The sequence below is a fragment of the Cuculus canorus genome, chromosome 22, assembly GCF_017976375.1.
Source record: "Cuculus canorus isolate bCucCan1 chromosome 22, bCucCan1.pri, whole genome shotgun sequence".
Taxonomy (NCBI): domain Eukaryota; kingdom Metazoa; phylum Chordata; class Aves; order Cuculiformes; family Cuculidae; genus Cuculus; species Cuculus canorus.
In genome coordinates this window covers 1,972,040-2,115,367 of record NC_071422.1, presented here as the reverse complement: position 1 = coordinate 2,115,367, position 143,328 = coordinate 1,972,040, and the positions used below count along the sequence as shown (strand labels likewise).

The 143,328-nt window shown below is 48.4% G+C and overlaps 2 protein-coding genes across 4 annotated transcripts; both read right to left on the bottom strand.

Moving 5' to 3' along the window:
• Positions 1-6,744: 6,744 nt before the first annotated feature.
• EDN2 (endothelin 2) lies at positions 6,745-12,235 on the bottom strand. The gene is made up of 5 exons (XM_009564541.2): positions 12,065-12,235; positions 11,339-11,483; positions 10,031-10,150; positions 9,120-9,224; positions 6,745-8,349 (listed from the first exon to the last, which is right to left on the bottom strand). Exons 1-5 carry the CDS (start codon positions 12,126-12,128, stop codon positions 8,238-8,240), a joined length of 546 nt encoding a protein of 181 aa, XP_009562836.2. The 5' UTR covers positions 12,129-12,235; the 3' UTR covers positions 6,745-8,237.
• A 45,878-nt stretch (positions 12,236-58,113) lies between these two features.
• HIVEP3 (HIVEP zinc finger 3) lies at positions 58,114-142,693 on the bottom strand. 3 transcript variants are annotated; one of them, XM_054086354.1, is made up of 8 exons: positions 142,622-142,693; positions 135,671-135,819; positions 130,144-135,433; positions 125,752-125,897; positions 86,250-86,425; positions 76,187-76,285; positions 65,852-66,912; positions 58,114-63,053 (listed from the first exon to the last, which is right to left on the bottom strand). In XM_054086354.1, the coding sequence occupies exons 3-8, from the start codon at positions 135,262-135,264 to the stop codon at positions 62,169-62,171; spliced, it is 7,488 nt and encodes a 2,495-aa protein (XP_053942329.1). In that variant the 5' UTR covers positions 135,265-135,433; positions 135,671-135,819; positions 142,622-142,693; the 3' UTR covers positions 58,114-62,168. The 3 variants fall into 3 exon arrangements, with proteins under 3 accessions (XP_053942329.1, XP_009562837.2, XP_053942330.1); XM_054086355.1 differs by adding an exon at positions 63,863-63,927 and having other exon boundaries at positions 62,917-63,053; positions 130,144-135,819; XM_009564542.2 differs by having other exon boundaries at positions 130,144-135,819.
• Positions 142,694-143,328: the final 635 nt, after the last annotated feature.

Below are 143,328 nucleotides of genomic sequence, written 5' to 3'. Positions count from 1 at the left end.
TCCTAGGCAGGAGTGGGAATGTCACCCAAGAGCAAGTTTGCAGAAGTGTGGCAAATTCACCCAGCATCACAGCCCAGCATAATTAAGCAGCATTCTTATTCACGTCATCTCCTGGCTTTGGCATAGCTTTTATTATAGTCATTACAAAGACAGATATTACTTTTGGATTGACTCACTTGATGGGTTGATCAGCACTTTATTGTAGCCTCCAGTTATAGCACTTTTTATGGCATCCAGAAGAACTTAACCATTAGCACACTATTAGGAGGAACACCGGCAGCTGATTAAGTTGCTGAAGGTCAAAGACATTTTTCTTAATTGTTCCATGTGTGCTCCCTCCTCCTCCCCCTCCAACAGAGCTGGAGGGAGATTATTCTGTTTTAATAATAAAGTCACAGAGGAATACCTCGTATTTGCCATCAAAACTCCAGGGAGAGGGTTATTCACCATTTAAGACCTTGCCTAAACTGTTATGGTCTCACTGCTGAAATGAACTCTTGGAGATTAACATGGTGTGTATTGGAAACTATGGCAAAAAAAGCCATCAGGGTAACTTATTGACTTGGTTAATGCATATTGCAAACAATGTGCTGTTAGGGTCATGATAAAGTGAATGTGTGGAGATGCTGAAGGGAGGTCTCTGTCTTTGGGATGAAAGGGAAGACCATTTTGCATGGCCAGCAGGTTGAGGGAGGTGATTCTGCCCCTCTATTCCTCTCTTGTGAGACCTCATCTGGAGGTCCGCTTCTGGAATCCTCAACATAAGAAGGAGATGGAACTGTTGGAACAGGTCCAGAAGAAGCTGCAAAGATGAACAGAGGGCTGGAGCACCTCCCACACAAGGACAGGCTGAGACAGCTGGGGTTGTTCAGCCTGGAGAAGAGAAGGTTCTGAGAAGATCCTATAGCAACCTTCTAGTATCTGAAAAGGGCTACAAGAAAGCTGGAGAGGGGCTGTTCATAAAGGCTTGGAGTGATAGGATGAGGGGCAATGGGTATAAGCTGGAGGGGGACAGATTTAGGCTAGTCTTAAGGAAGAATTTCTTTACCATGAGAGAGGTGAGACACTGGAACACGTTGCAGCAGTTGTGTCTGCCCCATCCCTGGAGGTGTTCAAGGCCAGGTTGGATGGGCCTTGGGCAGTCTGATCCAGTGGGAGGTGTCCCTGCCCATGGCAGGGGGGTTAGAACTGGATGATCTTTAAGGTCCCTTCCAACTCAAACGATTCTATGATTTTCTAGCTGCTGAAAAACTCTCATGACTCCTGGGTACATTGCCAGAACACCCTCCTCACAGACGAGATTCTGGAGTTCCTGAAAGTCTTTCTGATCAGTCTTGTCATTCTTGCCTTTGGAATACAGCACATCAGGTGTTTTCCCATTAATTCACAAAGGAAAGTCACTCAGAAAGGTGCTCATTACCTGTCCTGCAGACTACACCAACCACACACTGAGCTGTACTTCTAGCGGGTTCACCAGGGATGGTGATTTCTGGCACAGACTTTAACTGAGCCAGTGGCATTCTCTCTCCCCTTCACCAACACAACCAGAGAAAGAGAGTTTAAATCGGTAGACAATCAGTTTCCCCTCTATGCTCCTTTTCTCATCAGTGCACCCCCTGGGATCACAATAGAAGGTGGAAGAATGCTACGTTGCTTCCAAACAAATCCTCACCCTGAGCTCAGGAAAGCAACCACCAGCCTCGTGCTCCTCGAGAGGATGCACATCCAGTGGTGGGACATGACTCTGCTGTCTGCTTGCTTGCTTGGAGGGTTCAACTTGAGAACCTAGTTCCTGTGGGAGGGATTTCAGTGTTTTATACTTCACTGTTGCCTGGATCGGGTAAGACAGGCTGTGGTTGGTTACCATGATGCCTAGACCTAGGCATGACATACAGAGAGCCCATGGCATTCCTTGCCCCGTAGCTATGAGATCCAGAAGATGTGGATTGCAGCTGACCACAGAGACCTCACGAGCTTGTGGCAGAAGATATGAATTATGGTGCTGACATCCATTGTAGATCCACTTGTTCCTAACTCCACATGGCTCAAAATAACCAACCTGAAACACAGAAGTTTAATCAAGCCCTCTCTTTCCTTGGTTAGAACTACTCATTGATATGTGCCATATCCTGAAGGGTAAAAGCCAAACCACAAGGCTACACAATGCAAAAAGCTGAGATGACTGGAAAAACTCTTTGTGGTGGAGGATACTGAGAAGATTCCATTCTACTACATAATTCTAAGCTTACTGTTACAGCACAAGCGCTCACAGGAGGTGTTTCCCAGAGAGACGACCTTTTGCAGAATATCTCAGTGCTTGTAGCTTCAGCCTTAGTCACATGCAGGAGTGAAAGATTTCTGTAATAGATTTCCTTGAGCAGAGAAGGTTCCGGGAAGAACTTAGAGGAGGTTCCAGTACGGAAAGGGGCTTCAGGAAAGCTGGGGAGGGGCTCTGGATCAGGGAGGCCAGGGATAGGATGAGCGGGAACGGTTTTCATCTGAAAGAGGGGAGATTGAGATGAGATCTTGGGCAGAAATGTTTTGCTGTGAGGGTGGGGAGGCCCTGGCCCAGGTTGCCCAGAGCAGTGGTGGCTGCCCCACCCCTGGAGGGGTTCCAGGCCAGGTTGGATGGGGCTTGGAGCCCCTGATCCAGTGGGAGGTGTCCCTGCCCATGGCAGGGGTGGAACTGGATGGGCTTTAAAGTCTCTTCTGACCAAAATCATTTTATGGTTCTATGATTCTATGAATCCTAAAGATAGACATGTAGCTGCTAGAGATGCCACCGGTACGATCTGGAGATTGATGCTGGACTGTATTCAGCTTCCACAGAGCCACCGACCTTATATCTCAGGCCAGAGGTGCCAAAATCAAAGGCTTAGGGACCAGCTGCTGATCTGTAGCAAAGCACGACCCTGAACACATTACTCAGTGTTCCTTCCCCTCCTGTTGCACCGTAGGTCTTATTTGTTAAGGCTCAGCTCTTCTGCAGGGCAATCCAGACCTAAAGAGTACAGGGGAAAAAAAGTTATAGCAAAGTAGATCTCTGCCATGGACATCTTCTTCCTTCCACGGAAGCACCGAAGGCCTGGCCTTGAAAAGGCATCCACCAAGATACTCCTCACTTAAAGAATACTTCTATATGAAGCCCTGGCAGAGGCTGCCCAGGGTAGCGGTGGAATCATATCTCTAGAGGTGTTCTAAAAACATGTAGATGTGGCACTTCGGGACATGGTTTAGTAGGTGTATTGGTGTCGTGTTAGTAGTGGACTTGATGATCATAGAGGTGCTTTCTAACCTTACTGATTCTATGATTCTATTTTTATGTCAACACATCTTCTCCTGAGCAGAACCCATCAGTTCAACAAATATGAGATGTGAATGAAGTCTCATCAAAAAAAATAATGCCTCACCTGATGAGGACAGAACTGTCCCATGGTGCAGAAGGGAAGTCAGCTGCCCATGGGACATCTAGAAAGGGCTCTTCTTCAGGAGCTCCTGCTGCAGAAAAAATGCCAGGGTCACATGCAAGGCAGAAGAGGTCTGTTTTTTCCAGGAATTATCAGTCATATAAAGGATTGCTCAGTCAAAAAGTACTGTCTTAGGAAAGGTATCCTATCATTTATACTTAGAACTTGCTTTGGAAGTTGTCTGTTTTCCTGGATTTTCCTCTTAAATGGTGTTTTGTTTTTCTGTTCTTTCCTGTTATGTGTGAGAATTTATAAAATATGCCTCCTTCAACCTACTTCAGCTGAATTCAATAACCTCAGAGTAAGCACAGTCCTCTCTTCTCCCTTTTCACCCTAATTAAGATGCTCTTAAGCATCTTCTTTCTCTTCTTCTCCCGGATGATACCTAATTAGTTCTTGTAATTAAAACTGTACCCAAAGGGCTGGGCTTTGCACAGATGCTGGCATTTTTCCAGGCAACACCATGGGGTTACTTCCAGGCTCAGGTGGCTTCTCAGCGCTTGGTGGGACACCTGAGGGGCCAGATCCTAGCAAGAAGGGCTTCTGAGGTGTTGTGACCGGAGCCTTGGGGGGCTTCTCTGGATGTCTGGCCTGTGATATTTTCCAACTGGTTCTCCATATATATCGAATTTCAGTGTTTCCTTCTGTAGTACTGGTGAGTCCAAAGTTTCCCCAGGTGGATGTGGTTAGCCTGACCTGGGTAGGTTTCTGTCATTCAGCCCTGTGACATATTTTCCTCTGTTCATTGATCTTAGGTACAGGAGAAAAACCAACCAACCAACCAACCAACCCACTCACAATGGATTGGTTCAAATTTTCTCTCTCCCTGTTTGGATATCTTGGTTCAAGTCCACACACAATAGAAGAACTCGAGAGCATCCAATTTGGTCCCACACCCAGCAAATGTGATGCTCTCCTTGTGGTGTTACCCTTGAGCTACCCAAGCAGGGATGTTTTGTTCTCTGACACCAAAGGATGACTGAAGTCAGAGTTCTTCCGTGACTCAAGAAACACAAATAAAAGGCTGGGTCCAAGGCTCAAAAGACAATCCAGATGATGGGGAAATCTTCCCTGGCAACTGTATGAATTTCCAGCAGCCCTCAGCTTCCTCATTTCCACCACCTGAAATCAGTCCAAGCAGGACAACCATGGAAGTGACCCCAAATAGGCAAACTTTCCAAGAACAAGTTTGAGCAGAAAATGGGAGAGTTGCACCTTAGATATCATACATAGGAAATTTACAGTGTTTCAGGGTACCTTTTTCCCCCTTTTGCCTGTAATTCAAGGTCATTTTTATCATGGACCTTTATCATTAAAGTCAGAAACTGCCACTTATTGTCACAGAAACATCTGAATGAATCTGATTTTCACACCAGGTTATGGGGGGGAGGCTCAGTCACGGGAGATGCCGCTCAGCCAAGAAAGCTGGGCAATCAGAAGGGATGGGGCTGTAGCTCTGAACTACTGTTCCCAGGAAGCCGTGGAAATCAGGAAGAAGCAGGATGGTTTCTGGGTATGCAGCAAGCATCCTGCTAGCTATTACCTTCATGTTTCTTTTTTATTCCCTTCTCACAGCTGCACCATGAAATTCACTGCATTGACTACACCAGAATAATTGATGGTGGGGTTGTCATGCAAAGGTGATCATTGAATAGATGATGCCTTTTAACTCTATTAAAAAAAAAAAAAAAAACCAAAACAAAAAACCAAAAGAATTTATAACAATCCACAAAACTCAGCTCTGGAATTGGTGAGCACAGGAGAGGATGTGCTTGGCAGAGGATGCCCCTGCAATGCTGACACCCACAGTTACAGAGCTGCTAAGAGGATTTGAGGCAAAGGATTAAACCATGGGAAAACATGCATCAGAAGTGGGAACAGCAGGTGAGGGAGGGGATTCTGCCCCTCTGCTCCCCTCTGGTGAGACCCCATCTGGAGTCCTGTGTCCACTTCTGGAATCCTCAGCACAGGAAGGACATGGAGCTGTTGGAGCAAGTCCAGAGGAGGTCACAGGCATGATGTAAGGGCTGGAGAACCTCCCGTATGAGGACAGGCTGAGAGAGTTGGGATTGTTCAGCCTGGAGAAGAGAAGGCTCTGGGGAGACCTTATAGCAGCTTCCAGTACGGAAAGGGGCTCTGGGAAAGCTGGGGAGAGGCTCTGGATCAAGGAGGGCAGAGATAGGATGAGGGGGAATGTTTTTCAGCTGCAAGAGGGGAGACCGAGATATGTTTTTAGGAACAAAAAACCTGTGAGGGTGGGGAGGCCCTGGCCCAGGGTGCCCAGAGCAGTGGTGGGTGCCCTGACGCTGGAGGGGTTCCAGCCGAGGTTGGATGGGGCTTGGAGCCCCTGATCCAGTGGGAGGTGTCTCTGCCCATGGCAGGGGTGGAACTGGATGGACTTTGAGGTCCCTCCCAACCCAAACCATTCCCTGATTAACAGGATCCCTTGGCACAAGGATTCAAGCTGCTCTCAGCATCCCCAGCCCTAAGCATAAGAAGTTTGGGATAATTTCACATCTGTGTTCCCATAGAAATCTAGAAAGGAACAAGGAGTTTGTTTTAAGTTAAGGAATGTTTAAGTCAGCTCAATGTATTCACTGTGAGCTGAAACTTGCTCAGAACCGTTCACCAGCCAACACAGCCTCCCCATTCCCACCCAACTCTGCTTTCCCACTCCCTTTCACAGTGCTCTTGGCCATCTGTATTTCTTTCATCTCATCCACCACCACTCAGCCATCAAATAAGGAAGAAAAGCAGTATTGACTTTTGTCATTATTTATTACAAATTAAATTTTGCAAATTGCAGTCTAAAAATAATAGATTTAAATAAATATACAGATTTAAGGATGCTACATTTGGTACGTGTGCAATAAGTCACTTAAAGATGAGACATTACACACTCAAGGATATATACATAGTACATTACAGCAGTAGTTCTGTTTTAAATTACTCTGCTCACATTAAACCATGTGCAAAGGTTCCTCTGGAACAAACCCTTTCAGGATTTTTCTTTTAGAATGACCCAAACCTTCAGAAGGTCAAATATAGCAAGGATTCTATGCAGCTTTGGGGACCAAATGATTAAGTCTGCAGGTTCATTTAGGATACAATCAACTGGTCTCATTTTCCCCCCTCTAGGGCTTAAGGCAAAATCAAGGAAATATTTTCTGTGTCCAACTGGACTACACTTGCAACAGCCACAGATTTTGGTCCATCACCAACTTCAAGCAGCCTTTTTAAATGCTCGCGTGTAATAGTGGCTTGGGCAGCAAGTGGTTCCAAGAGAGCAATTATTTATCTGCACTAACCAGACGACAGCTACAAGCCACGATGTAGATGAGAAGTTAATCTGCTCAGGCAAACCAAAGTGCATTCGTGATACAGCTCCAGAGCCGTGAGATTGCATTTGCCTAAAAGATTGGTTTCTGAGCTCAGTGTTTTATCCAAACTCTTTCTTCCCAGCTCCGTGCTGCTCCACGGCTGGGGAAGCAGCCAGGATTCTGGCATAGATTTAAATCCAAGCCTTTCCTCTAAAGCTGTGCAGACAGTGCTCTGCTCTCTTCATAGCGATCGTGTCCTCTACACCAATCCCACCTGTCTGCCCCTTGCCTAACGCATTCCCCATGCAGGTTACACTTCCCGTAACAACACGCTATCCATATACTGGTCATTTGTGTAATATAGATTCCAACTCGGAGACCTGATCTAAGCGAAGCAGCAAGCAAGCCTCTGCGTGCTATTTTCCCACCACCCATCTTCTTTGCCCCTAGCCTCTCCCTTCAGGCAGAGCTGAAAGAAAGCTGGGATATTAGGTTAAGAGCTGGAAGCACTACCCCGCTAAGACTATGTCCAAGGAGATGAAACAGATTCATAGCACTGAACCCATCTGGACTAGCAGCTCAGTCTCAGTGGGGCTCCCTCCTCCAAACTATGTGGGGCTGCATGCACGGGGCTCCCGCAGGATTACAGCTCCATGACAGCCTCCCCAGCGCGGCTGGTGCTGTGCCTGGTGGCAGGGTGGTGTTTGGATTTGGTGCAAGCTCTGGCTTAAGCAAGCTATCCTCCACCTAATCAAGAACCACTTAAGGATGGCCTTTTCTCAGCCAAAGAATGCCACTGAGTACTCAGTTGGCTTTCCAGCTTCTAGATGATGTATATATATGTTTAATAAAAACTGGGAGCTGTTTTACCATGGGAGTCTATTCATATGCACATCACACTGTCTGACAAGAGAAAAAGTGCAAAGGTGGGCTCTGGCAGCCACGCTGGAGGCAGTTTAACCCCATCTGCACGCCCAGCCAAACCACCTTTGAACGGGGCCAAGCTGGAACCAGGCTCAAACGTGGCTCAAAGGCAGAGCAGGCCAGGCCAGGGATAGGGGCTCAGTGCTGTGGGCTCAGTGCTGCCAGGTCCAGAACGGTACTGAGTAACCTCATTTGTACGTGGTTCAACCACCCAGCACGGGCTCACCCTCTGCCTCAGACTCCAGCGCAGAGTTAAGATAGTACTCTACCAGCAAGACCCTTGCCTCATCCAAAAAGGCACAATTCAGCTCCTCGACACATCTATGACTGTATAGAGAGACAGGTTTCCCTTTACAACAGTCTCTGGGATGCATACAGTACTGGTTCACGCAACAGGAGCATGGAGACTTCCACTTCTTCCCCCTTCCACTTATGGCCTTTCCTTCAGCTCTAACCACCGACAGCGGAGTTAGTGGCACCCACAGGCCTCCAAATTCTTCTGGTGAACTTGGTATGCACCTGCTTCTTATCTCTTCTTCTTCCAGATGTTTTTCTTCCAAGGCAAAACTGTCGGCTGTGCATTCCTCTGAGAACGGTGCTGGCGCTTGCTGAACCGCAAGCTGGAGGCAGCAAGATCCCTGTAAACAGAAGCAACAGGATATTCATTCTCCAGTCCATTTTCCTACATCTCAGCAACAGGTGTTTATCTACCCCTCGCCAAGATTTATCTTGAGGGAAGGAATTCCTAGCTGCAGGTTTATTATCCACAGTGGAGATCCCGCTAGCCCCAAACCCCCTTTCCACCAGTGGCCTTTGACAGAGAATCAGTCCAAGAAGTCCTGCAGCCTGGCATGACCTAAGAGATACTTCTCCAGATCTACCTTTCAGAAAGCTCTCCCATTGCATCTGATTTGACTGGCACAAACATGTCAATCCTCCTTCAATTTGCCAACTCCCTCTAACTAATTGACACTCCTGGAGTCCACAGTTTCTCCAACACTGAGTTCCACAACTCACTGATGTGATGGGAGAAAAGTTCTTTCCTTTGGTCCAAATGTGCTGCTCAATCAATCATTCTACATGATGCCATCCCTCTCCCACTTCTCGCACATCACCCATTTGCCTGTCCCATATCCCAGGAACTTCCCACTGCAATCAAGAATTACATTTTATGTAAATGTAATTATATAACTAGCCCCTCTAGTTTTGGAAGAACACAAGCATCCCTGTCCCTCACTGTTGGCCTTCAGTTCCACAGAGGGCAGAAATAGTCATGTCTACTCATTTAAAGGGAGACAAGAGAAGGAAATCAAGTCCAATCGAAGAGGTACCTGCAGTCTAGGGGCACAACCATGACTTGAAAGGTCTCGTGAAGGATGTTCAGGGTGGGTTTAGGTGGTATGCTCACCTTAGAGCTCTCAGCAGGCCATGATGAGAAGGCCTCATGCCACCGCTCTGCAGAGACTTCACTGATGCTCCAGAGCTCGCTGGGATCTTCAGACTCTGGAGGTACCTAGGGAGCAAGAGATGTGTGAACCACTCACATCCAGCCATGCCATGGAAGTACTGGGGGGGTGCTGCTCCAACCAGTGACTGCTCAGAGACTAACAGCGCTGCTGTAGTTACCAGTGACAGGCTGAGACAGTTGAATGCATGGTTTTGAAGGGTTAATTGCAGCTATTTGAGAGCTATTCATAGCTCACTTTTACTGCTACCCTCTTTTGTCAGACCTCACTCTATTCATAGCCATATTTAATGGGGATGTTAACTATTGCCTTGCCTTAATGACAGATCCCTGCAATGACTTAGGAGAAGTGCTCACACCATGGGGGGCAAAGTGAGACAACTGCGAGTGCAATATGCACTGTAGCAACAGCTGGCTACAGAAGGTATTTGACTTCCAGCTCCCAGCAGTCCTGCTCTCCTGCAGCCTCTCCCACCTGAGCCATGCAGGGGACACTGATGTCTCCAAGCTTCACCCCCTCCATTTGTCCCTCTCCCAATGCGCTGCCAGCTCTTCCCTTCCCACCAGCGCACCCAGCACATCCTCAGCCTCCTGGCAGCAGCAGGGATGGAAGTAACATTGCTTCATATCAGCTAGTAAAGAGACTATTGTACAATAAAACCACCCTAGTGACACTTTGCCAGGGCCTCCTGGGAGGGGTACGAAAGCCACTAGACAAGTTCCAGCTGTTTGCAAAGAGCTGTGCAGCCGTCCCCAGGAAGGCTGTAGAGTTCCTCCAGCTGCTAAGCTTTGTCTGCCTGCTTGTACCCGAGCCCAGCAGCCCCAGGGACATCTCCGAGATCCCCTTGACTTACCCAGGCTTTGCCTGGCAGAAGGTGGCACAGATGTTGTCCCTGGAGTGCGAGCACTCGCAGCGGCTGAGCGATCTCCTGCGCCGCCTTGGCGGGCTTCCCAAGCCATAGGGAGCGGTGTGTCTGTGAAAAACAAAAGAAAATCAGCTATGCAACTAACTTTTTATTAGCCAACAACTTTATAACACAGTCCTGGGAGGCAGCCAAGCCAGTGCCAGGATAATAAAAGACTCATCTATAGACATAAGGTGAAAAGGTCACCGATATGTCTAAGCCTTTAAACCCCAGCTCCTCTCCCACCTACTGTTTTCTCCACCCTACCCCTCCCAGGGGATTGCCGTGCCAGTGTGCGCTGGGTTGCAAGTGGAATTTTCTCTCCTCGCAGCAGCCCAGGCACCCGTGCAAGGGTCGCCAGCACTGGCTGGGCGAGCTGGCAGCTCCCCGAGTGCCACAGCACGCCAGGAGCGTTGCTGCCCTGCTCTGCCAGCCCCACAGCGGCAAGCAGAGCATTTCTCAAGCCCGGAGATGCCAGCACTTTCGCTCCCCCGCGTGGGTTTTAACACACAGGACGGAGTACAAGTCAAGATGTCTTGGGGCCATAACAGGTCCTTCTGATCACGGAATGCTTTCAGAGCTCTTAGCACGTTCTGGCTCCGTCTTTGATCACAATCTACTCTCCCAGAGGGTTTAGCATTGGCAGGGACTGCAACTATTCTCCGAGCAAGCAGCGAGTTGTAATTGCACGTTAGCAAGCGTGATTATAACCACACCTGAGCACATGTGTTTTGCTACAGTGGGATGGCCATTGGTCTGAAACTGCTCGGAAAAGTTGTTTTAGCATTCTTGAGGGCAGGACTTGGCAGCCACGGGACTTTAGTGCCAGCCCACCACCGTCTCATTAACAATACTGGCAGTCAGCAGTCAGAGCTACAGTTTGAAGCAGGTAGAGTAACTTTCTGACTTGCTACAACATCCTGGTGCTGCTTTAGGCTTGCAGAGATACAAAACTCTGGAAAAGATGAGCCCATGAGGAAGCAGCACCTGGGCTTTCACCCTGCTCCCCGGTATTGTCCCCTATAGCCTCTACTCTTATTTTCCTACTGAAACTCCAGAGCAGAAGCACACCTCATCCCTGTCCAGATGCTGGAAAGGACTGGACTTGCAATGGTCTGCAGAGCAGGTGCTGCAAGAGCCTCACAGCACTGGGACCCTTCCTCACCTTCCTCTACCCTAACCTCATCCTTGATCAGAAAGCAGTCTCTTACTCATCAACAGAGCCACCCCCCTCCAGAAAGCCATGTTCATGCTCACCCAGGAGTGTTGACCCAGATGATATCCAGGTGGCAGAAGTAAATGCATTCCTTATCCAGCCAGCTGTTGCAGGAACATCGCTTGGTCCTCAGGTGGGCAGCGCTGGCAGCGGCCAGGTGGGACTTGGGTGGAGGATGGCCCATACCTGCAGCAGAGGGAGGAAAGAATGAGTTGCAGCCTTGGTTTAGAGCACTGGCGTGCCATTCAGCATGTCACCTCCACAACTGTTCCTCCGGTAAGGAATACGGCCATCCTGGTATACAGGCAGCGTTAAGGAAGGTGCAGCCTTGCTGGTGAGGCTGCACCTCCAGCAAGGAATACAGCAATTCCAATATGCAGGCAGCATTACGGGAGGTGCAGCTGATGCGGCTGCGGGCTCATAAACAACTTGCAGAACCCCAGACGCTGCCCTCGGAGCAGAACACAGAGTTACCGTGTGATGCCCTCCATCCTACAGACCCCAGGCACTTGCTGGCACTGTATGCAACCCCACTCCAGCAGCTGAGAGGGTGCAGATGGGGTCCTCCGGCCACAGCAGGCACCCCCGGGGGCTTGGACGCCCTGCATGCCACAGCTTGGACCCCCTGCATCCCAGGGGCTCGGACCCTCTGCATCCCATGAGACTTCAACCCCCTGCATTCCGGGAGACTTGGACCTCCTGCATTCCAGGAGGCTCGGACCTCCTGCATCCAGGGGGGCTCAAATCCCCTGTATCCCAGGGCTCACCGCGGTCCAGGAGGGCGACGAGGGCGAGCGCCAGCAGCAGGGCAGCAGTGGGGTGTCTGGGCATGGTGGCTGCAGAGAGTGGGAGGCTGTGGGGTTTGTTTTCCTTCGTGTTTTCCTCTCTTTTTCCCTCTCCTCTCTGCCACTCCAGGCTCTCCCGCCCGTTCAGCCCGAGCCGCCGCGATGCGTCTGGAGCCGCCGGGCGCTGGCAGGTGCTTTATAGCCCCGCTCCGCCCCGCTCCGCCCCGCCGCGTGGAGCGCCCGGGGGACGGGGGGAGCGGGCACGAGTGGGGCGGGGGGAAGGAAGGGGGGCAGCGCTTGGGGGGCGGAGACCGTGGGCAGAACCCGCATCACCCCGAGCTCAGCCCCGAAACACGCGTGGGGTCGCGTCGTGTCTCCCCCAACCCCGAGATAGGGGTCGGTGCGGGATGTGGATGCAGCGTGGGAGGAGGGGAAAGAGCTAGGGGGGGGCGGTCCCTGTGGGCAAAGCCTCTCATCAACCCGTGCTCAGCCCCGAAACACGCGTGGGGTCCCGTCCACCCCACTCCGGGGGTGATGAGAACGTTGCAAGACATAGATGCAGTGTGGGAAGAGGGGAAAGAGCTTTGGGGGTGGATCCCGAGGGCAAAGCTCTGCATCACCCTGTGCTCAGCACCGAAACGCGCGTGGGATCCTGACCCCCCCGGGATGGGGTCGGTGCAGGACATGGATGCTGCGTGGGGAAGGGAGGAGGAGGGGACAGAGCTTTGGAAGGCGAACCCTGTGGGCAAAGCTCTCATCACGCCGTGCTCAACCCCGAAACACGCGTGGGGTTCAGTCCCATCACCGCCCCCCCCACCCCCCCCCCGCGAGATGGGGACGGTGCGGGACGTGGATGCAGCGTAGGAGGAGGGGAAGGATCTTTGGGAGTGGATCCCGTGGGCAAAGCCCCGCATCACCCTGCGCTCAGCCCCGAAACACGCGTGGGGTCCTGTCCCCCCTCTCCCGGGGAGATGGGAATGGTGTAAGACATGGATGCAGCAGCGGAGGAGGGGAGAAGGAAAGGGGCAGCGCTCTGGGGAGTGGACCCCGTGGGCAAAGCCCCGCATCACCCCTCAATTCTCAGCCCTGAAAAACGCGTGGGATCCCGTCTCCTCCCCCCCCCCCCCCCCCCCGGGGTGATGGGAACGTTGCGAGACGTGGATGCAGCGTGGGAGGAGAGGAAAGAGCTTTGAGGGAAGGACTTCGTGGGCACAGCCCCACATCACCCCCGCTCAGCCCGGAAACGCGCGTGGGGTGCAGTCCACCCCCCTCCCGGGGTGGTGGGAACGGTGCGGGACGTGGATGCAAGGGGGAAAGGGGCGGACGAGGGAGGCAGCGCTTTGGGGAGTGGACCCCGTGAGCAAAGCCTTGTATCACCCCCGCTCAGCCCCAAAACACGCGTGGGATCTCATCCCCCCCCCCCCGTGATGGGGTCGGTGCAAGACGTGGATGCAGTGGAGGACGGGGATGGTGCAGGACGAGGATGCGGTGGGGGGCGGGGGGGCAGCACTGGGAGAGGTGGAAATCGTGGGCACAGCCCCACATCACCCCGTGCTCAGCCCCAAAACACGCGTGGAGTCCATCACACATACAGCCCCCGGGGTGATGGGAATGGTGCAAGACATGGATGCAGGGAAGGAAGTGGGGGTGAGGGTGTCAGCGCTTTGGGGAGTGGAGCCCGTGGGCAGAGCTCCGCATCCCTCAGTGCTCTGCCCCGAAACACTCGTGGGATCCTGAACCCCCGGGGTGGGGTCGGTGAGGGACAAGGATGCTGCGTGAGAGGAGGGGAGAGAGCTTTGTGGGAAGGACCCCGTGGGCATAGCCCCACATCACCCCTGCTCAGCCCCAGAAATACGCGTGGGATCCCATCCCCCCGGCATGGGGTCGGTGTGGGAAGTGGATGCAGTGGAGGACGGGGATGGTGCGGGTTATACATGCGACGTGGGGAGGGGGGGAAGAGGGGAAGGAGCTTTGGAAGGCGAACCCCGTGGGCAAAGCTCTGCATCACCCTGTGCTCAGCCCCAAAACATGCGTGGGATCCTGACCCCCCCACATGGGGTCGGTGGAGGACGTGGATGCTGCGTGGGGAAGGGAGGAGGAGGGGACAAAGCTTCGGAAGGCAAACCCTGTGGGCAAAGCCCCCATCATCCCCGAAACACGCGTGGGGTCCTGTCCCATCGCCCCCACCCGGAGATGGGGATGGTGCGGGACCCATCGCCCCCACCCGGAGATGGGGATGGTGCGGGACGAGGATGCAGCATAGGAGGAGGAGAAGGAGCTTTGGGGGTGGATCCCGTGGGCAAAGCCCCGCATCACCCTGCGCTCAGCCCCGAAACACGCGTGGGGTCCTGTCCCCCCTCTCCCGCGGTGATGGGAGTGGTGCAAGACATGGATGCAGCGGTGGAGAAGGGGAGAAGGAAGGGGGCAGCGCTCTGGGGAGCAAACCCCGCGGGCACAGCCCCGCATCAACCCCGCTCAGCCCCAAAACACACGTGGGATCCCATCCGCTCGTGGTGGGGTCGGTGTGCGACGGGGATGCAGTGGAGGACGGGGATGGTGTGGGACGAGGATGCTGCGTGGAGCAGGAGGATAGCACTGGGGGGCGGGCGTGGAAACGGTGAACACAGCCCCACATCATCCCGTACTCAGCCCTGAAACACGCGTGGAGTCCCATCCACCCACCTCCCGGACTGATGGGAACGGTGCAAGACATGGACGCAGCGAGGGAAGAGGGGATGAGAGGGGCAGCGCTTTGGGGAGTGGAGCCCGTGGGCACAGCCCCGCATGGCCCTGGGGACCCCCCGCATCAGCCCTGAAACACGCGTGGGATCCTGCGGGAAGGCAGGAGGTGTTTCCCGTGCTGCCAGCAGATGGAGCGGGAGCAGCACAGGGAGCGTGTCCCGCAGTGGGAGCCCCACGCGTGGGGCTGCTCCAGACCCTGCTGCTTCCCCATGGACACAGCATCACCGCAGCAACTGCAGCTGCGCTGTCTGGCTTGTTCTGCACAGGAAAGCTGGGTGAACCATCTAAAATTCAGCATAAACTAGCTAGAGTTCAAGTTAAATTTCAAGCAGAATTATTAATTCGAGAAAATACAGCTGTTACATGCAAGTCCCTGCTTTCTCTCTCCCTCTTTGCTGTTGGTTTTTTTCATTAAATGAGTTTAAACTCTTGCTAGGTTGAAAAATTAAAATTGTTCACAATAAACCTGTCCAACCGCTGTCTGATTTTTCTTCTTCACCGTGGATGATGGCATGATCAGTGTTATCCGCTCATTTTTTAGGATGCAAAGAATGTAAAATACACAAGTGGGTTCCTGGGATGCACAAGGAGAGAGGCAAAGCAGCTTCATCTGGCCTGTTGTGTGGCCATGCAGAGGTAGGGAACTGGGAAGCGCTGGGTCCTGCCCACCACAGCGATGGATAAGGGCTTCCAGACACTCCGTATCTCTGGTGGTATTCCCACTCTGTCTCTGAGGGGCAGCTCCTGGCTTCACACGTCTCGAGTAAATCTTGGGAGCAAAGTGATCCTCAGAGCTCGAGCAGGTTAGAAAAGCCAACAAAGACCTCCTGCACTTGACTTTCTGGAGATGTTTTTAAAGGCTTCTTCGGAAAGAGAGTGTATTTTTATTTGTTTACATGGAGCAGTTTAGAGTTTTATTGCACTGTTGTCATGAACAGATGCAAAATGATGGCAATTACAGTGAAGCAGTGTGAGGTCTCATGCAAAGCGTAGCACGTGTGTGGGGAATGGAAAGAGAAATAAGAGAAAATGCAGTGAGCCAGAGTGTGGAAAAGTGCTTTCATCTGAGCTTCTGCTCACAGCATCACATGGAAGTGAGACGAGTTATGATCGCGTTCCTACAAGCAACGACAAGGGGCTTTAACACTCACTCAGAGCCAGCAAGAGTGTGAATCCCACCTCTGTTTTCTTGCAAAACGCATGCAGAATGCAGGGAAAACCCATAGTGGGGTCAAAAAAAAGCATGCTCGGGGGAAAGTATTGCTCCGTTCACCAAACAGGTCTGGCTATGATGGTGCATGAAAGCACAGATAACTGACACAAGCTCCACTTCACGAGCGGGAATGAAGTGAGGGGGCGTAGGAGGCCAGAGGTGGTGCTGTCTAATATTTTCATTGGCGACACAGACAGTGAGATCGAGGGCACCCTCAGCAAGTTTGCAGGTGACAAGAACCTCAGTGGTGCAGTTGACACACCAGAAGGACAGGACTTCATCCAGAGGGACCTGGACAGGCTGGAGGAGTGGAGCTGTGTGAACCTCATGAGGTTCAACAAGGCCAAGTGCAAGGTCCTACACCTGGGTCGGGGCAATCCCTGGTTTCAATACAGGATGGGGGAAGATGTGATTGAGAGCAGCCCCGAGGAGAAGGACTTGGAGTGCTGTTTGGTGAAAAGCTTGACATGAGCTGGCAATGTGCGCTCGCAGCCCAGAAGGCCAACTGTGTCAAAAGAAGTGTGGGCAGCAGAGAGATGGAGGGGATCCTGCCCCTCTGCTCCTCTCTCATGAGACCCCAACACCTGGAGTCCTGTGTCCAGTTCTGGAATCCATAACATAAGAAGGATATGGAGCTGTTAGAATGGGTCCAGAGGAGGCTACGGAGATGATGCGAGGGCTGGAGCACCTCTGCTCTGAGGACAGGCTGAGAGAGTTGGGGTTGTTCAGCCTGGAGAAGAGAAGGCTCCAGGGAGACCTTAGAGCAGCTTCCAGTGCTGAAAGGGACTACAGGAAAGCTGGTGGGGGGACTTTTTACAAGCGCCTGGAGTGATAGGATGAGGGGGAATGGCTTTAAATTGGAAGAGGGAAGATTTAAATTAAACATTAGGAAAGAAATTCTTCACGATGAGGGTGGGGAGGCCCTGGCCCAGGTTGCCCAAAGAAATGGTGGCTGCCCCATCCATGGAGGGGTTCAAGGCCAGGTTGGATGGACCTTTGGGCACCCTGGTCCAGTGGGAAGTGTTGCTGCACATGGCAGGGGGATTTGGAACTGGATGGCCTTTGAGGTCCCTTCCAACACAAACGATTCTGTGATTCTATGAAAAACGTATATCTCAGAATGGAGCCAGAACTGCAGGGTAGAGGAGATTTTAAGCACAGCAAATCAGGAATAGTGAATATATTATTTTAATATAAAGATATATCTGATAAAATAAAGCTTCAGGGTGAGAGGCAAACACATAGAGGGAAGTTCTTAACCTCTGTGCCAATGCAAGACTCTCTAGAGACAATAGAAACGTACAATAGCAGCATTACCTGTCACAGCCCATGTTCCAATTGTGCCAAGTTTCAGAGTTATGTCAGAGCTTGGATTCTTTGTGACATTCCAGATGCCAATTCAATGATATAATAAATCTCCCTTGGCTCCTGTTTCTTTGATCCTTATTCTGGTCACCGGAGGGTGAAAGATGATATCCTCGACGTGGGGAAGGCAACGCAGCAGTAGTTACCACACAGAGGAAGTGTTGGGGAGTAAATGACATCATTTTGCTTAAAGAAGGGCCTCTTTCTTAGAAAAGGTGCTACCGGTTGTTTGAGGTATGAGACAGTGCCACAGCAATATGACCTTCCAGGATTCCCTGACTGAAAGGAGCAGCAGAGAACTTTGTAACATGAAGACATCTCATGTCTCCAGGAAAGAAGAAATGGTTTTAAACTAAGGGAGAGGAGATTTAGACTGAATGTGAGGAAGAAGTTTTTACAGTGGGGATGGTGAGGCACTGGCACAGGTTGCCCGCGGAGGTGGTGGAGGCCCCATTCCTGGGAGCATTCAAGGTCAGTTTGGATGGGGCTTTGGGTAATCTGATCTGGTTAAAGATGTCCAGAGGGGACTGAACAGGATGACCTGCAAAAGTCCATCCCAACCAAAATCATTTGTGATTCTATGAAGAAGACTGTCAAGTTATCCTGAGGTTTTGGAGCTCTTTGTCCAAGCTATTTCCTTTCCCAGACTCCTTTTTCGGCAATAGCTTTGTCCCTTCACTTAAATTTCCAAGAAGTCCTGCAGCTCCGTGTAACTGTCTGTAAAGATCTCTTAGTGTTGCTAGAAGAAGACAAGTGCCCACATACCTGCGAAGTATTTGCCTTCACAGCCAGGTACAAAAACATCTGTACAAACCAGACCTTTCATCCAAGATTCCTCACTTGTTTTCTTTATTTCTCGTAAATCCCAAGAGATTTACCCTGTCGCAGAAAATGGAACAAACGTTACACCCTCTTGTTCATATGTGCCTACGGAATGGAGTTAGAACATATTTTTGTCTCCAGGAAATACCCTGCTGTGTGGAGCAGGCATCAACCTGACCAGCACACAGATGGATGTTTGGCACCAGCATTTCAAAGGTTTTAAAGGATGTGGGGTATGGACGCAAGTCTGTTTGTTGCAGGGATTTAGGAACCCTGCAGAGAAGAGGTGGGGTTGGGATTGCATTGACTGCTTTGAACTGACCCTGCTTTGTCCAGAGCTACAGGATTTCTGTGTGAAAAAAAGACCCAATGACTTTTTTCAAAAGCAATTTGCCTTTAGGCTTGCAAAGAAGAATGTTCAGATGCAGGGTGAAGGAGCTCTCAGCATCAACCATCCCCGCAGAGTATTGTTCTGGTGTCTATGGTGGGTTCAAGAGTAGCTACTCATTACTCAACCTGATCCAGTGGGAGGTGTCCCTGCCCATGGCTTGGGGGTTGGAACTGGATGGGCATTAAGGTCTCTTCCAACCCAAATCATTCTGTGACTCTGTAGATGCCTGCACCCCTCAGGACCCTCATAGGTGCTTCTGGAGCACCTGAAAATCCCAAATTCCAGAGAAGAGCAATACAGAAAGCTCAAAGCCCTTTGTGGCAAAAGTGGACTTTAAGGTCCTTTCTGACTCAAACCATTCTATGATCCTATGAGTATTCAATCCCTCTTCATAGTATGAGTTGGAGGGTCCAGCCTGAACCGGGAAGCAGTGGTTCTTGACCTTCTAGATACAAAGAAGCTGCTCTGCTCCTGAAACCATCCCTGTACCCCTGATAAAGAGCGGGGCCACTGCTTCCCAGAGCCAATGCTTCTGCCGTTATCACCGCACTAAGGAAAACAACTGGCTGGAGCAGGGGGACGGGTCCGTGCTACACAAACACAGCTTCCAAAGAAGGAACAAAGTCATACACAGAGTCCCAAATGCCAGAGATGGGCTTTGCCTCCTGCAGTTATTTTTTCCCTTTTGTTTCTGACTGTAGGAATACATTGTTCACTTCATTGTGAAGAGTTCCAGGCAGACATGACGAAAGGGACAAAACAGCTCAAGAAAAAAGAGATGTTCCGTGCAGCATTCATGAAATGCGCTGTTTGGAAACAAGGAACGAGCAAACAGGAAAGCACTTTAACCTTTGAGAAGACGGGATCCCAGCATGTTCTTGGCACTGGCAGGAACAATAGGGTGATGTCACGAGACAGAATTCCCCATGGTGGATGGAAGCCCAGCAAATAAATCATAATTCTTGTCCTGGGACATTAGCAACATTTTTCCACAGTTGGTCACCCCCCACCAAGTCCCTGTTAGGAAGTTTAGGAAAGAGACATTGTCAGGGGAAGTTTCTTTTGGGAGATGTGTCGCCCTGCCACCCCCCCGATCAACACATTGGTTGTTATAAATCACTGCTTTCTGCTGACTCTGAGGAATTCCAGTGGTGGTGCCGGGAGTCTGAGCACAGAGGATGTATTTCACACAGTGAAGAAGGGTGCACACAAGAGGCAGAAGTCTCAGTACCTATCCAGGGCTTTGAGCCGGCGCAGCATCAGCATGGAACATCATCCTTGCAGTTTCAAAGGTGCTGAGAATAGGAAGGAGCTTAGGAGACAAAATCTTGCACTAACAGTGGTTTTTGGAGGATTTCAACCAAGTTAAAGGCTACTAAATGACATCAGCAATATAGAATCATAGACTATCCTGAGCTGGAGAGGACTCACAAGTCCAACTCCATCCCTGCACGGGACAACCCCAATGTTTACACCATGGGGCTGAGGGCATTGGCCAGATGCTTCTGGAATATTATGAGGCTTGGTGCCGTGACTGCTTCCCTGGGAGCTGTTCCAGGGCTCCACCAGCCTCTCAGGGAAGGACATTTTCCTAATATCCAACCTAACCCTCCCCTGGTGTCTTCCTGCCATCCCCTCGGGTCCCGTCATTGGTCACCAGAGAGAAGAGCTCAGTGCCTGCTCCTGCTTCCTTCCCCTTGTGAGGAAGCTGCAGACCAAGATGAGGTCTCCCCTCAGTCTCCTTTTCTCCAGGCTGAACAGACCGAGTGATTTAGCTCGTTCTCTTTCTTAATTTTTCTTCAAGTTAGCTCTGTGGAGAGTGACCTGAGCTTCACTTGCAACACCCAGGCATTTTCTGAGGCAGTTCTTGAATTCCTCTTTGCTTCTTTCTTTTGACAGGAGAGGACTGGGATAGCCAGGCAGTCCTCACAGGTTGTGATGGCTTTTAATCAGAATTGGGCTGCTACTGAATCAAACAGGATCACAGAATCATTTAGATTGGAAAAGGCCTTTAAGATCATCCAGTCCAACTGAAAACCCAACATTGCCAAGTCCACCACTAAACCAATGTCCTTAACACCGCAGGTACACATCTTTTAAACACCTCCAGGGATGGTGACTCCACCGCTTCCCTGGGCAGACTGTTCTATTTCCAGACTGCTCTCACCGTTCTGAGATTTGCTCTACAAGACCCCGATCAGCTTCTCTGTGGATCACACCACCTCTGGGCTGACACCTTTATTCTGTTACATGAAGGTTGCTGTTTGTACGATGAGGAGGGGAGACTGCTTGGCTAAGCTGGCCGTGGGATTGCTGTTTTAACAGCAAAAAGGAGTTCAGTGAGTCTAAGCCAGTCGTGAAATGGCAGCCCTAAAGAAATGAAGCATTAAGACACGAGTGTTTGTATGGTTTACTGATAACAGATTGGTCCCTGTTCTATGTTTGTCTGTGGTTCGCATTATCACCGCCTGAATATACCATGAAACATTGTTTACTCTGATCTGTTTCCAGATCTTTGTGTGTTTTCCCCATCTTAGGATTTTCCAGAGAAACTCAGTGTCCCACACCGACATGAGGAGAGGTAGCTTGGCTCTAGGCACTGGGACTGCCATCCAAAACCACTAAAGCTGTCCTTCTGCCTCTGTCTCCCCAAGTGAGAGATGGTGTTGTAGAGGCAGAAATCTCCTCAGGAAAGTGGTGAGAAGGTGGGGTCAGACAGGAAGGGCTGCTTTGCAATTTGGGGCTTGCCATGTCTGTCTTTTCCAGTGAAGTGCAAACGGGACAGGTGGCAGTAGCTGAACTTTGCAGGGACCACCTCACATCCAGGAGAACCGGCGTGGTTGTAGCATCACAACCTGCCCCTCTATTCCTCTTTTGTGAGACCTCATCTGGAATGTTGTGTCCAGTTCTGGAATCCTCAACATAAGAAGGAGATGGAGCTGTTGGAACGGGTCCAGAGGAGGCTACAAAGATGGTCGGAGGGCTGGAGCACATTCCCTATGAGGACAGGCTGAGAGAGTTGGGCTTGTTCAGAGGAGATCTTATAGTGACCTTCCAGTACCTGAAGGGGCTACGGGAAAGCTGGAGAGGGGCTGTTCCAAAGGCTTGTGGGGATAGGACAGGGGGGAACAGGTATAAACTGGAGAGGGGCAGATTTAGACTGGATATTAGGAAGAATTTCTTCACTACGAGAGTGGTGAGACACTGGCCCAGATTGTCCAGGGAAGTTGTGGCTGCCCCATCCCTGGAGGTGTTCAAGGCCAGGTTGGATGGGGCTTGGGCAGCCTGAGCCAGTGGGATGTCCCTGGGCAGGGGGGTTGGAACTAGATTATCTTTAAGGTCCCTTCCAACCCTAACTGTTCTGTGATTCTATGATCACCCAGGGAGCATCTGTCCCTACGATATCACTGGTAAGATGCTGCCCTTTGCCGACCTGGACTATGCTTTGCAGCAGCCTGTTTCAACAAGGCTGATGTTTGCCTGGCATCCTTACTAGCAATCTGCAGGAGTGAATTATCTTGGAATACGTGCAGAAGAGACAAAGTCGTAGGCTTTGTTCTCTAGGCCATGGGGGCACTTACCTGCCTGAGAGTTTAAATTTACAGTGGCCACAAGTGACTATGAGACAGAAAAGGGAGAGGGAAGGTATCAAGCGCAACCACGCTCCCTTTCTGTAGAGCTTCTCAGCTTTAACTGGAGGTCTTGAAAGTCACTTGAGCAGAGCAGGTTTGGTCTCAGAGGGGTCATAGTGATGATGGGTTGCCTGTCAGGCAGAAAGAGGCCTCTGCAAGGCTGGTGTTGGGGAAGCTGCGACAGAAAACTGGAAGGCAGGGAAAGGGAGGTGTGATTCTTGGATAGTTTCAAAGGGGAGAAAATGAGTTGAATGTCTCAGAGACCTTTGACATGTACAATATCTGTAGTCTAAGGTGATTGCAACAAGTGTAATTAACTCTATAGAAAAGTAGTAAGTCCTTTCATAAAATAAAAGGCGGGGGGGGGGTGTGATCAGATTTTCCTCTAGGACACCGGTTTGATTTAAATCCGGTAAGACACTGGTTAAACTGGGGAGACTGTGAATATATGGAAGTGTGATCACCCTTGGAAGGGCCATTCGACTTCAGGGATTGTTCAGGAGATGATACAAGGGCTGGAGCAGCTCTGCTATGAGGACAGGCTGAGAGAGTTGAGGTTGTTCAGCCTGGAGAATAAAAGGCTGCGGGGAGACCTTAGAGAGCTTCCAGGACTGAAAAGGGCTCCAGGAAAGCTGAGGAGGGGCTTTTTACAAGGGCATGGAGTGACAGGACAAAGGGGAATGGCTTTAAATTGGAAGGGGGAGGATTTAGACCAGACATTAGGAAGAAATTCTTCTCTGGCCCAGGTTGCCCGGAGAAATGGTGGCTGCCCCAACCCTGGAGGTGTTCCAGGCCAGGTTGGATGGGGCTTGGAGCCCCTGATCCAGTGGGAGGTGTCCCTGCCCATAGCAGGGGGTGGAACTGGATGGGCTTTAAGGTCCCTTCCAACCCAAACCATGCTATGATCCTATGGTTCAAGCGTCAGGGCTGTCCTGTTATATTCAACCTGGAGGAGCAGGCCATACATGATCCCTCATGACAAGACTTGTCTGCTTCCCTCTTCAGCCTCTTTTGCTGGTTGCTACCACAGACCACAGACCTGATCTAGTCTGGTTTTGCAGTTATTTGAAAGCCATAATAATATGCTCCTGATGACACCCTTTCGTGCTGATCTGGGAGCTCTTGCAGAGAGGCACCAGTAAAAACTTGCAGCTCTCCCCCACCAAGAGATTTGCTGAATATTTTCAGCACAAGCTATTCCTTCTTTCAAAAACGAAAGGGCTCCAAAGGCTGTGAACTCATCCGATTCCTCCCTCACTAAGCAAAGCGTGTTCACTCCTTTTCTGTGGATGGAAAATTTGCACAAAGGGGAACATTTGCAGGTAAGAACATTTTTTTATAGAGTTAAGTTAATGACAGTTACAGGTCTGTCCTGTGTGCCTGTCTGATTACATATTTTCTGTGCCCAAAGGGCAAGAAAAGAGGAGCGCAGTGTGTGTTTAGGCAGCCCCATGGAGACATTCCATGTACGTTGGGTGTTCATTGGAACACTTCAATATGGATGTCTGTATTTACTCCACCCTGATGGTTGAACTCCTTCAGTTTTCCAGAATGATGAGTGACCTGGAATTTATAATTACAATAGGTGTAATGTAATTAATCACCACCTTGGAGCTGTCTTCAATCGCAAACTGCTTTATGATACCAATCCTTTGCAGCAAGTGCATTGAAAACAGCTTGTGTAACACAGCAATTTCCAGCTGAGACAAGTTCAGTGGGGTTCCTACCACCCGGAGAGGTGTGAATACCCCTGCCTGCAGCAGCTGCTTTTTGCAATTGCAAAGGTGTTCCAGGCTGCAAACACAGCAATATTCAGTCTTCACACCAGCAGATGACAGATTCCCTCTGCTCCACTCCATGAGAACCCACCTTGAGTGTTGTGTCCAGTTCTGGAATCAAACATAAGAGGCATGTGGAACAGTTGGAATGGGTCCAGAGGAGGCCACGAAGATGATCCGATGGCTGGAGCACCTCCCATACAAGAGCAGGCTTAGAGAGTTGGGCTTGTTCAGCCTGGAGAAGAGAAGGCTCCAGGGAGAACTTATAGTAGCCTTCTAGTACCTCAAGCAGCTTCAGGAAAGCTGGGAAGGGACGTTTTACAAGGGCATGGAGTGATAGGACAAGGGGGAATGGCTTTAAGTTAGAAGGGAGAAGATTTAGATTAGACATTAGGAAGAAATTCTTCACTATGAGGGTGGGGAGGCCCTGGCCCAGGCTGCCCAGAGCAGTGGTGGCTGTTCCATCCCTGGAGGGGTTCCAGGCCAGGTTGGATGGGGCTTGGAGCCCCTGATCCAGCGGGAGGTGTCCCTGCCCATGGCAGGGGGTGGATCTGGATGGGCTTTATGGGTAACCCAAACCACTCCATGACTCTACGAGTCTACAACACATATGGTTTAAGTCCCGTCTAAGCAAGTAGGGTTTATGTAGCCAGCAGCTTACATCTGTCCCAGGTCTCTGTTTCTTGGTCATTTCTCAGGGGGGATATTCGGGATATTTCTCTTCCCGAGGCTGCAAAGCTCTGTCAGAGACAGAAACCCAGACAGAGAATAAGACAGAAGTTAAATCCAGCTTGAAGAAACACAAGGAAAACAAAAACCAAAAAAAAGCAAGTCTGTGCCCTTTAAACTTCAGCACTTATACATGTGGTTAATTATTAATTATTGATATGGTTTATTGATGTATTGATGTGTGCCACCTAGAGGACAGATTCCATTGTTCCGAACAATGTACAAATCCATGACAGTACCTGGAGAGATCACAAAGGTTTCCCAATGAGAAATGCAGATGCTGGAATACTGAAGAACTTGAGAATATCTGAATTTTCCCTCCAAGTTATGGGTAGAGTTAGAAATGAAGCCCAGAGTTTTTGGATTGTTACATTCAGTAGATTTTTTTATCTCTCAGTTTTCATCTCTTCAATTTCTTTACTCAGGCAGTAATGGAAAAAAACAGTAATGGAAAAAAATTCTCCTGTCAAAATGTAAGATTTTAATCAGATTTGCACCTTTTTTTTTCAAATATCTTGTTTGTAAAAGAAATCAGAATTACTTGATTTGAAAAGAAAAATAAAACACCAAAACCATTTCCAGCAAAGTAAGGTCAGAATTTCCATCCAGCTCCAGTTGCAATTTTGGTAGGAGATGAGAGACTGCAGTCTGCAGGAGAAGATCATTTAGGGAAGGAAACAACGAAAGTTTTACAAGAAAGTTTAATTAAAGTAGGAGTAATTAGGTGCTGAGGAATCACAACACAAACTTGGCAAGGGATCAGTCTCTGCTCGCAGTGTCTTTTTGCTGTATGTCTCTGCCCTTGGACAGATAGAACCATAATTTCAGTTACTGGTTAACCAGCTTGTGATGGAACTTCATTCGTAGAGGCTGGTTTATGCTATAACTGCTGGTATCCGACTGCAAGTCCAGAAGGATCAGAGCTGAGGGTAGCAACCAGATTTTCTGCTTCACTGGGAATTGGGCAGTTTTTTATTCCAACATCAAATGATGTCAAACAATTAGGAGTTTCATATTAAAAAAATAATCCTGTAAGCAATATTATCGCAAGCCACAGAAATGTATTGTTCTGAGCAAACAGCTGCAGTTGTTTGGTCTCTTAAAAAGGATTTTAGTAAATTAAAGCAAAAGTTTCCCTTTGAAAAGTAAATTTAGGCGGAATAGTGAAATAATCCATTCCAATGCTGTAGACATGAGAGTATGCTGCGAATCTATAACAATGCTTAATTTTGTTAGTGCTGCTGCTAATTTGTTGGTTTAGGTATATTCAGTGTAATTGTAAAGGCTGTTTAACAATACCAGCTGTGTTTGTATTTCACCTAAACTCGTTGCATTTCTTTGTCTCAATTTTCCAATTCTTCACTGGTGGAGGAAAGAGAAGAGAAGAGAAGAGAAGAGAAGAGAAGAGAAGAGAAGAGAAGAGAAGAGAAGAGAAGAGAAGAGAAGAGAAGAGAAGAGAAGAGAAGAGAAGAGAAGAGAAGAGAAGAGAAGAGAAGAGAAGAGAAGAGAAGAGAAGAGAAGAGAAGAGAAGAGAAGAGAAGAGAGAAGAGATCTTGTCCTTTTTCTTGCCACTATTGTTTTGTCTATTTATTCTACAAACACCTGGGCTGTCTGTGATGGGGTCTGAGCTCTCTGGCCCCAGCTCAGAGACCAGAGCCCCCAAGGGCAGCTGCTGAGCTGGGAGGAACAGAGTGTGGGCATAAGGTTGTTTTGCTCTGAAGGCTACACATGTTATGTCTGACATCTCTTGGATGCCACAAACCATCTCCTTTGTTACTGGAGATAATAGAAAGCCTAGGAGAAAACAAGGCAGATGAGTAGCGGAGGAGGTGAGGACTCAGCATCCCTGGAGCTGTTACTATTTATACCACAGGGATTCCTTAAATAGCCTCTGCCGTGTTTACTGAGTGGTTTTCTCTGGCGTGAATCACAGAGACTCACGTTCCTCCTACTCAGCATTGCCCGCAAGTCATAGGGTCTCACCAGGTGATGGAGGAGCTCAGCCATGGGGGGAGGCTGCGGAAGAGATGGTTTCATTGTGCTGTGAGGAAGGACAACCAAAACCATTCTTGGGCACTTCCAGGCCAACACCTCTCTTTGACCACTGAGGCTACATCATGCTGTCAGTTAGGAGTGAGTCCAAACCTGCCAAACTCTTATGGTGCAACTAATACCTGCTGAAGCTCCTCTGATGGAGAAAGCTCAACCCCAAACACGGCCACCAGTTCTCAACAATGTGGTCTGCAGTGATAAGCCGTGTGATGGCTGAGTGGAGCAGCCCCAGCTCATCCGGAGAGCCCAGTGGTGATTTTTGCATCTGATCAGGGTGTATGCTTAGAACCTAAATGTAGCTTAGAGTGCTGGATGCAGGGAACGGCCTGCTTGAATCCCATCTTCATCTCCAGATAGGCACATGGATTTAGAAGGTGCCAGGAAATTCAGCAGCCCTTGGGGTGGTCATTGTCTCATTTTTTCAGGCTCTTACTAAGGTCAGGTCTTGATACTTCCATTGAACGCCAAATAACAAGACAGCAGACGGGCCTAAGCCATATCTCCAGCCAGCCCTTCCATAATCCTGATGAACCTCTGTTGTTCTCTCTTCAATTTGGCCATGACTGCACCCCTGCAGCTGCCCAGCACACCAGGGTCTTCCAGGCAAACCTCATCCTTCCACCACTGCTTCCCTCAGAGACGCATCTCGGCCTTCTGCATGGCCTCAAGTCAATCTCTCTCACCATTTCCTCCACTGGGCTCAGATTTATCTTATCTCAGATGTAACTCAGATGTGCTTCTCACTGCCCTCCCACAGACCCAAATTTCCATGCCCATTCCTTTCCCTCTCTGCCATAATCCTCATCTGCCCGTCACAGAAGCTGTTAAGCTTGCTAAATCGATGACTATGAAGTACTACAAATCCATTACACAGGAAAACTGAGCTCAGTCCCATTTTCGTGCTGCAAGTTTCCCCCAGAAACCCGGGAAACACCAAGATTTAAAAATTTTAGTAGTTCTCCTGCCAGCATGGCAAGTTGAAGATGCTGTAGAAACACGAATATTCATAAGTGCTTTTATCTCAGATGGTAAGTCCATGAAATGCTGTCACTCACAAAGGAGAGTCAGAGAAGACCCAATCTGAGCAGAGAGCTGCCTAAATTAGTGGGAAATACAAAGCAAGGAGATAGGCATCCAGGAGGAGAGTTGGTGTTGAATGTTCCACAGAAGTTCAATACAAGAACTGGTCAGGTCTTTCCTGTGATAACTAAGGTCCTGGAAGGAAAAGCTCTCTCCCATCTTTCTTACTCTATCCAGTAGCCCCGTTGGTGCCAAGCTTCTGCTTTGGCCAGTATTTACTTAGACCACAGGAAAGCTGGGGAGGAGCTCTTTATCAGGGAATGCACAGACAGAATGAGGGTGAACAGTTTTCAGCTGAAAGAGGAGAGATTGGGATGAGATCTTGGGAAGAAATGTTTTGCTGTGAGGGTGGGGAAGCCCTGGCCCAGGTTGCCCAGAGCAGTGGTGGCTGCCCCATCCCTGGAGGGGTTCCAGGCCAGGTTGGATGGGGCTTGGAGCCCCTGATCCCGTGGGAGGTGTCCCTGCCCATGGCAGGGGGTGGCACTGGACGGGATTTGAGGTGCCTTCCAACTCAAACCATTCCATGATTAATTAGTGGCACAAAAGATAAGGAAATACATGAAAATCCCATCCCAAATAACCTTGCTATCTCCTACCACAAGGGCTCTGTGTTTCATAGCCACAGTGTAAAACAGGTAAAGTTATTCACACTTGGCCTCTCCCACAGCCCAGGAAAGTGCTGTAAGCACTGGGCTTTCAGTCTACTCATACACACACATGTCTGAAGGCTCGTCTCCGCTGTCTTTTGTGTGGGTTTGGCAAGCTCTGCACATGCCTAATGGATCAGGTCTTGCCAAAAAAGCAGAAAGTGGGGAACGCCTTGTTTAAGAGTCTCTCCAGGGCTTGTGCACAAGCAGCTCACCATGTCCAAAGAGCTAAATCCAGATGGGATTAAGTGCTCAAACCTAGCATGTAGGCATCTTTGAGAAACCTAAAACCCGAGCTGCAACCTAACAATGTAAAGACTTTAGGTTCCTGGATGCTGACGTTCCTCCAAAGGAGCGCACACAAAACTGTCTACACCCCAGGTGTTTTGACAGTCACATTTCTGCTGCTGCACAGCAGACATCCTGTACGAGGTACGTGCACATCTCCATGGTGTAAACATTCTCCACCGTACTCAAACTCTTCTCCTCTTTCCTAAAATAACAGAGTTGTCCCTGCTGTTTTATGACATTTTGGAAAGGAATTCAGCAGGACATTGAAGGACAGAGAACAGAGCAGGGACAATGAGAATATTGGCAAAGTGGCAAACAGAGTGGGTGTTTGATAGCTCCCCAAACAGACTTTCACCCTCTGCTTAATGATAGGAAAAGTGTAGACAGGATATCCCTGCAGGGTGTCTCTTCAGGAGAGTTGCTGGCAAAACATGTGTTTCTCTATGCATGGTGAGCAAAGGTGCTTTGAGCCAGAAAGGGGTTTTATTGTGTAAGAGAACAAAACAAGAAAGAACAAAAGTAGTTTTCATGAGAGAAGTGTGTGTGCGTGTGCTCCCTCTGTACTAATCCGCAATGAAGTGAACACAAATTGGCTGCCTTTGTCTCTAAATTGAAATTGAACATTGCTGTAGACAATAGCAGTCATAACACAGAGAGAGCTCCACACGTGATAGCTCTCATTTGCTTCCAGATCCCTCAAGAAATTCTGTAGCTGGAAGAGTAGAAGGCTCATTTTTGCAGGTGAAATGCAAGATTGGTTGGTTATGTGGGACTCACTTCTCCCTACATGATTAGAGAAAGTAAGGAGAAGTCAGTCTTGTGTGGGAATGCATAAGAAAACACAAGGAGATGCTTAGGATGAAGTTGGCGTTTGTAGAAGGCCATGCATGGTTGGACTGCAAATTGAAGGAAATCATAACTTAGAGTTGATTTCTGGAAGGAAGATGGGCACATCTCTTTGCAGTCCCACCAGAGGGTGAGAGTGTTGAAATGAAAAACCAAGGCCTTGCAGTGAAATAGAATGTGCAGGACACTTTGTTCCTGGGGTCAGCTAGAGCTTTATAGTCTGTGAAAGGAAGGGGAAAAACTGGGTACAAAGTAGAGATCTGTGTGTTATTAGTCATTGCTCTTTAGAATCCAAGAATTTCAAGAACCTATGTCCAAGGTGGCTCAAGAGTCTGGACAAGATTATTCCATCCGAAAGACTCTCCACAGCATTGAAACGACTGAAGAACCTGGATGACATTGGTTTGAAGCATGGGAAGCTGGAAGGACTTGCCTTTAGAGGACCCTGTCACTGCATTCCAGACCCACGTTCCTCCGAAGAACTAGACCTCCAAGAATCAAAACTTTCAAAGTTGTCTGCTGCCTTTGAAGGTCTGTCCATTGTGCAAAGTTAGTTTTAGAAAAGTCTTTCCCAACTCAGCTTTGATCTTAACATGGTTTGAGAAGCACAGGTCAACTTCTCCTCTCACCAACAGCCCAGTGCAGCTCTGCATGCTCTCACCATACTCACAGCAGGACCAAATGCTGTCACCTGGGCATAGCAAGAAGGATAGGAATCCACCAGGAACAGCCTTGTACCTGCTGTTAACATTTGCCCTGATAAGCCTTGAGGAGAGAGGAGCTGTTAAATGCTTTGGAGGCTCAGCCGTGGCTTAACCATCCTCTGCTCTGCTTTTGCAGTTGTTCGAATCACCATATTTTTAAGCTCAAACCTTTGCAATTCAGTGCCAGCAGGACAGATTGCTTTGCACAGCTAATTGCACGCAGCAGCAGATGCCTCATTGTGTTCTGGTTGCCTGGACATGATATAGCAAAGCCTTGGTCTAGCTATGTCAGAGGGATGAGCAGAAATACTAGGAGGATGATCTGCCCCGGGTTAATGGCATAATGAGAGAGGTGTGAAAATTATGAGTTGCGGCAGCCCTAGGAGGCATCTTATTTATCGACATGGTGACAGATGCCACCTAAGGAAGGGGTATATATGCTATAGAGAGGTGATGTAACACAGAGCTTAGTTAACCATTGGCACTTTTAACAATAAATATTCAGATGACAGTTCATGGAGAGCACACATTCCTGCAGGCAGAGGAGCTGCAACCAAGAACCTCCACCCAGCTCTGCGAAGCAACCCTGAGGCACAAACCTACACAGGAACAAGGGCTTGTCCAAGAATGGCATGGTGCACCCAGCCCTTCATTGTTCCACCGTGTTCTGTGTCCTGGGCTGTTCCAAAGGTGATTGCAACCAGAAGCCACAAGCACAATGTCATTGTAGGAGGTATTGGCAAGGGTAGATGTCTTGGCAAGGGTAGATGCCATACGTGGTGAAGAAGGCAAGATGTTCTAGGAGAGCACAAAGGTGTTCTCCCCTCCAAATCAAGGATTGAGAATGACTCTGTTCTTGAGGTCATTTGCCTTGACTTCTGCAGCCACAGAGATGCCATTTAGGGCTACAAAGCTGGGAAGGATCTGGGAGCACAAGTGTTATGAGGAGCAGCTGAGGGATCTGAGCCTATTTAGTCAAGAGAAAAGGAGTCTGAGGGGAGAATTCACCACTCTCTGCAGCTCCCTGCAAGGAGGCTGTAGAGAGGATGGTGCTGTTCTCTTCTCCTAGTAATAGGACGAGAGGAAATGGCCTCAAGTTACACCAGGGGAGGTTTAGATTGGATATTAAGAAAAATTCCTTTACCAAAGGAGTGGTGGAGTCTCTTTACCTGGAGGTTTAGTAGGCACAGTGGTGCTGGCCTGACAGCTGGACTGGATGATTTTAGAGATTTTTTACAACCTTAATGAGTCTACGATTCTATGACACTCTGATTATTCCTGTGTCACCATGGTTTTAGAATGCTGTCTCCTGGATCTAGTCGTCAGCAACAGCTGTAACTAGAAGAATCTCACCTTCTCTAACCTGCTGCCTTGTGCAGGTTACGAGCTCAGGCTGAGGCACAGCACCGTTTTGTGGGATACTGGCTGACCTCAGAAATGCATCAGCACCAGCCATAAAAGTATGATTGCAAATCTTGTGAAAGTCTTCCTTAAAAGCCCAGGATCTGGATTCATGTGATGCTGTGAGAATCTTGGCCTACATGGTTTGAAAGGAGGTTTCGTAGTCTCTGTAGCTCTAAGGTAAAACTGGAAAATGTAAATCATAACTCAGAAAAACCTAATCACATGGAGCTTCCTCCATGATTTTAGAAAAGGGGCTGGGAATGCGGTATTGTGTCCAGCTCTGGAATGCCCAACATAAGATGGAACTCTTGGAATGTATCCAGAGGACGCTGTAAAGATGATCTGAGGGCTGGAGCACCTCTCATACGAGGATAGGCTGAGAGAGTTGGGGTTGCTCAGCCTGGAGAAGAGAGGACTCCAGGGAGACCTTAGAGCAGCTTCCAGTGCAACAATAGAAGGAGGGTGACGGCTTTAAATTAGAGAGGGGAAGATTTAGATTAGATATTAGGAAGAAATTCTTCATGATGAAGAGGGAGGGGCCCTGGCCCAGGTTGCCCAGAGCAGTGGTGGCTGCCCCATCCCTGAAAGTGTTCGAGGTTGGATGGGGCTTTGAGCCCCCTGATCCACTGGGAGGTGTCTCTGCTCGTGGCAGGTTGGGGTGGAACTGGATGGGCTTTAAGAACCCTTCTTACCCAAACCATGGAACGATTCTATGATCTGAACTTCTTCTGTTGGAGCAGCACTGATGCTACCTAGGAATCACTCACTGTACATTATGAAGCAGGGGTGGTTTGTGACCTGTTAGATGAGACCATCTCCACAGTTTGCAGCCCCACAACCCTGCTGCCAGAATACGTGCCGCTCATCATAGTATCAGCTGAAATCGGGCAGTCATGCAGCAGAGCTTGAGCAACCAACTGCACAGTAGCACCATCCCAATACGCTGCTTTGCAGCGTGTAGGAGCGAAAAGGGATGTGGGGTGCTTTCATGGTGCCACGTTCCTCAATTGTCAAGAGGCAAATACCTCCATGTGGTCAACCAACAAACCCTGGATTTAAATCCAGCTTAGTTTGGCCTTGACATAAGTGCTGAGAGAGGATAAAGGCTTCGGGGAGGACAGGCCAGATGGGAGGATTATCTCTATTCTTTTGGGAAAGGCTCTGACTTTACAAACATTCCCTGACTGAAATGAACAAAAACAGCTTTTGCGGTGAGCACTGCCTGCACTGAGCCTTCTCCCCAGCTCGCTGATATGCAAATCTCACCACACGCAGCTGGGCTGGAGCTTTGTGGTTGGCAGCATTTCTGTACCAATTTTGGTAATAGCTTTCTACGTGACTCGGGTATGACTAAGCAGAAAGGAATTAGTGGGGACTCTTTGTTCTTGAAGCTCAGCCGAAATATGAACGTGCTAGCCTGACAAAAGCCGGCTCTTTGCATAAAGAAAATAAAAGAGGTCTGGAAGGTTAATGAGTGACATAATAAGCTCACTGGGAAGTGTGCAAAAGCAAGGAATGAAAACAATGTGCAAGGGAGAGAACTGATTATCCACTGTGCCACACTCACCTGCGGCGCCACGGATTCCTCAGCTTTGTGACATGGCTCACGGGGGTCCAGGAAGGAGGCAAAGCCTGCAAAGGGCTCAGCTGGGATCCTCAGCACCACTGTTGTGCTCAGAGAGGGAGAAAGGCTGCCTCGGAAGTTGGGCTTTTGCAAACAGGCTGCTGAGATGCAAAATGCAGGAGGAGCAGGGAATGCTGTACGCTTTTCTAGTTTTAACCCAAGTTGTAGCTTGCTGTTAGGGATATGAATTCCCTTTCTGGTCACCAAGTGCTTAAATGAAGTCCTGATTTACTTCCTAAAGCTGAAAATAGCTCTTCACAAAGTCCTGTGCAAAAGCAGCCCTTGTTCTGCATTTGAAATAGGTGGTATCTGTCTAGGTTCAGGGCAGAGTTGTGCCTTCAGGAAGAGGAATCTCCCTATAGCATTCCCTCACCCCTATGGTCAGCGAGCAGCAAGAGTCAAGACCCACTCTTCATTTCTGTAGTGGTTGTCTCTAAGCAGACTTTGACCACCAAGGGAGTCAAGCACCTAAATTTTGGAGTTTACAACACTCAGTGGTCACAGAACCTAAATACCAGCATTGACTTGCCTATGCCGGAGACTGGTGTACCCCGTACGGTGACAAGAAGATAGAATAAAGATGACATGGCACCACTGTGTGCTGTGGAATGCTGGATTATAGCATGATGCTGTCAAACACTGCATGGAACTGAACTTGCAGCTGACTTTGCCTCAACTCATTAGATCTGTGTCATCTGCTTCTGATGACCAGAGGAATGGATGATACAGAAGCAGGGCTTCCATCTAGCTGCTGAGCGAGGATATGAAATCCTGTGCATCACTCCCGAGAGGTCTGCTGACCATAGGAAAATAGGCTGGGCTGAGCTGGGATCTCTCTGGACAGGTGCCAACAACAATGGACTAAACCCTTGGCTTGCTTCAGTCAGGCAGACATGTTGCACGTGGAGCCTCCCGTCCCAGGCCATGGAGATTGCCAATGGCTTTGAAGATTTAGATTAGACATTAGGAAGGAATTCTTTACCATGAGGGTGGGGAGGCCCTGGCCCAGGTTGCCCAGAGCAGTGGTGGCTGCCCCATCCCTGGAGGGGTTCCAGGCCAGGTTGGATGGGGCTTGGAGCCCCTGATCCAGTGGGAGGTGTCCCTGCCCATGGCAGGGTGGTGGGACTGACTGGGCTTTGAAGTTCCTTTCAACCCAAACCATTCTATAATCCTATGAAAGATCAAGAGGTCTCATGATTCTATGAAAGATCAAGAGATCCGTGGACATTATTTTAGCCTAAATACTTTAAAAAGACAGCAAATGCTTGAAAGACAGGACAATCTCAGTGGATTGCAGAGGACACAGACTCGTGACTGCACAAAGGACACAAGGACAGGAAGAGTCATGTCCCTACAGCAATGGGTGCCCAGGAGGCTGGAAGGGAGGACACTATTGTCATCACCCTGACAATGGTTTTGTTTGCTGTTCTCACAAAGAATGAGTAACAGATCAGACTTGTTTCCTAAAAGAGTATTAATCACTTATGGCTGTTGCCCCACAATCTGTTCTCCGTGGCCCCTGTAAAATAAGCTTCCAGGTCTGGGAATGTACATTTCTAAGTTTTATTCACGCTTATCTGTACTGACATCAGTAAAGGTTGTCCAGGAAATCAGAGCACTGAGTTTCACCTCTCTGGTCTGCCACAGCACCTCTGGAGAGTGGCTCAGCTGCCCACCTTCGAAGAGGGGGTAGTAGCATTGCCCTGTACCACAGGGCACGAGGGAAGGTGGTGAGGATGTCAATTGGATAGGTAACTAAAACCAAAACCACTGACCTGCATGACCTTATGGGCTTTGTATCTGTTGTTTACACTGAGCTTTGATGCTTGATCGTTGTGGTCAGTCTCAGTGTCAACAGGGACATTAGGATGTCCTTGCTAGCTCACCTCTCAGCTCGTGCCTCTGGAAGCCATCTGTGAACCCACTTCCACTGTGAACCCACCACACAGCCTGGAACAGCCAAATCCACCCTCCTCCCAGTGCATGCAGTCACATATGGGTGCCAGTGAACATTTCTACCTCTGGCAGTGGCTTCAGCTCCTTAGTAGATGGCTCATTTGTGTGAAAACTTGTGCAACAGTTTAATCTTGGTCCTGGGAGATGAGGATCTGGAGCACAAAAGCAATAAAACCAGTAACATGCTTTCTATCATCATGCGCAGCAAAAGCTTAGTGGAAGAAGGAGGGAAACAATGATCTCCATTCCCATTTATTGATGTCAGAGGTGACCGTTTTAACTATCACTGTCCAGCTTTAGCCTTGCACAGAGTGGCAAATCTCAACCTGATTCTTATTCTCATTCAGCACCTTTCCCCTATTTTGAACGTGATACCATGTGCAGGAAACACCTTTACTGTTTGCTTTTGCTCTGCCTGTTCCACTATGGTAAATAGTTTTCCAGACCTGGAATTCCTGTGCCCTCCTGCACAGTCGGGCCACCAGCTGTCACCATTATTAGTGCATCAAAATGTGATGGTCAGTTAGGTTGAGCATTGTCCCCTTTAGAGCAAGATCAGAGCAATATGCCCGCTGAGTCCCTGTGCAGGACTTAGTGCCCCGACAGAACCATAGAGTGGTTTGAGTTGGAAGGGACCTCAAAGCCCATCCAGTCCCAACCCCTGCCATGGGCAAGGACATCTCCCACTGGACCAGGTTGCTCCAAGCCCCATCCAACCCAGCCTTGAACAACTCCAGGGATGGGGCAGCCATGATAACCCTGGGCAGCCTGGGCCAGGGCCTCCCCACCCTCATCATGAAGAATTTCTTTCTAATGACTAATCTAAATTTTCCCCCTTCTAATTTAAATCCATTCCCCCCTCATCCTGCTTCCGCCCTCTGAAGATATCTTCTGCTGAGGCGGCCCAGCTTGGCCACAGACACACATTTTCGAAAATACAAGCTCAGGTGGATTAATCCCATACCTGGTGACTCCCCACCAGGGGAGGAGAGCATTTCTGGGCTTGTGCTCCTGCCACAGCACAAACAGCCACTCTGGCCATGCCAGATTTCCTCCTTCCAACAACCACCCCAAGATGAAAGCCATTTTCCTGCAGGTATTTCTGTCTCACACAGACACTATGTGGGAGATTCCCTGGTCGCTGGAATGCAAACCATGGGGTATGAATCAGCCACGCTGTCTCGAGACACCGCTTCTTTTCAGCTCATTGAATTAGAGTAGGGGGGAATTCTTTGGAGGCTGATAAATGGGACCCATTTGAGTCCAAGCCTCATTAATGCCTGGGGTCACGAGAAGCTCAGAACAGCAGCTATAGCTGAAAGAGTCTCTGGAAGATAAATATCAGTCCACGGGGGATGCCCAAAGGAGGCAGAAGCCCACTGGGAGTCTCATAAATGAATGCCCGCTGTTTTCTTTGGTCCTATTTGCAGTCTGCTGTTGGGACAGTTGTTGTGCCCTGGAATGTGGTCACACTTTGTTCATCAAGTGGGCCGCCTTGCCAAGATACCGATCGGCACACTGCTCTCTTCAATCCGGTCAGTCAGGTGTGGAAGCGTGGGGGACCAGGCAGTGGGGAAAAAGTGCATGCCGCAACTGAGAACCCAAATAATCTGTCACGATCTGGGAAATGTATTGGCAAAGGGTCAGAGAAAACAGCGTTCAACCCAGTGGCCTCTCCCATGGCTCCCTGGAGTGCCTCCAGCCTCACACCTTTGTTAGGCTCTGGACAGATTTCAGTTTTGTCTCTGTCAACACTTCCTTCTCTCCAGCATTGCCCTCATCGCCTCAATCGATCACCGTCTGCATCTCCTCTCACCTCTACATGGGCTGGCACTGTAACCATTCCTTAAATCAGCACCTCAGAGAAGTTATGGCCATGTCTGTAAACAAGGTACAGGGCTTTTAGAGGGAGCACAGTTCATCCCTGGAACAGTGTTGCAAGGAAAGCTTAACTTGTGATCACCTGGCATCCACAAATAAATCTAGAGTGGCTCCTTTGGGGTGATACAGAGACATGGATCACTGTGGAAAACAGTAGGGCTGAAGAGTCTGCAATCTCTTGCACACACATCCTGGACTCCAGTGAGCCTTTCAGGAGTTTAAACCAGTCTTGCAGTTGGACTGCATCGTCTTGCCTTGTCTTTCCATGTAGTTTGAAAACCAGCTCTGTTTGGTGTAGGTTAACCATCATGGACTCAAGGGGATCTTAATGGCATCTGCCATGTGCCCAGCTTAGCAAGCACAGCCGTCCATCTCCTTCGGGGCTGATGCACTTACTGAAACCACACCACAGACTGGAAATAGATGATCTTTAAGGTCCCTTCCAATCCAAACTATTCTATGATTCTATGATACCATAGCTGACTCGTATAGTTTACTCCTGCAGCCTTTTTGCAGTACCAGTGTGTCTGAGGGACAGTGGTGGATCTACCTGGGAAGCAGCGCAGGACCAATGCCCTCATTTCATAGTTGAGGGGCAAGTAAATGTCCAGGACCACACAAATAGGCACCAAACTCCTGCTGAAACACATACGTCCCCACTGAAACCGACAGGCAGTTCCAGATAGAAACCAGAACACCCCATGTCCTGCAACTTCCCCACATCCAAGTAGTGATGGGTTCCTTGGCAGACGTCCCCACCCCTCCCCTGACAATCCAGTGGGGGAATTTAGGTGCCTTCTTCCTTCGAGAATCCAGTTAGAGAGGATTTGTGGTAACAGCCCTGTATCAAGAACCCTTGCCCTGGAAGGTGCCTTCTCTTCCTCAGCAGGCTGTGCTTTCCCAGTGGAGGAGGTTTTCCCTGTTTGCATCCACCTTGGTGTTGCCGAGCTGCTGGAAACTCAATGGGAAGTGTTGGGGCAGGAGGAGAGGGCTCTGAATGCCCTGTGGTTACAGCCCTCTTCTGCACGGGGTCAAAGCAGAGTCCAAGCCCGGCTCTAGCGAATCTATTTATTCCTATTCCATGCAAAGGGCAAAAAAGCAGGCAGGCCCAAGGGCTGCAGCAGAAGATCTGTCCCCCACGAGTGTGGGACTGCAGAGGTGGTGGTGTCCGAGGTGTCCAGCACCCACTCTGCTGCCCATCATCTTCAAACAGGAGTAAGGCTGGCTCCAAGCTGATGAAGACAACTAACATTTCCAGTAGCATCCTCGTACTCTCAGTGGGGAGGTGGACACATCTGGGCTCACTTAGGAGCTGTCCACGGAGAGAGGAACAGTAACATTAGGCTGCTTGGTTCATTTTCTGCAGATCCTCCAAGGCAACCGCCTCTCCTCTGGCTGACACGGTTCCTCCAGGCCATCTGTCTCTCCTGACCACCCCTGGGGCAAGGCAAGGAAAATTGCTAGAGGGCAGCCCTTGAATTAGACACCTCAATGAGGCAAACTGCACACAGCCCCGAGTAACTTTACAGTGCAGGATGTGTGTGTCTTGTCCAAACCTACCAGGACGTGTGTGGCAAGCACTGATCACAGCTCTGATATTGATTCCTTTCCCGTTACGCACAGCAGCAGGAGATATCTCATGTTTGCCTCCTTATTGCATGGCAAAGCAGTGGTGCTGTCAGGAGAGATCTGCTCTTTTTGTGTTACCAGGTGTAACTCCAGCCTTGTTCTTAAGGATCACAAATTATCCACATCTGACTGATGCTCTGTAATCAGGGCATCTCACCTGGGTTTGCCTGTCACCATGCTGTGGCTGTCACAGACTGGTCCTAAGTCTTCAGCTGAGCTCTCCTGCCCCAGTCAAAGCTGTGACAAAGAGCCTGGAAAAGCACACGGGCAGAAAGATGCCTCCTCTTTGTCATAGCTGATGTAATGCCCAGCCTGAGCCTTGTACTGACAGTTCCGGAGGACCCATGGAGGACAGTGGATGGGTGAGACATTGATGGAGCTGTGCATTCTCATGTTTCAAGGATTTATTTACTACCAACCAACTGCATAAACTATTCGTCTCTCTCAGCCTTGCACTATTGCTGGTTGCACAGCAAGCATTTCCATCCCAGCTGGGGGATCTACAGACACCATGATAAATAAGAGCCCTCAAGGGTTCACACTTGTTCATCTTGTAAGTGCTTAAGGTGAAAAAGGGGAGATTGAGATGAGGTCTTAGGCAGAAATGTTTTGCTGTGAGGGTGGGGAGGCCCTGGCCCAGGTTGCCCAGAGCAGTAGTGGCTGCCCCATCCCTGGAGGGGTTCCAGGCCAGGTTGGATGGGGCTTGGAGCCCCTGATCCAGTGGGAGGTGTCCCTGCCCATGGCAGAGGGTGGGACTGGATGGGCTTTGAGGTCCCTTCCAATCCAAACCATTCTGTGATTCTATAATTATACCATACTGTATTCGTTATATGGCAATTAAAATATTGCCATGCAGAAAATGTCCAGATGCTTAAAAAGTGTCTCCTTTCTTTACATCAGAGAAACTTTTATGCATTTATTTAAGGCATGGCCTGTTGCTGGGATTAGCCCTGCTGGGCACCTTTACCAAGGAGCATGTGAAGTCTGACCAGCAAAGGGAGCTCCAAAATCACAGAATCACGGAATCATTTAGGTTGGAAAAGACCTTTAAGATCATCAAATCTAACTGCATACCTAAAACTGTCAAGTCCACTACTAAACTATGGCCCTGAATGACACATCTACACTTCTTTTAAATCCCTCCAGGGATGGTGAGTCCACTACTTCCCTGGGCAGCCTGTCCCAGTGCTTGACCACCCATCAAAGGTAAACGATCTTCTCCCATGCCAACTTCTGGATAAGCCAGAGAATTTGGGGGTCTTCATCCTTGATGGAAGGATGAAGAAACCATCTGCTGCTTTTATCAACATGACCTTGGTTCAGCAGTTCGCCTGGAGGTAACCAAGTGGTGAATCTGGCCCTGGACGTGCACGACATCGGGTAGCAGAGGCTGCACTAGAGGCTGTGGCTCAGAGTGACTGACTCAGATGGCAGCAGGTTGGCAGTCCTTCAAAGAGGCTTTCTTTGTCTTCTTTGTGGGAGGTGTAAATGAATTGAATGGAGACACTGAAGGCTTTCCCGTGCCAGTTATTAGCAATCTCACTTCTATATATAGCTTCTGCCTAACTTACTCTGGGTGAGCAAACAGAGTGGCATGTGAGTTATCGCTCTTGTCACGTTCGCCTCTCATGATTACACACATTTTGTTTGCTTGCTCTATCGTGGTGATGTAAGGCAGGGTAAAAGAGACTGTAATGCTGCACGGCTTCAACGTGCTGAGCTACGGCCCCCAGGATCCATTTAGAAGCTACCTGAAGTGTTGGAACTCCATAGTACCACAGCCCTGGGCCAGGGAGTAGAGCTCCAGGCAATTCTCCATGGAAAGTCGGGCAGTTTCAAGATGTTTTCCCATCTGTCTGGCCCAGCAGTTGTTTGTGTGCAAAGAGAAAAGTAGAGGAAGCCCAGTAAAAATGCACCACTGGAAAGCAGTGAAACTTCTTCCTGGGCCCCTCATCAAGAAAAAAGTCAATCAATCAGAAACTTTAAAGAAATTTAGCTAATTTTTGTGCTCTTGATCAGGGAGCTCTTGATCTTGATCTTGATCTTTTGTGCTCTTGATCAGGATCCTAACGATGCTGGTGCATAAGGGCCATGGATAGGACAAGGATTAATTTCTTTAAGCTGAAAGAGGGGAGATTGAGATAAGATCTCAGGAAGATATGTTTTGCTGTGAGGGTGGGAAGGCCCTGGCCCAGGTTGCCCAGAGCAGTGGTGGCTGCCCCACCCCTGGAGGGGTTCAAGGCCAGGTTGGATGGGCTTTGAGGACCCTCATCCTGTAGAAGGTGTCCCTGCCCATGGCAGTAGGGGGTAACTGGATGGGCTCTGTTGTCCTTTCCAAACCATTCCATGATTCTATGATTTTCTAGTTCTTTTTCATTTCTCTGCATTCCAGACTGGGACCAGCACAGGACCAAGCCTGTTCAAACAGCTCAAGAGCACCACTGAGCTCACTGTATCCCAGCTTTCTGAGGGGAGACTGGAGAAAAATGTCCTGTCCACAGACCACTGGCTATATCTATTTTCCTTCCAAGCTTCTTTAATTCCTTGAGCAAGATACTTGAAGATACTTTATTCCTGCCCTTTTTGAGGGGCAGCAGGTGGAGCGGCTGTTGGATCTCCCCACTAGCAAGTAAGGATGACTCAAAGAAGTTAATCAGAGATAGCAAATCTGGGACCAGTGACCTGCTTCCTCGTCCCCACCTGAATTAGGAGAGACTGCTTAGCAGCCTGAGGGCTGATCCTTCTCTGGGTTGCCCGTGCCAATGCAAAATAGCTGCAGAGCCTTTGTGGGCCAAGTTTAGACCAGGTCCCTGTTGCACACATTATTTGCCACGCTCATTTGCACAAGGTCCTAACGATGCTGGTGCATAAGGGCCATGGATATTAATTAGCCTCTTCTGGTGATATTGTTCTCTGTAGATCTGGGAGCAACTTTCCCAACCGTTTGTCCCAGGGGTGAGGGAAGGTTGTGTGCCACCACTCACACACAGGCAAAGCTAACGGTGTCCCTGCTGTGATCGTTCTTGGCAGATCCCATCTGGACGCTCTACTGTTTGACATGGTCTCCCCACGGGAGAAGATGCTGGCAGCTGGTACCAAGTGGGGCCCTCTACCGTGTTCCCATCTAAGCTGGGTGCTGAGCATGCCAACAGTTCACAACATCAGCAGGTCCCTGGGGCAAGATTTCGCACATGCAGGCCAACACTGAGCCCCTTCGAGTGCTGAGGGTTTGTGTGTGTGTTGGCAGAATCAATTAAAATTCTTGGATGGCCGCCAACAGCTTTGACTCTGTTTGGGCCAAATTCCCAAAGGGGCCCCTTCACTGCTTCCATGTTGGCTGTGGCCAAGGTCTCCTGAGAACAGACTGGTCCAAGTTGGAATACGTTTTAGATAAACAGTGTGTCAGGTTATGGCATGTGCCCAACAGCCTGGGACAGCCTCAAATACAAATCCCACCCGTGAGCCCAGCTCTCCTGGAGACACTAATGTGGACCACGATGATGGCTGTGGGCCCAACATGGATGGAGAACAATATGAAGTCCTTAATCCCAAAGAAACCCTCAGCAGAAAGGATATTTTCCCTTTGGTTGTAGCGTCACACTGACCAACTGTTCCCGGGTGTTATTTTGAGAACAGGCAGGATAATTCCCCGCGATGACCTTTTGAGACAAAGCAGGGGTGATGATGGGTCAGTGCTGACTCCTGCAGCACGTGGCTGTGCTCCCCTGTCTGCACCGGTCCATGGTGTCGTTATCATCAGCCTCATTGAGAAGGGGAACTCATTTGGAATAAATTAAACAATTGCTCTTTTCTTCCCCTAGAAGAGAATCATGAACAGGAATTGCCTGAGTGGAGCGATAAGATGACATAAGTGAATAAACACGGACCCTTTTCTCAGCGAGGCTCCTCTGGGCACCAGAAATATCTAAGGGTGAATTAACCTAGATGAGACTGCCAGCAGCCAAAAAGTACAGAGAGAAAAGCCAGAGCCAAGTCAAATGTTTCCAAGTCCTGTGATTCCCCGTGGGAATCCAAACCTCCAACTGGGTTTGGGATTCAGTGAAGCTTTTCTCTCTCTTTCCCTTGCATGGGGCCGTCGTGGGCAGGAGGCAGAAATGCCACAGAGAGGACAATTCATGTTGTCCTGGATCATCAATCCCAAAGTGGTGCCAAGTTACATCATGGTCAACCCTGTTGCCACACAGCCTTACCCTGGGTCTGATGCTGCCAGAGGCATTCCTGGGGGTGGCGATGATGCAGCTGTGGTCTTTATCCTGATGGTGAGTGCATGGATAAAGCTGGGGAGACAGCCAGGTATCTACCATTTTACACTGTCAGCTTCTCAGGGCTTTACTCAGCTCTTCTTCAGACGAGTCATTAGTGCATGGTGATTTAATCATAGAATCACTAGGCTGGAAAAGACCTTTGAGATCACCAAACCCAACTGTACCTGTCCACTACTAAACCATATTCCTAAGCACTTCATCTGCCTGTCTTCTAAATCCCTCCAGTGATGGGGACTCCACCACCTCCCTGGGCAGCCTCTGAGAACCCTTTCAGTGAAGAAATTTTTCCTAATGTCCAATCTGAACGAGTCCTGGTGCAGCTTGAGGCCATTCCCTCTCATCCTAAGGGTGAGTAAGGGGTCTATGGGAAATATGAATAATGCTATCTAGGACTGACACTGGCAGAGATACTCATTGGCCCACAAAAGGTAACGGTCACAACCCCACTCCGGCAGCCCCACCTTCATCATTTTATTTTAAAAGAAAAGATAAATTTAAGGTCAATTTTTGACAGCAGATTTTGATAAACTGATTATTTTATTCTGTTTTTTACAACTTCATTCAATCAGACTGCCTGCACAAATAGAGTGCAGAAGAGGGAATCGGTTCTTTTGTCAACTCTTACCTCTCCGAACAGCCAGAATGTGTCAGTCGTTCACCAACACTTTGAGAGAAGACAGAATAATTCAGTTGAACAGTTATTCTTCACTATATTTTTAATATATCATAATCAATAATGTATTTATGTGCATATATGTTGGGGTATACATATATGTAAATACACTATATCTGTGTAAGTATATATATAAAATATGTACATATAGTGCTTAGCCCACAGCGTCCTACTTTCTATTTAATACATAAATGTGCAGTAGCGACTCCGCTTATTCTGCTACAAAAATAAATGCTCTTCAAACCTAAGGGTTTTCCAGGAAATGAAGCCTCTCCCCCACTGCTCAGTGACATTTTGGTTCAAGAAAACATTGCGTTATGTTCCCAGTGCAGGTGACCTCATCAGGTGGTCACTCAGATGCAGAGAACATCCCCAGTCTCGGGGCTGATGGCTGAAATGTGCCTCCCCTGCATCGCTTCCTTTGAAGGAGAAAACAGCAGGCTCCACAGCTGGGTGATGCAGCTGCTGGGTGAGAAGGGCTGGGAGGATCCATTTGGGAAAGTGGTGGCTGCCCCATCCCTGGAGGGGTTCCAGGCCAGGTTGGATGGGGCTTGGAGCCCCTGATCCATGGGAGGTGTCCCCGTCCACGGCAGGGGGTGGGACTGGATGGGCTTTGAGGTCGCTTCCAAACCGAATCGTTCCACGATTCTATGATCTAAATAAGCGCAAACACACACTCTCCCTCTTGCTCACACTCCCTCTGTCACACGGTATCAGGCGCACAGAGACACATATATACACATTAATAGGCTCAGAGAAGATGAAGTCATTTCTGTTGGGTCTCTCACAAGAAGATCTTAAAACACTTAACCACCCTGTAGTACTCCTGACTTACAGGAACCTTAAAATACAAGTGAAAACATGGAATATTTTCCTTGTGGATCTTCCACTCTAAATCGAGATTGTTGGTGATTTACCAGAAAAATGCAGACATTAGGAAAAGAAGGGAGATGCAAAGCACAATTGCAAAGGAGTTGCTGGGAGAATGCATGATAGGGAATATTTGCATTAATTAGTTTGTTTTCTCCTCTCAGCCATGCATCAAACTTATGCACAACACTGGCTTTTTTAAGGAAATGCAGCTTTTTTTTTTAGGGAAATATGAATGCTAAAATAGAATCCCACTAGATGGCACTCCGTGGACGTGCATAATTCACTTTTCCACTCACTCAGAGCCCTCTGCCAAACGTGAGCGGGCTGCAGATTTGCCGCAGAGCTCAGCCTGGCACGGCTGATGCAACGCCAGGAGCTGGTGCATCGCATGCCTCACCAGCGTGGTCCTGAGCATCCTTCCTCCATGCTTTGTTTCTGCCTCTGACCTTGACATCACAGCACGTTTGTCTCCATGTCAGTTGTTCAGGGGGTCTTGCTTTCCCTTATGCTGCTGAGGGTGCTGCGATTTGTGGTGGGAAACTGAGGCCCGAGGCAAGGAAAGGCCTTACTGAAACGAAGAGCGAAAGCACGCAGGGAGGGGAAGCCCTGAAACCACTAGTCCTGCCCCCCCCTGCTTTAGTCAAGGAGCTTCAGCCAGCTAGGAAGGATGGAATCTCAGTTGCCTCCTTGCAGTGTAATCAACATCAAACAGCCTTGTGTTAGGGCAACAGAAAACTTCTTTTACTGTGCGATCAATATTTCAGACCAGGGAGCTGCCCTATGACATGGCTGTAGGACAGAGATGGTGGAAAAGGGAATCTTCCTCCTCCTCTCCCCTCTGTCCAAGGAGTCACAACCTCCCTCCTTAGCTGAGGTGACCCATGTGGGTCACTTGACCTGAAGAAGAGCAGGCTGGGCACAGCCTGGGGTTGCTGCTGGGCTAAAGAGAGTTGCACAAGGCCCTGTTTTGCTTAGAGGAGTATAATTATTGATGGAGAGAGTGTCTGGAAGCTTCCTGGCTCCATCGAACCGTGCCAAGGCTGTGAACAGGGCAGAAGCAAGAACCAGCCCCTGCCAGGGAAACCTGCTGCATGCTGAGAAGATGTGGCTTGGGCTAGGGTAAAATCTAGCACAACCCAAGACCCAGTCCTTTCTTCTATCTGACCTCAAACCCTTTATTTCTGTTTGTGCCAGGCTCAGGGATGTCTGCATGAGCAGCTGAGTCCAAGAGCATCTTGTGTTCTCCATCTCTTCGCCATGGGCCCAGCTCCCAGCCCCACTGCTGAGGCATGAGGACACGTCCAGGCAGCCCTGCTTGCAGTGCCACCCCCGTGGGGGATAACAGTGATTCTGGCTCCTTCATGAGCATCACAAGTACAAAAATGCTCGTTTGACCGAATGGCTGCTTGGCAGCAGGACTATAACTTGCATGGCTTGACTGACAGCTTCCCCAGGCAATTTAATTAAAGAGATGAGAGCGCTCAAGAAAAATCATTAGGTTCTCTTAAAGAGAAATCTTTGCCGAACACACCTACCCGATACGGGGCTGCGAGGAGCGGGGCTGCACTCCAGCAATAATTGGCATGAGCACCCACACCCGTGCTAATCCAATCTTTTCATGTTTCATTCCAGCAAGCTCATTTTAATACCATCTGTCAGCAATCCGATCCCCTCTTATCGCCGCTCTAAGACCATCCAGCCATTCGACAGCAGCGATGACGGGGCCGGAGGGTGCACGCAGCCACCTCCGCACAGGCTGTAAATCCTGCCAAGCTGTCGAGGAATCGTTGCGCCCAGGACAGCAGCAATCAACCTCACTTTGAGATGACAATGGCTTCACCATCACCACTGCTCTGCAGAAACAAGGGAAATTGTGTCCAGTACTGCAAGGGGTGGATGGGACACTGGGAGCACTGGGGATGGTCGTGACTGATTTGATTCTCAGGTTCTCAGTTTGCCCAGAACAGTGTTGGCTGCCCCATCCCTGGAGGTGTTCGTGGCCAGGTTGGATGGGGCTGGAAGCAACCTGATCCAGTGGGAGATGTCCCTGTCCATGGGGATTGGAACTGGATGGGCTTTGAAGACACTTCCAACCCAAACCATTCCATGATTCTATGATAACACTCAGCCCTGAATACTCCTCCATGTGGATGTGGACCATCAGTGTCTCTCCCATTTATCTCTGTGCAGAGGGGGTTGTGATGGAAGCTGCTCTTTGCTTCTGGCCCTCCAAGCGTGGGGACCTTGATGCACCCCAGGGCCAGCGATGGTTTGCACTGCTCCCCAGCTTAGCCCAGCCCTGTGGCCTGGAGCCCGGGCAGGTCGTTTCTTGCCCACCTCTAAAATCAAGGTCTGGCTGTAGTTTTTGCTGGCTCCGGTTGTCAGCAGCCCAAAATGGGAAACACAGCCCCTTTTCGTTGTGCATTGCAGTCAGGAAGACCGAGCTGTGTTTTTGCCTTGGATGCTCTCAGAGCTGCCTTTTGAGAATAGCTCACGGGCCAGGAATGTGGCTCTTCAGAGCATGAGCTATGCTCCTGTCTATTTTCCCACTTAAAACCAGAGGAAAGCAGATCAAATGTTAATTAGGAGCAGGGGAACCTGCTGCAGGTTTATGAAGATTTTGCCCTTCTACAGAACCGTCTGGTTAATAGACAGGCTACAAAACCCCATCATACGTTCAACGCCGCACGTTTGCAAAGAGCATGGCCAGTGCCCCAAGCATGAATAAGTTGGGGCAGAGGGGAGGATGGTGCAAGGGCAGAAAAGGAGGATGTGAGTTTGCTGAAAGAGATGATGAAGCTGAAGCAGCATCCCTTGTTCTGCCAGTGGCTAACGGTGAGATCCTCGCACAGGCACATCTGCGGCTCAGTTCTTTATCTGTGAAATGACCTAACCTCTGAGCTGGTTCAGGCTGTAATAAAAAGACAAGCGGCGGGTGCGAGCTCTCACTGGTATCACAGCAACAGCGGGAACGTTTCAGAGCGAGCTCGGTTTAGCCACAGCCTCTGGGATTCAGGGGAACAGCTCTTTAATGTCTGCAAAAGTGCTTTGAAACCCAGTGATGAGAGATGGGGAAGGGGAAGGACGGTGGTTATTACAAACACGGCGGATTGTGCTTCGAGCATATCTGGATGCAACAGCGCAGAGAAATCCTGTCTGGAGAATATCAAGTGAGACAGCTCAGCTCAGATTTCTCCTGACAGATCTAACTGAGAATCCCAAGGAGACCCAGTCAGCTGCATGACCTAAAAGATGCTTCAGGTGGGATGAAGCTAGCAAAAAAAAGGAAGCGGGCATTCTTGATGACTCAGCAGCACAGAAGCTGTCAGTACAATGCAAGGGCAGAAAGATCTCTTATTTATCCTGCTTGCTGGGCAGATGGATGTTAAGAACCATAACGTGCTTTGGGCTCCCTCCCTCGTAACCCAGCGCCATCTGCATGGCCCTGGAAGGATCCTGGAAATCTCTGTCCTTGATCATGCACCCACAAAATGACCCCTAGATCTTTAAAAGTTACCCTCTGGGATCTACGTCAGCATTGCTGGTAGACAGAATGGGTTTTGTGGCCACAATTTTAACACACAAGAAGAAGCTGGGCTAGGGTAGGGTCATTGCTCCCTTGTGCACGTCCTTGGCAGGGGAAGTAGAAAGAGGAGAGAGCCCAAAAATCAGTCATGCTGCCTGGAGGGGATGCGCTTTGCCATCCTACCTCTCTAGACCATGTCATGCAAATCCACAGCAGCAAAGCCAGCATTCCTTTCTTCCATTTCAGCCACTGCTGGCATATTTTGGGAATGTCTGGTGTTCCAGATCTCTTACTTGCCAAGAGCATAAAAGACTTAAAACCTTCTATTGGGACCTCCGGTGTCCACCAAAGCGGTTCATAGGAGAGACTGTAGGATTTCACAGTTTCTTCTCCTTCCTGCAGCCGTACCCCTGGGTTATTGCACTTATTAAATCAGGAGCTGTAAAGCAACAGGGTAAATAATAAATTGCTTGAAGGAAATAAAGAAAAAAACGCCACCCATTTCAGTTATTAGTCCGGATGAGTGAATTAGGTGTTGAAACAGCAGCTTTGAAGTTCGACTCATTAAATCACACACCAATTCAGCACTTATTAGGTCTCCAGTCAGATGTATAAAAGCACCAGGCGGCTAGGGTTGCTGTTAGCAATGGCCATTACTTTGTCTGCTGTGAGCCTCACACTGTTTACTGCTTTGGGAAAGAAGAATTTAAAGCCCCAGCTCCTGGTGCTGTGTGAGAGTTTGGGAGTTGTGGGGCTTATTTCTGAAGAAGGAGTTCAGAAAGCGGGATGGTAACTACACCAACAGTCACAAAGAGTCATGAAGGCAGAGAAAATGAGCTGGGACGAGACTTTCTGGTCTATCTGTCTGTCCCAGAGGAGGATCAGGCTGTACACACTACAGGGTTTACCTCGAGAAATCAGGCTTTTCCACTCAGCAGCATAGACACACACTTTTAAGGCTTCTCCCCATACCTCGATCCTTCCATCCATGCATCCATACTGGATGTCTTTTTCCTTGTGCATCTCCTACGTGCCTTCCCCACGAGCCGCACCTCACCTCCTGCCAGCTGGCACTGCTTGAGCGATGGGCCAGCAGCCAGGATGCTCACGTGCCATTATTGCTCAGCCACCAGCTGGGTGACACATGCCCTAAACCTAAAGAACTTGTCAAAAATTATGAGAAGACCATCTTTGAGCACAGTACTTACCTTAAAACCTGCCTGATTTTTTACCTAGCCTGGCTCCTTTAATAAATTTGCATCCTAATGGGTTACAGAGGCCTTAAAATTGGAGATCTCCTCTGCACTAATTCGGTGTTCAGACACAGCACTCGGCACTATAGAATCACTGAATGGTTTGGGTCGGAAGGGACCTCAAAGCCTATCCAGTTCCATCCCTGCCATGGACAGGGACACCTCCCACTGGATCAGGGGCTCCAAGCCCCATCCAACCTGGCCTGGAACCCCTCCAGGGATGGGGCAGCCGCCACTGCTCTGGGCACCCTGGGCCAGGGCCTCCCCACCCTCACAGCAAAACATTTCTCCCTAAGATCTCATCTCACTCTCCTCTGTTTCAGGGGAAAACCCTTCCCCCTCGTCCTATCCCTGCTCTCCCTGATCAAGAGCCCCTCCCCAGCTTTCCTGGAGCCCCTTTCAGTCCTGGAAGCTGCTCTAAGTTCTCCCTGGAACCTTTTCTTCTCCAGGCTGAACAACTTCAGCCTTCTCAGCCTGTTCTCATAGCAGACGTGCTCCAGCCCTTGAATCATGTCCGTGGCCTCCTCTGGACTCGCTCCAACGCATCCATGTCCTTCCTGTGCTGAGGACTCCAGAACTGGACACAGGGCTCCAGGTGGGGTCTCAGCAGAGCAGAATAGAGGGACAGAGTCCCCTCCGTCACCTGCTGGTTACACTTCTTTTGGTGCATGCCAAGATCTGGTTGCCTTTCCTATGTATTGAAAAATCCTAGGAGAAAGTTATGAGATTGAAAGAATAATACATTTTGCATTCTTCATATTTGCCTAATGTTAGGGTATAGAAAGTCATGTTTTTCAGCTTTTTTTCTCAGCCACTGTGTTTAGAGATGTATTTTAAAAGTGAAAATTCGGTTTCTCAGTTAATAACCTGATTCCCGGAGCAAAAAGGTGCACATGAACTGTAGTACAAGACTGAACAATGCAGTGCTAGCTATGGCATGTATGTTCTTGGGAATTCCCAGTGCTCACATATTTATAGGACCAAAGGTTTAACCAATTGTTGGGGCCACAAACTCAACTCCAGCAGTTTAGAATTTCATCTCCTACCCCAAGTATTTCATCTGAAACCTTGCATTTCTTCAGGACTGCAGCAAATGGGCATAGCTGTGGCCTGAGCTGCCCATCAACTTGCAGCTAAAATGGGGAAAGACTTTTTGAGATAAATAAGATGTAGAATACACTCTCTCACAGCTGCCTCTTGCTGAAACCGCTCTCTTTTGTTTTGTAGCTGGTCTGTATTTCAAGGAGGAATAAAGCTGTCTCACCACACAGGATTTTTGTGATTGCTGGTTCCGCAGGTAAAGGTGTGACATGAGCACAAGTTACTCGAGTCTTTTCAGCGTTGTGGCTTTGAGAAGGCAGCGGCAGAGGGATGGGGGTGATCCCCAGAGCCCCAGACTCCTGTGCGCGGGGGTGCAGAGAAGGACTCGGTGGTGCTGGTCGATGAGAAACTCGACATGAGCCGTCAACGTGCACTCGCAGTCCAGAAGGCCAACCGTGTCCTGGGCTGCATCAAAAGAAGTGTGGGCAGCAGGGAGGGAGGGGATTCTGCACCACTGCTCCTCTCCTGTGAGACCTTATCTGGAATCCTGTGTCCAGTTCTGGAATCCTCAACATAAGGAGATGGAGCTGTTGGAATGGGTCCAGAGGAGGGCTGCAAAGATGATCAGAGGGCTGGAGCACCTTCCCTACGAGGACAGGCTGAGAGAGTTGGGGTTGTTCAGCCTGGAGGAGAGAAGGCTCAGAGATCTTATAGTCTTCCAGTACCTGAAGGGGCTACAGGAAAGCTGGAGAGGGGCTGTTCACAAAGGCTTGTGGTGGTAGGATGAGGGCGAATGGGTACAAACTGGAGAGGGGCAGATTTAGACTGGACATTAGGAAGAATTTCTTCACCATGAGAGTGGTGAAGCACTGAAACAGGTTGCCCAAGGAAGTTGTGGATGCCCCACATGGGAAGATGTTCCAGGCTGGGTTAGATGGGCCTTGGGCAGCCTGATCCAGTGGGAGGTGTCCCTGTCCGTGGCAGGGGGTTGGAAGTAGATGATCTTTAAGGTCCCTTTCAATCCAAACTGTTCTATGATTCTATGATGTCTGGCTGATCTTGCCTTCACCATAGCTGCTGAAGACCTTAACCTATTAATGGACACACACTTAGGATCATAGGATAATTCACATTGGAAGTGAGCCGAGAGCAGAGTCACCTAACAGGTCAGACCAGGTTACTTGAGGCTTTATGTGGTCTGACCTTCAAAACTGTGCTTGAGATCCCTTTAGAAAAGTCATGACCACATTGCTAAGGGATGTGACCAGGTCTCGCAGGAAGGCAGTTGCAGAGTCACCAGTTTCACGTGGTTGCTCATCCCTCTCGGCAGGCACACCAGGGCCACAGCTCCAAGTTTTCCTCCATTATCCAGAGGACACGGTTGTTTGCATCTTTCTAATGAAGGAAGCTAAGGTTTTCACTTTAATGGCCTGGGTCCAGGAGCTGGGGTTTTACCAAGAAGGTTGTAAGAGATTCTAAGACACCTGATTAAAATGAAAAGCACAAGCTGACACCACGGACTTACCCGACAGCTTCCTGCATCACTTCATTTTCTGATGGCCCTCTTCTGGGCAGAAGAGTCTGGGAGGGGGCTCCGGTGACTCCAGCAGGACACAAAGCTTGTTATTAGGTGACTTTTTTATTTGTCTTGTTAACCATCCAAGAAATGTCTGTAAGGAGAATGCAGTCATGCTTCGCCTGCCAGTGCTCCCCACAAATGATCTGCTGCAATGATCTGTTATATCAGGCACTGTTTTCCCAGGTTTTGCCCACTGCAAAGGTCCCACCAGCCGCATGCACGATGCTGGTGAGCTCAGGCTGCCAGCAGGCAGCATTGCAGACATGCCCAGCCCCTTTTCGTGCTCAATGCCATGGGAGAAGGTACAAACCCCAACCCCTCCTGATGCCCAATGGTGGCTGCATCCTTGTGATGTGCTCCATCCCTGCACCATGCATGCTAACCCCATGCCTCTGCCTGACCCCTTGCTGGCTGAGACCTCTCCACCCCATCCCTTTTCCTTCTCTTCTTCCCCTGTTCCGCTCTGTGCACAGCAACCTCCTCCTGTTGTCATAACAACAAGCATCAGCCCGTGGCATCCATGCCAGCTCTTCCAGCAAAAACACCTCCTCACGGGAGAACGCACCGGTTTCTGACTCCCGGCCCCAGACCATCTGGCTGCAGTGCTCCCTCTGACAAGAGGGATGGGGGCTGCCTCACTCCACGCACACATTTTGCCTCGGGCCGTGGTCCCCAGCACTGGGTTTTGGACACAGAGGGAGACATAAAAAAGATGTCCTGCAGCCAATATCTGCAGCACAGCCTCGTCTCACGCACTGGCTCGCTGCCACCACCCTGCTACCTCTGTGCTTGCCCATATCCTCCCCTCTGTCCATCCGAGCCACAGCTAAGGGATGTGGGGCAGTGCAGAAAGGGCAGTGTCCCTGCCTGACCCCCTGCGAGGGAGGGGGGTGCACCTGCAGTGAGGGTCCATAACCTGTCCTAGCAACCCCTCCTCCAGGCTCAACCAACACAGCTCTCAGCCTGTCCTCCCACAGGAGGTGCTCCAAGCCCTTGGATCATCTTCATGGCTTCCTCTGGACATCTTCCAGGATCTTAGAATCATAGAATAGGTTGGGTTGGAAGGGATCTCCAGGGATGGGGCAGCCACAGCTTCCCTGGGCAACCTGTTCTAGTGTATCACCACTCTCGTAGCGAAGAAATTCTTCCTAATATCCAGCCTAATCTGCCCCTCTCCAGTTTGTACCCATCCCTCCTCATCCTATCCCCACAAGCCTTTGTGAATAGCCCCTCTCCAGCTTTCCTGTAGCCCCTTCAGGTACTGGAAGGTCGCTATAAGATCTCCTCTGAGCCTTCTCTCCTCCAGGCTGAAGAACCCCAACTCTCTCAGCCTGTCCTCGTAGGGAAGGTGCTCCAGCCCTTCGATCATCTTTGTAGCCTCCTCAGGACCCATTCCAACAGCTCCATCTCCTTCTTAGTTGAGGATTCCAGAAATGGACACAGGACTCCAGATGAGGTCTCATAAGAGGAATAGAGGGGCAGAATCCCCTCCCTTCCTGCTGCCCACACTTCTTTTGATGCAGCCCAGGACACAGTTGGCCTTCTGGGCTGCAAGCGCACGTTGCCGGCTCCTGTCGAGTTTCTCATCGATCAGCATCACCAAGTCCTTCTCTGCAGGGCTGCTCTCAATCGCATTATCTCCCATCGTGTACTGAAAACGTGGATTGCCCTGACCCAGGTGCAGGACCTTGCACTTGGCCTTGTTGAACTTCATGAAGTTCTCACAGCCCCACTTCTCCAGCCTGTCCAGGTCCCTCTGGATGACATCCCATCCTTCCAGTGTGGCAACTACACCACTCAGCTTGGGGTCATCCACAAACTTGATGAGAGTGCCTTTGATCTCACTGTCAGTATAAAGATAATGAACAGCACCGGTCCCTGTACGGACCCCCTGAGGGACACCACTTGTCACAGATCTCCATCTGGACTTTGAGCCATTGACCACTAGATGCTGCAGCTAAAGCCCACACCTTGGCTGGATAGTCTGGTGACTTCTTTGGAGGTCAAGGAGTGAAGAATTCTGAAGGTGCTTTCATGCCTGTGGTGCACATAAAACCTTGGTTATATGAGGAAGGCATCTTTCCATGTTCTCAAGTCAGGCTCCTGAGCTCCTGGGAGGCTGAACCTGGGGAGGAGTTAAGACCAGGGGACTCGAGTATTTCAAAAGAACAGCAGAAACTTCAGCCTCCCAAAGAAAGGAACAGGTCTGAACTTCCTACAGTGTTGTCACAACCTTCCCCCCTTCCCACAGTGATCGGTAACTTCATTTCCCAGAGGGTAACCAGTCTGCAACATCAGCCAAAGGCTTCTTCACGTTTTGATGCTACATTCGGCTTCTCGAGGGAGGAAATGTCTGGTCTGTGTGTCTACAAAACAAAGGCTTTTTAGGGGGAAGGAATTTCTTGGGACACCTGATAAATTGGAGCCACTCTGGAGATTGGTGTAAACTAAATTGGTTCCAGGTTTGGGCGATTAGCGGCGTTTAGCTGCAGTGTTCTCCAGACAGCTCTGGCTGCCTTTACAGCGTCTCTGTTTTAAAGCATTGGAGAAATTACTTTTTAAAAGGAAAAATCATTCCTCCGTTCAGTGGCTAAAGCACACGCTGGAGGGGCTGGCAGCATATCTGGAACAAACGTCACCGTCCCGCAGCCTCCAGCCGAGGCTCCGTTGCCTTCAGACAGCATAAAGGAAAACGCAAGTTGTTATTCGGGTTGTACGGCACCCAAGCTGCCCTCGGCCCCGTCTCCCCAGGCCCGCAGAGGCTTTCTGGATGCAGGAACTAAAATGCTGAATCCATTTCTACTGCACCCAGAAGACTCAGGGTGGAGATAGACCTGGAGAAGAGCATAACACTCACCACCCAAAGCTTTCTAAGCCTTTCCAGCACAGAAGGACCCCTGAGGAGATGCTACCCAGACCTGGGCATCCTTAGGCTGTGCAGCTGCTTTCACCACTGGAGTCTTCTCAGCCTTACAAGGCTACAATTGCTGTCAGCAACTGGGGAAACTGAGGCACAGAGCACGGAACTTCTCCCCCAGTCGAGTGCTGGGGTCTGGAACGCTCTTTCCTCCTCAGTGAGTGATGAATAGATTAAAAACCAATTATTGCTGCCAAGGAGGATGAAGGCAGAGGTTTGCAACCCTGCCACCAACACCATTCCCTGCTCTTCATGCAGGCTTTTGAAAGAGTAAATGAAGACCAGATGAGCTTCCCCAGCCCTTCCCTCATCTTTCTCATCCAGCACAGCCACTTTGCTCAGAAACCAGTACCAGAGGAGCTAGCTCTTCAGGGTCTGGGCTCCGACAAACCCAAGGAAAGGCAGCAGCGGGTTCTGCAGGCTGGTGGAGCCCCAGCTGCATGGGCACAGATTTAATAGGAATCAGAAGGAGATTTCCTTCATTGACCACCAACCTCCCTGTTGTAGGCTCTGAACTTGTCTGCTGATGTCCATTACAGGTTGCTCAGACAGTGGAGGTGATGGAGTAAAGACGAGCAGGTGAGAAGCGGACACTGGCCCAGGTTGCCCAGAGCAGTGGTGGCTGCCCCATCCCTGGAGGGGTTCCAGGCCAGGTTGGATGGGGCTTGGGCAGCCTGAGCCAGTGGGAGGTGTCCCTGCCCATGGCAGGAGGTGGGACTGGATGATCTTTAAGGTCCCTTCCAACCCAAACTATTCTATGGTTCTATGGTTCTATGATTCTATGATTCTATGATTCTATGAAGTTGCCCAGAAAGGGTTTCCTGAAGCACAGAAGGAAAGGATGGGCTAAAGGCAGCCTCATTCTATATCTTAGAGCAGCTTCCATTATGAAAAGGGGGTCCAGGAAAGCTGAGGAGAGGCTCTTGATCAGGGAGGGCAGGGACAGGATGAGAAGGAATGGTTTTCAGCTGAAGGAAAAGAGATTGAGATGAGATCTCAGGAAGAAATGTTTTGCTGTGAGGGTGGGGAGGCCCTGGCCCAGGTTGCCCAGAGCAGTGGTGGCTGCCCCATCCCTGGAGGGGTTCCAGGCCAGGTTGGATGGGGCTTGGAGCCCCTGATCCAGTGGGAGGTGTCCCTGCCTATGGCAGGGGTGGCACTGGATGGGCTTTGATTTGCCCATTTGATTTGGGTTTGAACCCAAACCCTTCTATGATTCTACCCATCCTTGCTTGCACAAGATCCTGCAGACATCAGCTGCTCAGTGCACCGAGTTCCACCCACCCTTTGTAGAGCCCATTGGAGCATCCCCACCTCGCTTTGCCTCTCTGCCCTGCGAGGATGAAACAGTGGAAAAAAAATGTATTTGTAGCATTTCTGTAGGGCCACGACTTCACATGGAGCCAGGCTGTGCCGGCAGCGCTGGATCTGCGTCCCCTGGGGCAGCTGCATTTGCCTCCATCGTTTGACAACCCTGTGCTGCATAAAAAGAAAATTAAAGAGTGCCAGGCATGCAGGGATATGTTGGGACTTTAAAATTTATTCCAACATGCTTCTTTTTTAAAAAATAGGCTCAGACCGAGCAGACAATCTGAGCTGTAGTAAAGGCAATATTATACTGTAAAAACTCCTCATTCACAGTACAGATGTCATTTACAATAAGAGTCACAAACATCAAATACTGAGTATTTTTTCTTCTTTTTTTTTGTTCCTTTTTTTTGTTGTTTTATCATTTTTGTTTGCTTTTTTTTTTTTTTTTTATACATCAGACTGTGCTTTTACCTGCATTTTTTTTTTTGCACTGATATAACCATACAGACATTGCAAGATGCAAGTGTAGAAACCGGAGTTCAAATAAAATTACAGGCAAAACTACCAAATTACATCGTAAGCTGTACATATTTACAGTACCTTTTTTGGAATGTATTGCCATTTTAAGAACATATAGAAACTTTCTACAGACTATCCCACTTACAGAATACATACACCTTTTAGAAAAAAAGGCAAATATTTATCTTACATGAGACCATGTATATTAAATTTGCGTACACATTATTATTATTATTATTATTTTTTACATTACATTTACTAAAGTGATCGTAAGTGCCATCATATCTCAAGGAATTAAAACAGATTGGGTTTATGCCACCAGGACTGATTTTTTTTTTTACTTCTTTTTTTCTTTTTTTTGTAAATAATTTACACTATTTGTTTATTTGTAAATACTGTGCAATAGGTGGAAATACTAAAAATAAAAGGAAAAAAGAAAAGCACACGATGAAACCAAGTCAGCAAATGAAAAACTATTGCAAGAACAGCAGGAAAGGGCTAGAACAAATCCAGGATTGTGCATGGAAACTGGAATAACTGTAATGACTTCGGCGTGACCGAGGATATTGCTTGTTCAGGAGCCGTTTCTGTGGGTTTCAAATGAAGACCGGGTAAAATAGAGGCTGGATTAAGAGACAACCAACTTGTTTGCAGACTTTTTCTCGGTGGAAGGAACAGAGAAGCAATGGGGAGGTGGCCAGTCGTGCCCGACACTGCTCCCATGGAGCTGTTGGCCAACTGGAAGGTGGATGGTGGCTTCACTCTGGTGGGCGCAGGTTGGTGACCCACCAGCACCTCCCAGCTCCAGGGCTCGGAGTAGGGTTTGGAGCTGGTGAGAGCTGTTGTCAGCGAGCCCGAGCGCTGGCTGTGGAGTGTGACTTTATAGACAGCAGGGTTGGAAATGTCACCTCTCAGGAGCAGGTGATGAAATACATTTCCCAGTCAGAAGCCGTAAAGTCACAGCTACTTCATCATGACTTTTAAGAGTTTCCTGCTGCAGTTCCTGGGTATCCAGCCAACAATCTGTGAATAATTAGAGCTGACAGAGATCTATTTCAAGGCACCGGGTCGTTTTGGGGAGCCAAGGGCCCCCTCTCCTCCTCCCGTGAGCTGCTCAGTCCTGCAAGACACCAAGCTCTGTAACCTTGAGAGAAGAGGCTAAAGTCATGCTTAAGCCCAAAGTTGTTACTGAAACTCCAGAAACACTTAGGCTTAAGCCAAGGTACAAGTGCTTTATGAGCTCTGGATATTATAAGGCTTGGTACTTCAAGGAGTTATTGAAGAACATGGGCCAAGTTCTCTGTGCAGACGGATTTCTTGGATGCCAGAGCATCCCTTTGCCATTGGGTCCCTGTGTCCATGGGAGCTGCACGAGGAGCTTGCCAGGGAAGGGAATATCAGTGTAGGCTGATTAACCAGGTACAGAACAAAGAGGAGCAGCTGTCTCTAGAGGCCACGTGCCTTCACGGACTCGAAATTTAAGAACCTCTGCCATAAAAAAAGCAGAGGATTTTATTTCCACCTGCTGATGGAAAGGAGGGGCTGGGCTTTGGTTTATAATTTGCATTATTAATACATTCTCTTCCAAATAATAATGCTAACTGCTCTGCCAGGTGTCTGTACAGACACAAACTTACACCCCTGCAGCCCTTGTGGAGGCTAAATCAGGATTTATCACCCCTGTTTTGCAGACAGAGCAGACACCCAGAGCGATGTTAAAAGCTGTGAGCTGCAAACAGCTGTCACTAAGTGTGACACAGGGAAGCCAGCGGGTGCCCCAGAGAGGAAAAAAAGCCACCAGCGATGGCCGAGACCTCAGCCCTGCTGTAAATAACGCACAACTGTATGAAAATCAGTGGATCTGTGCTCCTTGGCTGAGGGGAGATGCGATTTGCACAATGTCACACTCGAATTCCCCAGCAGGGCTGGGGCAGCCGCTCGGGGATGCTCACTCTGCCCCCAGACGGAGATGCTGGTGCCAGCGCGGAGGAGGATGCCCTTCCCGCAGAGTTCGGAGCTGTCAGTGTGAGAATTAGCCCTTAAATATACAAGTTGGGTTTGTTTATGACCCTTTTTGCCTATCCAGTAGGCCATATTGCGCCCATTAGGTACAGTGTGAAGCACCATTTCACCCCCACCAGAGCCTCCTCCACCGCGCCCGCTGAGAAGCTGAACAGGATCAAGACTCGACACAGCCTTGAGGTTGGTTTTAGCCATCTCTTGAGTATTCAGCAGTCCCCGCTCCGTCCCTGCCAGATGATGGGCATGGGATCCAAGCAGGGCATGACCTGTGGAGCACTTCACTGCTGCACGGCCCTCTCCTGAACTCCTTTTCTTTTTTTTTTCTGGCCGTGGGCGAAGGCATCTGGATGGTCACACGCAGCCCTGTCCTACTGCCAGCCTGTATGCTCCGCAGCCGAGATGCAGGAAGGCTTCAACTCATTATACACACAACTCATCAAATTGATGGTTGGACTGGATGATCTTAGAGGTCTCTTCCAACCTCAATGCCTCTACGATTCTATGATCTTGAGCTGCTGGGAAAGCTTCAAAAAATAATCATCGTAAAAAAAAGATCAACCACAACAATAAAAACAAGAAACCAATGTCATAAGGAATGCCTGGGTTTTGCTGGGCTTTTTTTCTCTCCGCCATCCAGAAATGACAAAGGGAGACTAAAAAACACCCATATTGATTATCAACAGGTGGAGGATTAAGATATGGTTAAAGATGTTGGGCAAATTTGATCTAGCCCAAAGCTCATGGCAAATGCACCTAACGAAACCAGGACGCAGGGTGCACAACTGCCGCACTGATTATCTTTGTGTACAATTTATATATATATATATATATATATAATTAAATACAAAAAGCTACCTTGGAATAATGTTAAGAGTGTGACAAAGGCAAGGAGGGGAAAGTGGCTGAAGCTGGGAAAGTCCAAATTGATGCTAGGTTTGGTAGATGGATTCTAGGGATGCTCACACCGAGCCTGGTTGAGCGATGCACTCTGAGGCATCTGGATATTAAGCAAACTCTTAAAGCCTGCGTAGGATTTCAGCTGGCGCTTAAGCCTTTCACTGTACGGAGTTGTTAGGCTGAGCTCAACTCCCAGCCCCTGCTCCTGCCGTGGGAGCTGAAAGCAGGAGCAGCTTCCAGGCTTGGGGCCAAAGAGGGGGAGATGGGCAACAGGGAAAGTTGATAAAAGTGCTAATTAAGGTATAAAAGGGTTCTGGATGTCAGTTTGGTCAGTGTCACAGCCTTAATGTTATTTCCATGATATCTTCTGTTGTACTGAATTCCCTTTACAAGAAAAGAAAAGAAAAAAAAAATCACAGAAGATCATTAAAAATATTATATCATTTGCCCATGAAATGGGAACAGTTTATAGCTCATCAAGTCTGGCAAGGAAATATGTTCTCAGTCAGGGTTTTATTTGATTTCTTTTCATTTATTTTTTTTATTTTGCATTTTATTTATTTTTTTTTTGTATTTTATTTTTTTCTTAAAAAGCATATTACGTACCCGATAAACTGGAACAGCTCTGAAAGAAGAAAGAACTGGTCCACTGGTTAAATAGTTATATTTTTTTCTTTTTGTTGCTGTTTAAATAAAAAATAAAAAAAAAAAAAAACAAGAGAAAAAAAGAGGTTTGTACAGATTCCATAGCCCAGAAAACCCTCTGAAGTAGTAAAGAGCCGGCTAGGACAAACATGTATCGAAGGTTTGTGGTTAAAAAGTGTGTTAATGTGACAGAGAGGACAGGCTCGTCGCGTCTCTCTGTATTTGGTATTTTTTGGCAGTAGAGGCCATTGCTCTGCTATGGATGCTTAGAGGTCAAAATCTGCTCTGGAAAACTTAACTGTGCATGCAGAACAAGCTGACGGCAAACAGGAACCACTCAGCATCATAGCTTTTTGCTTCCAAAACACCAAAAAGAAAAGGCCCGTCTGCACAATAAGGGCTGCTTTCAGGACATTCTGCTTAAATAAATCAAGAGAATTCAAATCAGACACAGTCCTGTGTGGGGCACGGGGCGGTGGGCGGCTCGACGAGCAGAGCGCAAACTCCTCCTGCATCCCTAGAGCCCCACGGGGCCAAACCAGCCAGGGCTGAGCGGGATGGGATGGGATGGGGATGGGTTGAGATGGGATGGGTTGGGATGGGTTGAGATGGGATGGGGTGGGATGGGTTGGGAAGGGATGAGATAGGATGGGATGGGTTGGGATGGGTTGAGATAGGATGGGATGGGTTGGGATGGGATGGGATGGAGGAAGCTGGACCGTGACTCAAGACTTAGGGAGGATAGATCAGTTGCAAAGAGGAGTTTGCTCCCACTTTTAAACCAACAGAGGGTGTTGAGAGAGGGCTTCCGACCCCCAGAGCAGAGGGGCTCTCAGGCACAGTCAGGACTTGGCCGGGGTGATGCTGGGGGCATCGAGATGAAAGGATTAAAGCAAGCAGGAGGCCGGCTCATCCAGCGAGAGCTGCCGTCCCTGGCATTGGCTCTACATTCGATACATTCCTGTGTTCTTGCAATGAAATCTTTGAAGAAAACCCATTTTTTTGTGTGTGTCCCTTTTAAGAAAAGTGCTTTGCTGGGTTCTGCAGGAGGGAGGGATGTTCAGGATGCATTTTTCTCTCTTTCAAGGGACAATTTCTCTCTGGAACGAACCTCCCCCTCCTCAAGGAATTGCGAGTTTCAGGTACAAGTTCAGGATAAACACATTTTTCTTTTTCCAATGTAAAGCAGTCTCAAGTGTTTAAAGCACAACCATAGGCAATCGGAGGGATGCGAGAAAAAAAGAAAACAAGCACTTTGCGAGAATTAAATTATAATAAATATGAATCATAAACTTCTGTACACAAGGAGCAAGGGTGTGGGGTTTGGTTTTTTTTTTTAATCATTTAATCAATATAAAAAAGTTTTCTCTGTTTTGTTTTTGTTTTCAGTGCATCTTCTTCCTCTTAAAATGCTTAACCCTTTCCTTTCTGCATCTCTCAGGCCCATAAGAACACACACCTCAATGGCAAAAAAAAAAAGACAAGGTCTAACAAACCCCTTCCCCCAAAACTCTAAAAAAATATTCACAGCCTCAAACATTTTTGTACATTTCAAGCAACAAAAGGTATAGAAAAAGGCACAAGTAACTGCATACATGTGGAGATAATACCAGACTGGGACAAAGAAAACCAGGAATCTTCCATGGGTTTGGTCATTCACTAGAGTGCTTCGTATAGCGAGGATTATACTAAAGGAAATAGTGTTGAAAATGTCTGTTGATTTTACAGAGGAAGCCTAAAGGTGGAACAGATGGTGGAGGTTTAAGTACTGCCTGTGTTTTCGTCCACCTTTGTTTGAGTTTGACCCAAATCTGCGTGCTCTAGGTGTGGACTGCTCTTCCTGGAGGATCCCCCTCGGCGACTGGGCTCTCCGGAGAGGTTTCTCCTCCGGATGGTGAACGGTTGGGCGTGCGAATGGCTCGATGAGGGCTCTGAGAGGCAGCCGGTGCTGCTGCTTCGGTCCAACGGCTGGGAGGGGAGATCTGAGATGAAAGTGCAGGATGATTCCAAAGAAGTGCTCGAGCTGCCCGATTGCTTCTTGCCCGGTTTTATTAAGGGTTCTTCCCCGCTTGTCGAAGGCTTTGGAGAGTGCTCGTCGGTTGGGCTGGGGCTGGCTGGGGACGCCGAGCAGCCTGCCTGCTCTGCGTGGCTAGACTCAGCAAACATTTTTACCCTGTATTCCTCCTGGTCTGTCTTTTGCTGAAGCTCACTAGTCCTCATTTTCTCTTCTCTGCTCGTAAGCTCTGGGGACAGTGTGTATTTAGAAACCTTTGCAACCGGGGAGACGGATGCCGACGACGGCTCCCGCGGGACCTGTGGCTCCTCATCCCCCTCGGGAGCCTGGCTGAACTCTGCGAAGCTGCTGCCACCAGAGGCAAAGTATCTCGCTTGCAGGGACACAACTGAACTTGGCACCAAGCCGGGATGGGTGCTCGGCCTCGCCTGGACCATCTGGATGCCCCCAATGGGAATCATGGGATACGGGGTCCTCGTGAGCTGCTGCGAATGCAACGGGAGATGGCTGAAGACATTCTCCTCCCCTCGGCTGGGAGTGTGGACATGTATCTCATGAGGGGCCTGCAAGGGTCTGGAGCAGACGGGCTGCGTGATGCCAGGTGAGCATGTTGGGCTTCGTGGTTCTATCTTCTGCATCAGAGAGGAAAAAGAAACAGCTGAATCAGTGCATCATACAAGTTACAGCAATGGCATCATTAATGCTCACTACAAAGATTGGTTTCTTTAACTTTTGATTCTAATTTGAGGGAGATCAATCAACTGAGGAAGATTTGGACCTCCAAACCTTTAAGGTAAGGAGCAACACAAGCCACAACATTTGCCTTCTGGGTACAAATAAGACCACTGTCTGTTGGGGCACAGACCCAGAGCTTTGGTTCAGGCTTGGATCATTATAAAATCATAGAAAGGTTTGGGTTGGAAGGGACTTTTCAAGCCCATCCAGTCCACCCCCCCTGCAGTGAGCAGGAACATCTTCAACTTGATCAGGTTGCTCAGAGCCCCATCCAACCTGACCTTGAATGTCTCCAGGGATGGGGCAGCCACCACCGCTCTGGGCAACCTGGGCCGGTACTTTACCACCCTCATTTTAATGTGTGAATCCAGTGTGAATCCGCCCTCTTTTAGTTTAAAACCATTACCCCTTGGTCTATGCTCAGAGTCGCCTTTGAAACCCCTGCAGAGTCCTGGACCCTGAGCCGCTTTGGATCCCGTTCAGTACACGGGGTTTCTGCAGGCCCAGAATAATGTGATTTATTTTTACTGTACTTTCTTAGAGCAGGATTCCATCCTTACAGCTGCTAATCGCAAGGATGGTTTGGACTGAGGGAGAGATGGCATTAACTCTCCTTAGACACAAAGCACACCCATCAGTGTGGTCCCCACCACCACCCTCATGGTGTGGTCTGTAGAAATCAAGGGTTAAGTCCCTATCATTTTACCTTTTCCTCTTTCTCTCTCGGTGCTTCACATAGTTTCCTAATGTACATCATGGAGAGATATGCGGCTAAACAGAAATGGAGTAATTAGTGATGAGGTTATAACTAAACCCCTAGACAGGACTCCCAAGAAGAGGAGGCAACAGAAACTGAAATCAGCTTTCCATTAAGATGGGGTTAGCTAGAAAACGTGAGGATTTATCGAGGGGCTTGTTTCTCTGTAGAATTATGGAGAATTGTGTGAGCCTGCGAGCTGGTTCTCTCTGAAGAGGTGACAGAGGAAAGCAGTGAAAGAGAACAGAAGGGAAAGCGAGAGAAGATAGTGGTCAGAGGTTACAAGCCCAAACACTGGCTAAATCTCACTTATCCCACATGAAGTCTGGACAGAATCACTATAGGGGTGCTGGGAAACCCCGAAGCGCATATCTCAATGGTGCAACAGCCACGAGGAGAGACAACCTACTGCAAGAGCCAAGACTGTGAAGAGGTGGTCACAGTCAGGCTTGATGCACAGATTTGGCAGAAAGCCTTGCACTGAAGGTAAGCTAGGATGGTCACCATCTTTCTAAACAATGCCTGGAGCACCAGTTTGGAGCACAGTGCTCCATTTGGGATCAGATAAATCCACGTCTGATCTTTTTTTTTCTTGTAGCCTGACCAGGAACTTAATTTTGCAGTGAAAGCCTGTCCATCTCACTGATAAACAGAAGGATTTGCATTCGGGTCTTTATTGTTGCTTTGGAAGCACACTGGAAAAATGACAGTGGTGACTTTGAGTGCAGAAAAGGAGCAGGGAAATGGAGCAAAAAGGAGTGTGTGAGAGAGCGTAAGTTAAAAGGGTGAATGGGCAGATGAGCAGGGGTGTACAGCACTGTCTCCTACTGTGGACTTACAGGACTTGCTACAAGTAGGGGTGGCGGGTGGTTTTCCTGACAGAGATACTTCAGAGTTGAAGGACCAGGGTTTCCACAGCCCTGAGACTGAGCACGAGAAGTTAATCGATAGGAAATAGAAGCAGCATTAAAAAGGAAAAGTTTGGATCTAAACCAAAGGACAGTGCCTGAGAAGGTCCCACTCAGAGCAGAAAGCGGAAAGAAGGCAGCACCAAAAGCTGGTACGTTAGCATAGACGTGGAAGAAACACACACTGGGCTGCGTGACTTTTCTGGAGAAGACCTGGGTCAGCATCTGAAATGACAAGTTCTCCAGAGGTTGTATTAAGGCCTCTCTGTTCCCTGTGTGGTCCCTAAGGGCCTGAGTCTCTCCTCACACCAGTTTCACGGTGGACTTATGCTATGCATCAGCATAAATTGCAGGAGAGCCAGGCACTTCAGGAGAAATGGGAAACGTTCCACCAAACCCAGCGTCTAATTTGCCTGTAGCAGTGGGAGGAACAAGCAATTTTCCTTTACCCATAGGATTTGATATATCCAGCAGAGAGATTAAGTAATTTTCCAGACCCAGTGGGAAACACCTCTCTGTGCTGAAGAGAGAAGCAAGGTGAAATCAGAGATGGCCAAACAAACATTGCTCAGCAGTTGATCTAAGAGTTGGCCGCATATGGACATAGCCCAGCAGTCAGCAATAAGTGCAAGGAGGAGTTCAGGGCACTGAGCAGCAAGAAATGGTTCTAGCTTCATCCAAGCTGGGGAAATCTCAGAAATGGGTATGAAATTCCCAGGGGAAAAAAAAGCCTTTTAGTGACAACCAGTCATTATGAAGTGGTCTCCTTACTGCTTGTCTCAGCAGGAGACTGGTTGGGTCAGTGTAAATAAACTCTTGAAGAAAGGACAACTTCATTCCTCTTCAACTGAGATGGGCAGGACCAAAATGGGTACAAACCCCAGTGTTGTCCGCTGTCCCTTTTCTCTGGGTTACCCGTGACATTGGTCCCAGCCAGTGTCACTGTGCACTTCTGCATAGCAACCTTCATTAAAAACCATATCAGAGAATGTACTGCGGGGACTGGAAAGTAAGAAGGGCTTGAACTTACCGGCTTGGACTCATAGAGCTGTACGTTTTTGCCAAAGAACCTGTGAGGTAGAGGCATCAAAGATAATATCCCATGCTGGGCTTGGTATGAGCTTTGAACTTTGTCATCTGCTGATTTGCTAGTGCCAGGCAAGTCCTCTTTCCCGGGGGATGGATACCTCGGCGACTCTGAACAGCCTGGAGACAAGACTTTCTTCAGTGATAAATATCTGACTGATGACATCTCTCTGCTCGGTGACGAGTGCCTCACAGGGGAGACTTCTCCTTCTGGTGGAAGGTATGTTCTTGGGGACAGCTCTCTTCTGGGGGAAAGATGCCTGCTGGGCGACAGCTCAAGTCTTGGTGACACACATCTCAGTGGAGATGCCTCCCTCCTGGGAGAGACGCGCTGGCAAGGAGACAACCCTCTCCCTGGAGACAGACACCTTAGAGAAGACAGCTCTCCAGTTGGTGAAAACCGTTTGGGTGAAGTTTCATTTTTGGTTAATAGGTGCTTTCTCGCTAGCATTGGTCTGCTGCTGCCACCACCTCTGCCAGAGTCCTGGCTTGGAGACCACCTTTTTCTCGGGGAGGTGTCTTTTGAGGTTGACAGGTCCATAACTAAAGACATCTGTGGCCTTGTGACAGACTCTCTTTCGGCAGAAGCCAATTGTTCTGTGGAGGTCAAAGCTGGTCTGTGGAGACTCAAGAAGCTGTGGCACACAGCAATATCACTGCTGTCTGCTGACCACTTTGTTTCCAGCCCTGAGGAGGAGGCCTGCTGGCCTTCACCTACTTTTTGGCTGCTGGAAACAGTTTCTTGGGCTAAGGACAATGCTGTTTCAGTGCCTTCCTCTTGAGAAGATGGAGAGCCACCTGAAGAGTATATCATCGGGAGGATGGTATGTTTGACTTCCAGCAACTTTAAAGGTGGCTCATCTTGGCCCTCCTCTTCCTCCTCATCTTCATCATCTTCATTGTCATCATCATCATCAGATTCCTCTAGGTCTGAAAACTGGTGTTCCTCAATTGGCTCAGATCCCTCCTGCCCCTCAGAGTCCTGGAATAGGTCTTCACTGGTTCCTGAAGGGATGGACAAGCACAAGACAGAGAGTGTAAAACACACAAACAGGGACAATTTTTGTGCTATACCTGCTCAAAAGGTCTAAGGGGACAAAAGGAGAGAGGACCAGCTATTTCCTAGATCTGCTCATCTCCTCCTTCGAAGTCTTGCAACTCTACTCCAAATGATCCCAGTGGATTCCAGTGAATCCCACCCTTGGTATCTCCCACTCAACCCTAATCTTAGTTCCAGCCATTGCTCTGTGAACACAGGCAGCCCTCCGTCCCTGCCACCTCAACACCTTCACAGACCCTGCCTGCCTTTCTCTAGAAACTCAAAAAGCCTTTACTAGACAAGGAGAAAAGCGGCACTGCCATCCCTTGGTGGGCTTCCTGTGGCTGGTGCCCACTTGGTGGGCTCTCTGTTGCACTGGTGACTACAAACCACCTACAGCTGCTAAAGCACGAGAAAGTTGCTGGGATGACTGCTCACATCCTCCATGTGTTGGACCTTTTTCTTCCTGGATTATATGATAGTTCAACATTGGCAAAGAGGACTTTTATTAGGAAGCAAACAGGTTGGAAGAACCACTGAGGCTTTTCCCTTCTTTTGATAAATGCTGGTGGTGATGGAGAAGGTTCTTTGTGTCAGAATCTGTCTGTGGACAGCCTTGCACTGGGATGCTTTTTAATATGAACTTGTAAACAATGAGGAGTGTGCAGAAAGCAGATTCTAAAGGATTTGGAATAAATCTGCAGGTAAAAAACAGAGCATAGCTCTCCTGCTTGAAGAGCCAACAGCAGCTTTCTGTGATGGGTACCAAGCTCCCAAGCTGATTGCTGCCAGCTCTCCTGCTGCTCTGCTCTGCACTCAGCAAAATCTGCATTTCCCCACGCCAGATGTGCAGGGATCTTGGCAGAAAGGCAAGTTCAGCCTGGTGAGGTCCATCGGGAACAGCCACTGGATGTCACTGTAGCTCAACAAAATCCCACTGTCAGGAGGCTTTCCTGCAAATCCCCACTGCTCCAACCCTGCTTGTGCCAAGCACCAAGACTACAGGTACAGAGGTGATGGGAATCTATGATTCTACGATTTGCTTGGTCCCCGGCTTTGGAAAGGGAGTGCCCAGATGCTGCTTTGAGAGCTGGGTGAAGCCCGGGTAGCTAACGCTGGCCTCTTTTGCCCATCAGTTCAGCCCAGGACACTTTCTCCTCTGATGAACGCTGAAAAGGCTTTCCATTCAGAACTGCCATCAGTCAGCAGGATGAGCCAGAGGGGAAGCTAAACAGATCTAATGCTGAGGCTGGACCACACCTGCCTGCAGCAGACAGGGTGGTTTTCAGAAGGGGACGTGGCCACACAGTGAGAAGTCACTGTGATCTATGGATAAAAAGCCTAATTTGGTTTCCTTTGAATGACACAACCTTCGTAATGAATGCTTGTGAAGTATTTGGCCACACCATTGAAATTAGACATGTATTTAGACATTAAGGCTGATTATCCACCCAAGAGTGAGTATGAAATGCATCTCATTTGCTCCCCACCCTGTTCCAAAAGTAGCTGTTATCCAGGCTGTGAAGCGAGACCTCCCACAGAACTCATACGGTGTCGAGTCGCAGCCAGTGGCTCTGCACCAAAAGGCTGACTGGTGTTGTGCAATGCTGTGTAATGATGGTGTGTGCTGGACCCCGCATCCAGTGGCACGTTGTCCACAAACTCCCAAAGGAACTGAGTTCAGAACAAATATTATTCTAAACGACCAGTCCTCTCTGTTATAGGATGAACTGTGCACATTTCTTGCTTGGAGAAGGAATGCATTTCACCACTAGAGCTATGAGTTGCTCTCTGCCTCTGGTTTCAGGGTTTGGCATCTATGGGCTTCGGGATGGAAAGGCAGTGATGGCCTCAGCCTGTCCTGCATGGCTCTGAGAGAGATGGGATGTCGTAGAATCATGGGATGGATTGGGTTGGAAGGGACCTTAGAGTCCATCTAGTTCTAACCTCCCTGCCATGGGCAGGGACACCTCCCACTGGATCAGGGGCTCCAAGCCCCATCCAACCTGGCCTGGAACCCCTCCAGGGATGGGGCAGCCACCACTGCTCTGGGCAACCTGGGCCAGGGCCTCCCCACCCTCACAGCAAAACAGTTCTTCCTGAGATCTCATCTCAATCTCAGCTGAAAACCCTTTGCCGTCATCCTGTCCCTGCCCTCCCTGATCCAGAGCCCCTCCCCAGCTTTCCTGGAGCCCCTTTCAGTACTGGAAGCTGCTCTAAGGTCTCTCTCCAGGCTGAACAACGCCACCTCTCAGCCTGTCCCCATTGTCCTGTGTGGTCTCCTTGCTTGGCCCCAGTCACACTACGGACAAGCGCTGGCCAGGCTAAGGTCAGAAGTGCGGAATGAGGGAAATACGAAGCCAGCTCCGCGCTGGGGAGTTGTTTGCATTTGCCACTGAGGGAAACGTTTCAGTGAGCACTGGGACAGCCCAAAGGGAGTTTGCTTTGGCCTCCTTGCAGGCAGAAAGAGAGCTCAGACCTGAGCCCTGGCTTCCTTGCAACTGAAATGCATTTTGCTGAGCTAATGGGCAGGGAAAGGGCAAGTCAGGAGAAGTGAGAGAGGGAGGGAGGTGGGGAAGGGACAAGAGAGAGGGGGTAGTGAAAACGTGCCTTGTCCATGGCTGCGTCTGAGGGCTGCATTTCATTACACGTGTGTTATTCTACCAAACTGATGCAATCACACCCCACAAACCCAATGCAGGAGTGAAGAATTATACTCCAGGCTCCTTTTATAGCAACATCCCTTACTTTCTCCTGCCCCTTAAATAGCAATAAAAACAATCAAGTGAAATAGAACTCCAGTATAAAATAATCCAGGGCGGTTTAGGAACTGCCGCTCCCTCCCTGTCTGCCCCCAAAAGGAAAGCAGAGGGATCTTCCCGCGCGGCTTCATGTCACATGGAAATAGTCATCTTTTGTTTTTTTAATTAAAATAGTCCATGCTCAGCTCTGTTCTGAGCCTCCCTGCAAAGAAGAGAAGAAACTGTGCTTACACAGGGGAAGGGTCTTTGCAATCCACTGCTCTAAGAAGAGGGGATGTGTGAATCTGCTGTGAACTTTCTCACGCAGCTTTCTGTCATTTTCAAGTTATTTTCTCATCCATCCGAATATCCACAGCCATTACAGTAAAAAATAGGACTTTCTGACCATCTTCTCAGCTGCTTTATTCAGTATTTACTTGGCATTCGTGAACAATGGGCCTCCTTACTCATGGGGCACAGTACTTGAAATTTCAGAAGTCCAATGTTAGCTTTAACCCGGGACAAAGAGAAGCTGGAAGGAAATAATCCCAAAGCAGGGGCGTGGAACTGGATGGGTCTGTAATGTCCCTTCCAAATCCCTTCCAAAGGGATGGGTCCCTTTAACATCCCACTGTTCTATGATTCCAGTTCAGAATTCCCAACATAGGAAGAATATGGATCTGTTGGAGCGAGTCCAGAGGAGTCCACGGAGATGATCTGAGGGCTGGAGCACCTCTGCTATGAGGACAGGCTGAAGATTTGAGTTGTTCAGCCTGGGGAAGAGAAGGGTCAGGGAGATCTTAGAGCAGCTTCCAGTGCTGAAAGGGGCTCCAGGAAAGCTGGGGAGGGACTTTTCACAAGGGCATAGAGTGCTTGGATGAGGGGGAATGGCTTTAAATTGGAAGGGGGAAGATTTAGATTAGACATTAGGAAGAAATCCTTCATGATGAGGGTGGGGAGGCCCTGGCCCAGGTTGCCCAGAGCAGTGGTGGTGCCCCATCCCTGGAGGGGTTCCAGGCCAGGTTGGATGGGGCTTGGAGCCCCTGATCCAGTGGGAGGTGTCCCTGCCCATGGCAGGGGGTGGAACTGGATGGGCTTTAAGGTCCCTTCCAACCCAAACTATTCTGTGATTCTATGAAAGGAAATGCCCGCTACATCTTTCCTTTTTCACCTTCCTGCATTCCTTCCTGGCAAACCGTCCCCTTTACACAAACACAAATGGTCTTCATCAATGGGAGGAAACGGGGACGGTATATTTTCTGTAATTCTAAAATTACACGGCTTGCTTGCATAATGCAATAAAGCCCAGACATTGCAACACATTCCAGCGAGCAGCCGTGCAGCCAACAGCAACAATGGGAGAGGAGTCCCTTCCGAAAGCTAATGGGTTCCTGTCCTCTGGTATGGTCCTTCCTTGCTGGGCTGGTGTTCAACCACCATGTGTTCAGCCCCAAGCAGTCACAGACCAGTGATTTAACAACGGTCAAAAAAAGGTCCCCTAGTTGACGGTCCCATCCTTCCTACTGAGTGCTCTCCCAGCAGATCTAGGGATGCGAGGCAGATCCACCTTGGGATTTTTTTTTAGATTTGTTGTTTTAATTTAGATGAGATCTCAGGAAGGAATGTTTTGCTGTGAGGGTGGGGAGGCCCTGGCCCAGGTTGCCCAGAGCAGTGGTGGCTGCCCCATCCCTGGAGGGGTTCCAGGCCAGGTTGGATGGTTCTCTGAGCAACCTGATCCATGCCTATGGAACTGGATGGGTTTTGAGGTCCCTTCCAACCCCAACCTTTCCATGACTCTATGATTCCACGAGCCCAGCTCAGCCTCATTGCCTGCCATACCTCTGTTTTTCCAAGCAGAGTGTTCCCACCAGCTTTTCACACCACTCCTCCACCGGGTCGCCGAGCTCACTAAAATTAACCCTCTACGAATCCAGGGATGAGTGACTGAAGGAAATGATGATTGAAAGCATCCCCTGGACCAGTGAAATAAGCCCTTGCAGTTCTGCCCTCAGAAGCCTACAACTACGTGCAACAACAACAGGACTTCTGATTTGCTGGTTTCCCAAAGTGACACTCAATTAATACAATTCATTAGTTCTAATTGACTATAATGGAAAGCTTTAAAATAACAGTTGTACTTTTCAGAGTCACACAACCAACATTTCAGGAGACACTTTGCTCTTTCCCTACCAGGATCATCATCAGATGGATGGTACGACAGCATTTCTGGAGCCCACCAGCTAATCAATTATTTGAAGTGATTTCCTGGGCTGAAGTTCTCCAGCAACCCCACACAGGAGCAGCCTCCCCCTGCTCACATCACACCAACGCTTTCCCCTTGGGGCAGCTATTGCAAAAGCCCTGATTGGGTTTTCTTCTGGCCATGCCCCCTGTGGAAAGGCCACGGCCAAGTACAGCATGTCACTGATTGAAAGGTTGCTCTGAAGAGCTGGGGAAAAGCCAAGAGTATAAGCAGATTTAAAAGGAAGGAAGCCATCCCTTGAGGCAGTGATACGCTGTCGGCCAGGTCAGATATCCATAGCCTTGGTTAGATGTTTACTCTGCGTGGCATGGGAGTGGGTTGGAAGGAACCTTAAAACCAATCCAGTTCCACCCCCTGCCATGGGCAGGGACACCTCCCACTGGATCAGGGGCTCCAAGCCCCATCCAACCTGGCCTGGAACCCTTCCAGGGATGGGGCAGCCACCACTGCTCTGGGCAACCTGGGCCAGGGCCTCCCCACTCTCACAGCAAAACATTTCTTTCTAAGATCTCATCTCAATCTTCCCTCTTGCAGCTGAAAACCGTTCCACCTCACCCTGCACTCCCCTGATCAAAGCCCCCCCCCAGCTTTCCTGGAGTCCCTTTCAGCACTGGAAGCTGCTCTAAGGTCTCTCCTGAGCCTTCTCTTCTCCAGGCTGAACAACCCCAACTCTCTCAGCCTGTTCTGGTACGGGAGGTGCTCCAGCCCTCGGATCATCTCCGTGGGCTCCTCTGGACTCACTTTAACAGATCCAAGGCCTTTCTAATACCAAAGGGATCTTTTCTTTCTCCCATGTCCTTTTCCCCTGGCTGCCCAGGTTACTCTACTTGAACCAGAACCCAGGAGCAAAAGGATATTGGTACCACTCCAGTGGGGGATCACTGGGGTTTGGACTGGTCAGCCAGTGGGACTTCGCAGATATCTCCTATAGGTTCTCTGCTGGCAAGTTGGGCCATGTTTGTCCCAGGGCAGTGACACAAGCCCTGCGGCCCTATCAGATTGCTCTACACCTCTGTGTCTCCAAAACAGGGTGGATGTCCAACATCCTCTGCAGGAATGGTCTCAGGGGCATCCGAACTCCCAAACTCTGCTCAGCATGTGTTTGGAAGTGTGGTAGATGCCCTGAACCACAGATGTCTTGTTAGTTGCTCCTGCAGTTTGAGGCAACAGCATGCCAGTGCCTGCACGTGTCCTCACGCAGTTGAACCAGCATGGAGATACCCTGAGGACAGAGCACACAGCGAGGACAGCATTTCTGAACTTCGATATCCAAAACCTGAGAGTTAAAGCACCTCAGAGGGTGCCAGCAGCCAGGGCTGCCTGGCGGGCACAGCCTCCCTGGTGCTGGGCACCACCTCACCATGAGCTCCCGCCGCGGGACAGAGGCTACAGCCTGCAGCAGAGCAACCCCGTTCCCACCACGGGCCATGGAGGAAACACACTTAGTGATTGTTAATTGCCTATGAAGCAGGAAGCATGTGACACTGCCCATGTCCCGCGAACCAACCCCTTTCCCAATAAAGCCTCTGATGGACTTGACCTCAGCAGGGGACCAGGGTGATAAGCGCTGTTTGTTGTTCCTGCCGAGTTAACATTCCCTGGCTCGCAGCACCGTCTCCAGTACTTGCTCAGCTGATGTTCACTTTATAAAAATAACCCTGGCGCCATGTGTTTTATGAAGTTCATTTTAACCCATTGTCAACAAACCCTTGTGGGCTGTGGCAGAATGAATCTCAGAGAAGGGGGAATCAAAATGGTTTGGGGTGAGACAAAATCGTTTGGGGGGAGAACAGGAAACAAAGGGAAAAAAAAAAGTGCTGAAAGCAACCACAAGAGCTGCTTTCATACTGGGATTTCTGGGGTGGCAGCCAGGAAGGGTCAGTGGTGTCATGACCAGCCTGCAACGCAATGCAAACAGAAAACACCACCCTTCTCTGCAGCACTAAGTGTTTTAGCCAGGAATAAATACACCATGACAGAGACAGTCCTGTGCTCCCAGAACCTCTCTTCCCTCTGTCGCTGCTATGTGCAGTGTTCCCTATAAACCCAAACAACCCTGCTGAAGGCAAACACAGATGACCCAAAATTTCATGAGGACTGGAGCTCCACAACCCCTAAGGCTTCTTCCCCATCATTCCTGCACTGCGGCTCCAGCCCAGAATACTCAGGGTCTTGCTAAAGGAAACAGAATAACAATCATAAAATCATCTAACTGTACCCTGGGGACACATAACCCAACCCTTCACAGCTGTCAGAGTGCAGCCTCCAATAATTTGGGTAAAATATACATTTTTAGCTCCAAGGGCTAAGTATATATGAGATTTCCCCATGTTCCTTCATCTCCCAGCTCGGAGATCTTTCACACCTTTCTCTCCCCATTTCTGACGGAGACAGGAGTGCTTACGGCCATCACACTCCTGCCTGATGCTGCCCAGGCTCCCAGGAGGAGATCTGTTTCTTGGGATGACTTCAGGGAAATTCAGCTGCAGATACTATAAAGCAGGGCGGAAATTACTAAATACGAGAGTCATGCGTCCTTCTCACAGAACAGGCAGACTCCTGAATTTACAGAGCCTTGAACAGATGTCGTGTGTGTGTGTTTGTGCAGAAGTAAATGAAAGAAATAAGCAGGTGAGTCAGGGTAAATGTATCTTCTTGTAAAGCGCTGCGAATAATGCCGTTAAATGTCAAAGCACCATCTTATTTTAGTTTTGCTGGCTCTTTCCCTACTAAGAAGTCTTCCAGATAATTTCTGGCCTTGGAGATTCACCCTCACATGGAAAAGACCCGTGAGAGCGAGGGATGAGGGAAGCAGCTGCCCTCATCCTGCTCACATCCCACTCTGGCACACTGAGGTCTCCAGCAGGGGTGTGGGGTCCAGGCTGGGGCCGCCTGCAGGGATGGGAGCAGCTCATGCTCCCAGTCCCTCCAGACACAGCCCAGGTTTGTACTGTTAATTTGGGGTCTCCTGGGATGGGCAGGTCCCTAGAAGATGGAAAAATCTTTCTCTGGAAGTCCTTTCAGGAGAAATCATTAACATCATCTCTGAATCACCAACACCTCTGTATGGCTGGAGTGTGTCCCTTCTGCAAGAACATCACTGCGGCCTCCATAAGCCATGCACCGAAGGGTCACTCCTGCACTCACGCTCAGCACTTAAGCTCCAGTAAAATATGCTGTCAAATCCTAACCATGGGTGGTAGGATTGATTAGGATCCTTCACCCACCAGGCCGTGTTTTTAACAGCAAAGTGGGGATTCACGGTCAATTCATCCTCAGGCGTGAGTCCTGTTCCTATAGAATCATAGAAGACCTTTTGAGATCATGGAGGCCAACCGTACCTGTCCACTACTAAACCAGATCCCTGAGCACTTCATCTGCCCATCTTTTAAACACCTCGAGGGATGGGGACTCCACCACCTCCCTGCGCAGCCTCTGCCAGCGTCTGAGAACCCCTTTGTAGAAGAAATTTGAAATCTGAACCTGCTCTGGCACAACTTGAGGCCATTTCCTCTGGTCCCATCACCTGTCCCTTGGGAGAAGAGACCAAGACCCACCTCAGTACAATCTCTTTTCAGGCAGTTGTAGACAGTGATGAGGTCTCCCCTCAGCCTCCTTTTCTCCAGGCTAAACAACCCCAGGTCCCTCAACTGCTCCTCATAACCCTTGTTCTCCAGCCCTTGGCTCTGTTCCCTTCTCTGGATGCGCTCCAGTCTCTCAATGTCTTTCTTGTAGTGAGAGACATAAAAAAGAACACATTATTCGAGTATTTTGCTGCTTCAGAGATTTCTTCCATGGCCTAGAGAGACCTAGGCACTTCCAGAGCATAGCAGTCTGAACTCCCTGCTAGAGATATCCCTAAACACCACAAACCACCTTCTCATGCCAGTTCCACTGTTTATAATGTCTAGAGCCCACAAGCAGAGCACTGGGCTGAACGCAGGATTCTCTCTACCCATCTGTTTCCTCTCGTCCCCGTCTACAGCCAGCTAAAATACATCAGACAAACAGGCACAGCACCCAGCCAGGAGACACGGGCTCATGTCCCATGGATGCAGCCTCCTGGGATGGCCCCATAACCCACCCCATGCAAGCAGAAATCCTCCCTTAGATGCTGGATGGAGCCTGGGGTGAGCAAAACTGCTCCACAACTTTGAAAGGACACACGTCTCCTGCCTGAATTGACACTTCCCTCTCTTAGCATCAACAGCAGGTTTATAAAGTAAAAGATTTTACCTTCTTCGGCTTCCAGATCCACCAGTGAAGATACCAACACGCCCATCTCCTGACATTTTTTGCTGTGGGCCTTTGACTTCATATGTTTAGTCAGATTCCCTGAAAAGAAGCAGAAAAGAGATTTGGGTCAATATGGGTCATTTTTTCTCTTTCTCTTCGTTCATTATGTAAGCTTAGCAGTAACAAGTCAGTAATTTGGCTCTCAACCAGGCAAAGGAGCCTCTGACTCTCCCCGAACCACCATCCATTTCCAGTACCCCAGGACACAAGTCCTCCCTTCGGTTCCTTTGCTATTGCACTGGGGTGGGACAGGAGGTGCTGGCAGGGTTGTGTGACCTCTCAGGTGTTTGCAACCTGAAAAATCAGTCCATGCCCATCTGGGTCTGGGAGCAAGAAAAGTCCTGGGTTGCTTTCGGCTGTGATGGTGCAGCAATGAAAAATGGTAGGAAAGCAGGGAAGAGAAACACATCTCAATGTAGCATCACCTCCCACCGCATCCCAGCCCGCAGGGTCACCTGCCTGGAGGTGAGGAGCTGCTTAGCACCATGGGACAGACTGGTGCTACCAAAATGAGTGCTGGAGATACCAGTAACAAGGAAAAACCCTACAACCACCCTCTTTCTGCAGCCCGAAGCCTTAGGTACTCTGGTATGCACTGAAGCGCCACGCCAAAGTTCTCAGCTAGCTGGAGCAGGAGGAGTCATAGAATCATAGAATCCTGGAATGGTTTGGGTTGGAAAAGACCTTCAAGCCCATCCAGTTCCACCCCCTGCCATGGGCAGGGACACCTCCCACTGGATCAGGGGCTCCAAGCCCCATCCAATCTGTCCTGGAACCCCTCCAGGGATGGGGCAGCCACCACTGCTCTGGGCAACCTGGGCCAGGGTCTCCCCACCCTCATTGTGAAGAATTTCTTCCTAATGTTTAATCTAAGCCTTTCCCCTTCTAATTTAAAGCCATCCAGAATTCTGGATGTCCTCTGAAGCCCTGAGCACCATTCTTGCAGCACTGCGTGAACACACTGAGAAATAATGAGGGTTCCTCAGGGCAGGGATGGAAAGAGCAGCCCCTGCACAGGCGAATCTGGGACGGGGGGCATTGGATATCGCTCTGGGATGGTGTGATGGCATGACTTGTGGGCATGGTGGCCTCACAGGGCATCTCTTTAATTCTGACTCCCAAATTAGAGTCAGGTTAATTAGACAGTTATTAACTCTACTTATACCCAACGGAAAGGTTCCAAGGGGAACATAGTTTGAAGGGGAAAAGGAAGGCAAATGGACTGGAGAGAAAAGTCAGAGAAATAAAGAAAAAACCCCCCCACTTTTCTCTTTCCTTTCCCACCCCTCTCTATGGGCTGAACTGATGAGGAGAAGAAACGTGGATGGGCCCTTGTTGAAGCTCCACCAAGGGCTGCTGACTCTCCCAGGAGAGCCCAGGAGCTCGCTGAGCACTTCAAATTCACTGCAGCAAGAGGAGGTGCCATCAACCTGGCTGTTAGCTGACACTAAGGTGTTGCTAAACACCAGGCTTGTTTTTCTCACCCCCCCCCAAAAAAAGAGCAAAAAATGAATTCTTACACTTCATTCCAACCTTCAGCTGAGGATGGAGGTCTTGCAATCCACAGTCTCCTGGTCCCTGAGCTGGGTGGAATTATAGAGGGTCTCTATCAACCTACCCTCCCACTGGTCCAGGTGGTATAAATAAGTAAGCAACTATTTGTCGGAGCAGCGAATTACCCGTGACACCCTCACATCTCAGAAGAGTGCCATAACCATCTAGCTACCAAGTGAGTTTCTTTTTAGCCCATGAATTATTTATTTAACCCGTTTTATACAAAATGGAAAAGCTCCAACAGGAATGACCAAGAGAGACAAAGGCTGACTATATATCCTTGTGCATCTGGCACCTTTCTAGGATGTGGACTCAAAGGATGTTTAATCATTTAAATGCAGCAAAACAGCTCCAATAAGACAGATTTATTATTTTTAAACTTTATGCCTAAATACCCTTAGCCCCACCATGAGGACACTCAGGTAGGACGATGAGGCCAGCTTGGCTCGGGTCTTTGCTCTGAATCAAACCTCTCTTTCTCCGCTTTGGGCCAGGAGTTGTGTTGTGGACCCAAAGCCACCCAGTCTGCTCTGACGGACACCTCTGGCTCCAGAGAATCGCCATTATTTTGAAGTGAAAAACTGTTTCACCAAGAATTATTCTAACGAGTTCAATTGTGGCCTCATGGAACTGGAATTCAGTTTTGGACCTAACTAGCAAAAAGACAAAATGACTCAGCCTGTGGAAATCAACCCCTGCTGCTGCTGTCTGTCCATCACGGCACTTCACACCTTGGCTGGCAAAACCGACCCATCTTTGCTCAGTTACCACAGCAAAATCCCTATCTGGATCCCCTCCAATGACAATAAACACTGAAAATAAGGCCAAGGAAAAGCCTGGTGTGAGCAGGGGTTGTTGGTTAAACCAAGGTCTGTGGCACCTCAGGAATTCAGCTGTGATCCCATGGTGGAAGGAGTGGGGAAGGGAGGTCCACCCGGCAGTCTGGTGCTACCACATCTCAAAACAAGCTCATAAATTCACTGTGCTGCAGGCATTTGCTTTGGGCTAAGCTGGGAGGACACAACATTAATTACCCGGCGAGGGATGCTGTATGCAATGCTTTAGGCAAGACTGCATCCACCTCGTCCTTGACGGAAGGAATCTCCTCCTCAGAGGAACACAACAGCCACCTTGACCCCTTCAAATGTCGGAGGGCAGGTTTGGTTTGGTTTAGTTTTGCTGGTCCTTTCCCTACTAAGTCTTCCAGATAATTTCTAACCTAGGAGATTCACCTTCACACGGAAAAGACCCATGAGAGGGAAGAATGAGGGAAGCAGCTGCCCTCATCGTGGTACGCTGAGGTCTCCAGAGGGGAGCAGGGTCCAGGCTGGGCTGCCTGCAGGGACGGGAGCAGTTCATGCACGCACCGATCCCTCCAGACACAGCCCAGGTTTGCACTGGTACTTTGGAGCCTCCGGGATCAACCAAACGCAGTAAGATGGGCACGTCCCTAGAAGATGATCCTTATGGAAAAGTCCTTATACATGAGTCCTTCTCACTGCCCTCCAGGCTATGTGTGCCAACACACTCTCCATTTGGTCACTGCAGGATCTGGGCAGACGTAGGGAGCCCAGCTGGCTGCTTCTGTGTCTGGCAGCTCTGCGCCCATCACTTGATTTCATCCCTGCTTTGACTCGGCTCCACCCTGAGCAATGTTTCAGTTTGAGAAGCTCAGCCAGAAGCCATCAGGCTCACTTCCTTTCTTTATTTTCTTTCACTGGAGGCAACTGTGCAAGGCAACACCATGGCTTCTCCTCTCCCTCCCCACCCAGGCCGCCTGCGCAGGCGAGAGCGAGAAGGCACTGCCCAGGCACTGCCCAACCCCCCTGTGCAAATGAATTTATGCAAAATACCAAAGGAACAATTCATAGAATCATAGAATGGTTTGGGTTGGAAGGGACCTCAAAGCCCATCCAGTCCCACCCCTGCCATGGGCAGGGACACCTCCCACTGGATCAGGGGCTCCAAGCCCCATCCAACCTGGCCTGGAACCCCTCCAGGGATGGGGCAGCCCCCACTGCTCTGGGCACCCTGGGCCAGGGCCTCCCCACCCTCACAGCAAAACATTTCTTCCTAAGATTTCATCTCAATCTCCCCTCTTTCAGCTAAAAATCATTCCCCCTCATCCTCTCCCTGCACTCCCTGGATGAAGTCCCTCCCCAGCTTTCCTGGAGCTCCTTCAGCACTGGAAGCTGCTCTAAGGTCTCCCCACAGCCTTCTCTTCTCCAGGCTGAAAAACCCCAACTCTTCCAGGCTTTTCGGGCAAGTATTGCTTCCTTTCCCCTTCTACTTTTTCCTACTCTGCTTTCCATCTGCCTTCACCCTTACTTGGTTGGACAAGGCAATACCCACACTCGCTGATGAACCAGATAAGCCTGAAAAGCTCCCAGTGCAAATCCCCCTGGTCTACAGCACCCTGCACGCACCCCAAGAAAAAATTCAAACGAAATAGGAATGCCGCTAGCCTTTCAAGGAAGGGCTGGATTCTCCTCTGACCTAAGTTTGCATACTTCGAAGGAAGTTACAAGTTTGAGGCTTCTTTACACCAGCGGAGTTATCATCTTGGGATCAATTTGGAGGACAATGATATTTATCTTAGCAGGATTCTTCTTACAGTTTGTGTTTTTAGACCCCTTAATTAATGCTGGCAGGATTAAATGCTAAAGACCTTCGGCAAATTTCCAGTTAAATCAACACCACTTTGCCTAAGTAAAAGCTGGATATGACTCCTACAAGGAAGGGCTCAGAGCTACTTGTTGCCTTACAGAGTTTTGGCTCCCAAGTTAAAAAAAAAATCAAACACAACATTGCTTCCTTGGAAACAGGGGGAAAAAAACCTATATTTGAAGGGGCATAGAGAAATGAGCAGGTGGGGAAGCTGGATTTAAATAGCAGAACCATTGTATTGAATCCTAAGTGTATAAGTGATCCTCACCCAGGACTGTTTACCAAAATATACCCGGATTTGAATCAAACTGGCTATATCGAAATGAAGCGAGGAATCGGGGGGAATGGTGACCCCACCCCAACTGTTGCTGGAGGAGCACAGGCAGGATGAGCACAGCACTCGCATTATGCCTGCTTAGAACTATGTATTATTGGCTTCTTAAGCTCTTCTGATGTTGTGAGGTCTTATTCTGGACTTAAAGCAGCTTAAATACTTGTGTTGTTTTGAGAAAGCTAAAACTCTAGTGTTCCAAAAGCACTTAAAGCGGCTTAATAGGGATTAGAAGCGATTTCCCATTTAAATTAGAAGAGGGAAATTAATTTTTCAGAATATCCATTATCACGTTTTAAAGGTGGCAGGGTTAAAACAAAAAGTAGAGAGCAGAAACACGAAGAACCACGGAAAAAACCTCCTGTATGTATTGGGCATCCCCCATGCTTTCTATTTCTTCTATTAAATGAGAACAATTTAACAACAACAAAAAATACCCCAGCAAATGACCAATTCCATGATCTCAGCTTTCAAGGCAACATTGGGATACAAACATTCATGGCTTCCCAGGACTCAGCTATTCTCATAGAATCATGGAATGGTTTGGGTTGGAAGGGACCTTAAATCCCATCCAGTTCCAACCCTGCCATGGGCAGGGACACCTCCCACTGGATCAGGGGCTCCAAGCCCCATCCAGCCTGGCCTGGAACCCCTCCAGGGATGGGCAGCCACTACTATTTTCATACTCCTCCTTTAGAATAAGACGCAAGGAGAGCAACAGCTCCTCTACCACTCTCACTTTGTTGGGGGATTCCCTCACACCCAGAGGAGCAGCCACTGCCCAGTGCTCTTCAGCCAATATGACCCCTTGAAATAGGCTGTATGTGCGACTTAAATAACACACAGGCTTTGACTTGGATCTCCGCATGGAGGCCATGACCACAGGTGAGACTCCATGAAAAGGAAAGCTTTAATTTATCATGCTGCCCCATCCCTGGAGGGGTTCCAGGCCAGGTTGGATGGGGCTTGGAGCCCCTGATCCAGCGGGAGGTGTCCCTGCCCATGGCAGAGGGTGGGACTGGATGGGCTTGAGCGTCTTTTCCAACCCAAACCATTCTGTGATTCTATAATTTATTGGGCAAAACTTTTCCATTTTTAAAAAACTTGCTTTTATCTTTAATACTTATTGACTTAGAGATTAAAGAAGAGAGTCTGAACATTGAGCCTGCCTGCCGGTGTTGATACAGGCTATAAAATATTAGCCGCCTTCTGGATCAAGCCTATCAGCTTGCGTTAGCCAAAACCTAATCTTTCGGAAAGGTACATGGGCTGGATTTGCAGATTGCAAAATGCCGAGAATTAGCCCATCGCCCATCGAGGCTGGTGCTGGGACTTAACAGCTGCTCTGTATAAAAAAATAACAGCTAATAATTTCACTTGACTTTGCCAGTCTTGGACTTTCAGCCCTTATTCTTTACTTTTTCCCCTCCTTTCCCTGGGCAGTTAAGGAGCCCTTTTGCTCAGAGTCTGGACCACTGGGTCCTTTTCTGTTCCCAGCGCCACATCTCACGCCACATTGTGTAAGGGAGCAGGCAGCAAATTCCTGAGGATGACTCTGTCCTCAGTCCACTGGAGAGCTGTGACATCCCAAGGAGCCTTGTCCCAAATCCTCTTCCCAGCAGGGACTCCCCAGGGATGCTCAGACCCTTTCCCTCTACCCAGCTGCTAAAAACCACACACGGGCAGGGTCATTTTACTGATCAATCTGCCCTGCTATAACAGCAGTTCATTCTTTGGGAGCTTGCCGCCAGCTGGACATGCTCTGTAGTTTCCAGAGGAGGCTTAGCAGAGCGCTGAGTCTGCTGGAGCAGGAAAAATAGTAATCATAAACTGTGCAGCCATAACCTTGCCTTTAAGGGCTGAGGGAGTGATGCTTTTAATATATTAACATGTTCAATAACCTCAGCACCTGTCATGTGCTGATTTAAGGAACTGCAAACTAATTTATTAAAGGAAGACTATGGCTGAGGATATGAAGAAGTCTGGTGTCTGGAAACTGTGAGTGGACTAGACTATCAAATGCATATCTCCAGCCAGCAGGCACTGATGTCCTTTCCACAAGCACCTTTTAAATTAATATGAAGCTTCTTGTCCCTTCTGACCTCTACACAAAGGCAGCGGCACAGACACAGGGAGCTGCTCCATCAAGTTTATCCCAAAATCTTAAGAAACTCTAAGCAATCAGGATGTAAGAGTCTGAACGAGAGCAGAAAATAGCGATGGAAAAGGATAAATGTCTGCACAGGAGTGGAATTAATGTGCCAACACTGACCCACATCGCCACGTCACCCAGGAGAAGGAGTGAGGGTAGGGACTGCGCTTCCCACTGGCAGGAAGCTGCCAGGGGAGGGTTAGGTTGGACCTTAGGAGAAGGTTCTTCCCCCAGTGGGTGGTGGAGCCCTGGAACAGCACCCAGGGAAGCAGTCATGGTCCCAAACCTGACAATATTCCAGCAGCGTTTGGCCAACGCCCTCAGCCCCACGGTGTGAATGTTGGGGTGTCCTGTGCAGGGACAGGAGCTGGACTTGGTGACCCTTGTGGGTCCCTTCCAACTCAGGACATTCTATGATTCTATGGTTGCCTTGAGGGTCTGGAGATGAGTGCCAGGGAAGGCTGGTGGCTCCCATGTCCCTCTGGGAAGGCGGTCAAGGGAAAAGCTCTCTCTTACCATCCTGAAAGGGAAAATGGTTAGACTGCAACTTTTTCTTCTTTTCTTTCCTGGTAAGAAAACAATGAAGAAGCTGCTTAACTTCTTTCAAACCATGTCTTAGAGGCCGCGGGAACAAACCTCCAAGGAGAGCACTACTGCAGTGGATGGCGAGAGACCTCATTAAAGAGGCACGTTTCTATCTGGTCCAGAACCGTAATATCAAATAAATCTTTACAAACCGATTTTCCAAGACTGCTGTTCCCATCAGCTAAGCAAGCACACAAAAATCTCACAGACTTGCTTTAAATTAATCTAAAAAACTCTTCTTTTCCCTGCAGTTCCGTAACCCAAAGGAACAGCTTCGCTTACAGTGACAGAAAGGCACAAAAAGTAGAAAAACAGCATCATTAGTGAAAAAATTTAAAGCTCTGTCTTCTGCAAAAGATTTCCCAGTTTTTGTAACATAGAGTTTGATTTTTGGATGTGGGGTGGGGGCACATTTTAAACAGATAAAGATCCTCATTAAAAATAACAATAAAAAAAAAAGACGTTTAACTGCTTCCAGCCTGCATGAGAGTTTAGCGCATTAGGTCATGCTGGAGACATCTACCATAGCCAAAACGAAGACAGCTCCACAGATTTCCCCCCTGGAGTCTACGTTGAAGGCTAAAATTAACTGTGAAAAGCCAATTTCTGAAAGAGCTTCAACTCAGCTGCCATTTTTGCAAGTGCAGCCCAGCCGCAAGCGCTCCAGCTTCTCCGTTCTGCAATTAACTGTGGCTGCACCGTTGCACACCAGGAAGGAGCACCCCAATGAATCAGGGCACAAAATAACTCAGTCGAGACATCTGCCAAACAAGCTGTGAAACCTCCAGTTCTGCAAACCTTCTGGACCCCCAGTTGCACTCCATCACCGACAGCAACGATGCTGCAGCAACTGGGCTTTAATTGATCGTTTTCTCTGCACCCAACACTGATCTTTTTCTCACTCTCCGGTAATGTTTCCAAAGGTTCTTGTGCCTCCATCAGCAAAGCAAGCAGCGCTTACCCAAGCACGGCAGAGTCATGTGGAGTTTAAGCAAGCCCACAGGACAGCCAGGGCTCTGACTGTCACCCCCTTCCAGCAAAGACCCGTTTCCATGCAATTCCAAGTTATCATCATGCAACTATTTGTCCTGAAATCACTGACCCGGGGAAGTGCTTCCCCCCTCATGCACTCATAGACAAGCGGGTAGTTTTGTATCCAAAATACAACACTGTTTTTTTTTTTTGTTGAAGGAAGCATTTCCATGCCTCCTTCCTCATGCAAAGCTAAAGAAGGGAAGTCCCTTGGAAGCAAGCGTCTATTTGCGATGTGCGATCAGCACAGGCGGTGCTGATGGTTTGTGTGCTTCAAGGGAGCAGAGATGAAGAGCGAAGCAGCTAGAGAGATGGTAAAAAGGATGGTTTGATCACAGCACCCTGAATAAAAGCCTAACAGAAGCATGGTGGAAAGCAAGGTGAAGGGATGGAAGAGGCTGAATGGATTCACCTCTCAAAGGAAAACCTCAGAACAAAGTAACAAAAGCAAGAGGGAAAGAGAAAGAAAACAAATCAGAAATAGCTCCAGACCGGGAGAGAGAGAGAAAGAACCGCCGCTCAGATCAGCTGCATGTGTCTGATGAGAATCTGGCCTCCAATTCGGTATCACTTCCCCATTCCCCCCCATGCCTACTGATTACCAACACGTTGTTACCCAGAAATTGCCTGCCAGCTTTACCAACAAAACCATCAACTGAAGGCACTGCCCACCCTGAATCACCCGGGTCCCTTGTCTAGCATAAACATCGGCACTTCTGGGTAAGCACATGTGCTGCAGGCCACGCAGCTCCCAGTGCCTCCTCCCCACACCCTCACTGGGTCACTTCCGTGGGTAGCACTGGGTTCTTTGGGGACGATGCTCTTCTTGAGTAATTAACTCTCCCAGCTGTGTCATCTTCTGAGATGTGCAATGATGGATCTACAGACAATTTAGGTCAAACTACAATTAAGAAACTCGACAGCTTTATCGCAAGACTTGCAATGGAAGGGAGATTTGTCAAAACCACAGTGCCAGATTCTTATGAGAAGCTGAAGGGACCTGAGAACCTCTGGCACTTCTGAATTCACCCACAGTTTCTTGGAAGAGACCTTGTTTTGCATGTGGTTTTGCATGTTCCCGATAGAGCTCACTCGCACCTTCACTGAGGCAACAATGAAGGTTGCTTGCAAAGAATATCTGGTGGCAGTGAGGTTGTGGATCATTAATGACTGGATGCCCTGGGATGGAGGTCTTTAAAGAAAAGGTCTGTTGATGGGATATAGAAAATGCCCAAGCTACATGCAACTGCGAAGGATGAAAATGTGCAGCGCAAACAGATCTTGAGAGCATAAAAAGGCACCCAAAAGACCGTCTCCAGATGCTCCGTCAGGGGTGTCTGTCTGTACCCAGGAGGTCCTGCTCTCATTCTGAGGTGGTTTGGTTTATAAATCCCTGCCAGTGAAGCTATATTTTGGGATCGTTTCCTTTAAGAAGGATGGCGAGGATGATGCAGCGTGGCACGTGCAGTCAGCGCTCTCCACCGCGACACGCGCCAGCTTAACACAGGGCTGGTCCTCTGCCGGGAACTCCAGCCAATTTAAGACTCCTTCATCCCCCTCCCTCCAACTCCTGGGCTTTTCCAGACCCTGGGAAGGCCTTCCCTTCCCCTTCACCAATGCCCCCAAGAAGGCTTGTAAGTCAACATACTCAGCAGAGGAGCTAGGAGCTGACTGTCTCTTACCTTTGGTTTTAAAAGCAAAGTTACAGTACTTGCAGACGTATGGCCTGACGTCTGTGTGCGTGCGAATGTGTTTCTTCAGCATGCTGGGTTTCTTGCAGCGAATTCCACACTCCTCACATACATACTTCCCTCTTCCACGGCCTCGCACATACACATACTCTTCGTTTGATTTGTACCTATGAGCAACAGGCGTCATGATAATAAAAAAAAAAAAAAAAAAAAAAGAAGATTCCCACCGCAAAAAGTAGTCACAACTTTCCTGGATTAATTCAGCAGGTTATCGACACCATGGGTCTCAGTTACCATTTGCCAGATCGGGGTAATTAGGCTAAATTCAAAGTCTCTTCAAAAGCTTTTGCCCACATGGCTGCTTCCACTCCTGGAATAGGTTTTTATGTCCTACATCATCTTCTCTGTACACACAAGTAGCCCAAAGTCTGACATCAACTCATGGGGCACCCAAATGTCCTGATTTTCCCCATCCTCAAACACAAACTAAGGCACTCAGAATAGTGTGAATGAATTACAGGATCACAGAATGGTTTGGGTTGGAAGAGATTTCAAAGCCCATCCAGTGCCACCCCCTGCCATGGGCAGGGACACCTCCCACTGGATCAGGGGCTCCAAGCCCCATCCAACCTGGCCTGGAACCCCTCCAGGGATGGGGCAGCCACCACTGCTCTGGGCAACCTGGGCCAGGGCCTCCCCACCCTCACAGCAGAATATTTCTGCCTAAGATCTCATCTCAACTTCCCCTCTTTCAGCTGAAAACCGCTCCCCCTTGTCCTGTCCTTGCACTCCCTGATCCAGAGCCCCTCCTCAACTTTCCTGGAGCCCCTTTCAGCACTGGAAGCTGTTCTAAGGACTCCCCACAGCCTTCTCTTCTCCAGGCTGAACAACCCCAACTGTCTCAGGAGGTGCTCCAGCCCTTGGATCATGTCCGTGGCCTCCTCTGGCCTCACTCCAACAGCTCCATGTCCTTCCTGTGCTGAGGACTCCAGAACAGAATGTAGGGCTCCAGGTGAGGTCTCACTAGAGGAGAGCAGAGGGGCAGAATCCCCTCCCTTGCCCTGTTGGTCCCACTGCTCTGGATGCAGCCCAGGATAAGGTGGACTTTCTGGGCTATGAGTGCCCATTGTTGGCTCATGTTGAGCTTCTCAGCCACTGGCACTCCCAAGTCCTTCTCCTCAGGGCTGCTCTCAATCCATTTTCCACCCAGCCTGTAATCGTGCTTAGGACTGCCCCAGCCCAGATGTAGGATCTTGCGCTTGGCCTTGTTGAACTTCATGAGGTCCACACAGGGCCGCTTCTCAAGCCTGTCCAGTTCCCTCTGGATGGCATCTCTGAATCCTGGCTGCCTGAATCATCTCTCTCTCTGCCTATTCTGTGTTTTAAAATATTCAGTCTGTCACTGTACTATGAAAAGTACTGAGAAAATGCATCCTCCCTAACCCTCTTGTGACACCACCTTGCCCACCCCGTGGGGCAACAGCAAAAGCCTCCTGAGAAGACCACGATGTCACACAGCGAGTTGTGGTCCCTGCACAGACTCCTGCTAGAACGAGACACCCAGAACGGACACAAAGAGAAGAAAACATCCATTTTTAAAATCTATTCTGCTGCCAGTAAATGTAAACACTGCAGACCCCAGGCTCTTTTATCTTGACACAAACCCATGACTTAGGTTTACCCAAGAGAATGAGATTGGTCATCCTTCCTTCACAGCATATATTCACTTATTTTCTGTCCATGCTTTATTGCACAGGGAAGGCTACAGGATGTGTGCTTGAAAAGTATTTGTGAAAGTGAGACAAACCAGTTATTCTCCTGCCTTTTAGCAAATAGAGTCCATAATTTTTTCTACGTGCAGGACAAGAAGAATAAGGTAACACAGAATTGGCCCCACCAGATTTAAAGAGGCAATATTTTTGAAGCCTGGTACTTCTTGAAACTCATTTTTCTCTACCCACTATGACTTTGGAAATCCTCAAACATCTAGCTTGGAAAATCACACCTTCTGAAGTATCTTAATAGAGGATCTGAAGACACACAACACCATCAGTCACCTTTTCCAAATAAAGCCTATTCCAAACCAGAACTGTGAAAAAACAGCAGCCAGACTGAAGAGAAACCAAACAGAAATGGCAGCACTGGGGATTTAAGCAGTTCAATAAGTGAAGGTACAGCAAATCCTAAAAAAGATACGTATTTATAGGTATGTACTTATAATGTAACAAAAGAAGATTGTTTGAAACTGAGTTAGAAATACACAAAGGTCACGAAATCAGCCCCGAACTGAAAGGATGACAATGACATGGTCTGCACAGGATGCATCCAGGAACACATATCCCAGTTACCCACAGTGTGGCTTTAAAAGCAGCTAAATGACACTGCATGAATCCCTTTGTCTCCCACCCATGCAGGATGTACGCGGCCTTGGCTCTGTTTAGTTTCATTCACTCAGGAAGGGTACAGGGAATTTCAGTTCCATGTGGAGGTTTGTGGCACCTCCTACACGTGAAATTCAGTGTAATCTTCCTGGGTGCCACCTGGTAGATGCAATTTCTGGACTAAACCCTTCTTCCCCTGCCAAGTCCTGGTCTCTCTGCCTTAAGGTCTTACGTAAGAGGCAGGTTGAGCCGCTTCTTTGCTTCATAGGAGACATGGGAGCAGGTGCTCGAAAGACGGTGAGTTGCTCATGTATTATTAAAGTGTTGATGTCACAGACCTCCTAGACAGGTTTGGACACAGACTAGAGAAAAGAGAGGAAAAGCAAGTGTCTAGATAGCCCCAATCTAGCCTGAAACGCCAGTAGCAGCACCAGCATAAGCAGATCTTGGTGTCCAACAGCTATATGTGAGGAACAGCTTGTGTATCTGTCGTCCAGCACCAGCCGAAGTTCTCTAGACCATAACTAGGGTCATATGGCCCAGACACTCCCACATGCTCTATTTCCTGTAACTGAAGTCACAGTGATGCACTCTGCCCCACTCTTCCCCTCTCCAAAAAAAAAACCCAACACCAAAACCCCTTCATCTCAAGGTTCTCGGCATTTGGCCAGAGGGGACTAAGCTGTTGTTTGAAGTGCACATGCTAACTACCAGTCTCAAGCCCAGGATGTCCAGCTATCTCCATTGAACCATACAGGTGCCGGGGTACACGTAAGAAATTGTTGAGGATCATAGAATCACAGAATCATGGAATAGTTTGGATTGGAAGGGACATCAAAGCCCGTCCACTTCCAACCCCTTGCCATGGGCAGGGACACCTCCCACTGCACCAGACTGCTCAAAGCTCCATCCAACGTGGCCTTCAACTTCTCCAGGGATGGGACAACCACAACTTCTCTGGACAACCTGGTCCAGGGCCTCCCCACCCTCACAGGAGAACTCTTCTCCCTAAGATGTCATCTCAATCTCCCTTGTCTCAGCTGAAAACCATTCCCCTTGTCCTGTCCCTGCAGTCCCTGTGGATGGGCAGTGTCCTTTTTTCATTCAGTCAGCAGCAACCCTAAAGAAGCAAAAGGAGCAAAAAGGAATGCAGGAATCCTGATTTCTCTTCTTAATTTGTATTTGAGTCTTCCTTCTCCCCCTCCTTTCTTTCTATCATTATGCTGGTAATCACCTTGCCATTTAAAAAATGAAATCACTCCTTTATCAGCCTTGTACTTGCATTGCCCTTAATTACACCCTTGCATGCAAATCTCTAAGCAAGTTCTTTTTGTCCAACAGTCCCTTCGTTAGCCTCATTAAAGCTCTCCGGGCTAGCTTTTCTTGAATAAAAGGGGACACATGATTTAATCTAAATTATATATTGTAGTTTATTTGACGCTCTGTGAGACTGAGCCATCCTTCAACACAAATATTTTTCTGCAGCTCCCTGAGACCACATGTAGAACATACAAAAAGAGGGGAGAAACAGAAAACCAAAGGCAACCTAAAGGAACACCAAAGCAAGCAAGAAGAAAGCAAGGGAGGTGATAATGCCATCCCATAGTGAAGGCTGTGGCAAATGCCGTTGACCTACATTAAAAGCTATAACATGGTTATGGAGATAATTACTTCAATATGACACTCATTTCTCTGTGGATTTAATACACCTGTAGGATTTGTATCAGAAAGACCAACTAGTGATGGTGATCTTCATGTGAAGATCTACCCTAGACACAGATTTTCCTGCTCAATATTTGCTGTAACCATATCCCTCTAAAACTCACAACTGGAGTTTGTGTCACTAACACTGAAAGGGGCTCCAGGAAAGCTGAGGAGGGGCTCTTGATCAGGGAGAGCAGGGATAGGATGAGGGGGAAGGGTTTTCCCCTGAAACAGAGGAGAGTGAGATGAGATCTTAGGGAGAAATGTTTTGCTGTGAGGGTGGGGAGGCCCTGGCCCAGGTTGCCCAGAGCAGTGGTGGCTGCCCCATCCCTGGAGGGGTTCCAGGCCAGGTTGGATGGGCCTTGGGCAGCCTGATCCAGTGGGATATCCCTGCCCATGGCAGGGGGTTGGAGCTGGATGATCTTTAAGGTCCCTTCCAACCCAAACGATTCTATGATTCTAAGTTCAACCCTTAACCCAGCACTGCCAACTCCACCACTACATCATGCCCTTAAGCTAATTTAGGAAATTCTTCTTTCAAAGTGATGGCCAAAGGGGTAGTTGGAGGATCTCGGTCTGGAGAACAGGGCTTATGGGGAGCAGCTGAGGGACCTGAGTTTGTTTAGAATGGAGAAGAGGATGAGAGGAAATGGTCTCAGATTGTGCCAGGGGAGGTTTAGACTGGATATTAGGAAACATTTCTTCACCAAAAGTGTTGTCAAGCACTGGCAGAGGCTGCCGAGGGAAGTGGTGGAGTCTCCATCCCTGGAGGGGTTTAAAAGACATGGGGATGTGGTGGTTGGGGACATGGTTTAGTTGTGATGGAGTTCAAAGTGTGAGTTTTACAGTTGGACTCGATGATCTTAAAGCTGTTTTCCAACCTAAATGATTCTGTGATTCTGTGAAAGAGGTACAAAGAGGCAAAAATTCAGTCATTTGACACAGTTTTTTGAAATGTCATTTGCTAAGCGTTAGCGACCGCACATCTGCTGAATTTAGTCCAACCACTATGAACACTTTTCAGAGCAAAAGGAACCAGCGCAGCTCTGGCAGCATTGATGCTACCACAGGCAGTACCAGATTCAGACTCACTGGCCCCAAAACAAGCCATCACCGTCAGGACTCACAAGAAACCCAACAACGGGAAAGCACGAACCTGGAGAAAGCTTCGTCTCAGCTCTTTCCCTTAATCTTAGTTGAAACCTAAAACTATGAAGCATTTGTTATTCTTTTGCAGGCTTTAAGAGGCTTAGTTCTTAATATTTGCTATTACAATTTTCTGACTATTCTTTTTAGCCACAAACACTTTTCTCCCCCCTCAGCACTGTGAGCTGCATCCAAAATCTTCATGTGGCTGAAAACCACACGACCAAACCTTGGAGAGCAGAGAGGGAAGGAAGCTTGGTGGTTCACAGGCAGGAAAGGAGAGCAGGTTTCTGGAGGACTCATTACTTCACTGCAAGACGCAGTGGGGCTGAATCACCCCTGTGTCCTACAACTGCCAAGAATCCACCTTGCCCTGCGAAGCCTTTGGTGGCCACAGCCTCAGCCCTGCAGCTGACTTCTATTATTCACAAGTCCCATGCAGGCAGCCTGATCGTGTGAACCACCAGGATTTGTAGGCTCCAGCATGTATTTTGGTAAAGAACACCCCGGGTAGATTTTACAGCAAGTGAACAAGCATTTCCTTCACCAGTTTTGACATTTGTTAAACTCACTTGTTTGCTTTTTGGCTATCTGGTACATAGTAACAGGAATCAGATATCTGATCCCTTTCCTGAGCTGCTGCGTTTAATTCGCAGTCAAGTGAACCAAGTGGCTCCAGTTGTTGCCTTCGGTACAAGTATTTTGGTTTTATTGATGGCATGTTTCATCTGTCAGCAGGCTGCCCGCTCAGCTGCCTTGGCTAAACCCTTCGTTAGTTCCTCATAGTCTGCCCTGGTTAATAACTAATCTAATTTATGGTTTATGCCACCTGCAAAATTTGCCAGATTGCTGATAAACGCACAACTATTAGAATGTCACGGATTACTAGCGAGTTCATTGGTCTCGTCTCCCAAGTGACAGGTGATAGGATGAGAGGAAATGACCGCATGTTGCTCCAGGCCAGGTTCAGATTGGATATCAGGAAAAATTCCTTCACAGAAAGGGTTCTAAGGCACTGGCAGAGGCTGCCCAGGGAGGTGGCAGAGTCCCCATCCCCAGAGGGGTTTAAAAGATGGGTGGACGAGGTGCTCAGAGATGTCGTTGAGCAGTAGACAGGTACAGTCGGACTCGATGACCTCAAACATCTTTTCCAACCAAATGATTCTATAATTCTGTGATTCTGCTGCCTGTCTCACAGCTCCCTACCAGGTAATGAGACCATTTCTTCCATGACAAATCCTGCAATACCCACCTTGAAACTGCACGTGCAGCGGATGTCCTTATCCTTACCCACTGCATTCCCTATGGAAACACAGAGCAAGTGAGCCTTTAAGACCTCAGCCTATGTTCAGGATCACCACTCACAGAGGTGTGCCTTTAAGGCCAGACAGTCACTATGAAATGCCCCTTACCTCCAGCCAAGCTACAGCACAACAAACAGAAGGTTTTCTTTACAAAATCCGGACCAGACAATGTCTTTTCCAGTGTTATAAAAGCATCATAAAACCTCCTAGAATCCAAATTTACCAGACAGGGATATTGCACCAAGACAAACAATGAACTTCCGAAGAATGAAACAGCAAGACAGAGAAGAAGCTGGGTATGGATATGGGAAGACTTGGCACAGAAATCCTCTCTTCCCTGTCTGGAATAATGGAACATTTGCAAACAGCACTTGCCAGTCTTCAGTGAAAGCGCAGAAGATGGGAATCTGAGCTGAATGAGACGCTGCCTCCCAGACTGGACCTGTGCAATGAAGCCTGGTGTGAAGGTGGACATCGTCCTGCCCTTGAATTAGGTATCAAGAGCTCAAATACAATTTAACAGTGGAAGGATTACACTGTTGAAGACGACCACCTTACAGGGAGCAAACCTAGAGCTCCTGCAGCGCTACAGACTGGGGGAAGAGTGGCTAGAAAGCTGCACGGAAGAGAAGGACCTGGGGGTAATGGTTGACAGCCGACTGAACATGAGCCAGCAGTGTGCCCAGGGGGCCAAGAAGGCCAATGGCATCTTGGCTTGTATCAGAAATGGGGTCACCAGCAGGTCCAGGGAGGTTATTCTCCCTCTGTACTCAGCACTGGTGAGACCGCACCTTGAGTACTGTGTTCAGTTCTGGGCCCCTCACCACAAGAAGGATGTTGAGGCTCTGGAGCGTGTCCAGAGAAGAGCAACGAAGCTGGTGAGGGGCTGGAGAACAAGTCTTACGAGGAGCGGCTGAGAGAGCTGGGGTTGTTTATCCTGGAGAAGAGGAGGCTGAGGGAAGACCATATGGCTCTCTACAACTACCTGAAAGGAGGTTGTGGAGAGGAGGGAGCTGGGCTCTTCTCCCAAGTCACAGGGGACAGGATAAGGGGGAATGGCCTGAAGCTCCGCCAGGGGAGGTTCAGGCTGGATATCTGAAAAAAATTCTTCATGGAAAGAGTCATCGGGCACTGGAACAGCTGCCCAGGGAGGTGGTCGAGTCACCTTCCCTGGAGGTGTTTAAGGAACGGGTGGATGAAGGGCTGAGGGACATGGTTTAGGAAGTGTTAGGAATGGTTGTACTCGATAATCCAGTGGGTCCTTTCGGAACTGGTGATTCTATGACTCCTTCTACTTGGTAAAACACTGGGACAGGGACCGTCTTCTGCCCCGGTGCCCGAAGCAGTGGGACCATCAGTTTGAAGGGATGCTAATTCAGACAACACAACAGTATCAATCCAGAGGTAAACAGCTGGCTTGGACTCATGGGGAATTCCACGGAGGCTGAGGGGTATTACATCCTCCCTTAATCAGTAACGCTGCTGGCATGGGAAGAGTTGCATCCCCATGTGCTGCAATGTCTGTGGAGCACGGAGAGCTCTGCTGAAGCAGAGCAGATGGATGGATGTGCCCTACCGAGAGCCCTCTCCTTACGGTTGTTAGTGGACAGCAGATTAAAATATTACAAACAACTCCCTCTCGGGGCTGCTGCCTCCACGCAGGATGCAACGGCAGAGAGACACCGCGACAAACCTGTAAACTGCAGACATGTGCTGTCTGGTTTGAAAACCTGCAGCTTTGGTGATGTCTCTTCTGCACAAGGAACAAGAAGAAACACATGGAAAAGCAGCACATCTCAACACTGAGTTTCTGTGGCCATTCCAAGATTTCTCATATTTATGGAGGAATCATAGAATCACTACGTTGGAAAACAAGGAAAGAAAAACAAAAGTAGGAAAGAAGTAAAGTCTCAACAACCACATGCTCCTCTGAGAAAAGGTGGCATTTGATGGCTTCTATAATTCGTGCTTTTTTAACTAAAAAAAGATATGGTGATTCTTTCAAGGACAATTTCTTACAAGGACCGTCAAGAGACAGTATGGACCAGAAGGCAAAGTGATGGATGAGGAGACAAGAGCAAAACGAGATACATGCAGATGCAGAACAGGGGAGCTGGACTGGCTAAGAGACATTGGCACCTCCAGCTCCTCCAGTCTAAAAAAGGAAATGCAGCTGCTACTCATCTATTAATCTCCCATGTTTTGGGATGAACTTCCTTTCCATCCCAGTAGATATGGGCTAAATTCACTCTGTTACTGGATACTAAACCAGGCAAACTTATAGGTCTACCCATGCTATCATCCATATTAACTAAACAAATACCATAGAGTCATAGATTCATAGAATCATTATGGTTGGAAAAGACCTCTAAGCTCATCCAGCCCAGTCATCAGCCACCATGCTGACTAAACCATGTCACAAAGTGCCACATGTACACATTTTTTGACCCTCTTCAGAGATGGGGACTCCACCTCTGCCAGGGCTTCATCATAGTGAAGAGGTAAAGTTATATGAGTACCTAATACTGTTATATCTATCTCAAATCATAGCAAAAGCAGATCATAATTTTTCAAAGAAACCCTTCAAAACATTTCGCAGAGGAATGCCTTCAGCCTCACCAAAGTGCAGCACCTCAAAGAGGAATCTGTCGTTCGTGATAATCCGATCTGTTAGGCAAAAATAGCTGATGATCAAATAACCATAACGTTTCTTCCATGTGAACCCCTTTTGTGCTGGAATAGGTTGTGCAAAGAAGTCTTGGCTGACCCGTCCCTGGAGGTGTTCAAGGCCAGGTTGGATGGGGCTTGGAGAAAACTGGTCCAGTGTGAGGTGTCCCTGCCCATGGCAGGAGGTGGAATTGGATGGGTTTTGAGGTCCCTTCCAACTCAAACCATTCTACGATTCTGTGACAGGCACATAATCACACAGGACAGCCTGTCTACTTGCACGGAAACCAACAATTGTTGGCAGTGCCAGTGTCCTGCAGAGCAAAGCATCCCCATGGCTTGCCAGCAACGCTTATCACCGTGACTGCAAAATGCACATTGATTCAGCAAGAAGCTCGAAAGTCAACTTCAGGAAGAAATTCATGCTGCTCATTTCCTCTCTGCAGGAATCTGAGCGTAGATAGGAGGAGGAGGAATTTCATGGCACTGTAAAAAAAAGCCCCATCAAGGGCCTAAGTTATCCTTTCTGTATTTTATAATATCCTGGTGGCTTCTCAGCTCAGATTTTGCCTAAGGCAATTTTCCACATTTCCTTCAATGGGAAACAATACAGTGGGTGTATCCCCACAGTGCGCTCCTTGTGATCCCGGCTCTGTCAGCGTGACCTCGGTGGCACTGGGGCTGCATGGGACATGCCAGCTGTTGCAGAAGGGATGCTAGAGCTATGGGTGGTCAAGACACTGTCCAAAAGCACATCAGTGATTCTCCAGCCTGCCTACAAAAAATGAACCCTGGCAGAGCCCATACATCATTGAAAAAAGCCACAGGAGATATTTGCTATAACAGTGCCCTGTGACAAGGCAGCCAGACCACCAGGATGTGAGGAAGTCCCTGTAGAAACATCAAGTCAAAGGAAACCTCTCTTGATGTGATCACATCTGGGACTTGGTGTCCAGCTTTTTGCATTTCAAAATGTGAAAGATGCCAGCAAACCAAAAGGAAACAGGAGGGAAACAGCATCTCTGGATGCAAAGATGAATCTCATAGATTGAAGTAATGTACTGAGTTGGAAGGGACCCACAAGGATCATCGAGTCCAACTCCTGTCCCTGCACAGGACACCCCAACATTCACACTGTGGGGCTGAGGGTGTTGGCCAAATGCTACTGGAATCTTGTCAGGCTTGGTGCTGTGACTGCTTCCCTGGGAGCTGTTCCAGGGCTCCACCACCCTCTGCGGGAAGAACTTTCTCCTAATGTCCAACCTAACCCTCCCCTGGCACAGCTTCCTGCCATTCTCTCACATCCTATTGTTGGTCACCAGAGAGGTGAGGAAAGCAGAGAGGAAAGCATATAAAAACTTAATGATTCAAACATCTTACTGAGCCACAGACAGTAAAAGGTCTAGGGACCAGCTAATGATCTGGAAAGATCTACGTGATGGTCAGGATGGAGAGACATTTCTGTATTATTGACAGCTAATCCTAAAAACTGCAGAGTGAAACCAAGAAACGGAAAATCTAAGCTAAATGTGAAAGCAGACGGACAGTGTCTTCAAGTAGCTTTACTCTGCACAAAAGATTAGCATGGATTTAAGCAGTGTAACACCACTTGGATGGTCAGCCTTTAAAGCAACTTTCACCAAACTCAGTTTCTTGCTGTAAGTATGCTGGAAGAGATGACAAGAATTTTGACACCTCTATAACACACGGAGCCATCTCCAGAGGAGGACAAACAGCCAGAGGGAAAGCAATACAAAAAATATGCACAAACAACCCAAATCCACATGAGAAGCTTTTCCTAGCATAAAAACCCAGGCCAGAGAATGATTTTTAAAGGCATTTCTCCATCAGCAAAGCCTTTTGCCAGTAGAACCTGTTTTTATTGAGGATGTGTTGTGGGCTACAGAGACAAGACGATTGTGACTGCCTGAGCAGCAGCAGGACTGCTGCACCACGGCTGAATCATCCGATCCCTGATCCTGGAGCTGGCTTTCCACTGGGGTGGTATGGCCAAGACAGACCATGGGATTTCCTACAATAAAATTAATCCAAAGCAGAGCAAGCACAACACCAGCAAACATTGTGGAGGGATGTAAAACTGTAAAAACAGTGCAGTTTCATATTACTCCTCCAAATGTTATGCTTGAGTGAAGGCTTGATTGAATTTTGGGTTGTGGCATCAGGCCTTTTCTAGTCTATTAGAAGTAAAATTACAGCTACACTCATTATGGATCTATCTGCTCTTATGGAACTTCACCCTCTCTATGCTTTAATCATTCAATTGTCATTGCAAACTGCTATGAAAACATTCCATTTCAGAAGAAGTTCAATGTAAATAGTACTATGCTGCTTTATACAAGCTGAAAACGCAGGTTTGATTACTAAAATAGAATTTGAGATGAAACCAGCTTGAAATAATGAGAGTACATTTGTTGCAAGGTGCAGGTATTTCAGTGCAATGTGCGTGCATCGTCCCTGCTGGGCGGTCAGCTTAACCACCAAAGCGTGAAGAAATGTGGAATTACATTGATTGTGTGCACAGGCTAATTAGTCCCTTCTGGGCTTCCCTTCCATTAAACCCAATTGCGAGAGCAGAGAGGTAACGCAAAAACTTCTGCAGTCTCTCGCTGGCTGTTTAATGATGGGGCCGTGTGTCCCTATTCTCAGAAGATGCTAAAGTCAAACAGTTATTGGAGACCACACGCAACCTAAACATTCCATTCCACCACTATGGTGGCTGAAGCGCGTCCAGAGAAGGGCAACGGAGCTGGGGAAGGATCTGGAGAACAAAGGTTATGTGGAGTGGCTGAGGGACCTGGGGTTGTTTACCCTAGGGAAAAGGAGGTTGAGGGGAGACCTCATCACTGTCTACAACTGCCTGGGAGGAGGTTGTAGCGAGGTGGGTGCTGGGCTCTTCTCCCAAGTGACAGGTGATAGGAAGAGAGAAAATGGCCTCAAGTTGCACCGGGGGAGGAGATTGGACATCAGGAAAAATTTCTTCACCAAAAGGGTTCTCAGGCGCTGGCAGAGGCTGCGCAAGGAGGTGGTGGAGTCCCCATCCCTGGAGGGGTTTAAGTGATGGGCAGATGAGGTTCTCAGGGTTCTGGTTTAGCAGTGGACAGGCATGGTTGGACTCAATGACCTCAAAGGTCTTTTCCAACCAAATGATTCCATGATTCTAGAAATGGGAAGTGAAAAAGAAATTAATTAGCTGCTCCTGTGTTTTGTAATGACAGGGACACCACAAAACATCATGACTGCCTTCCACCTCTACATGCCTATTTTGAAAGATTTTCTGATATCAGAATAAATTAACACTGCCCGACTGCTAATGCCAGGCTCTTTGGCTTTTTTTCCCAGCACCAGTCAGACAGGTTAGATCAGGATACAAAAGTCCAGAGGGTTAAGCACACACACCCCCTGTTCCCAGGGCACCGCTCCAAAACCGCCTTTCCTTTCTGAAGATCAAATCCAAATAGAATAAAACACCAGATAAAACACCCTAATCACCACAAACTCACACAGCTGATTCATAAAATATTCATAGAGAAAGTCTAGCATGGAAATCCCCGCAGACGACCTGTCTCAATCCCAGTTCTTCCTCCTCCGCCCCCATCAGAACTGATTAAACAGTTTCCGGAGATTCTGACATTAATGACTCCATCGACTCTAAGCGACTCTCGTCTAACACAGATACCGCTTGTTCCCAAAGCAGCTCTTTCTGCAACTGTTTTTCTAAGTGGTACGAATGGTTCTGGATGCCATCACTGTTTTAATTACAGGCTGCCTTCTTGTCCTTATGTCGCTTGGCGTGTCAAGGAGGAAGGACTAGGTTTGATGGCCTCACTCCAGGGCTTTATTTCTTAGTGCTAATTGCATTCCCTGTAGTACCTGTATTTTTGGAGGCATGTTAGGGTCTGTAACACTCATGAGTCCAAAACACATCGGCAAATTCTTTAATCACATCATAGAATCAAAGGTTGGAAGGCACCTTAGGGCCAATCCAGTTCCACCTCCCACTGGATGAAGGGCTCCAAGCCCCATCCAACCTGGCCTGGAACCCCTCCAGGGATGGGGCAGCCACCACTGCTCTGGGCAACCTGGGCCAGGGCCTCCCCACCCTCACAGCAAAACGTTTCTGCCTAAGATCTCATCTCAATCTCCCCTCTTGCAGCTTAAACTCTTGAAGAAAGTATTTTGGATTGAGGTCAGTTGCAACTCAAGAATTATTTCAAACTGTACTAAGGATGTTGAAGGGAAAGGTCCCACAGACTGCAGCAATACCTTCTGCCCACTACTCCTGTGTGCAGTCATTATCTCCAGGATTTGTCCCCCTTCTCTATTTTGAAGCTGTTACCAATACTCTAGAGTTTATTTGACCAGTTACAAACATTCAAAGAAATTCTCATTATGAGGACGGCTTCTGAGATGCACAAACATCAACGCATTCTGTTGGTGCATTTCAGTGTGTCCGACTAAAGAACCGCCCACTTCTGATGCTTTTAGGGTACAAAGCAACACCTCGTTATTCTGGTCAGACACTCTCCTGTCATATCTACCTCCACATTTATTTCAAGCAGCTTTTTATCTACACCATTTACTGCAAGGTTGATGCTAATAATTAGCATTTTTTATATTTGCTGACTTTTTGAGAAGCAGAATTTTCAGAGGCCCAGCAGAAATCCAGTCCTTCACAAAGTCAAGTCCATTCCTTACAATAATCTCAACTGAAGTCAGTTATTACTAACGTGGGTAAATACAAGCAATGCTTCGTTCTCTAATTAGTCCATTTATTGACTGCTGAAATGCACACACAAATCACCTCGATCTGTGATGTAACAGTCAGTGGAGCCTCTTGAGAGCCCTATCCTGGCAAAAGACAGTCTGCTTGCCGGAGTGACATTTTCTTGTGACTTAAAATTGGTTCCATTTGCAGATGAATTTTCTCAGGCTTTCAAATCCCTCCTGGTCCAATGGTGATGTGCAGCAGATGTTCAACATCTCTGGGTGTCATGCATTGCCTGGTCCAGCAGATTTCATTTTCGAGGACTTCTTCTCAAAGCTGCCCACCTCCTGGACATGGCTGTCTCCTCCTGGACTCTCTGTCCATTCTGAGGGGTTCACAGTGCTCTGCTCACTCCACTTTCAAACCAGATTTATAATTTGCCGGACACTATCATTTTGGTCATTAAGATTAGCACAGGGGAGTGCTGCTGTCAAACTGGTCCTGGTCACCTAGCACAAGTCAAGGAGAAAAAAGCTGCCATAGGACAGGCTGAGCAACCATTGACTCATTGGCCGGGCCCAGAGAGTGGTGGTCAATGGAGTTAACTCCAGCTGGAGGCCAGTTACAGGTGGAGTTCCTCAGGGCTCAGTACTGGGTCCAGCTCTGTTCAATGTCTTTATCAATGACCTGGATGAAGGCATTGAGTGCTCCCTCAGCAAGTTTGCGGATGACACTAAGCTGGGAGGAAGTGTCGATCTGCTGGAGGGTAGGGAGGCTCTGCAAAGGGATCTGAACAGGCTGGACTGCTGGGCCGAGACCAATGGGATGAGGTTTAACAAGGCCAAATGCCGGGTCCTGCACTTGGGGCACAACAACCCTATGCAGCGCTACAGACTGGGGGAAGAGTGGCTGGGGAGCTGCACAGAAGAGAAGGACCTGGGGGTGTTGGTTGACAGCGACTGAACATGAGCCAGCAGTGTGCCCAGGTGGCCAAGAAGGCCAATTAGGTATCAACAATGGCAATTAGGTATCAAGAGCTCAAATACAATTTAACAGTGGAAGGATTACACTGTTGAAGATGACCACCTTACAGGGAGCAAACCTAGAGCTCCTGCAGTGCTACAGACTGGGGGAAGAGTGGCTAGAAAGCTGCACGGAAGAGAAGGACCTGGGGGTAATGGTTGACAGCTGACTGAACATGAGCCAGCAGTGTGCCCAGGGGGCCAAGAAGGCCAATGGCATCTTGGCTTGGATCAGAAATGGGGTCACCAGCAGGTCCAGGGAGGTGATTCTCCCTCTGTACTCGGCACTGGTGAGACTGCACCTTGAATACTGTGTTCAGTTCTGGGCCCCTCACCACAAGAAGGATGTTGAGGCTCTGGAGCGTGTCCAGAGAAGAGCAACGAAGCTGGTGAGGGGGCTGGAGAACAAGTCTTACGAGGAGCGGCTGAGAGAGCTGGGGTTGTTTATCCTGGAGAAGAGGAGGCTGAGGGGAGACCTTATTGCTCTCTACAACTACCTGAAAGGAGGTTGTGGAGAGTAGGGAGCTGGCCTCTTCTCCCAAGTGACAGAGGACAGGACAAGAGGGAATGGCCTGAAGCTCCGCCAGGGGACGTTCAGGCTTGACATCAGGAAAAATTTTTTCATGGAGTCATAGGGCACTGGAACAGCTGCCCAGGGAGGTGGTCGAGTCCCTTCCCTGGAGGGGTTTAAGGAAGGGGTGGATGAGGTGCTCAGGGACATGGCTTAAGGGAGTGTTAGGAATGGTTGGACTCGATGACTCAGTGGGTCCCTTCCAACCTGGTGATTCTATGATTCTACGATTCTATGACTCCAGTGACTACATAACAGAACTGCATTTTCTCTTCTGTCACCACATCTGATACCAGCCTTTTTGTTCTCCAGCCTATTAGAAATAAATAAATATCTGATTTACAACTTACACCTTTAAAGGAACAGACCAGCAGGTCAGAAAAAACATCACCGCTACCCCTGAATGCTCTCCATTGCTACATCATTTAGTTTTAAATTATTAAGAAGTGGAATGTCATCATTTCACTTGAGAAACAAACTCAACTGACTCATAACAGAAGGCTGGGTTGGAAATTTTTGCTAGTATTCTGTCCAAAATTCTATTTACATTGTTTCATGCAATTATTGCTTCATCTTCTCCAAGTAATTCCCCTCCTTTTAGAGCTCACTGACCCACAGAAGCAGTTACCCCATCCACAGTCACTGGAATTACCGGTAGGCAGGCAGGGAAAAAGAAAGACATGTACTTGCTCTTAGAAATTGGCTTTTTGGCTCCTGAGCTGCATCAGAAGAACTGTAACTAGCAGGCCAAGGGAGGTAGTCCTGCCCTTCTAATCTGGTCTTGTGAGACCTCACCTGCATCCAGTTCTGAAGTCCTCAGCACAGGAAGGACATGGAGCTGATGGAGTGAGTCCAGAGGAGGCCACAGAGATGATCCAAGGGCTGGAGCACCTCACATATGAGGACAGGCTGAGAGTTTGCGTTCTTCAGCCTGGAGAAGAGAAGACTGCGAGGAGATCTTACAGCAGCTACCAGCACTGAAAGGGGCTCCAGGAAAGCTGGGGAGGGGCTCTTAATCAGGGATTGCAGGGATAGAATGAGGGGGAATGATTTTCAGCTGAAATAGAGGAGACTGAGGTGAGATTTTAGGCAGAAATGTTTTGCTGTGAGGGTGGGGAGGCCCTGGCCCAGGGTGCCCAGAGCAGTGGTGGCTGCCCCATCCCTGGAGGGGTTCCAGCCCAGGTTGGATGGGGCTTGGAGCCCCTGATCCGTTGGGAGGTGTCCCTGCCCATGGCAGGGGTTGGAACTGGATGGGCTTTAAGGACCCTTCCAACCCAAACCAGCTGATGATTCTACAAAGCTGTAGTGTAGCAGCAAATTCTGTGAGGTCTTTAACATAGAAAACATATTTCATACTCAGCCTGAATACTAATTGCTTTTGTGGTGAGACTTTTACAGCTGGGACCTGATGAAGTTGGTTGTTTCTTTGTTAAAGAAATAAAAAGCCAAAACCATGCTGCACGTTTTCAGACTAAAATATTGTTGTGTTAAAAAAGCAGAGTTTCTGCACATAATGAAAAACAGTAATTAAGACAAACACCACACAAGGGAAATTTAGCTGCATTGTTCTGCTACTGCTCTGGAGTGAGGGACTTGGAGCCTGCCTCCCTGGTGCCCCATCCTCATGTGACTGTTTACTCCCACATAGTGGGAGTGCAAACAGGGGGGCACAGCGCTGCAGCTGAAAATCCCTTTAAGCTTCACTAAGCAGGGTAAGAAATGGCAAGAAATCAAAACCAATATTAACAATGTCCACTGTTAATTCGTATTTTTTTTCATAACGGGCAGTCAGGCCCTGCCCTTGGCTGCCCAGAGAAGCTGTGGCCGCCCCGTCCCCAGAGGTGTTCACGGCTACATGAAGAAAAGGTATTTTTTGGTGCAACTGACTCAAAAATTACAAAAGCTCCCTGCAAGCACTGGGAATGCTACTCCTTTCTCTCAGACAAGGTTATAATGTAATACAGGGATTACTGGTTACTTCCAGGCCCCCTTCAGTCAACTCATAGAATCGTAGAATGGTTTGGAAGGGACCTCAAAGCCCATCCAGTTCCACCCCTGCCATGGGCAGGGACACCTCCGTCTGGATCAGGGGCTCCAAGCCCCATCCAACCTGGCCTGGAACCCCTCCAGGGATGGGGCAGCCACCACTGCTCTGGGCACCCTGGGCCAGGGCCTCCCCACCCTCATCGTGAAGAATTTCTTCCTAATGTCTAAATCTTGTCCCCCTCCAGTCTGGAGCCATTGAACTTCAGTAATGTCAACAATGTAATTATCAAGATATGCACAGACAGAATAAGAAGGACGGATTCTTCTATACAAGAGACCCACAACAGTGGCTCAGACTAAACCCGCTCACTGATGGATGTCTGCCGTGTCACATCTGTTTCCCTCTTCTTGTCTCATGGGGCTTCAGTCCATCTTCCTTATTTCTGAAAGGCTTTGGCAAAAATGCCTTTACAGTGACCTCCTTCCATCTCCATTCCCACTGCTCAGTCAGTGATGGGCTCTGGGTGCATCGCAGCAGGAATCCGTAAGAACAACAGGAACAGTGACAGAAAAGAAAACTTCCTCTCAAATTCCTCCTCCTCCACCATAACCCACTGGAGAAGGTTTCCTTGGGGAACCTCCCTCTCTAGTCTGTAAAAAGAGGCTACTGTGAAAAGCCCTCGGCTCTCACCGTAGGTGTAGGAGGGGGCTTGGGAGGGGAATGTTGTTCAGGAACTGTTTTCAACCCCATCCTTTTGTTACTTAGCAATAGAAACCAAAACACTTCTCCTCCAAGTGTAGAAGGCTTCCAGCAGCTCCAGCAAAAGCCCTGCAGGGAGTATTGAATTTCATTCACTTCTTCACCAGCGATCTGAATACCCATCCATAAACTGCTGGCACAATAAAAAGCGAACGTCTCAGACTGCCTGCCACTAACAATAACACAAACCCCATCCAAGGGGCGGCCCGGTTACGCTTAGAAATAACAGGAATTGCCTTGATTTCAAAGAATCTTGGACCCGAACCTGATCTCCTGCACATTATGGAAGAACTTCTTCAAGACAAACGCTTGATTTCCAAACGTCTTCCTTCACAAGACAGCCCAGACCACCCCACTGCCAATCCCATGTGAAGCTCCAGCAGAAGCCACGGAGCTGGTCGGAAGCAGCAGGGTGTTTTTGCAGGAGAAAGGGTTCCCTTCAGAAAGACTTGGGCAAGAAGGTGCTATGGATGGAACAGGCATCATCAGCAGAGCCTGTCAAGTTTTCTTGCAACGTGCATTTCCATGGGCTAACCTACACCTGATCTGGAGATGTCACGGCACTTCTCCTTCCCAGCAGGATCCTGGGGGGTCTCCTGCCAGCCGCCCCTTCTGACTTACGCTCCTCTGCTCTGCTGACTACCGGAAGGTGGAGTGGAACAGACCAGTTCCACCAACTCTGACACTTCCCAAGTGAGGTCCCACTCCCCAGTGAAAACGCTTAATAAGTAATAACAATAAATAACAACAATAAATCAGATTTATTTCTCTAGCAGAGAAGCCCAAAGGCCTCTGGATATATTGAAATGTAGCAAATAAAAGCAAGTCCAGCTGCCTGGTCTCTTTTTTTCCCCAAAGGTAACAAAACCATATACAAAACCATAATAGAGACAAACTGAGAACCACTAGTAACAAAAATACTCAAAAATACGCTTCCCTCTCTGTTCTTGCCCTTAACACCACCAGGTACTGATGGCTGATGAATTTCTGATCTCCTGATATAAATACCAGTGACAAAATACCCAAAGCCACTTAGGTTATTACGACATCTCAACATCCCAGAGGATCTAATGGATTGGGCTTAGATTAGTGCCAACAAGTAGACCATCATGTCAGCCCTCACGCTGCTCTACAGGACCTAGGGGCTGTAATTATTAATGGAATTTTGTATGTTATTCCACTGGATAGAGAAATGCTTCAAGGAAATGTGAGCCTCAGACTCGTCCCAAGCCTTTACCCATCCTTCAAACTGGATCCGAGACAAACCAATTTGTAAGAACTGATTTAATTATTTCTCATTTCCTATGCTTCCTGTCTCCTGGCAAGGCCAAGCAAGGAAATGAGGACTAATCCCAAGGAGGCCTGAGATATCATCAGTCCAACTGGACAGCAGAAACATCAGGAACTCCATAAGAAAGTTTTGCTCTACCAGATTTCAGTTTCTAAAGAAGTAAGAGATTCCAGATGAGCTGAAGTGAAGTGTCTTGACCCTCAGGCACTCATCTGGACTAGCAGGATCAGATTTTAAGCTCTACTCTTCTCTAATAACAATAAGGAATAACCATTCCACAGGAAAGACCTGTGTTGTGAAACACCTGGCAAGAAGCAGTGACCATCAGTCATGCTGAATCTATGAGCACCAAGGTGCACGTTGTTGGAAAGATGCTTTTTTAGTGCTTCTAAAACCAAAATATGGGCCCCGGTCCAACCTGTCCTCAAGCCACTGTGACAGCATGGACACAGGCCGACAGCAGGGGTGAGCAGAGGTTTGCTTCAGAGGGCGTGAACTGGTTCCATGCACCATAAACCAATCACTGACCAAGCTATTGAGTTCTCGCCAGCTAGGCAGCTCACTCCTCCAGCCCAGGAGATCCGAAAGGAGTTTGGTGATTGCTATTGCCACATCTGTAAGAAATGACAGATTCCCAAGGACCATCCTTCACCAGCCATGCAGTCTTCAGACAACATTTTCAACCATCTCGTGGCTTTCCAGGACTTTCCAAACACAGGTTTGAGGAATTCCTCTGTATGTCCCTTCCCGTCTCTGCTCCTCCCTCGGGCATCTTCAGACAGAATTTCTGACTTCAGCAACTAAAAAAAGCTTGTGATTTTCCTCTTCTTCTGCTATTCCTGCAAAACCCAAGACAGGCCGGAGAGAAGGAGTTGGATCCTGTCCTCTCTTGCACATAATCAAAGCAATGATTTAAGCAGCTCCAATTGCACACGCAAAGCAATTGAAGGAAACAGGGCAGCATGAGGGTAACCAAGGGTAGAGCCTTCATTACCCATGATGATGTGTGAGGAGGCGAGTGGAGCCAAAGTTGTGCTTGCAGGACTTACAGTTCAAACCCCTCCTCTTTTGACTTGGAACTGAAGCACGTTAGATACCACAATTGTTGAGGAAAGAAATCTGGAAAACCCGTAATGCTATTTTCCCAGTCATTTTTCTGCAGCTGAACTTAAGAAAAAGGAAAAAAACTCAACTCTCAGGCATCTGCTTTTAGGTGGTGCATCAGATAATTGCTGTGCAGAAGTTCCAGTGTATAATGATGATAATAGTAATAAAAGATATGATTATGCCAAGAACACTCTCTTCTGTAGCTCAAGCAGTACCTGTGAGTGCCTTAAGTCATTCCTTTCATAGAATCATGGAATGTCCTGAACTGGAAGGGACCCACAAAGACCATCAAGTCCAGCTCCTGTCCCTGCACACTACAGCCCCAACATTCACACCATGGAGCTGAGGGCGTTGGCCAAATGCTGCTGGAATCTTGTCAGGTTTGGTGCTGTGACTGCTTCCCTGGGAGCTGTTCCAGGGCTCCATCACCCTCCGGAGGAAGAACCTTCTCCTAATTTCAGGAATTCAGAAGTCTTTACATATTCTTCAGCCACAGAGGAACTCACATCCTCCTGGTTTTACAAACCATTTCTACAGATACAGTTTGACAACTGGAGCTACCAGATCTATGTCAGGCACATGTTTTCCTAAGCCCTGGCAGGGCAGTGGTTCTCACGGGACCATCGCTGAGCAGGAACGGCTGGCGCAGGTCTCACCGCTCCAGCAGGGAGCCCCTACTTTCCAAGGATGCAACACAACCCCCTGCATTCCTGCAAGGGCCACGGGACTGCGCTGGTCTGTCTGTTCCCAGACGTTGTGCTACGCTCCAGGGTGAGATCAGAGACACAAGCAGCAAAGAAGCTGGGAAAGAAGTAAAGCAGGGATGCTGTCCCTCCAGCGCCGGCACGGAGACACAGCGGCAGCATGGATTTCTCTCCAAAGAATGCGGAGCTGGTGGGAGGAGGAGACAGGCTCCCAAGTCACCACAGGAAAATGCCATGGGTCCAGCCACCTCCCCTGTGGGTTGAAAGGGACTGTGAAATAATCCCTGCTTGGAAAGTTTCCCATGGAACTCTCGTGGAGATAACACACAGAGAGAAAAATGCACCAATGTTTGTGTGTGTGAATGGTGGAAGAGAATCAGGTTTGGGGGAGGGGGAGTGTGAACAGGATTAAAAATATATTTTAAAAAAAGCCTTCTGGGAGTCCTGATGTTTGCTGGTGACGTTGAAGGGCTTCCACTTTGAGTTTCCAGCTCAACTTTCAGGTTGAAAGCTGTTCGAGCATGGCAGTTTTCTGGTAGCTCACAAAAGAAAGAAGCCGGTGATTGCAGCTGAGCTCCTCCGATCGTGGCTCAGCACTGCTCCCACCAGGTTCCCTCCACGGGTCAGAACGAGTCTTCTTCAGCCACACCAGCCCCACTTGTGCACACAGTGACATTTCTCCCCAGTGCTGCATGCCCAGTACCTTGTACACTAACATCTGGAACTGGACTTTGATGAGCTCAACAGCACATGGTTTATTGCTGACAAGAGGAATAATTTCCAGCAGGAACCCTATCGTGTGCCTTAACTTGGTGTCTAGAAGTCAGCTATGTCTCGTTTCTACCCTACAGAGTTCCTGCCCCAAGAATATAGGAAGACACAGCAGGTGGACACCAATGATGGCATAGGAAAGGAACAGGACTGCGCTGGACACTGGGATGTGCTGGGATGTCCTGGAGCAGCAGCCTAGAAGTTGTCATCATTTCTGCAGACAGCTTGGAGTAGAGGTGAGTCGAAGGAGGAAAAAGAAGGTTGGCAGATGTTTTCAGAGAGCTCTTTCCAGCAGGGAAGAAAGGTTTGAAAATGTAATATACGGGGAGTGGAGAGCGTTGCCACTGTTCAGAGGCAGGGGGTGACGTTTTTGTAATCAAAAAGAGACAACAGGCAGGATGGTGCTGAGTGGTGAGAAGTCTTGTTAGTGACACCAGCTTGTGTCTGACGTAACAAGGAGTGAGCAGACAGTGCACGGCGATGCAAAGAGGGCTCCATGTGGACAAAGCACTGGGAAAATTACTTTTTCCTTTCATTTTCCAATACGGACTGAGGCAGACGCAGATTGCCACTGTGAGCATGCAGAACAGGATATAGCAAAGGAACTGGATGAGCATCTGATGAATTTTGCTTCTATATGTGGACAGAAAAGGCTGGATTTGAGACTTGTGCAGGAAGAGGTGGTAAAGAGCAAACACTGTCTGAACCTACCAGGGTGCCCTGCACAGAGAGAGCTCATCCAGACAACAGTGGGAAGGTGGTGTGGTTGAGTGTAACCACGCAGAGGTGCTGAGGATGGAGAACTTGCAGCACAGCATGTTTCTTCCAGGTTAAATTTGAGCTGATGCTTAAGGCAGGATTCTTCATTACAGCCTAGTCATCTCCAAGCTGTCTATCCAGGCCAAAATAGTACCGCAGACAGGAATACTTCATAGGCCTGAACACTCTGGTGGCATCTTCTTATCTACAGCTGCTGGTTTTACACATGCTCATCAGAGAAGAACAAAGCCAGGCTGCATCATCCATGCTGCCTTTCTGCAGGGGATCAGCTACGTGACAACAAGGGCAAGGAGCTTGCAGCCCTCTCCTGCTGCTGGAGAAGCTGTTGCCCACCCAGCAGAAAGGCTGGAGCCAGAACAACCCCTGAGGAACAGGGAAGAGATCTCCATTCCCTCCTGGCAAGATGAGCTGGCACCTGGAAATGGATCTTGAAGAGCTCAACAGCACATGGATTACTGCAGACAAGACCCAGTCTACTTACAGTGTGTTATACCCATGAGTAAAGGCCATTCTTCACCTATTTCAGGAAACTCCTTTCTGAACTAATGCTTTAGGATCTTTCCCCTTAAGAAAAGGATTGAAACATCACATAAATCCCCACCCAGAACCCTTTCTCTCTGTATTTTCCATGCGTGCAAGGGAGTCTGTCAAATGTGCCAGCGTACCATGCTCCATTTTGCTGAGACCAGAATACATTCCTGTTTATCTCCAGCAAGTTACTAAACCAGCCAGCCTTGCTTGTCTTGCAGTTGCGGCACTTTTCCTGAACGAGGGAGGGTCACTCAGGCTTCTGGGGGTCTCTTATGTACATGTCTTCATGTGGGACACGTGGGCTTGCTCCCAGCTAAGCCTCTGCTGGAAGATGCACTGCTGTCTGAAGACGTGGTGACACTAAGCCCTGCAAGAATCTGAGGCAACTCCTCCTCAAAACCACTTGTCTTCCTTTCTCTTAGATAAACACTGAGGGGTAGGAGGCTGCCAAGAACCGCCAGCACTCGTGGGATCACCATCCAGCTGGGAGTTCCCTCGACAGGGCCATCTGCAGAGGAACTTGAAGCCATCTGATCCCAGGCGCAGTTCACGAACCCACTGCTCCAGATGTGACCTCGGCTGCTGGAGGCCTCAGCGGTTCTGGTGACACAACTCACACTCCTTACGAGGCGGCAGGAAGGCCGCAGAAGCTGTCTGCACGAAAATAACCGGCTGTCATTACTGCTCTCCAGCACTTCTGGGCTGTGCAGGGAAAGAAGGACCATGAAAAAACCTTCCTGAAGGAGGGGGCCGAGTTAGAAGCTGTTTTAACTCTTTGCTCATCACAGCAAGAAATCAAAACCTCTCTATTCTTCAGGAGAGAGCCCCAAGTGTGCTTTACACTGAGGTGCCCTGGAGAGATGCTGTGCAAAGGCACAAATGAAAAAGATGTGAGGGCTGGAGCACCTCCCATACCAGGACAGTCTGAGAGAGATAGGGCTGTTCATCCTGGAGGAGAGAAGGCTCTGGGGAGACCTTAGAGCAGCTTCCAGCACCTGAAGCAGCTCCAGGAAAGCTGGGGAGGGGCTCCTGATCAGGGAGTGCAGAGATAGGACAAAAGGGAAGGGTTTTCAGCTGGAAGAGGGGAGATTGAAATAAGATCTTAGGAAGAAATGTTCTGCTGTGAGGGTAGGGAGGCCCTGGCCCAGGTTGCCCAGAGCAGTGGTGGCTGCCCCATCCCTGGAGGGGTTCCAGGCCAGGTTGGATGGGGCTTGGAGCCCCTGATCCAGTCGGAGGTGTCCCTGTTCCCACAGAGGGGTTGGATTGGATGACCAGTAAAGGTCCCTTCCAACCCAAAGCATTCCATGATTCTATGAAATACCCACAGTTCTTCATGGCTGCAACGAGATCTGCCCATCACCCATCACTCTGGAAGATTAAGACCATCTCAGAGTGAGGAGCTCAGCTTATAGTTCAACAAATTTAACACAAGATTTAACATATGAAGAGCTGATTTCATAATGAATTATTGTTATTAGTAATATTTTCCAGCAAAACTAGCATGCTTCCGCTCTAAAACTCAAAGCCATTGACAACCTGGCTAATTAGACTAATTATCCTCTCTTTCTACTGTGACCCTACATTCCCACATACACAGGAGATCTCTGTGCACTTCTCAGCGTTAAAGCATTTGAGGAAAGAAGGAAAATTTCACAAACCAAGGCAATACCAGAACCACACAAAAAAAATCACTCCTCCCCTTCACCGTTCGCCGCCTGAATACGCACACACCAAGGGTCAGGCGATCTTGACTTCTTACGGAAAACTGATCAGTCTTCAGCCTAAACTCCTCAAGGCTGTTTCATGCAAAGCAGTTCTCTAACAGCATGAAATCCCCCTGACACCAATGCATGGACCTTGTGGACTAGTGTCCCTCCCTAGTGACCACTCCAATTACCCCACAGCCTCCAGGTCCCTCACCCCACAGCAGCTCTCCTGCTGAGCAGAGGGTTGTGTTATTAGTAATGAAGGTCTTTGCTCAGTTCAAAAATTGGAAAAGCTTTCTACGCTGAAAGAGGGGAGATTGAGATGAGATCTTAGGAAGAAATGTTTTGCTGTGAGGGTGGGGAGGCCCTGGCCCAGGTTGCCCAGAGCAGTGGTGGCTGCCCCATCCCTGGAGGGGTTCCAGGCCAGGTTGGATGGGGCTTGGAGCCCCTGATCCAGTGGGAGGTGTCCCTGTCCATGGCATGGGGTGGGACTGGATGGGATTTAATGTCCCTTCCAACCCAAACCATTCCATGATTTTATGATTCTATGTTATCAACACCAGCTTGCGGGCACAGGCTGCTCTGACGCTTCAGCCCAGTGTTTTGCCAACGACCCCACATTCGGAAGCATTCTTCAGTCTTGTAAGGGGACTGAGATACACCCAGCCAAATCTCAGAAAAGCAGCGTAAGCGCTCAGCCTCTCGCAACCTTGAAAACCACATAATTCTGCCATCAAATAGTTTGTTTAAATAAGAATGGCAAGAAATTCCCAAACATTGAAAACCACTGGTTTAACTGCTGATCTAAAACATCTGCAAGAAATATTCACTGCTTGAATGCACCGCTACTGTGCTGCGAACCCAACCAAGAGTTACACAAACCAGTTCAATCACACGAAGCCAAAGCACCCACCAAAAAGAAAGGTTTAGAAAAACTTGGCTATGCACGTCTTATTATTCCCCTATGTTTAACATGCCAAGTCCTGAATAAAGCTTAGAGATGAGAGCACCCAAGCATTCAGAAAGACACGGAACTTCCAAGAATCCAAACCGCCACGCAGAGATGCCAGGTGAACATCATCACAAGAGTCAGCCAAGCCCCTGCCTGCAATCTCCCACCGGACTATCCCTGTTTGCAGTTTATAGAAATCCAGTAATTCCTCAGTCTTATCTCTACACCAGAACCAGCAGCAAAACAGAGCAACAAAAATATCTTATTAGGTCACTTTGCCTTTTGTCTGAGGTTCTACACACGAAGCAGCACACAGTTACAGTCAGTCTGCATTCATATTTTTTAACTTATATGCATGAATTTCTCACGTTTTAAAGAGGGACCCCTCTTGCTCTGCCTTTTTGCCCAATTTGTGTAACTGCCTGGGCAGCAGCAGGTCCTTCAGGACAGGGAAATGACTTTAAACACTTGCAATGAGTAATGATGGCTTTTCCCCACTCCTCCATCGTGGAGAAACTGAGCTGGGCTAACAGCCACCTTCTAGCACTCCGTGATCCAGAGATCACGCGACTCAGATTGGCTCCAGGTTTGAAATGTGTTTGCTTGCGCCACGTCCCTACTGAGCTCCTCCTCAAAAAGAGACTAAAATGAAAAAAACAAGTAAACATGCTTTATCATAAAAAAAAATGGAAGCATAACTTTTAAAGAGTGAAAAACAACTTGGGAAGATGGAATATTACAAAAAGAAGAAGTTCCTAGGCAGTTCTGCACACCACATCCTTGCAGTCGGATCCTTTCCTCCAGCAACTCGTCGGCTTTGTGAGCAGCAGCAGTCTCTGCCCATTCCCTCTGGTCCCACTGGTCTTCTTTCCATCTGCTTCTGCCACATCCCAAAGCCTCTCCAACCTCTCCCTCCTCGAGCAAGCCCAGTGGTGTCCCAGGAGGAGGAATGATCTCACCTTCCTTCCCCAGCATAGCAGCTCCCTCGGCTGTGCAGATGAACAATGATATTCATAACATCAAAGATCCACTTACATCATGGGCCACCTCAGGACAAAGCACGCAAGCTGAGCTGCTCTCCTTCCAGCAGCAAACCGTGAAGAATTGGAAAATCTTTCCTAAATGTAGAGTCTGGCTCTTGCAATCCCACTGCTTAAGGATGTAAGAAGCTTTACTCCGTTCTTACAAACATTCTTGCCATCAGCAGGATTTGTGCGCTCACCTCCAAATTATGCAAAGGCAACCAGATCCAGTGGGAGATGTCCCTGCCTGTGGCAGTGGTTGGAGCTGGATGAGATTTGAGGTCCTTTCCAACCCAAACCATTCAATGATTCTATGAGTAAAATTTGGAATCCAAATTGGGAGTGGGGAGTGCTTAATTCCCATTCTCAGGAACTTGGTCCCTCTCTAGGTGCACTAACCAGTCAGTAGATGGATTTCACAGGATTCATGCGCTTAAATGCATGTCACTTTTTGAAAATATGATTTAGGTACACCTTACACTCAGACCTCTGCCACTTCCATAATGCAGAATGTTCTGAAGAATTTCACATCCTGTTTGTCATAACCGGGATTCTCTGGTAGCCAAAGGCATTTGGGAATCAAAGAATCATTAAATAGGTTGGGTTGGAAGGGACCTTGAAGATGCAAAAAGCCACAAACAAGTTACCAAACAGAAATCTAAACTAGACATAAGGAAGAATTTCTTCACCATGAGAGTGGTGAGACACTGGAACAGGTTGCCCAGAGCAGTGGTGGCTGCCCCACCCCTGGAGGGGTTCAAGGCCAGGTTGGATGGGCCTTGGGCAGCCTGATCCAGTGGGATGTCCCTGCCCATGGCAGAAGGGTTGGAACTGGATGGGCTTTAAGGTCCCTTCCAACCCGAACTATTCTATCATTCTATGAATCAGATTATCATCTGCCTTCAGAAGAGACCTGTCTCCTCATGAGTAATGTTTTCATCATTACAGAGGAAGTCCCCAAAAGCCAGTTCTGGATTACATTCTCAGAGTCATCTTCCTGCCATTTACCTCGCGGAATATGGATTGAGGAACAGGCAGTTGGATCTGGGTCTGTCTATTTGAACATCAGGTTTCTAAGTGATTGCACAGTACTTGGAATCCACTAAAGGGCTTCTATAAATCACATTCCTGTATAGAATAGGCTGCCTGGATATGCAGATGCTAAGACCTGGCTAATCCTAAGTAAACCTGGTAAAAACGTTTGCCTTCTCAATTTTTCCACTGAATTAATTGCAGAGATTGTGTCACTGAACCAATAAAGTGAAAACGCCACAATCTCGCTGTTTGCCACAAGCTCATAAATAGTTTGCTAACATGGAGAGGTTTTCATTCCAGACGTTTGGCCCATATCAAACAGCGGCTAAGAATAAGACATTGTGTCATGCCTGCGAACCCGAGCTGCAGAAGAACAGCCCGGGTGCTCGTGGACTGTCGGGCTTTGCATGGGTTCGTCTACACTATCATTTTCAAACCCTTGGCAAAGACAAGTGTACAGCTCTCCTTTTATTAAACTGCAACAAAATTCTTTCTTTTACAAAACTGAGGGCATGTACAGCCTTGGAAATGCAGACACAGACCCAAGTGCTATTAATTTGGCACTTGCATGCACCCATTCTTGTGTCATTTCCCCTATTCTGAGCTCACCTCTGACCCTCAGCCTCTCTTTCTCTTCATTTCTTTGCCGGTGACAACCCGTACCACTTTGCCCTCCACCCCACACCCTCCCTCTTGTTGTGAGAGATCAGATCTTCCAGTCTGACCCTCTCCAGCTTGGATAACTGCAATCTCTTATCTTCTAACCTATTTCTACCTCTCTCCATCCCTGTTCAGCTGCCAAAACTGTCAGATCAAATCCCACTCTTCCTTTCGACTGGCTTCCCCTCCCCTACGTGATCAAGGTACTGTGAAATGTTCTTCTGTGTCCTTTCATCTGCTCCTGGATCTCACAATTTCTCTCATCTCTCATGCACAGCTCTGTTCTGCCAACAGCACTGGACCTATGATACTCACTGTACTAAATGCTGTTTATCCATTTCGCTTTGTAATTCTTCTGCACGAAACACACGTTAGCGGGCTCACAGGTTACATCCTAACTCTCCCCAGCTAGGATGACAGGGTCATCGTCTCCGTGTTTACCTTCTCCCCCTCCCAGACTCCATATGCTTTGTGCCCTCCCTGTGGAGCATGACTCTGGGGTAGTGCACGCAGAGTCTCATGAGTGAATCTCAGTCCCAGAAATGAGTCCAGGTTGCACATAGGTCCAGGAAAGAAGGAATGCCATGGTCTAAGCAGCTCCAAGCAGAGACACTAGGTCTAAAACCAAAACACCCACTACTGCCATCTTCGACTTTGCTCCCGTATTTGCAAAGGGATGACTGAGAAAGGGAGAAGATGATCTCCAGGGTCGCAAGTCTCTGGCAGGGCCTGTAGTAACATGAATGCATATCTCCAATGAAGAAAGAAAGAAAATTGTACTCTGTTCCACCCCAGAAGCCCACTTGCTTGTTGGTCTTAGAGCCTGCATAATAGAGACCGCTCCTCTTTATCTACCTGGACTGATACTGGGATCTACAAGCTGCTATAAGCAAATAATTCCTAAAACAAATGCAATTAATGCTAGATTTTTAATTCATTCAGTGCTACAACAAGAGACTGACAAGCCTGGCAACTGGAGCACTCTTCGTTCCCCAAGCAAGACATAGCTCAACACCAGCAAGACAGGTTTGCCCTCGTCAGGTACCCCAGGAACCTGTGCAAAGCATCAAAGACATTTTCTTGCTTGATACTGTTAATTAATCTGTATTTTCCATGATTTGACCTGAAAGCAAATGTGAATTCTTGTCTTTGTGTAATGCAGAGAAGATAAAATCATGGTGAGTGGAATAAGAGGGTGAAAAAACCCTGCTGGGAATGCTTGGGTCCCTCCACTCAAGGGCCACCCTCAGCCTCTGCCCCACGTCACGCTGGGGAAGCCACTGGCTGGGCGGCTGGATGCTTAGAAAGATTTTCACTTGGGAGGAAACAAACCCATGCAGAAGGTTGAGCATCCCACACAAGGTCAGAAAGGGAACTGGAAATAACATTTATTAATAATTGGCTGCGGGAAATTAGCATCAAGCTGCATTACGAGCGCTGCCAGCAGGACATGTCAAGAAAGAGGGCTGGCTGCGTAGGCAAAAATAATTTAGGAAGAATAATAAATGAAATCAGACAACAACCTTGACTAAAACCTTTTCTGTTTGTCCAGTTTCCTGGGAAAACAGGAATAAGCTGCAGAATGAACCTAATTTGTCAAGTGAAGTGAGGAGATCTTCAGGACAGGAACCATTAACAATTCCCACTGAGGAATATTAAGACATTTAAAGACATAATATGAAGCTTAGCAGTAGGTAAGTTTGTGTGTCCCCTCTTACAAAGAAGGAAATTGAAGTGTAGAGAGGAGAATGAGTTATCCCAGAGTCACAGTGAATCACAAGTCCACCAGCCCCCAAGTCCCACTTTCTGCTCTAACCACCACAATTTGTTGTCTCCAGGATACGTTCAGGAGGCCAGGGAACAGCGTGTTCAGGAACCGCTCAGCACAAACACAGCTGGTGAGAAAGGAAAGCCGTCTCTCGGGCTCTGAGCTGTAGACACATGGGGACACCCTGCATTTGGGAGCCAACGTGGAGGTGGTGCAGGGTGGCTGGTCATCACCAAAGCATGAACAGAAAAGCACAGGGGCCCAAGCACTTGCAAATGTATTGTCACAGAAACACGTAACCGTTTGGGTTGGAAGGGATCTTAGAGATCATTTGGTTCCAACCCCTCTGCCATGGGCAGGGACACCTCCCACTGGATCAGAGGCTCCAAGCCCCATCCAACCTGGCCTGGAACCCCTCCAGGGATGGGGCAGCCACCACTGCTCTGGGCAACCTGGGCCAGGGCCTCCCCACCCTCACAGCAAAACATTTCTGCCCAAGATCTCATCTCAATCTTCCCTTTTGCAGCTGAAAGCTGTTCTCCTCATCCTGTTCCTGCACCCCCTGATCAGGAGCCCCTCCCCGGCTTTCCTGGAGCCCCTTTCAGCACTGGAAGTTGCTCTAAGGTTTCCCTGGAGCCTTCTCTTCTCCAGGCTGAACAACCCCAGCTCTCTCAGCCTGTTCCCACACAGATGTGCTCCAGCCCTCGGATCATCTTCGAGGCCTCTGGACTTGCTCACTTTTCATTCAGCTGTATCAGAGCTAAGATGACGACAAAGTGGGTCCATGCTTAAGTGACTAGAAACACGCGGACGATTTAAAGGTTTTTTTTGCACCTGCATCCATAAGTGGAAACCAAAGAGGGGAGCAGAGAGTACGTTGAGTGCGAATGATGCTGATTGTCATTGCAGAGACCTTTGACAAATGTTCAGGGGAAGAACCGGCTCACAGATTGCGTGTACAAAGCAAGGATAACATGAAGTGCTTTGAGCCCTGAGCTCTGTCCCAAAGACATAACATTTGCATGAAGCTAAAGGAGTGGTTATACAACCAGAAGCTGCTCCTGACAGAAATTAATAACCTGTTTTAAAGTTAATAACCCGAGGTTACTTCTATATTATACAAGGTTACTTATACAAGAGCTCCTGGCACGCAGCACCATCTGCTGAATGGCAGGATCGGGGACTGGCGCTGGTACAGAGCTGGCCCACACTCTCCCTCCGAAAGGAAATCTGTCAGCTCTCCCAGACACATCGGCTCTTATCTAACACATCTCGGCAGCGGCTCGAAGCAAAAAGCTCAAAGCAAGCAGGCAGGCGGAGGTGTCCAAAGTCAGAGTTGAGCAAGCTGCCCCTTTGCTCTGCTGCTCCCTGCCCTGCCTCTACCTGTGAAATTCTCACTTTCCTCCTTTTCCAAGTGTGGTTTCTTGCCATCTTCTTTGTTGTTCCTGATCCACGAGAAGATTTCCTGAACAGACCACTGAGAAAACCTGATTTTTCAGTCTGGCTCCTCTCTGAATTATCAGGGAAAAATATTCTTTTTAAATTAAACACAAAATTTTAAAAAAAAATATATCCAAATTGTCATGAATTATCATGGGAGGGAAAATAATTTGCATTGAGTCGAACTGAACCTTTAGCTTCTAAAGATATTTTAGATTAAGAATGCAATGATTTTCAAAGCCAAAAGCCCATATTCCTTTCATTTTGAAAATATTTTCTCTCCGGTTGCTATTTTTCTCCTCTGCTATTCCTGAACGTAGCTTCCAAGCTGCCTTTCTCCTTGCCTGCAAACCTGTCTCTTCAAACAATTTCTCCTTTCATCTTGTCAGCATCGGTAAAATTCACAGCTCCATCCTGCCTTCAGTTGCCACCCTGTCTCTTGTCTCTTTTGGATTGTTAGCGTTTTGAGATGAAAATGTGCTTTGCTTGCGCTAAGGGAGAAAAAAAGAGTGTAAACGTATGGTGCTCACAAAAGACCTTATGTTGTTTGAGCGGGCATGAGGAGCGAGGTTTGTCCTTCCCTCTGGATGGAGCACGGTGCAGCCCCCAGCACCCAGGAGAATGGATCCTGCATGTGGGCATCGCGACCCTTCAAGGGGTCCGAACACCCGGAAAAACGGCCTCTCTAGGGAAATAGAGACCAGTTCCATTGGTGGGCATTCCTGGAGAGCTGCCAGCTGTCATCACGCCACATCTATTTTCACATGAGTATTAACAAACTCAGGGTATGCTCTTCCCTTCCTCCATCCTAGCATCCCCACCACAGGCTGGTTAATCATTTTCAGGCCTGCCTAAGGCACAGGGCTGGCCCTGCCACTCTCAACCAGCGGGGGCAAAGCTCCCCTCTCCATTTGTTGTAAAGCCCTATCTAAAAAACAAACCTCCATATCATAGATCAGTTTAGGTTGGAAACGACCTTAAAGATCATCCGGTTCCACCCCTCCTGCCACGGGCAGGGACATCCCACTGGCTCAGGCTGCCCAAGGCCCATCCAACCTGGCCTTGAACACCTCCAGGGATGGGGCAGCCACAGCTTCCCTGGGCAACCTGGACCAGTGTCTCATTCTTCCTAATGTCCAGCCTAAATCTGCCCCTCTCCAGTTTATACTCATTCCTCCTCGTTCAATCCACACAAGCCTTTACGAACAGCCCCTCTCCAGCTTCCCTGTAGCCCCTTCAGGTACTGGAAGGTCACTATAAGATCTCCTCTGAGCCTTCTCTTCTCCAGGCTGAACAAGCCCAACTCTCCCAGCCTGTCCTCGTAGGGAAGGTGCTCCAGATCATCTTCGTAGCCCTAGAATTTCCACATATAACACTTCTTTTTATTGTTTTTAAGGTTCTTTCCAGACACAGGATAAATACTCATTCACAAGTAGATGCTTGAGACTTTAAAATCCCCTTTCAGAGAACAGCTTGACGCACACGGGTCCTGATTTTCAAAAACTGCCGAAATGGAGCCCAGCAACATCTGCTCGTCGCTGCCCAAGACAGGGAAAATCCAGCAATCAAACCCTCTCAAGATGCTCACATTAACACCAAGGGTCGACCTGGCACTACAGCCCTAAGAGGAATATTTTAACACCAATTTTTCCCTCCCGTGCAAAGCAGCCCAGTCTCAGGAAATCCCCTGCCACTGAAAAATGCGACTACAGGAATTCTTTGCCTATACCTGTGTCATGGTTTAGCTACGGTCAGGCCTAAATTGGCAGCTAAAATGGAGCAGTTGGGCTTCCAATTCCCTCCCCCCACGCTCCGAGGGAAAAGAGAAATGAGAGGGAAGAGACATGTGGGTTGGAAAGTAAAACAAAACCAGCTTTAAATTAATTAATTATAATAGTAGAAATAGTAATTATAATAATAGTGATGATTATTATGATGATGAAAATACTATTCATAAGAAAAGAATAAAATATATACAAATATATATGAGACTGTCACCCACCCCGATGACTGCGTCCCATGGACGCTGCACAGCAGGCATCGGGAAAATGCTGAGCGGCAGCAGGGAGCTGAACTCAGGAGGATTCAGGAATGCACGGATATAGGATGAGCAGTAAAAAGACAGATGAGGTCCTCACTAGACATCATCCATGGAAGAAGGAAGGACGACCTTTGTGATCCCTCAGTTTTATCCCGAGTGTGATGTGTAGTAGCTTTTTTGCAGGCCCCTTTCAGGTACTGGAAGATCTTATAGTGACCTTCCAGCACCTGAAAGGGCTACAAGAAAGCTGAAGATGGACTATTCATAAAGGCTTGTGGGGATAGGACAAGGGGGAATGGGTATAAACTGGAGAGGGGCAGATTTAGACTGGACATTAGGAAGAATTTCTTCACTATGAGAGCACTGAGGCACTGGCACAGGTTGCCCAGGGAAGCTGTGGCTGCCCCATCCCTGGAGGGGTTCAAGGCCAGGTTGGATGGGCCTTGGGCAGCCTGATCCAGTGACACCCCATGGCAGGGGGGTTGGAACTGGATGATCTTTAAGGTTCCTTCCAAGCCAAACTATTCTATGATTCTACATTTCTATGATTCTAAAATATGACTGTTTAACCCCAGCCCTGATTTGCAGAGATTTATACTCATTTGAGGCACCGCCCTGAGGCTCTGAAGCGATTTCACCCCCAGGATTCCAGCAGGTTTGCAGGTAAAGGAAGGAGCATTAGCTGTTAAATCATGCTGGGGCACACGGCAGCTGGATGTGCTACAGACTCGTGCTCATTCAGATCCCTCCTTTGCTGCTAACGTGCGTGCTCGAGTGTCTTTGGGATAAACGACTCCTTTTCAAATAAACATGGTGAATTCTTAGAACTCATCTAAGCAGCAAAGGAAATCCCCTCAACAAACCAGGTCCAAGGCAGGGGTTTGGAGTTACACGCTGAGAAACTTTGCTTGTTTAACAGAGAGGCTTTCTCCGGGGTAATAAAACTCTCGCATTGCTGTGCCAGGGATTTTCCATGAGGTGTGTGTCAGCGGGTGGTGGGAGCTGCAGTTTCTGTGGCCGGTCATAGAAATGGAGTGAGATCACCCCAGAGAAGCCGACCACAGATCCCAGTGTGTCCACAATGGCAAGAACTGGGAGGAGAGCTGGGGGAAGGGAGGTTTGCACGCAGCTAATGGGTCCCCCAAAGGGTTTTAATTTTTTCCTTATGCATTCACTAATTAACAGGCATGTCCAAGTCTAATAAAACAGTCCCAAGGCTTCTCCATTTCCCTTCAACCCAGGGAAAAGTCTCTTGTTAGACAGGCTAAGGGAGACAGATGCACAACTCCACCTTCTTCCTGGTGCCTAAAATCCCACCAAGCAGCCCTGCAACGTGGAGACAGAGGAGAGGACAACCCAGCAGCCTCTACCCCGCCTGCCCCAGTGCTCTCAAGGGAAGGCAGGGATCAAACCTCATCCAATCCTCCTGTTATTTGTACTGTACTAAAGGGAAGGAACTTTGCCCAGGCTCAAGGGAGCAGTGATTTAAGGTGAGGATTCATGACCCCAGTTCAGAAGACCCTATGGCCGGTGAACCTGCAACTCTGTCACCTACTGTTGAGGACAATGAGTAAGGGACACAGATTCATATCTGAGTCAGACCATACTGAAGTCTAGAGCAGCCTGGGTCACAGCAGCACTACGAGCATCTGCCTTAATGTCAAAAGATACGTTCCGTTACATTGCTATGGGTTCTTCTCGCTCATGTGTGGATTTGCACACATGGCATGGTGTGAAGGGGCAGTATTGTTCTAACGTGTGAATGCAAGTATGCTCGGGTCTGCAACAATAAGGTTGCAGCCATATGTTTTGTTCTTTAAAGAGGGAAAAAACTAGGACAGTTTTCCAAAGAGAGCCTTCCTTTTGACACAGTTTTCACTTTACACAGCACTGCCTTAGGGACGTCAGTTAAGGGTAGTGGTCTTCAACCTCCTTTATCTTGGTATTGCTTCTCCTACAAGTTGCAATCAAGTAGTGCAACAATCCAGCTGATGGGCCCCATAAAAGCACAGATAGTTATGGCTATGAAATAGAAGAACATGTATTGACTGGAGCTACCCCCCTGCTATCAGATTTCATCACGGTAATGCTAATGCACAGTAAACAGGCAACATTTCCCTGACAAGACCATGATACCATCACAGACCTCACTCTCAATGCAGGTCGATACCGATCTACAGTTTCATGATGTAAGATTTCAGAATGGGCCTCGTGGCTCCAAGGTACCAGAGAGCATTGACGAAGGTGACATAGAGCCACTGAGGAATCACGGCACTTCTCCTGAAACAGTGCTGGCCAGCTTGACCTTCAAAGAACATTTTCACTGCCCTAAACCACCACAATATCCCCCAGGACAAGTCCAATGGATAGTTTTATTACCTCCTTCAGGAGTACAAACTTTGACCTGGCTGCTTAATGGTGTGGTTCTACTAGACACAACCTAACGAGGCTGTGTCCAGTGTGTGCACGGGATGTTAAATGAGTCCCACCTCCTCTGCAGTCAAGTGCACAAGGTGTGCTCGTGGGGCAGGGATTGAATGCTGGTTGCAATGGAGGTAAAATCACTGCTGAAATTACATATGGAATGATCTCGCTCTCTAAGAGGAATTTGTTCTTTAAACAGAAGCCCAAAAGAAAACTCTGTGTAGCCCGTCTACAGTCGACTGTGAAAAGTAAAGGCAGAATTGTACAGGTCTCTCCTGCAGTCCCCAGGAAACCAGAGACACAACAAAACGGGACTACAGGTCTTCATCAACACAGAAGGCCAAGGGAGGTAGACTGGGTCACTCAACAGGAGCTGAAGACCTCCACCGCCAGGTTCTCTTGACAACCCCACATCCTGAGAAGGCACAACAGGGGCCAAGTGACATCCTTCATGGATGGGGAATGAGGGAAGAAACTGAGCCCAAGCACACCCTGTGCATGGCAATACTGAGCCTTGATCCTAAACCCAGGTACAATCATACCTCAATGCTCAAGGAACCCACAAACTGCTGCTTCCAAAACACTCCCCAGAGGGTGAACATAAGCAAAGCACCTGTTGACTTTCACAGTCAGGGAGACATCTTCAAATGGGAGAGATTTTGCGAGGGAAGTCAAACTGCCCAGCACAGCTCCAAGAGCCTCACTGGTTGGTTTGTTAAACGTGGGCAGTGCGTATGACGAAATATGAAATATGGCTTCTCTGAAAGCCAAGAAATACAATTCTAGCCAGCAGCAAGGGAAACAGCAGAGCGGGTCCTGGCAATGCTCTAAAGTAACGTAGCAAAGAGGGAAGATAGCTATGGGATTGGAAAAAACAAAAGACCATACAGAGGGGAAAAGTAAGTGTTGAAAACGGCAGTAATAAAGGCAAGAGCTTGAAAGAAATAAAAAATGAGGGGAAGAAGAAGCTAAAAGGGCTGCAGCAACTCCACCTTTTGTGGTAACACTTGAGGATCTTTAGAATGCCCCTACTTGGTTGAGGCTACAAAGTTTGAGACGGCTCTAAAAGATTTGAAACCAGCTGCATCCCACTGGAAGGATGGACCCAGCCAGTGGAAGACCACGTGAAACCAAAAATAAGGAGAAGAATGAGACAAGGAAGAAATTCTTGATAATGGATGCACTTTCTGTAAAACATTTTGAAGAGAGGGCCAGGGAAGGAGTTGGATCCTGCTTGACCTCCAAGCAATGTGTACACCATGCGATGGAGATATAAAAGTTCTATCTGCAACCTGGTGTGTTACATTAGCGCCTGTGCTTGGCATTAAACAGCTCCTACATTCTGTCTCGCATCCAGAAGGATGGGTGCCGTAAGTCAGCGCTACAGGAGCTTTAAAATAAATCATAGCATACGTTCAGGATGACTAATGCGTTCCCTGATGCTGGCTTATAGAGAACATGTTGGAAAAGTTGCTTTATTTTGTGTCTGTCATTTAGAGAATGTGACTCCACATCCGCTGTACTGGGCTCGGGGATGCAGACAGCCTCGTTGCGGGTGGAAACAGCTCGCTTTGGTGGGGGCAGCCAGAACTGAGCACCCCCGTGTCTCTCCTCAGAAAACCTCTGCGGAGCTGCTCGGTGCAAGGCAGGGTGATTTTCATTCACATTAACTCTAAGCCTCTTTAATCACATCTAGGAAGGAGTCCGAGAGTATCTCTGAAATGGTCGCCGCTCCAGGAGAACCCAGTCAAGGGGAATGGAGGCATCTCATGGACTTTAAGGCAATAAAACCCATGGCTCACATTGTCCCACGGGCCCCATCTGCTACATGAGGGTGACAGCAAAGCACCAAACCCATTGTATTTCTCAGCCTGTTGCTTTCTTGCCATTCCCTGGCTCCTCCCAAAATTACTCCATGTGACCACCAGCACAGGTTACCTCTGCTGAGAACACGACAGGGAAAGGTGCTTCCTTTACTGGTTGAGCTCTCTGCATTCACCATTCACTGCCAATGCATATCTAAACCTGGGCTGAGCACACAGTGCTTACGTCTGGGTGAGAGGTGAGTTGTCCTGATCAAAGAAGCAGGTTTCCTTTCCCAAAGCACTGTTTTGCTCTTTTGGTTAGCTGGTTTGATCCTCTGCTAATGAAATATTTTAAAATAAAAGCCAACTTCAACCAGAAACAGCAGAAAACCACAACCACTGACTAATTAAAGGCTATTTCTAACACACAAAAAAGAAGACCACCCAATGGCAAGAGCAGAACTGATGAATCCTGTTACGGATTTATTGCATCTTTTTGGCCTCCTTTGCAACAGACAGGAAGGATGATCTTGAGTAATTATAACCCACAGACATGCTACTTATTAACTGATCTTTTATTTTTTGAAAGATAAACAGCAATATTAGACCAACGCTGAAATACTGAAGAGAACTCCGAACTACCTGGAGCCGAGAATTAAGATACACATCAAACTGAGAGCTTGCACCCATTCTGGTTTGAGCTACTTTGGTTGGGTGGGATTAAAATCACATCAACACAATCCTGCTTTTCTCCCCCACCCAAAACCATCAGAAAAGATCTCCCCGGTTCCTCATCATAATGGTAACCACCACTAGGAACATCATTTTCAGGAGAAGGCTCTGGAAAGATTTAGAAGATATGGAATACAACCACATCACATCAGAGACAGCTACAGGATGTATGTGGGCTCTTCAGCCATCTTGGCTCAACCACCCACTCAGAAAAGGGATCGAGGTGCCTGCTAACTTGAAGACAACTCAGAAAAAGAAAATTAATGCAGTCCAGCATATCGAAAAGACCTCGAGGATCAAGTTTTTACAGAAGCTGTGGAGAAAGTAAGCTGAAATCCAACTATATTTGTCCTTCTCCTGCTCACCTCCACGTGGTACCTTCACTGACTTGCCATCATTGTTATCAGCACCTCCTACACAACGTGACACAAAGAGAGAAATAAAATGAGACACTTACCCTCCTTCAAAGATCTTGATCCTGACTGGCTCCCCTCGTTTGGTTACAAGAGCCTCTTCTTCCGATTTTCCTCTTTTATCCTCTTCCTTCTCAGCTCTAGTTATATCTTTTCGACCTTCATTAGAAAGGAGCGAAGGCAAATGAACCTATCTCCCCAAAAGAGTAAAACAATCATTGATTACATACAAAATCACTCTGAAGAAGACACAGACCAAATACTGAAGGCTGCCCAGAAAGAGCCAGCATCCTACTGCACGTGCTGCTCCTGACAGCTTAGTGCAGGAATTAGAACATCCTCTTAATAAACAAGGCCTCTGCTTCAGGATTTTGAGCTCTGATTGTTATAATTATTTGTAGAGACCGCTTACAAGTTTTTACATCACCTCCTGCATATGGCAGCTCAATATTATCCAGCTCTTGCCAACTGGAACACCGAGGCATAGAGAGAAGCGTCTTGGCTGGGGTCAATCTGAACGTGTGGTAGAGCCATGGGTCTCTGTTCCCAGATCCACTGCTCTGTCCTTGGATAATCGTCTCTCTGATATATACATCTACAAAGTTCTGGAGAGGATGCATCTGCAGAATTCATATATTTAACCTCAGCCGCTGGGTTCCCCCCACATACACACGCATTCGCACAAGTTTGGACTCTAGCCATCTCAACTGGATATAAATCACTTGACAGTCAAAGCTCTCGGGTGATTTCCTTTCACCAAAATCCTGTTGCCAAGGGCGCAGCACAGAGAAAGCCACAAAACCAACAGGAAAATATAATCCTCAACCTCCTCAGATGTTCCCATGGTGAAATCTGCTTTTTCATTGTTAAACTTGCCACCCCTTGTTTGGACCCAGGTTCAAGCCACGCACTGGCTGACACGTTTAATGGTATTTGTGATTAATGTTATTTTAGTACGTGGAGCTAAAAGTTAGAGCTGCTTCTCAAGCTCTGTATGATGCAAGGGGAGCTCCTCATATCTGGAATGAAATCTTGGGATGTTGCTCCCCTACAACATAATAGGACAAGTAACAGCAGTCTCCAAAGCTCTGGAAGAGGAAAGCGGATTGCCTTTCACCCAAGTTCCTTGTTACACAAACACAACAATATCTTTTGAGGTTCAACTGAATCACCCATATCCTCTCTTTAGATATAATTTATGGGGAAAGACCAGGGGCATTTGAGAGACCAAGACTGTCAGAGGGAGCTTGGCCTGAATGTGGCCAATGAACTGGCAGAAGTCTAAAGCTGAGCTGATCCTTGACTCTTCACATTTGCTGGAAAGAGTGGCAGCTCTCAAGGTGATTCATCTGCCCTACCTCTTGGACACTTATCTGAAGAGGGGATGAATCACCCAAGAGGTGCCTCTTTGTCTCTCATGGATATAGAGGAAGCCAAGAGCGACTGGAGAGAACTGAGATATGCAAAATTCAGTGGGATGGAACCCAGCCTCCGTGGCAGCACGCTGCTGGTAGGACCATTGGATTTACAGCAGGCAGATGGATGGACTCACTCAAAAGTAGCTTTGCGAAACCAAGGTCAAACATTTGAGTTTGCCCGGTAAGTTCAGGAGCATTCATCAAATGCACCCAGTATGGCGAGGGCCAGCTGGCACAGATTAGGCCATGTCCACACAATCAGACCCACACAACCTTCCTAGATGCTTCCTGAGAATGGTCCCTGCCCGGTCCTATCTCCCTAGATGTGCTCGGGAATTGTCTGGGAGAGGGCTGTCAACCCAGGACATAACTCTACTAGCAACTAGTTTAACAATTCAAAACCAAACCCAGTCTCAAGCTGGTGTCTCTGGGCACGGAGACATCTGTGCTCAGAGGAAATCAGTGGTGGGGGACACACTGAGCACCTTCAAAAACTAAACCCTGGGCGTTATGACTTCATCTCCTGGTACGAGCTACACAATGCTAGTGAGAACCTTTCCAGTTCAGTCCCTTATTTACTGAGGAATACAAAACAATTGACTTTCTAGATGTAGCATGAGTTTTATTTATTGTAACTTTTGAAAGCACAAAACATAGACAGATGAAAGGCACCAGAGAGCCACAATCGTACAGTCACTACTATCCCCTTGTACAATCTCATTTAATTTACAAAGTGTGCAAGCCCGATACAGTGTAATTACCCATCCCTACATGCACGCTGGAGCCTACATCACTTCAGAACTGATCTGCTCAGTAAATCCCACTGGTAATTTAAAACCCAAGCCAAGCATGTAGGCAGTATATACAGTGCTACTGCTGCTGGTAGCTTGCTGCATGCATAATTGTACAAAATATTAGACCTGTTTTACATTTTCTGTTGTGTTGACTGACAACTCGTAGTTACATAAAGAAGAAAATACTTCGGGGAAATAGCTAGAGCAGAGTTAACTGAAGGTTGAACGTTCAGGCTTTGATTGATGCTGCTGCTATGGTAATCGCATCTTCCGAAGCAACCAGCAATGCTACTTCCTAATCTGTGCCAGTCATATGTATCTTAAAAAATGAAGTGAGGATTTCACTCCTGCTGATCATTTAATGAAAAAATATTTCTCAGCTTTGTATAAGGTCAATTCATCTCCATTGAAATGTACATAATTTCTGTAAACTCCACTCCACTAAGCGGCAGGTATCAATATTAGATTTAGGCTGCCCCATATTCCAGATGAATTTGGCAGGACCAACTCACACTTCTGCAAATTGTGCCATGAAAACCTTAACTATCACCACCACTCACCTTATAGGGTTTTGTCTAAAAGGTTTTTGAGTCTTTTGAGCAAATTATGGAATCATAGGCTGGTTTGGGTTGGAAGGGACCTTAAAGCCCAGCCAGTTCCACCCCCTGCCATGGGCAGGGACACCTTCCAATGGATCAGGCGCTCCAAGCCCCATCCAACCTGGCTTTGAATACCTCCAGGGATAGCGCATCCATGATTTCTCTGGGGTAGAAGCATAGAATGGTTTAGGCATGCAGTGAAATATGTATCTTGATGACCAAGGACTGAACCACAGCTCTCCAGAGCTTAACCTTTACCCTCAGGTTATGAAGGTCTCCTATTCTGAAACACACCTGGTGTGTATCTTAGCACCACGTCAAAGAGCAAAGCTTAGAGGAGCAGAGGCACTTCTATTAGAGAATGAACTCAAGGATGGTACAGTACTGCTCAGATAAAATCATTTGAAAAAGAGTGCATAAATATCAAGCGTTAGGGTGGTTATTGCACTACACAGGTAATTATCTGCCCCTGTGTCCCCAGAAAGTCTGCCTTTTGGAGTTCTGTAGAAGAATGATGGAAATGGTGAATAGAAATAAAGATTTATTGAATCAAAGTGACTCTACTGTGTATTTTAAGATGTATTTATAAGCAGCAGCTGCAGCAGCGATTATGGTAAATTTAATATTCAGAGTTCATTTCATGATACAGAAATAAAATGAATAATCCATCAATATAAATTGACTTGAGAAGAATATCAAATTGCAAAATCTTTAAAGCAATTCTGTTTGCTAATCTACATGAACATGATCTGGATTAAAGGAATCTGTATAGTTCAGCATTAACCAAGAGCGGAAAAAACTGGTCTCAAAATGAGCTACAGAACACTTGGCAGATACCAGAAGTGTCTTAAAGCCTTCTGTGCCCATACGGCAAATCACTCTGGTGAGCTCTACCCCTGTGAAACCTTGCTTCCTTCCACTCTAAAGTCTGGAAGAAAATACCCTTAGACACCTGGAAAAGCAGGTAGGCAGCTAAGGACATGAACTAAACCATCTAAATGACATGAGTGCTTCAGTAAGACTCCATGTCTCACCTCATGAGGCACTTCTATAAACGTCACCGCATGCCCTTCTGCTTCTTCAGGTGCCGAAATACACTTGCAAATCTCCCTTTAGTATTTTTAAACACTTTCAAGCATGCCTCCCCATGTTCATTAAGTAAGATCAGTAGACGCACAACCAGACAGAATCCCATTTCCCCAAGGTAATCCCTTTTTTTTCACTTATAACATGCAAAATGTAGGGAATTAGAACAGCGTTGATAAAGAAAAGTTGTAAAGCTATTTGAAATATCAAGACGAATGCAAATCAAGGCTAATCCTTTGCGCTTGAGCGGTGGCAGTTGATGGCGCGGTGGTGATTCCTACATGCTCTTTTGATTACAAGGCAAGTAGAAACTGGAGGAAAGGAACATGGCACATTGCCTTTCTGGGTTGGGTTTTTATTTTGGATTACAGTGGGGTTTAGCTTCTTCATTCTAAAAGTTTCACTGCGAACAAGTGCTTACCAAACCGAGAGAGGGATGAATAAACTCCTATTAAACTCAGAATAGCAATTCCCCGTCCCTCGTCCCCCTCTTCCCATGTATCCAAATGGATGAGGAGAAATATATAGGATTGCTTTACCTCTGTCATTTTTGGCTTCCTGGAGCTGGACGGGACAAGCCTGCCTGCCTCTGGACGTGGAGCTGTAGCCATGGTGTAGGTTTCCTTGCTCACCTTCTGCTTGGACCTCAGGAGGGACAGGGCTGCTTTAGTGGATATCCCCGGAAGGTTGGGATTATACAAGCTAATACACCAGCTGGCGTACACTGAAGACCGTCGATCGACTTGCTGGATATGATTTGGCTTTATGTAGTTTAAATAGCACCAACTGACATTAGTGGTTGTGTGGAGACTGGGGAACTGAAGTACCTTCTTTGTATCTGTACCTTCTCGAGACTTCATTGCACTAGGAGCGACCTCAGGCTGAGGCGCAGGGCTTGGAGGGTTTGGTGGAGACTGCTCCACCAGTTCTTTGGAGTCTTCTTTCTTCACGGGTTGTAAAGGTGCCTTGCTGAGGAACTGCTTGCCCGCTGGCTGCTTATACTCTTCCAGTGCCTCAAAACTTGGAGAACCTGAACGGGACACAGCTTGCTGCAAAGTACTTGGGATTTCCTTTGGCTCTGACTGCTCTGAGGACAAGCTAGGTGGTGTTTCAACCTCCACTCTGCCTTGGCTTTCTCCAAGAAAGTGAGATTTATCCTGCTTTTTCCCTTCTTCTATTGCACTGGGTGGCTTCACCACTTCCAACTTCTCTTCCACTTCAGACACTTCCTCCTCTTTCACTCTCTTCTGCTGTTGTGTTTCCATTGTCAACTCCAAACTACCAGCCGGAGAGAGCATCCTTTTGCTTCCACCGACTGTTGATGGGCCTCCTTCCAGTCCGAGGATGTTGTCTGATGGGGAGGTGAGTGGCATATAGCCTTTTCGTTCTGGTAAGGGTAAAGGCACCCTCAGATACGGGCTCTGGAAAATGCTTCTTTGATCCTCTGTGATCATCTGTGCCAGATCGAAGCCTAGGCCATGAACATCAGCGCTACAGACCAGGGTACCCTTGGGCTGGCGATCATCGAATTTTGGGAGAACGATAGAAGAGGAACTGCACTGGGATTGAGTGACCAGAATCTGGGAAAGCGTTGTGTACATTGCGCTCCCATAGGACGGCATATTCGTCTGTATGCGAACGGGGACAACAAGAGACACCATTGGGTCTGATCGCGTAGGAACAACGAGCTGAGAGGAGGATATGGACACTGAAGGACTTGTTGTGCAGGTCAAAGGATGCAACCTACTGTCCGAGCTGTATTCTGTGCACGGCGAAAGACTGGAGGTTCCTGCTGCTGGGAATAAACTGGATTTGATCTGTGGTAAATGTCCACCAGCTTCATCTGGCAACTGGAGCGCAAACTGAGGCTGAAGAGGCAGAAAAAAGGCTGAAGAGATTGGTGAGGAGCCGGGGTAATGCACGGGCAGGAATGAAGGATGCTGCCTGAACGACACCTCGGCAGGGTGAGACATTAAGGGAGGAGCGACATGAAGCGGGGCTGGGTGGATGAGCGTTTGCGGAAGAGGCAGTGGTGGGCTCTGAAATATGGAAGGAGGAATCTGGGGCATGGTGAACTGAGCAGAGAGGATGTCAGACATCGTGTGTGCGGCGAAGAGCTCTGCTGACTGCCCTGGCTGTGGCAGGAGATGCTGGTAGGGAAAGAGAGAAACCTGTGGGGACATGAACTGCTTTTCATGCAGCGTCAGCTGTGGTATGGGATGATGAAACACTTGCAGAGCTTCTGTGTAGGGTTGGGTGTAGGCTGGCTGGGGGCTGTCTTTTGGCTGACTCTTTTCACTTGGGTAGGAACCATGAGAAGGTAAAGGGGATGAAGATGGTGGCTGATGGGGCAAACTTGTTGAAGGAGATTTACTTGAAGAAGGAATTGGATCTTCTGTCTCCAACCGGCCTGTTGGAGCCGAGTCTGGCTCATGCTCTGGGTGTCGAGTGAGGGATGCTTGCCTAACTAGAAAGCATTTCCTTCTCTCCTGTGGAGCTGAGGAGGCTGAAGAACCAGAGGTTGAGGCAGGAGTAGATGACAAGCTCCCATAGTCAAATGACTTACTGCGGGTCTCTGACATCTGGGAAGGATGGGACACGTTTGGTGTCTGCTCAGAAGCAGATCTCCGCATTTCCCTGGAATGATGATGGTGACTTGGTACCATCAACATGTGCGAGCCAATGCCAGGAGGCTTTGGGTGGGATTCAGAGGGCTGGCTGGTCGACTCTGACTTGCTGTGATCGTCGCGATCAAATGACACAGAGTGGCTGGAGCCGTGGGATACGCTGCTCTCCTGACTTGGGCTTCGGGTGAGAGAGACCGATTCAAAACTGGACTCTCCAGAGGACTGAGCCATTTCTGCCAGCCGCAGCCTCTTCTTTTTTGGTGGGAGTTTCTCTGCAGGGAGCTGAGAGAGGGTTTGGCTCCTCTGTGGCCACTGAAATTCCTCCGTTTTCTCTGGCTCTTTCGGAGGAGGCTCTGGCTCTGTTTCTGGTCTGTCAGGCTCTTCTGTGACCAAAATCTCTGGGACCTGGATGTTGGGCTGCCGTACCAGCCTGGGCTGCAGGGAGTGAGGCGGTCGACTGTGCTGAGGTGTCGGCTGAGATGAGTACTGTGACAAGGCTTTGTCTTCTCCTTCCAAGCTGCTCGCCTGCTCGATAGAGTCTGACTTCTCAAAGGAGCTCGTATGCTGGATGACGGAGATCTCCTTTGAGGTTGTTCTTCTCTCTTTGCCCTCCGCACTCGAAGATGGTTTGGTATTCCTGGACTGAAAGCTGGCACTGACATCAGAAGGTGCGGATTTACCCGGATCTGCTGGTGACTTAATGGACTCACGGGTTAGGTTTAAAGCAACATCAGATGATGCTGGGTTTGCAAACTGAGCCCCTGGCCCAGTACTGGAGGAGGCAGTCTCAGACAACTCAAAAGCTGGAGGCTCCTCGTCATCACCAAGACTCTTCTCCTTTCGTCTTTTCCGGAGCGGTGTGAGCTCCAAGCTGCTCCCTAGCTTGTAATGCATCACCTGGGGCCATGTGTCAGGATCTGCAACGCTTTTCTCAGTCTCTGAAGAGGTATGGGAAGTGGAAGAACGAGGCTTGGAGAGCTGCAGTTCTGAACAGTAGTATTTCTTATGGGCTTCGTAATTGTCCCTTTTCTTATACCGAGCGCCACACACGTTACATTCGTACATGAACCCTTTAACTTTGGGGCCCTTCCGTGACTTTTTGGTAAGATCGCTTTCCTTGGTTTCAGGCTCCTCGGGAGGTTTGGAAACAGTTTCTTTGTTCGCAGAGCTAACCTCCTCTGAGACATATTCTACTCCCAAAGGTAGCTCAATAGCTGGTTGTCGTTTTAGCATTCGAGGATGGGAAGAAAACGCTTGACTGCGGCTTAAGACTTCAGGCTCCATGATGTGATCATCAAATGAATAGCTACCTCTAAAGGTGTGTGGGGAGCTTATAGTGCATGCAGCAGAAGGCATTGAGTGGCTTCTTAGGAGAGGCACTGTCTCTGTGGCACTGTGGGATTGCTGAAGTGACAACAATGATTGTTCGGGCTTAATTTTTTCGCCGTGGGATGTCAACGCTTTCGATGCATCCAACTGGCTACTGGAACCAGACTTGATATCAAACTGAAATGGTTCTCTATATACACCAGACTTTGGAGATTCAATGCTGCTACGTCTAGATAAAGAGCTTCTTCTAGGCTTAACGCTATCTATTTCACTGGTATCTACAACAGCTTCATTAATTGTAATTAGCTTAGTGATGTGTTCAATAACCTGTGTTCTAGGCACAGATAACGGTACCATGCTAGGTTTCTCTTCAGTAGACAGGTGCGGAAACCCCTGGGTTGTGTTTGCAGCTAATGCTGAAGTCCTTTGCCCAATTCTACCACATTTCCCAAAAATAATTTCTGCATAAGATTTGGCGTTGGTATTTGGTGGGCTGATCTGCTGCTCCGCGCTTTCTGATCGTGAGAAGTAGCCCGACTCAGTACTCCCTTTGCTCCCGGGGCTCAGGAAAGCTTGCTCATCTATGACCTTCTTCCGTTCGCTTAAGCGGAGCGCAAGCTTCTGCTTTATAGTGTGGGTATCTTCAGATTTATGGCTCAGAGCGTGGTCTGATGATGGCTCCGCAAACTGAGTGCTGTCCTCGAGAGACTGAGACATACTGGAATGAGACAACGAACACCGGTCGTGGCTGGAGCCTTGGCTCCCTCCACTCAGCAAGCTACTGGACAACAGAGTGTGCTTCTGCCTGGGTGAGAGCTCTACCGAATGGCCTGACATTGCACCCGTTTCCTCCTCCGAATCTGTGCTTTCTCCTTCTGTTGGCTCCTCAAAGTCCTCCCCACCAATCCTTTCCATTTCCAAGCTCGATGGATACATCTCCGCTCCGATCCCTGAGGCCAGCCCAGCTTTTATTCGATGAGCATGAGATTTCCTATGTTTATACAAATTGCTCTTAGTCTTAAAAGAAAAGCCACATGGAATGCAAGGGTATGGCCTCTCACCCGTGTGTGACCTGATATGTTTTTGGAGCACACTTGGCTTTGCACAAGGCCTGCTGCAGTACTGGCAAATGTACTTGCCTGGCTTCTGAGGTTTCTTTTCCTTCTTGTGCACTTCCTCAGCTTGTTTTAAGGAAACCTGCGAAGGGCGAGGGATGTAGACCTTTTGAACGGACGGCACGTCCTCTCCAGGAATGATTGGTGAATGGGAAGGTAAGAGCTGGCCGTGGTGAGAGTGGAGCCCAGGTGTTGAAAAGGAGCCCGAGGGACCTGGTCTTACTGGATCAACTAGCTGCCATGTGGGACCTTCAAGGACATGTTCTGGTTTCCCAGGAGACATAAATGCTGGTGACAGTGCCTGCTGCTGAAGCTGCGAAACGTGGGGAGGATGTTCAAAAGAGGAAGGCTTAGGTTGCTTCTGATGTCCACTCTTCTCTTGAGACTCCTCTCTCGGTATCGGCAAAGAACCAGAAAAGTGCTGCTGCGATATGATATCTCGGAGAGGGGTTCCTTGCGAAGAAGCAGAGCTGCCCTGGTACGTAGCTGCGGATGAAATACTGGCTTGGAAAGCCTCTCCTTTGGGAAGCCTCTTTCTTGGACTTTCCTCAGCCTTTTTTGTGCTCTTCTGGCTTTGTTCAGGATCCATGACCTTAAAAGGGTCTTTGAATGCTATTTTGGGAACGTTTTGGCAGGCTTCATTTACAAATAATAAAGGTCTCTTCTGTAGATTCCCTGCTTTGCCTGCATTTGCTATGAAGCTGGAGCCGCCAGGAGATGGTTGTTGATTTAAGATTTTACTAAAGTGTCACTAGTTGCTATTTGATTCAAAAAAAAAAAAAAAAACAAAAACGTTTCAAGGTCAATAAAGTTCACATTGGTAACACATGACAAATTACTTCAAAGAGAGAAAACTTTCCAAAACCTTTAGTCCAAATATTTTCCTTGTGAACTTGGTTAAGGCTTTAAACCTTGCCATTTTATTTCAGTTGACAGTGGCAAGCCTTCAAAGTCAAGATGCAACCCACAATGTGTCTCTTGTTTGTTATGCAAACCTTTGAAAACTTGAGACTTTCGTGCTCATCTCATAACGATCTCTCTTTCCTGTGCAAGGAAAATAACACTGAACGGTGTGTGTGTCCCTGTGTCTTCCTTCTGTTCCACTTCGGAGTTCAAAAGCCTTGGAAAAGTATTTCCCACATTTCTGTAATTATATCCAAGAGAAAATAAACAGGAAAAAAATTACTTCAGCATTTGTATCTAAGTAATTAAAAGCTGCTACTTTTATAGAGGATAACAGTAAACAGTTTGCACAAAAGAAAGTCAGAATAACTGGTTGAACGTGTAATGAATGAGACATTAATTTAACGGAAATCACAGAATCATAGAATCGCTTGGTTGGAAAAGCCCTTTGAGATCATCAAGTTTAACCGTTCCTGTCCACTGCTAAACCAGATCCCTGAGCACATTCTGTGCCTGTGTTTCAACCACCTCCAGGGATGGGGACTCCACCACATCCCTGGGCAGCTCTGCCGGTGCTGAGAACCCTTTCTGTGAAGACACTGTTCCTAACATCCAATCTAAACCTGTCCTGGTGCTACTTGAGGCCACTTCCTCTCATCCCATTGCCTGTCACTTAGGAGAAGAGACCAGCACTCACCTGACCACAACCTCCTTTCAGGGAGCTGTAGACAGTGATGAGGTCCCCCTCAGCCTCCCTTTCTCCAGGCTAAATAGCCTCAGGTCTCTCAGCCACTTCTCCACCTCTGTTCCCTTCTCTGGATGTGCTCCAGCCCCTCAATGTCCTTCTTGGAGTGAGGGGCCCAAATTGAACCCAGGATTCGAGGCGTGGCCTCACCAATACTGAGCACAGGGGCAGAATCCCTTCCCCGCCCCTTCTGGCCACCCCATGGCTGAGCCAAGCCAAGATGCCATTGGCCTTCTTGGTCACCTGGGTCACCACTGGCTCTTGCTCAGCTGCTGTCGACCAACACCCTCAGGTCCTTCTCTGCCCGGCAGCTCTCCAGCCACTCTTCCCCAAGCCTGGGGCTGCACGGGGCTGTTGTGTCCCAAGTGCAGGACCCAGCACTTGGCTTGGTTGAACCTCATCGTCTCAGCCTATCTATCCAGCCTGTCTGCAGAGCCTTCCTGCCCTCAAGCAGACCAACCCTTCCACCCAGCTTAGTGTCTAAGTACTAAGTCAAACCTCGTAGACGCAGTTTAGTGGACACATAACCCAGCTTTGGAGCAGCAAGCAAAGACTCGGATCACAGGCAGGTGTGAAAGATGTATTAAAGTGGTTTCAAACTCAAATCCGTTCTAATCTCCTGCAAACCTTTATAGGTTTACGATTTTTATAATTATATTTCCCTTTCAGACAGGCTACACAGCAAAGCTGATAAACACAAAGCACCGCCTAACACCACACATCCAACCGCTGACAAATGAAAAGCAAATCTTTCCTGCATAAAATCTGCTCTTAAGTTGGCAATAATCTCCAGTGTCATTTACAACAACAGCAGGTAAGGAGAAAGCACACACACACTTTGACTGAAATATTGCCTCTTTAATTTCCTGCCCTTTGCTACCAAACAATGGTGAAAATCCAACTCCTTCAGTACATATTTCATACAGGCAGGATGTCAAAATTGCCTGCCTAGAAAGGGGAACCCATCTTACAATGGATTTCAATGGGAGGCTCTATTAAACCTCCTGCCCTTGTCAGCAAATACAGCTATTAATGAGACGTTCGGGGAGGAAATACTCTGATTCCACTGAAATAAGACAGCATCACCAAGAGATGGAATAGAAAGTGGGTGAGATACTCCTAAGGAATATAAGGATAGTGAGTTTAAGTGAAACAAATTGATATGTGTAGTTTACAATGAGAAAAGGAGTATCTTCTTCAATTACAAAGCTATCATCTGCCTCAGGTGCAGTGCCTCGCTATGACAGAATTGCAATGGTTTAATTACATGACATTGCTTAAAGCTCTGCTGCTTTGATCGCAGAATCATGGAATGGTTTGGGTTTGAAGAGACCTCAAAGTCCATCCAGTTTCACCCCCTGCCATGGGCAGGGACACCTCCCACTGGATCAGGGGCTCCAAGCCCCATCCAACCTTGCCTGGAACCCCTCCAGGGATGGGGCAGCCACCACTGCTCTGGGCAAGGGCCTCCTCACCTTCATCGTGAAGAATTTCTTCCTAATGTCTAATCTAAATCTTCCTCCTTCCAATTTAAAGCCATTCCCCCTTGCCTTATTGCTAAAAGTCCTTGTAAAAATCCCCTCCTCAGCTTTCCTGGAGCCCCTTTCAGCACTGGAAGCTGCTTGAAGGTCTCCCCAGAGCCTCCTCTTCTCCAGGCTGAACAACCCCAACTCTCTCAGCCTGTCCTCACAGCAGAGATGGTCCAGCCTTCTGATGGCGTAGATGGGGCTGAATTGTAAACCCAGCAAAACAGGGACGTCCAGGGCAACGAGATTTTAGCTGTACAACAGCCTGACTTCATTCTGAAGAGCAACAGTGAAGAGCCAGCAGAAGAGGAGGAAATTCCTCTAAGGATTAGCCACTCCTATATTCATTCCTACAGCCTCACGGATGTTCCACCTTTAATGAGAAATGAGAGATGTGGAGTGTAGGGTAACTCAGTGTAATTTAGCAGAGTCTGAAGATACAATGACACCCTGGGATACCCAATGCAATGACCAGACTTTACAAGAGTGGTTAAAAACTAGCTATTCTTTCATAGGATTGATTTCACACAACGTCAGATGGTCAAAAGTCAGGGTTCACTCCCTAAGCTATCACAGAGAGGCAGGCGCCCAGTGACGGGGATGCATCCCGCAGTAAGGTCTCAGTTCAGTGAGATCGACTGCCCTGCAACATCATCTCTCATTGACTGAATTAGTGGCTTGCTCGGCCAGCTGTGACACCCACGTCTTAGATAACTGTACAGAAAACCACTCCTATCCTTAAACTTCACCTCCCTTTTCCCCATGTATAGGTTCTGCTCCCTTTCAGCATGAGCATTGCATCTTCCTGGGCCCACAGAGCACTTGCATTTGCCCTGACTTGCTAAGAAAGGTGCCTCATGTTCATGGGCTCATTGCAATGAGCAGTAATTACTTACATTTTGAACCCTCGTTTTAGAGAGTGCTGGCTCCTTGATGCTGACTAACACCAACCATGGGCTGGGCAAGGCTTAGAGCATGGTACTCAGTGCAGGACTCACTCAAGATCAAAGACAGTTGTGGAGCTGATTTATCACCTTGATTTTTGCCCAAGACGCTGTCTTTGCCCCACTCATGATACACAGAGCCCTTCAGCTCAGTGGAAATGGATTTAAACAGAGATTTTTTCAGCAAGAGCAAAGTGAACGCTGCCTCCCACAAGCTCAAGCACTCGCATTTAAGAACTGCCAACACAAGGATGCCTGAAAACATTTTAATACTGTGTTTCCTCCTATAGCTTCCATATCCACTCCTAAGTGGTTAATAATTAGAGTGGTGAGGAAGCTTCCTGAGATGATTCAATAGCATCCCAAATGTTCAGACCATCCTCAGCTTTCTCTGATGAACACATGGGCCCCAGCTGATTTCATTCGGAACTTGACACAAAAGTTAACATTTAAAGAATCGGTCAACAAACAAGCCCACCTGCTGCCTACAGCAGCGAGCAGGGCCGTTCTGGGGCAAGTCAGGCTACTTTCTACATCTTTTTTCCATTACTGGCAATGGCCCCTGGAATGGCAACGGCAAAAGTTAATTCTCCGAGATAGAAGCAGTTGCTGCAGGTTGATACCTCTGTGATGAAAATTCAACAGTGGGAAATAAAATGGCAGGAAAAAATGAAGTCCACCCAGCTAAAAACTACAGGAAGGCTTCTCGACTATAAATTGAGATCTTAGGAAGAACTGTTTTGCTGTGAGGATGGGGAGGCCCTGGCCCAGGTTGCCCAGAGCAGTGGTGGCTGCCCCATCCCTGGAGGGGTTCCAGGCCAGGTTGGATGGGGCTTGGACCCCCTGATCCAGTGGGAGGTGTCCCTGCCCATGGCAGGGGGTGGAACTGGATGGGCTTTGAGGTCCTTTCCAACCCAAACCATTCTCTGATTCTATGATTGTACAATTATCCATTACACTTTCCCAATTTTCCCATTGCTTCTCAGAAAAGACACAACTTTTACATGTACTTCCACCTCCTCTTCCTCATGACCTGAGTAGGTTCTCTCTGCCATGTGTTAACCTCTCCTATTTTGCTTATCGCTATCACTGAGCATGGATTCTGCCCTGCGCTCTGTCTTGGGAGCAGAACAAGAGCAGCGTACACACAGCAAGGCAGCGTGTGGCACCAGTACAGCATCAGGAAAGCTTTAAGGAAAAAGTCGCATGGATTTTAGGGCACATGGTTTCCAGCTGCTAACATCGCATGTCTGTGGCCAGATTCCAGCTATTCTTTCTATTCACACATAATTTCTTAGGGTTTTACTTGAAATGCAATGGAGCAAATATGAATCTAGAATCATAGAATAGTTTGGGTTGGAAGGGACCTTAAAGGTCATCCAGTTCCACCTCCCCACCATGGGAGGGACACCTCCCACTGGATCAGGGGCTCCAAGCCCCATCCAACCTGACCTTGAACACCTCCGGGGATGGGGCAGCCACAGCTTCCCTGGGCAATCTGTTCCAGGGTCTCGCCACTCTCATGGTGAAGAAATTCTTCCTTATATTTAGTCTAAATCTGCCCCTCTCCAGTTTATACCCATTGCCCCTCATCTCACCACTCCAAGCCTTTGTAAGCTGTCCCTCCCCAGCTTTCTTGTAGACCTCTCAGGTACTGGGATGAACAGAAACGCCTGTTTCATTTGCAAGGATGGAAACAAAGACTGCCACCCCGATGAAGAAAATCAATGACAAAATTCCTTCTGGTTTTAATGGGACTTGAATTTTACCCTAAAGACAGAGATAAAACGCTTAGAAATAGCCTCTTACAAAGTCACAGTTGTTGGTATTTCGAAGTATCTTGTTACATCTAAAATGGATTCCTCCAAAGAAGGCCAGGCATGCAGTCTCTCCCAATCCTAAACCTCACCTAAGTTCTCCCAAGGAGTTTGAGGAAGAGCTAAACCAGTGTCAAGCCTTAGGCACGCAGCCAAGCACCCAACCATGCTCTTTACCATTGGATCGGGGTTGAGATTTCCCATAAGTGGGAACAGAAACACTGCAGGCTGCAGCCGACCCCGAGCTCCAGGTTGGAACATCACTAAAAAGACATCTGAAGGCATCAGAACTTTCTCTACATTGTGGTTGCCCTCCAGAATTCATTCCTTTCAAGTGTCCTGCAGGGAACTGCAGTGCTTGGCTGGCTGTCACGTGCCTTTTGTTTCCAGGACACTGAAACATCTCATTACAGTGGATCCTTAAAATCCTGTTGATGACAAAACTCTGCTGTTTGCAATACTCAAGGAGATGGAAGGGTTTTCTTTGCTGTTTGGTCCTGTCCCAGCCAGACCGATGTGATTAGTGGGAAGCTATTTCAACTCTGCCTTCTCTGTACTATCCCAATCACAACAATTATTTCCCCTATACACCGAATTTTAGGCTGTCACTAAATGCCAGTCTTATGTGAAAATGCCTGGTGTGCTACTGGAAAATCCATCTGTTTATTCCTTATTGATAACTTTTAAGCCATTTGGCCAATTTTAACCAAATTTAACCAATGACCAACAGATCTGACACATGTTAAATTTATGTTAAAATATTACAGGTTCTGTGAAAGCGAGTGAACCAGGCAAAGCACAAGTATAACTATTTCTACTTTGCTGAGGGACAAGTACAGCTCCTTCTTATTGGCAGCCACCAGAAGGTCCTGTCTACAGAGAAGCCACATTCAGCATTTACCCCTTTTTAATCTACAGGTGAATGAATCTGGAAAGACACATCCACGGGAAACAAGATCCCTTTTTCAGTAGCTCACGATGTTCCTCAGCTCTTACCACAAACCCTTCAAATCCACACTTTATAAAAGCAGATGAAGTGATGGGCAAAGCGTAGGGTGGTACGGCATTCTGCTGTCTGGAGATCGTGGCCTTTCATAGAATCATTGAGCCATTAAGGCTGGAGAAGACCTCTAAACTCATTGAGTCCTACCCTCAGCCTAAACCCACAGTGCCTGCTAAATCATGTCCTAAAGTGCCACATCTACATGGTTTCTGAACATCTCCAGATACGGAATATCCACCACTGCCCCGGTCAGCCTCTGCCAGGGCTTCACCACTCTTTCAGTAAAGGAATATTTCCTAATATCCAACCTAAACCTCCCATGGTGCAACTTGAGGCCATTTCCTCTTGTTCTATAGCTTGTTACTTGACAGAAGAGCCCAGCACCCACCTCACCACAACCTCCTTTCTGGGAGCTGCAGAGAGCAATGAGGTTTCCCCTCAGCCTCCTCTTCTCCAGGCTGAACAGCCCCAGGTCCCTCAGCTGCTCCCAGAACCCCTGTTCTCCAGACCCTTCCCAGCTCCGTTCCCTTCTCCAGATGCGCTCCAGCACCTCAATGTCTTTCTTGTACTGAGGGGCCCAAAACTGAACCCAGGATCCGAGGTGTGGCCTCACCAGCACTGAGTCCAGTGTGATGGTCCCTTCCCTGTTTCTGCTGGCCACACCAGTGCTGACTCAAACAATCAGGTCCCAACTTAGCTTTCAACAAAAGGGCAGATGCTACCTCAGACATTCAAAATGATCCATGACTGAGAGGGATTTACGATGCAAGCGGTGAGCAGCAATAGTAGATCTCCTGTTACTACCTCTTGTAACCAGAGTTAGGAATATAAAATGTTCCTGCAGTGCTGGGAGGACTCACCAGCCAAAAGCTTCTCAAATATATTGAAGAAAAAGCCAAGTACCCCAGACAAACAGAAAAACAAGTCCTGTTCCCAGGTTGACTTCGCTGCAAAAGGCACTGCACGCATCCAGGATAAGTCACTAGGGAAAACACAGAGATTACTTACAGTGGACTTGGTAGGCTGTAATTTGGATGGTGTCTCTCTTTTGTTTGCCCACGGTTTAATTTAGTCTGTAAAAGAAACAAACAGCACGTTGGAATCGTAATGCGCCTCTATTAAAATGCCACCTCAGCAGTGAGCACACAGGACTTACATCAGGTGCCTTGATGGAGAGGATTGCTTGGTAACCAAAACAGTACACAAACTCAGTCCCAACAGCTGGAGAAGCCCTTGGTGACTGCCTTCACCTCCTTCAGCATGTTTACCCTGATGGTGACATGCATGCTCATAGAAAACACATCGCCATGGGATATTCCTTCTCCAGGATGAGGCTACAAGGGAAACCACAGCCTGGCTGGCATCAGCCGTGGGCAGATGCTGTGCAGACAAGACAAAAGCTCCACACCCTGGTGTAGGTTTCGTGTCTGGTATTTAGATCACCACACAGGTGCTGCAGGCCTTCCTCCAAAGCTCGTATTTAGTCCCGAGTTTTGCATTTAGGCCACCTTTAGTTTTAAGTAAACCACTCAGTTCCTCCATATTCAACCTTCCACAAAGCTCTTAACGCAGATGCAGTGATGTGCACATGGGTCAGATAAAGAAAAACAACTTTCCAAATGACAATCTACTTTGAAAAATGATCCTGAGTGTGGACCACGCTCTGAGTGTACCATGCATGCAAAGAAAAAGACATTTCCCTCACAGACAGAAGC

Excerpts from the sequence above, each read along its gene's own strand:
- EDN2 (XM_009564541.2), bottom strand. The coding sequence starts at position 12,128 with ATGCCCAGACACCCCACTGCTGCCCTGCTGCTGGCGCTCGCCCTCGTC. Across the intron at positions 9,225-10,030 it reads TTCTGCCAGGCAAAGCCTGG|GTACCTCCAGAGTCTGAAGA; the intron begins GTAAGTCAAGGG and ends CTTGCTCCCTAG. Across the intron at positions 8,350-9,119 it reads GGCCTGCTGAGAGCTCTAAG|GGATCTTGCTGCCTCCAGCT; the intron begins GTGAGCATACCA and ends TTCTGTTTACAG.
- HIVEP3 (XM_009564542.2), bottom strand. The coding sequence starts at position 135,264 with ATGGATCCTGAACAAAGCCAGAAGAGCACAAAAAAGGCTGAGGAAAGT. Across the intron at positions 125,898-130,143 it reads GGAAGCCAAAAATGACAGAG|GTTCATTTGCCTTCGCTCCT; the intron begins GTAAAGCAATCC and ends TTGGGGAGATAG. Across the intron at positions 86,426-125,751 it reads ATCAAGATCTTTGAAGGAGG|GTACAAATCAAACGAAGAGT; the intron begins GTAAGTGTCTCA and ends TGTTGCTCATAG.